At 46.7% G+C, this 142,900-nt stretch overlaps 3 protein-coding genes across 7 annotated transcripts; 2 read left to right on the forward strand and 1 right to left on the reverse strand.

The window, feature by feature from the left end:
* The first annotated feature begins 714 nt into the window (after nt 1–714).
* GDI2 (GDP dissociation inhibitor 2) lies at nt 715–31,967 on the forward strand. The gene is made up of 11 exons (XM_082239218.1): nt 715–862; nt 12,494–12,601; nt 15,979–16,078; nt 18,486–18,620; nt 22,322–22,520; nt 23,996–24,127; nt 25,469–25,568; nt 27,394–27,565; nt 29,772–29,916; nt 30,667–30,721; nt 30,818–31,967. The coding sequence occupies exons 1-11, from the start codon at nt 818–820 to the stop codon at nt 30,971–30,973; spliced, it is 1,347 nt and encodes a 448-aa protein (XP_082095344.1). The 5' UTR covers nt 715–817; the 3' UTR covers nt 30,974–31,967.
* Nucleotides 31,968–34,000: 2,033 nt separating this feature from the next.
* Nucleotides 34,001–96,328, reverse strand: TASOR2 (transcription activation suppressor family member 2). Of its 5 annotated transcripts, none has more exons than XM_082238682.1 (20): nt 95,887–96,328; nt 74,543–74,632; nt 66,963–67,088; nt 66,834–66,853; nt 66,618–66,717; nt 62,883–62,983; nt 61,075–61,178; nt 58,759–58,831; nt 58,568–58,642; nt 56,742–57,539; nt 54,421–54,597; nt 51,363–52,221; nt 48,736–49,177; nt 44,410–48,150; nt 42,540–42,665; nt 41,486–41,639; nt 39,387–39,495; nt 38,095–38,276; nt 36,815–36,929; nt 34,001–34,910 (listed from the first exon to the last, which is right to left on the reverse strand). In XM_082238682.1, exons 3-20 carry the CDS (start codon nt 66,986–66,988, stop codon nt 34,907–34,909), a joined length of 7,206 nt encoding a protein of 2,401 aa, XP_082094808.1. In that variant the 5' UTR covers nt 66,989–67,088; nt 74,543–74,632; nt 95,887–96,328; the 3' UTR covers nt 34,001–34,906. The 5 variants fall into 5 exon arrangements, with proteins under 5 accessions (XP_082094808.1, XP_082094809.1, XP_082094811.1 ...); XM_082238683.1 differs by lacking the exon at nt 95,887–96,328 and adding an exon at nt 81,595–81,612; XM_082238685.1 differs by lacking the exon at nt 74,543–74,632.
* Nucleotides 96,329–101,959: 5,631 nt separating this feature from the next.
* Nucleotides 101,960–128,547, forward strand: ASB13 (ankyrin repeat and SOCS box containing 13). Its single transcript, XM_082239269.1, has 6 exons — nt 101,960–102,136; nt 118,452–118,639; nt 119,909–120,059; nt 122,738–122,872; nt 125,264–125,455; nt 126,565–128,547. Exons 1-6 carry the CDS (start codon nt 102,094–102,096, stop codon nt 126,690–126,692), a joined length of 837 nt encoding a protein of 278 aa, XP_082095395.1. The 5' UTR covers nt 101,960–102,093; the 3' UTR covers nt 126,693–128,547.
* Nucleotides 128,548–142,900: the final 14,353 nt, after the last annotated feature.

Here is a 142,900-nt window from a genome sequence, read left to right on the forward strand (position 1 = left end):
AATAATGTTTTAATAATAAAATAATAACAATAAATAATAATAATAAATAATAACAACAATGTAATAATAAAAAATAAAATAAAATAATAATAATAATAACAACAACCACCACAACCTTCCTTCACCCAAGGATCACAACAACAGTGATAATAATAATACTGCAAAACAAAAAAAACCCGCCACGCTTTTCTGCTGCGGAAGCCCGGCGAAGGGCAAGCGGCCTCTCCCGCGGCTCTGCGCCTGCGCGACCACCACCGATTCCCCCGGCAGGGGGCGCACCCTTCCCCCCCCCGACAGCGAATGAGGACGCTCGAGGGGCGGGCCTATCCGGATGACTGAGGCCTCCCTCGCGTCGGCGGACCAATCCGAGCTTCCTCTCCGGCCAGCGGCCCCCCTCCCCTCCCTTCCCGCCCTCGCCTCTCCGATGGAGGAGATTGGGGCTCCGGGGGGCTCCTCCTCCTCGGGCGGCCGCGGAGGCCCCGCCCCGGCCCCGCCCTCCCCTCGGCGCCGCCGCCAACCCGGCTCGCGCCACGACGCAGGCCCCGCCCCTCTGGCGCGCTCTCTTCCCGGCGGCGGCGGCGGCGGCGCCTCCATTTTCTGCTCCTCCTCCTCCTGGACGTCCGCAAAGTGCTGCCGCCCTCAGGCCCCTCAGCAGCCGCCGCCGCCGCCGCCGCCGCTCCTGCTGCAGCAGCGCCGCCTCCGCGGGGAGAGAGGAGCCGAGGCCGCCTCGCCAGACGCCTCCGCGGGCGGGACGACGACGCCCTCCTTCTGCCTCAGCAGCTCCAGCCGCAGCCGCCTCCTCCTCTTCGCCGCAGCCATGAACGAGGAGTACGACGTGATCGTGCTGGGCACCGGCCTGACGGTGAGCGGGGCCGGGGAGAGGCCTCCTCGACAGGCCGCCCTCCTCGCCGCCTTCTTCCGCCCTTCCCTCGCCCCTCGCGGCCTCCCCGCCTCCCTCCTCACGACTCACCTCAGGTTTTTGGTCGGGTTTCTCCCTCATTTATTTTATATATTCCTCACACAGACGGCCTATGACGTGTCTCCTTCTCTCCCCCCCCCCAGCAGGAAAAAACAAAATAATAATAATAAATAATAATAATAACAACGACAATAGGAGACTAGGACCAGCCGCCTGAGAAACAGTTTCTATCCAAATGCGATTTTTCGTTTTAAACGCAGTGTAAGGTCTTTATGGGAGTATATTGTATTTAATTATGGGACAATGACAATAAAGATTGTCGTAATAATTTTTATTATTTCTATCCGCCTGGCTGGCTTCCTCCAGCCGCTCTGGGTGGCTTACAGCACATAAAAAACACACTAAAATGTAATAGTAATTAATAATATAATGGTTTTACATAGGAAATACTCTTGAGGGTTCTTGTTTTTATTTTTTGGTACTGCCCGCCAAATGTCACTGGATCCAAAGGTGTCCCCCCCCCACCGCCACCCTCAATTTCCTTCCACGCCTTTTAACTTCTTTCTCCTCGCGATACTTTTATTATTTCTACCCCGCCCATCCGACTGCGTTGCCCCAGTCACTGTGGACGGCTTACAGCACGTATAAAAAAACCCCAGAATAAAACGTTACACTTAAAAAAGCTTCCCTGCTCAGGGCTGTCTTCTCTGGGGTGTTTGGCATTTGCATTTTTGGGTCGGTGGGGGGAGAACGAGCCGCTTGTCCATCTTTGGGAGAGCTTTATTTTTGGGGGTGGGGGTCGCCTCCAGCAGTTGCCCTGTCTCAGTCCATTTCCCTCCATTACAGTTTTTGCTCCTTATTTATCTTTTTTTAAAAAAGAAAACCCAAGCCTTAATTTGCTCCTCTCGCTGAATCTGTGCCATCTTTGTTCAGAGCTTCAATCTCCCCACTTCTCCCCCCCCCCATGTTTCTCCTTAGGGGTCGCTGCTGCCTTTGCCTTAACCTAATGCGTTTTTTCCTCTCCTGACGATTCCACGCTGGCCTCCTTTTCTCTGCGTGTATTGATTTTTTTTGTCCTATCATAACTCAGCTCACACGTCTCAGTGCTGCTTCCATCCTCCCATTGCCCATTTTGCATGCATGTCCCTCTTCTCCCCTTCTGGGGGCACTTACCTTTGCTCCTGCCCCCCCCCCAGGGCTGCCCAATAGCACAAATGGGACGCTGCCTGCCCCACAGACCTCATTCTGCCCGCAGCCAGCCCCTTCCTGCTCGTAGTCTTACTGGCATCCAGCCCACTCACTGACTTTAGCTTCCTCCTCCTTAGTCTGTGTTGCCTTTGTAGAATTCAACAGGGACCAAACCAGAATCACTAGGCTCCGCCTCTTCATTATCTCTGGCTCCACCTACTGCTGGCGTCCCTCCCTTCCACTCTGCCACTCCCTCATGGGCACCAGGCACCCTTGGTTTTTGGTGCTGTGGGTCAAACCACAGAGCCTAGGACTTGCCGATCAGAAGGTCGGCGGTTCGAATCCCCACGACGGGGTGAGCTCCCGTTGCTCAGTCCCTGCTCCTGCCAACCTAGCAGTTTGAAAGCACGTCAAAGTGCAAGTAGATAAATAGGTACCGCTCTGGCGGGAAGGTAAACGGTGTTTCCATGCTCTGCTCTGGTTCGCCAGAAGCGGCTTAGTCATGCTGGCCACATGACCCGGAAGCTGTACACCGGCTCCCTCGGCCAATAAAGCGAGATGAGCGCCACAACCCCAGAGTCGTCAGCAACTGGACCTAATGGTCAGGGGTCCCTTTGCCCTTGGCTGTAGCCACCCATGAAGAATTGCCCAGCATCCTGTTTCTCACTGTAGCCAACCAGATGCATCTTGGGAAGCCTGCAAGCAGGATCCGAGTGCAATAATCCTTTCCTGGTGTTTCTTTCAGCAGAAACCTACTGCCTCTGAGCATGGAAGCTCCACATTGTCTTCCTGATCTGTAGCTGTTGATAGGCCTTCATGTCTAATACTGTTTAAGCTGATGACAATTACTACATTTTGTGGCAGTGAGTTCCATAAGCTAACTAGGTGCTATGTGAGTACACCTGCCGTGCATCTTTATTCAGCAAAGAGCACCTAGCCATTTTACCTCTTAACCTTTCTACCTGGCATTCTTCCTCTACCAGTCTTAGTAGTAGTGACATCCCCTTTATTTGTCAGCAGTGCCATGTTCTGCAAGTGTCACTCCACTGCCCCTCTGATTCGCCACCCCATATTGCTCTTGCCAGTTCTGTCTCCATCCCTTTTCCCAGGCATCTTTGGTAACAGTGCTTCCCTGAAATGAAATCTCTCAATTCAGCCCCATCACCTCCCACTTACCTTGTACATGTGTCTCTTCAAACTCACCTGTCCCATGACCCTTTCTTCAGGGCACTGATTACCGTATTTTTCGCTCCATAAGACGCACCAGACCACAAGATGCACCTAGTTTTTGGAGGAGGAAAACAAGAAAAAAAATATTCTGGGCCTATGGCCGCAATAAAATTTCTCTCTCTAAAAAATTTCTCTCTCTAAAAATATTCTGAATCTCAGAAGCCAGAACAGCAAGAGGGATCGCTGCACAGTGAAAGCAGCAATTCCTCTTGCTGTTCTGGCTTCTGGGATAGCTGTGCAGCCTGCATTCGCTCCATAAGACGCACACACATTCCCCCTTACTTTTTAGGAGGGAAAAAGTGTGTCTTATAGAGCAAAAAATACGGTATATTTTGTCACATTCTTACTTGGTGCCCTTTTGCCCTCCAAGTGGCATTTTTAATTTCTTGCCCTTGTCTCTTCCCTTATGTCCTGTCCTTTCCTTTGTTTCATCCCCCCACCATTTTCTTTTAGCCTCTGGGCTTCGTTTTATTATTATTATTGACTGCACTTAGTCATGTTAATTATTTCCCCCATATTTCCCTTTATTACACATGCTTTTCTTTCTTACCCCTGTCTTACTGCTTAATTCTCCCAGTCATGGCACAGCTATTCTCTTTTCATCCTCCTTTTTACTCCTTCTCTCTCATGACCCCCCTCTTTGCCTCTGTTCTCATCCTCTGTTCTCTTCATACCAAATCCTCTTTGTTACAGCTCCAGAAAGATCAAGGTCATCCCCTCGGATACCACTGTTTTAATTCCATACTTGACGCACATCTCTGTGGTTTCACAGTGCTCACCATGTCTTCTAACCATTTAATTTGTCCTTTTCTTTTAACATTTCTTTACATCTCTGTTCCATTTTCATAACAGGCATCTGCTTTTCCTTCAGGGCAGCATACATGACCTTAAACTAGGCTTCCTCAACCTCAGCCCTCCAGATGTTTTGAGACTACAATTCCCATCATCCCTGACCACTGGTCCTGCTAGCTAGGGATCATGGGAGTTGTAGGCCAAAACATCTGGAGGGCCGAGGTTAAGGGCCACCCTGAGAGGAACTGATAGGCCACTTTGTGCTACTTATGTAGGATAAAAGTGTGTTGCAGATTTTTTTGAATGACCCAAGACTTCTTGGTTTGATTCAAGACTATGTAGAGATTTGAACGTGTATTTCAAACCCTGATCTCACATGTCCAAGAATTTAGCCATTGGCTCTTGCTTTACAGCCCTACCTTCCTGCCTGAGTCACATGACATCTCCTCTAGTCCTTGCTTGACTCTTTCCTTTAGGCCTGGCTCTGTTATGTTTTCCCCAGGCCTAGCCTTTTCTTGCATGCCTTGACTCCTTTTCCCATTCAGAATGTTTGTAGCTTCTCTCTTCTTCCCAGATCACTTCTGTCTCCTGACCCTTACCTGATTGTTAGCTCCTTCATCCTCTTACTTCTCTGGTTTGCTTTTATGGTGCTTTCCTCTTTGCCCTGTCAGGTCCATCTAGCATAATATTGTCAGTGGCTCTCCAGGGTTTGAGGCATCGGGGGATACCTGGGATTGAATCTGGGACCTTCTTCATGCTAAGCAGAGGCTCTGTCATTGAGCTATGGCCCTGTCCTCCTTTCCTACTGTCTAGTATCCCCTTGAAACTTCACTTTCAGTGGTGTCCTTGATCTCCCCTGCCCAGCCCAGCACCTTGGCTTTACTCTTTCCTGTGGCTATTCTCTTTGAAAGAAGGGTCTTCCTTCCAAATAGCCAGGTAACATCTTAATCCTTGTTCACTTGGCGCTTGTCATAAACTGAGCTCTTGCTGCAAACTGAACTATTTACATCAGCTAATATGACAAGAGGAGGAGCTTGTTTAAATTTGAGGGAGGAATAAATAGTGCTTCTCAAATATTGATTCTTGCCTTGCCGATTACTGCTACCCTTTTAAATTGTCGTTGCCTTTGGGGATTACAATCTCAAATTGACACCATCTTCTCGCTTGGACACCCTTTCTGTGAAAGGGAATTGATGGTCAGCACCTCCCCAAAAAAGCATGTTTGCCTTAATTTGGCAATAATGCTGTTTTCCATGTTTGAGGTGGCTTGATGCAGGAGTATGAATTTGACGCGGTATAGGAGGCCTTAGCCTCTATTGTTTCGTAGCAAACCAATTTTCTAGTTGTCACTGGTGGGTTAACATGGGTTCTGGGAAGCTGAATTTTAGCTGGCATTTAAAACAACCCTGCTACTGTTCACCATAATTTGCAGATGTTTTGAGAAGATGACTTTTTGTAGCCTTTTATGATCTGAAAAGGGGAGCTGCCTGCGAGGAGAGCTGCCTGAAAGTTGCTGTTATAGGGCATCGTATCTAAATGGTGGCAGCCTCGTATCTAAATGGTGGCAGTCACAGTGTAGACCAGTCACCTGATCTTTCAACAACCCTGTGTGTGTTCTTCTAATAAAATGGCTTTTCTCCCCGTCTTCCACTGATGGCTTACCAATTTCAGTTCTTGTAGTAGATATCAGTTCTGAACAAATGATGGATGGCAAGGCATAAGATGAGAGAAGGCATTGTTCTGTTGAGGGGAGAAATAAATATGGCTCTGAATGAACGCGTGCTTCCTGTGATTGTTGAAGCCAGCTTTTTCCTGCTTTTGTTTTCCAAAGCTTTGCTCGTTTGGAGGGATAGAACAAGAGATTTTTGCGTTTTGGCTGTGAAACATGCTTTGCATTCCTCTCTGACTTTGAAGGCCCCTGGGTGTAATTCTGCTAAGAGCTGTGTGTGTTTCCAGTGTTTTAGTGCTTCTGTGGTTACCAGCTGTGTGTCATGATTGCAGACTGCCGAAAGAAGGGCGTGGGTAATAAATGGAGTCTGCTTGGGCTCAGGTTAGTTACCCAGTGGCATTCGTTTTGCCATGTGCATTAGTACAGGCCTGCCGTCCAGAAACAAGTGAACAACACATGGAGAAAGCTCAGAGGCTGCTGCTCAAGCTGCACGATGAGCTTCTGTCTCTGTATGTGGCAGGAAAGCCCTTTCTCATGCTTGGGTGCATGTTGGACTGAATTTTGACCTCTTGGGACATAGCTTGCTTGTGGTTTCCTCTGTTTCCTAAGGAAATGCTGAATGAGACAAACGAAAATGTTTCAGCATAATTCTAGCAGGTAGAACCCTTGCATTCACTTATCTGCTTACAAGATTTAATTGCTGTAACCTCATTGTCCCTTGTCTAGCAGAGCTTGACTTTGAAAGACTTAAGGGTTTTGTTGGGTATGAACACTTTAGGCAAAACGGCTTTCCTTGACCAAAAATTGCAGCTAAGTAAAGTATCTGACACTTTACTTCATTTATTATAAATAAAAAGGCCTTGTGTTTAAACAGGATATATACACTTAAAATAATTAGTTCTGCATAATGAAGCTTGCATTTCTGAAATCTGGCCTGTCAGTCAACTCTGAAACTCCTTATCGTGGAACAGAAAACAGGTACACATTGGAGCTTTCAGCCAACACTCTTCAGGCTTTGAAATACCCTATTTCGTTGGCTTTGTCAGTAAACTGGGCATCTTTATAAAGAACTGAACCAGTCAATCTTAACTAAGAAGTTTTTGCATTAGCAAAGTTTAGTTCTACTACAGCATACAGTATTTCAAATGGGCCAAGGAATCAGATTGTGCAGTAACATAACCCTATTCCTTGCACTTCATTTAAAACCTTTTATGAAAGTGCAAAAAGCTCTTAAATCTTTCTTGCCCCCGAGCCTGTTCTTTATTGCGTTTAAAACATTTATATATGACTTTTAGTTCTTAAGAGTGGTTGAACAGGATGGGGAGGGAGGGGGTAGATAATTTGCCAGGCCTACCCAGTTAGTTCCTTGCAGATCTGAAACTTGACTCTAGATTAAAGTCCAGCAGCAGTCAAATTTCAGATATCTGAAGTAGGAAATCTTTCAAAGGGGTGAAACTGTCACCACAATTGGGAGCAAGCCTGAACTCTGCGCAGCTTCCTTAAGAGGAAATGGGGGGTGTAACTGGGCTGTAAGCATCAACTGCAAACCTTGGGAATGGTGCAATACTGTTCTGCAATCTGTGCATAGTTCCTCCTTGGCAATTTGACCTTCATTTGCTCACCAGTTCTGTATTTGATTTGAGCCTCAAACTTTTGATGTGTCTTCATGTTCTTGCTACACCCCAGGAGCAGTGCTGCTGCTTAGGGTGACGATTACCAGTTTTAAAAACTGCACGTCTCTATGTAGTGTTACTTGTTCACAGTGCTGCTCAGAGTTCTCACTAGTTTTTATAGAGGCTTACCTTGAAAACAACTGAAGAAAATAAGAGTGGGATTTCAGCCACACTGGCAAGAGAGGCCATCACGAGTATTCAAAACTCCCTAAGGCAACTCTTGACAAAGGTTCCTTAAGGGCTACATCTCTAGGCATCATGCTTTGTTGTGGTCTTCAGGACTGAAAACATGATGGTTGATCATGGGCTGCAGATCTAGGCTGGAATGCTTGTTGTGCCTCAGGAAGCTTATTGCCACTTCCGTAGCAAGAATCTGACCACTGTGTCCTTCAAACAACACTTGCTACATTTGGTGGGTAGAGAGAGAGACTTCAGCAGTAGCATTCTTGCATAAAAGATACGCAGTAGTACAGATTACTGACTTGCAGGTTCATTGGTTTGGTGGCATTACTTGGAAGTGGAGGACGTCACTGCAGCTAGACCAGCAGCCCAGTGAAACATAAGAAACTTTATAAACACATTGTTGGTCAGGGAATGAGTTTTGTAGCCAACACATCTGTCTCCAACAGGAAGAAGAGAGCCAGCTTACATAAACAGTTGTGTGTGAAGTACAGAGATCCACACGATTTGGGCTTGCCAGGTTCCTGTCTCTTTGCCGCTGGCATGGGCCACTGTGTAGCCTAAGGAGGCAGAACATTCAAGCCTTGACCATGTGTGCCTCCCTTTCTACTCACTGTTCCTGGTGAGGTTGCCGTTTTGGCCCTGCATGACTGGGCTACTCCAGGTCCACAACAGTCAAACAGGCCCCCAGCCGCCTTCTCAACTTTGGAGATCTCAGCATTGTCACACACATTCTGGTGATCAAAAAGCTGAAGAGTGATTTATAAGTTTGCATCAGGGACTTTTAGTCAAAAGTCCCTGATGCAAACATATAAATCACTCTACAAAATACAGGTACAGAGCTACAACAAATAGCTACAGTGCTGATCTTGATTATGGACAAAATGTTTATATAGCCACATGTCTGCCTTTCAAGCTCCCATTCTGGCTGGTCTGTGAGGGAACCCTGTGCACACCTACCCAAAGTTGTACGTGCACATGTTTCATTCAACAGATTTCAAAATGCATTCTGAGTATTTGGATCCAACTCAGCAGTAGACCAAATAGAACCCTTCTGAGTTGTAGAGAGGGGCCTCCTAGTAAAAACTGCAACTGCTGCTGCAACAGTTTTGCACCAAAAGCGGTCATTATTTCACCTGGCAGTATAGTGCCATGTGACCATGTCATGCAGATGGTCTTGGAGTTTTTGTTGGATGCCAGCAGCTCCATGATGGCTGGTATTGTGGTGCCCACATTTCCACTAAAGTCCTACCTGTGACGTTGGCATATGTCAAAGATTGCACAGTGTACAGTGGTACCTCTGGTTGCGAACGGGATCCATTCTGGAGCCCTGCTCACAACATGAGCAGAATGCAACCCACGCATGCGCAGGTCACAATTCACTGCTTCTGTGCGTGCGTGTGACATCATTTTGAGCGTCTGCGCATGCATGAGTGGCGAAACCTGGAAGTAACAGTAACCTGGAAGACGCAACCTGAAAAGATTTAACCTGAAGCAAACGTAACAAGAGGTATGACTAATTGTAGCTACAACATGATGCAACCGTGTTTGTAGTATTCACTGGACTATCTATATGTTTCCCCCTTCCCAACTATGTTGTGTTTCTCCTTTATGGGGAACTTGTGGCATTTGGAGTATTTGCTAAAGATCTGAGAACCTCATATAACGCCCTGTCAGCTACAAAGGAAGAAATCCGGTCGGAACTTAAACTGTGATGTGGGCTTGCAGATAATTTTTAAATGGGATTAGCAGTGTGCGTGCTGTTGATCCCACAGCTTGTCAGATGCAAGATGTGTTCAAAATATAAATGTTAGTAGTTTACATTTTGCTCCGCCTCTGCATTTGGGTGTATAGTAGGTTGTTGGAAGTGATTTCCTATTTTGCTAGTACTTATAGATAAGTCAATAGAAGCATATGGCAGGATCCTGTCCTGACTGTTGCTCCTTAGCTGAATTAGCAGAAAACCAACTACTTTTCCTTGTTTGTGAGAAGGGATCCCAATGCAACTGTGTATAATGGGGGGGAGGGGCTAACTTCTATCAGCATGGCTGATGGGAGTTGTAGTTCAACAATACCTGGAGGCCCACAGGTTAGCTAATAATCTACAGCCGTGGATCCCAAGTAGCTAAGTACTGTGAACCCCCTCCTTTTCAAAAGCCAAGCCATGGACCCCCTCCTTTTGAAAATGGTGATACCTCTTGTGTAGTTTCTGTTATGTGAATGGTGCCACAGACCCCCTGAGGGGGGTCCGTGGACCACCAGTTGGGAGTCAACTGATCTATAGTGCAATCCTAACAACGTCTAGTGGGAGGCAAGTGTTGTTGAACTCAGTGGGGCTTACATCTAGGGAAATAGGATTAGGATTGCAGCCTTAATCCCTCTCACAGTAGTAACATTAATCCAGTGCTGTGGCTTTGGGTTGAGGAATGTACCAGTCCCATTGTTTCTTCCGCGGACCTTTGTCATACAAGCAGCCCATCTGCCTGGAAACTTCCTGCTTGTGCGGCTAACCTCAATAACCGTTTTATCTCATGCCCTTGGTGTAAAGGAAGCTCTATCTAAAACTGGTATATCCATCCATCTTAACCTGTAAAACCCACTAGCCACGATGCTGTTGGCAAACAAATAGAACAGGAACTCTGACTTCTTTCGCAAGAGAGGCCGGGAGAATTTCTATATGCTGCCTGAGAGCTGCTATCATGCCTTGCTCAGTGATTTTTTTTGTTTGTTGAATTTTCCTCCAGCAGCTTCTTCCAGTGAATTTTGTTGCTCTCCTAATATTGCTCTGTTCTTAGGACCAAGCTCTGTGTTTGCTTGTAATTGTGGAAGGCATTGGATGAATATAAGCAAGCATTAAAATATCTAACCTGTAGCATGTGCTGTAAAGTTAGAATGTAGACTGCCCTAGGATCAGTCCTAATTCCAAGCCTAGCTCCACTTTTTAACTGAAAACATTTTAGCCTGTTTGCAAGTTGCTTTTGGCTCAGCAAATCTACTTCAAAGTACTTAGTCTAGCTAGTAACGGAGCTGTTGAAGCCATTTTGCTTCCTGGCATCCTCTTAGCACAGGCACCCCCAACCTTCGGCCCTCCAGATGTTTTGGACTACAGTTCCCATCAACCCTGACCACTGGTCCTGGGAAGTTGTAGGCCAAAACATCTGGAGGGGCTGCAGGTTGGGGATGCCTTTCTTAGTACCACCAGGAATAGTATCTCTACGTATTATAGCTGCCCTGAACCAAGTAGGAGAAATGGACTCTTGTGGGAAAAGAGGCACTACAATAGGTTAAACTGCAGCAGTTAAGTTTGGGGCATCTTATCCTGGAGTAAATCTAGATTTTCAAGTTTGAGACCGGGCACTGAACCAACCAAGAACGTGTAGGCAGGATCTTGCTTGCCTAATGCTAACTAACAGCACTGACTGACTCTGCCATGTTTAACTCTTGCTGTGCTCTCTAGAAAATCAGTTGGTGGTGAAGTGGGGATAATGGATCCAAATTTCTCAAAGGCTTTAAATTCTTTGGTTGGCAATAAAAGTAGTAGCTTCAGGGCAAGACTCTGTGCAAAGGCTTAGAATTAATTGAGATGACCTGTCCTACTCCTGTTGCAGACACTTTAAAACAAACTAGAAGACACTGGGCTTCAGGTACACAGCTTTTCAATCAAGTTGGCTCCCAAAGCAGCTTACATTGAACACCCAGAACATACACTATAATTAAGTGTGTAAATTCAGAGGGGGGGGGGCTGTCCCTTCTCCAGAGAAAGGGAAGAGTGGTTCAAGGCAGACTTGGCTGGCAATAGAGACATATAGCCCTCCCCATTTCTCTGCATTCTCTTTTGGCTCCTGACAGCACCAGCACCGTCTTACTCATTATCTGGGTGCTGTTGGAGTATTCTAAGGCAGAGAAGTCATGTGGGGACTGCCTTGCAGCAGCACATGCAAATCTGGCTTTGCGCTTTCTCTGCTTTTCTCCCCAAGCATGACCACCAGGCTTCCTGCTTTAGGTTCCATGTGGAGGCAAAAGCCCGAGCTAAACTTGAAGATGTCGGTTGCTAAAGGAAGTGGAAGTGACTGGGCATGTGGCCGATTTCTCCTTGCCTGCCCACAGAGCCACGCCTCTGGAATCCTCCATTGCTTTGGGCTGGGTAGCTGTGCAGCGTTGGCAGGCTGATGTGTCAAGCTATTGGAATATGTTTTGGAATATTTGAGCAGGTCTGGCTTGGCTGTCCTTTCCTGGTGGAAATGTTCGTCCAAAACAGTGCAGTCTACCACTCAGTGTCGATTGTAAAGCAAAAGCTGTTCTCCCAGCTTAGCAGACGGATGGTATAGTTGTCACGCCTTAACCGGTTGGCAGTAGCTTTCACTTGCAGCACGGAAGTCAGCTCTGAAAAGGACCTGCCCAAGTAAACATATTCTGCACTCTTCTGCAAATTTCCCCAGCATTGTGGCTTTAATGCACCGGTCGGTTTTTTGTTTGCCTATCCGGGAGTGCAGAGCTTTCAGGCTTTCAGATTGCTTTGTGTGCCAGTTTATAGAGGAGTACCTGCTGACAGGATACCACCTTGATACAGGTTTGCTGCAAGACATTAGTTAATAAATAACAGCTGGCAATTTTCCCCAGTTGCTTCCAGTGCTAGTCTTCTGTTCCTACGTCTGCATTTTCTGTTGCAGTAATTGGACAAGTTGCCTCTCCAACGGCCACCTTCTTAGTTTCACTTAGCACAGGGTAGCGGTTCTCCCATCACCACCACCTCCATTGGAAGCTCTGGTAGATCGTGAATGAAAGAGCAAAACCCGAGGGCTCCCTTGGTTTAATGTTGCCGCTTGTTTCTCTCTTACACAGGAATGCATTCTGTCTGGCATCATGTCGGTGAATGGGAAGAAGGTTCTTCACATGGATCGCAATGCTTACTATGGAGGTGAAAGTGCATCTATTACACCCCTGGAAGATGTGAGTATCTCCAGGCAGCTTTATGTTGTGAATACAGTGGTGCCCCGCAAGACGAATGCCTCGCAAGACGGAAAACTCGCTAGACGAAAGAGTTTTCCGTTTTGGAGGTGCTTCGCAAAACGAATCTCCTATGGGCTTGCTTTGCAAGACGAAAATGTCTTGCGAGTTCCTGCGGGGTTTTTCCCCTCCCCCCCTTTTTCTAAGCCGCTTATCAGCTGATCCGATAAGCCGCTAAAAGCTGCTAATAGCGCTAATCCGCTAATCCGTCAATGGGCTTGCTTCGCAAGACGGAAAAACCGCTAGACGAAGAGACTCGCAGAACAGATTCTCTTCGTCTTGCGAGGCACCACTGTACTCGGATTCTGCTGAATTTCTCTGCCGAAATTAGAGAAAACTAAAGCAGCATTCATGTGCATGGTGCTGCTTTCCTCTGTCCCTGCCCCACCAAGCTTACCAGTTAAAACGGGTAGGGGGTCTGGGTTCCTCCAGGCATTGTTGGGACTACAGTTCTTCATCCCAGACCCTGCTAGCTGAGGCAAGTGGGAGTCGGGGGAAACACAGGCTATTCACCCCTGATTTAAAACACAGGATGCAACTGAGGCCTAGCTAGGGAGTCGGGGGATTCATATAAATTTGGTCCACTTGCAGACCTATTTGCCTGGAGCTTCATCCTTGAGAGAGAGAGAGAGCATCCTTCACAAGTAATAGACCTCCATCATTGTGCAGGGCTCTGCAGAGTTTAAGAGGACCTAGGGGGCTTGCAGCCTATAAATCAGTGCAGGAGACAACAGGAAGTTGTGGGGGAGAGATGGCGTAAATTAGGAAAGCATGTGTTATTTCAGCTTCATGTATCGAACCTTGTCATGCTTGAGCATGAAGCCTAGGGGGTGGTTCCAGAGGCTTCATGGAAGAAGGTAGGTTTTTGAGGAGGGAATTGAAAGGGGGTGGGTGGCTGTTTGGAATGTGTCCTAGAACAGGGCAGTTCTGCAGCCTGCAGAACTAATTGGGCCCACCAGAACTTACACACTTCCCCTGTGAGGCTGTTCTGGCCAGGCCACGCCCACCTGCTCTACATCTGATGACATCAGGGGCAGGGCAGGTAACAGTACAGCTGGGCCAATGAGAGTTTGCAGGCCCCACTGATCAGTTGATTGGCAGCACCTGTAAAGCCCTAGACTCACAGTGCTTTAGAAGCAGAAACAATCAACTAATTGGTGTTCTGTGCATGGCACTTAGCAAGCCCTGATCCGCTCACTCAGTAGCAGTCTGGTTTTTGCATCTAGCACTCTGGGGCAGGATTTGAGTAGGTGTTGCGGAACCGCAAAGTAGTAGGTAGCTTGATTACTTAGTTAGCTTACACACAGGATTTTTGTAGCCCTCTTGGAACGTCGGGCCCCTTATATTTGCAGCTGATGCTAGATTCTCAAGTTGCTACAATGGATTTATTCTCAATCTGTAATCCTGCAACAAGGCTGCTGAAAATGTTTGTTTTTGCCTTCAGTTTCCTAAATAGGCAGATATTCCTCTGAGCAAATCTGGCTTAATTGGCATAAAATGGCTTCTGGTTGCATTAGTCTGCAGATCATCTGATAGGCTTTTCTCTAATGTGAAAGGCTCAGGGGTGGGGTGGACAAAGCTTCTAAACCGGAGGGCTATCATACCAGCCGTTCCTGGATTGGTACTGCCAAGCACTGCACTCCCGTATAGGCAGAGCAGCAAGGAGCCTGTCAAATCCAAATTCTGGTACTAACTTGCATAAATATGAAACTTGCATAGGTTTCTTATCTTGTCTTTGCAGCAGCTTTCGTTTGCAGAATATTGAAGGGCTCTAAGGCTAAGCCATGTCCTTCCCTAGATTTATTTGTGACAATAAACCACCCCACTCATATAAAATGCCAAGCCATACAACAGAATATGGAATGTCATAGAAACAACAAAGAATAATCACAAAAACATCTGACGCATCCAAGGATATTTCAATAACTGAATTGGCCCGTTAGCATGAAAAGGTGTTCAGGCAGTGAGGACATCTGTTGAAGCTCTGCTGAAAGGGACTCCCACAGCTTGGGATGGGTAGCACTAAATACCTGACTTCTAGGTGAATAATAATAATAATTAATAATAATTTATTTATACCCCACCCATCTGGCAGGGTTTCCCCAGCTTCCAACAGAATATTAAAATACAATAGTCTATTAAACATTAAAAGCTTCCCTAAACAAGGCTGCCTTTAGTGGTCTTCTAAAACTTTGGTGGTTGTTTTCCTCTTTGACATCTGGTGGGAGGCGTTCCACAGGGAAGGCGCCACTACCGAGAAGGCCCTCTGCCTGGTTCCCTGTAACTTGGCTTCTCGCAGCGAGGGAACCGCCAGAAGGCCCTCGGAGCTGGACCTCAGTGTCCGGGCAGAACGATGGGGGTGGAGACGCTCCTTCAGGTATACTTGACCAAGGTCGTTTAGGGCTTTAAAGGTCAGCACCGACACTTTGAATTGTGCTCGGAAATGTACTGGGAGCCAGTCTGAAGCCTGTTGTGCTTCTGAAACACCGGGGATGACTTCCCAGTGGTCCTCTGGGTGGTCTTGGTGATGGAGCAATCCTTAAGGTGTCCTGACCTAGGCCGTTCAGGGCTTTGTACAGTGGTGCCTCGTAAGACGAAATTAATCCGTTCCGCGAGTCTCTTCGTCTTGCGAAGCGCGGCTTAGCGGCTATTAACGGCTTAGCGGCTTTAAGAAAAAGGAAACAAACTCGCAAGAACTCGCAAGACGTTTCGTCTTGCGAAGCAAGCCCATAGGGAAATTCGTCTTGCGGAACGACTCAAAAAACGGAAAACTCTTTCGTCTTGCGCATTTTTTGTCTTGCGAGGCATTCGTCTTGCGAGGTACCACTGTATATTAATACAAGAACCTCGAAGCTAGCCTGGGTAGCCAGTGCAGATTTTCGCAGAGGTGCCCCATCCTGCCAGCTGCTTACCCCATCAGCGGCCAAGCTGATGCATTCTGCACCAGCTGGAACTTCTGGACCAAAGCTATGTAGGGACCACTCACATAGAGCACAGTCTTGATGTTACCTATGCAGGGGCCAAGTGGTCCCGATCCAATTGTAGCTGGTGTGCAGTATGAAGCTGGTAAAAGGTACGTAATCCTACAGCAGCAATGCATCCAGAAGTGCCCCGAAAATTCCCAGGATGGCATCTGGGACTAGGGATGGAGAGCTGATATGTAGAACAATTGGGTGGACTCTGCTGAGCTAGAAGTCTTTGCCTGGGGACCCTCTGCATGTGCTTAAGCACTCAGTTTGAACAGCCCTGACTTTCTCAGTTGACAGACCTTCCTGCAGGCATAACCACAGTCCTAACTGCACAACCTCTTGTCTTCAAAGCTGTACAAAAGGTTTAGCCTGCCGGGAACTCCACCGGAGTCCATGGGCCGAGGAAGAGACTGGAATGTGGACCTGATCCCCAAGTTCCTTATGGCAAATGGTGAGTGGCTGGCAAATTCCTTGGTGGCCTTCTCTAAAACGTCAGGTTTCTTCTCTGTATTTTAATGCCACAAATACCTGAGTAGGTTGATCTCCTCTGCATGCCAGTCTTCCAGCCCCACTCCCCAGAATTAGATATTAGTGCCTCCCTTTAGGTTTATCCCTTTTCAAACAGTACTGGGACCCAGTTAACTTATAGGCACTACTTCCAAGTAGGGCTGGGTGATATATCAGTATATTTTCCCAAACCAGTTTGAAGTCCATATCGTGATATTGGTTTCATGAATTTTGACTTGGCAATATATCACAAATCAGTGTGCATGTGTGTGTGCTTTACAAAAATCACAAAGTGGGAAAAACCATGAAGCCAGCCAATGCTTCTCTTGATTTCTGCAGCCCCTGTTAACTCAGCCAGCTCAGCTCTCCCCTCCCCGGCAGCGAACCACAAAAGCGCAGGCACCAGCAAAAATGACACAGGAAAGACTGTGAAGCCAACCAGTGCGTCTACATAGCTCCATCCTTATTTCAGACATTGTGATATATTTATACATTGCAATGTTTAGCTGGTGATATAACATGATGTTGACAACCGTATATTGCTCAGCATTACTGTTCATCTGTACATAGTTCCACCCTTATTTCAGACATTGTGATATATCAATATATCACAATGTTTAGCTGGCCATATATTGTGATATTGAAGACCAGCTATTGCCCATACTTCCAGGTTGGCTGTCCTAGGGATCCACTGCCGTAGCTTGCATGTTTGCATAGCGTCTGTGTTAGAATGGGCAGTATATACCCTCATATAAGCAGAGCTGCCGCCTTATGGCCTTTTCCAAAGGGGTACAGAGTTGCTTATTTGTGTGGGCTGCTGCAGGTAGAGTGCCTTGCTGTGTCATCCACCCTCAGAGAAGTTTGGTCCTGGCTGAAAGCACAGATAGCCTTCCCCTGCAGTAATAAGCCTAAGGGCTTAAACAATAAGGGTCAGACTGAGTCCAAACCAAAGGCCAGGCGGAACAGCTCTGTCTTGCAGGCCCTGCGGAAAGATGTCAAGTCCCACAGGGCCCTAGTGTCTTGTGACAGAGTGTTCCACCAAGTCAGGGCCAGTGCTGAAAAGGCCCTGGCCCTAGTTGAGACCAATCTAACCTCCTAGAGGCTCCAAAATGTTGTCATTTGTGGACCTTAAGGTCCTACGGGGCATACCAGGAGAGGCGGTCCTGTAGGTACTTGGGTCCTTGGCCACATAGGGCTTTAAATTTTTCTAGCTGTCTGTGACTGTTCATTTAAAGCAGGAGCAGGAAACAGCTGTGGCTCTCCAGCTGTGTTTGGACTCCACAATTCCCATCAGACTGAGCTAGGAAGCTAAACGTCAGGAATGATGATTTGGGGGGCTACTGGTCCCCCATATCTGAATTAAGCCAAGTTCAGGGCTAAATCACTTAATCTGCAGCACTGGGTTTTGTTTTTACAAAAAAAGAGCATGCCGAGACCTTCGGTTCTCTTAGTCCTATAACTGTCAAGTGTACTGTAGCTGAAGTTCCAGAATCCTGTGCAACTCTTAGCACATGCAGTTTTGTAAGCAGTGCCAACAACCATATACCATATTTTTCGCTCCATAAGACGCACCTAGTTTTTAGAGGAGGAGAACAAGAAAAAAAATATTCTGAATCAAATGAGGTGACGCAGGAACCGGAGCAAGAAGAGGAGGAGGAGACGCAGGGACAGGAGCCGTGTAAGCGGCTCTTGCTCTGCTTGCTTTACAGTCATGGCTCCCGTCCGTACCTCCTTGCTCCTCCTGCCTCGCTGTAAAGCAAGCAAAGCGAGAGCTGCGCAGAGCGTGTCAGAGGCTCTCCCCTTTTCTTGTTTTAGCGAGCCAGGAGGAGGGGTGGCTCCCGTCCGTCCCTCCTCCCGGCTTCCTGTATAAAGGTAAAGGTACCCCTGCCCGTACGGGCCAGTCGTGTCCGACTCTAGGGTTGTGCGCCCATCTCACTTAAGAGGCCGGGGGCCAGTGCTGTCCGGAGACACTTCTGGGTCACGTGGCCAGCGTGACATCGCTGCTCTGGCGAGCCAGAGCCGCACACGGAAACGCCGTTTACCTTCCCGCTATAAAGCAGTACCTATTTATCTACTTGCACTTAGGGGTGCTTTCAAACTGCTAGGTGGGCAGGAGCTGGGACCGAACGACGGGAGCGCACCCCGCCGCGGGGATTCGAACCGCCGACCATGCGATCAGCAAGTCCTAGGCACTGTGGTTTTACCCACAGCGCCGCCCGCGTCCCCCTCGGCTTCCTGTATACATGGTTTGAATACATGGTTTGACTGGTCATCCAGGGTCTTTCAACGTATCTTCTTCACCTGTGTCGCCTCCAGCTGACTCGTATTCATTAAACTTGCTTTGGTTTCAGGCCAGCTGGTCAAGATGTTGCTGTACACAGAAGTCACTCGTTACCTGGACTTCAAAGTGATTGAAGGAAGCTTCGTCTACAAGGGAGGAAAGATTTACAAAGTCCCTTCGACTGAGGCTGAAGCCCTGGCATCCAGTAAGGAGATGGAGCTTTCACAGCACTCTTCCGGCTTTCCCTACCAGAGTTCTAAGATACGGAGTCCAAAATTATTGCGCTCAAACTTCTTGTGCTCTTCAGAAATGTTTGAGGGATATGCACCGGAGCTTTGTTCAAAAGTGTAGAACAAATTAGTACAAAAGACCAAATCTGGTTTTAACTTATAAGCACTAAACTGACTTTGCAGTGTTTGAATTCACTGGTACAGCTTCACCATAAATGGATGGATCTGTGTGGCAGATTCTTATTTATTTATAAAAAATATTTATATGCTTCTGTACCATAAGAATATACCAACTGAATACAGTGGTGCCCCGCAAGACGAATGCCTCGCAAGACGAAAAACTCGCTAGATGAAAGGGTTTTTCAGTTTTGCGTTGCTTCGCTAGACGAATTTCCCTATGGCCTTGCTTCGCAAGACGAAAACGTTTTGCGCTTTTTTCTTAAAGCCGCTTGAAGAGGCGCAGTTGCGACGGACCGTGCTTCGCAAGACGAAAAACATCGCAAGACGAAAAGACTCGCGGAACGAATTATTTTCGTCTTGCGAGGCACCACTGTATATGAGAACTTTATGTCTATGCAGGCTAGCTGAAGTATTCCTAGCGTGCCATGTTTAAGAATAATGTTTTTCACTTCTTACAACATAGAAAATAGGGATGAGTTCAAAGGTCTGGTGCTCATTCACTTTCCCAGCAATTATTAGTCAGAGGGCCCAATCTGCACTCCTTAATGCCATTCATAAACTTGGCTTATAGTGAGGTTTGTAATGAGATATCTATGCTAGAACAATCACTATCTTGCATAGTAATGGTTCCATAATAAATTTCAAAAAGCTTTTTGCAGTCTAATAGCACTTGTCTCAGTACCGTGACCATGGATCGCTCCTATTACATGCCTGTTCACACCTTCAAATAATTCTGAGGTTTGGGACCTAAGATTTGGTGGTAAATCACTTGCTTCTGTTTGCCTAAGGCCCCAGGTCCAGTCCCTGGCAATTAGTAACTTGAAGGCTCTCTAGTAGCAGAGCTAGGAAGGAGTTGTGCTTTTCCTCATTGGTATTAACTAGGAAAGCTAATGTTCTCACTTGGTTTATGGCCACATGCTCAGATTTGTGAGGTGAATCAGCCCGCCTTCAAACGAGGTTTATTTTTGCCCTGGTAGAAGGAATCGCTGCTTCTGGAGCTTGCCAATAGTAGAGCAATGCTCCTGGTCTGAAACACACTGACTTACATTCCCAGATCAGGCCTGGCAGTTTTTGTGAGAACAGATTGTAATGGCCAAAAAAAGGGCGCAGATACAGTATCTTTGCAGATAGCTGCTCTTAGGTTTCTGCATGTTTGCTGGTGGGCAAGGGAGAAAACAATGTGCCAAACTCAGCTGGGTGTCTTCTGAGGAGAGAGGTGGTTGGGGAAACCAAACTGGAGAAGGCCCCAGTTCCCAGCCTTGTTCCATTTTTTCTCTTCACTGGAAGAGCTTGCAATAAACTTTGTACTTGCTGGAATTTGGTGAGTAGTCCTTGCAGGAGTTAGTACATAGGAGAATTAAAATCTATTTTGGCTTGTTTTCTTAATGATAATAATAATTTATACCCCGCCCTCCATGGCCAGAGCCGGGCTCAGGGCAGCTAACACCAATAAAATTTCAGTAAAAGCATTATATATATATATATATATATATATATATATATATATATATATATATATATGCTTTCGTAGATTTTCACGGGTACAGGAATGCAGGTTTTGGTGTCTTCGGGTGTCTTCCCGTGTAAGAGTCGGGGTGTCTGGGCGACGTTTCGACGAGGTCTCACTCGTCATCTTCAGGCTGGTGCTTTCGGCTTCTTGTTACTGGAACAGAGCAGAATCTGGTGTTTGAGTTCCTATAATAAATACTGTTGAGGGGTGTGGTGTATAGCCTCCAACGTTCTGGGCAGAGAGGAAGTTCCTAGATTAGTGTGCCTTTTCTTCTTTTGTTCCTTAATTACTTGAGGGATATCTTGAGTGATTTCATGAGTGATATTCTGAATACCACTGGGTGGGTCATTAAGTGTAGATTAGTTGCTAAAGCTTTCGTGTCTTGACCTCTTGAGCTTGTGAAGAGTTTTTCTGAGAAGATGGCTGTGCTGCATTTAGTTGTGCTCTGGCTTGGCTTCGTGTATAGGGGCGAGCTGTAATTTTGTGCCTTGTGCCAGCCAGATCTGTGTAGGGATTGCAGGGGGGTGCAGCATCCGGAGGTGCCACTATAGTTTGGCTACTGGATGGAGTCTGTAATATGTCTGTGGAGAGGGTCTGGGTTTGGGTCTGGTGTGGTTGATTGGTGACGGCGTTCTGTGTGCCTCTGGTTCTGGTGTCGGTTTTTGTGGGGAGGGCTAATTTCCAGATGTCAGGCAGGCGGGACGTGTCGTCACGCTTGTTCATGTTGTGAGGGTGTTTCTCTATCTCGATGGCTTCCATGATTATTCTCTTGTGGTGATGTTCCATGTTAAAGAGCAATTTGGAATCTGCAAAATTAATTTCGTGTCCTGTTTCTTTCATGTGTTGGAAAAGAGAGGAAGTTTTTTCTTCTTTTTTGACGGCATTCTTGTGTTCTGCGATACGTGCATTTATTCGTCTGTTTGTTTGTCCAATGTAATGAAATACCCTGCAAAGTCTACCCAGCCACGTACAATTAGCCCTCCCCACAAAAACCGACACCAGAACCAGAGGCACACAGAACGCCGTCACCAATCAACCACACCAGACCCAAACCCAGACCCTCTCCACAGACATATTACAGATTCCATCCAGTAGCCAAACTATAGTGGCACCTCCGGATGCTGCACCCCCCTGCAATCCCTACACAGATCTGGCTGGCACAAGGCACAAAATTACAGCTCGCCCCTATACACGAAGCCAAGCCAGAGCACAACTAAATGCAGCACAGCCATCTTCTCAGAAAAACTCTTCACAAGCTCAAGAGGTCAAGACACGAAAGCTTTAGCAACTAATCTACACTTAATGACCCACCCAGTGGTATTCAGAATATCACTCATGAAATCACTCAAGATATCCCTCAAGTAATTAAGGAACAAAAGAAGAAAAGGCACACTAATCTAGGAACTTCCTCTCTGCCCAGAACGTTGGAGGCTATACACCACACCCCTCAACAGTATTTATTATAGGAACTCAAACACCAGATTCTGCTCTGTTCCAGTAACAAGAAGCCGAAAGCACCAGCCTGAAGATGACGAGTGAGACCTCGTCGAAACGTCGCACAGACACCCCGACTCTTACACGGGAAGACACCCGAAGACACCAAAACCTGCATATATATATATATATATATAAATTTAAAATACAGGTTAAAATTCAATTTAAAATGCAGCCTCATTTTAAAAGTCAAAACCATAAGGGGAGGGAAACATTAATGGCTGGCTGACTTGTCCCAAGCAGCCATTGTCGGACCTTCAGCTTTTCGTGACTACAGCAGGGGGAAAAAAGCCTTACCTTTTTTTGAGTACGGCCTGACAGTGCCTCAGTTTCGATGCTTACCTAAACTGGAGCAGCGTTGTTGCTGAAATGCAAGTCCAGTAACTTATCCCAGGTTGGTTCTGAAACCCCCCTCTTGTGGATCCAGAAGAAAGTTGTCAGCCTAACTTTCGGACCAGGGTCTGTTCTCTGACCTGTCTCCTTGTTTTGTAGGTCTGATGGGCTTGTTTGAAAAAAGGCGCTTCCGGAAATTCTTGGTGTACGTTGCCAACTTTGATGAGAACGATGCCCGCACTTTCGAAGGTGTTGATCCCAAGAAGAACACGATGCGGGATGTCTACAAGAAGTTTGACCTGGGCCAGGATGTCATAGATTTCACAGGCCACGCCCTTGCACTGTACAGAACTGATGAGTAAGTGGCAGAGAGAGAGAGAGATGCCTGTTCTGGGTGGGGTTTCACTCTTCCTGAAGAGACAGGTGCGCAGTAGTGCGAGGCTGCTTCTTGTTCCATGGCTTACGGCTCAAGTGGCTTCCAGGTCTGGAAGCCCCTTTTGCCAGCTTTGGCCGGTTCAGCAGCTGTGAGCTACAGGATTGAGACAGCTCAGCCACAATGGCCCAACTGGACTGTTGCAATGTGCTTTATGTGGGTCTCCCCCTAAGGCTCATCCAGAGGCTGCGGCTGGTGTAAGATATTGCCGCCTGGCTGTTGATAGGAGCTGGTTGTTGACAACATGGGATATTACTGCTGAAGAATCTGCCCTGCCTGTCTGTACGCTACTAGACCAAATTGTTTTTTCAAATATATCTTTATTAATTTAAAATAAACACATTTATGAAAAACAGACATACATACAAGTATACAAACATACAATCAAACAAATTACAGAAAAATCAAACAAACCACCACACTATAAGATATAAGAATATAATCATCATCGTATATACTCCTGGTATTGAAAACTATTATAAAATTTATAGAAAAGAGATTTAAAACTGACTTCCAATTAATCTCACTGTACTTTGCTACTGGACCAAATTTAAGGTCTTGCTTCAGGCCTTTGGCTGGTTAACATTCTACGGTCTTTTAAATATGTTTTGGGGGCACGCGGTCATTGGTTTATTTTTGCTTTATTACGTATTATGTTGTGAACCGCCCTGCAATCTTCTAATGAAGAACAATATACAAATTTAATTAGTAGCAGTAGTAATGTAAAGTCAAAAAACCTACCTGAAGGACTGTCTTTCTCCATACATTCCTGCCTGTTTTTGAAATCTGGGGAAGCACAACAGCTGTTTGGTCACAAGAAAGGGACCATTTAGCATGGTAGGGCTTATATTGTGGAATTAACGAGGCAGGTTTCTTATCTGTGTTTGGGTGCCAGCTTCAAACATTTTTATTTACACCAGCTCGCACTGTCACGTGACCCCCATTCTCTATTCTTTTGATCTGCACTTTACAAAGTTTCATCCCCCTCAATCTAGTGGTATAGAAATGTGTAATTTTTAAAAAGTGCTCATGAGAAACATCTTGTGTGCTAAGATTTAAGAGAGGCTTTTGTGTTCTAGTGCGTAACTGAAGTTTGAGTTGGTGGAGAAACATCTAAAGGAATGGTGGAACCGATTCATTCATTTTATTTCACAAAATTTATAAAATTTGACTGTAAAAATCCTCAAGCAGTTTACAGAAAACCATAAACCAAAGTGGTTATTAAGAAAACTTAATAATAAGACTTTTGAAAAGTTAAAATAACGGTAGACCAAAACCAGTAAGACTCACCCCTAAACCTCTTTAGATGTTTAGACATAGAAGTGCAGAGAAATGCACAAAGGCAGCGATGAAGCCTGAAAAGCTGATCCTCATTATATAAACTCTCCTCTTCCTCTCAGCTACCTAGACCAACCCTGCCAAGAAACAATCAACAGGATTAAGCTGTACAGCGAGTCTCTGGCTAGATATGGCAAAAGCCCTTACCTGTATCCCCTTTATGGCCTGGGAGAGCTGCCCCAAGGATTTGCAAGGTGAGCGAACCTTTCTTTCCTTTTCCCTTTTCGGCAAGTGGTTCCACTGAATTGCCTACCCATTCTCTGCACTCGCAGGCTTTGGGGCTCCCTTCCTTTCTGCTTCCAGGCCCCTCTTAATTTTTCTATGGAATCGACATGCAGCTGGCAGAGGAATTGTCTGCCACTGGGAGGATTTTCCCTTGGGAAATCAATGGGCAGCTGCTGCCTTGACCATGGGCCTCCTCAGCGAGAGGCTGGGCTGCGTGGGACCCATCAGCAAAGCCAGTTGCCGGACCCATAAGAGGCTTGGGGGTGGAGGGCAGCCTTCTCAATGAGTCGTGTGGCTGGAGCACACAGCCACCTGCGTGGTGAAAATGAAGAGAAAGGGAATGATTTGCCTCTAGTCCTCAGGACAGCCACTTTGTGCAACCCAAGCCCTTTTTTCTAAAGACCAAGGCATGGTATAATACCCTCCCAGCAGAGTTGCCTGCAAGCAGGGGCGTAGGAGGGGGAAGGTGTCATCCTTGGCACACCGCGGGGGTCGGCACTTAGTGCAGGGACTGACCCTGCAGCACGCCCGGAAATGGCAGCGTGGGGCTTGCCAGGCAGACTCCGTGGGCAACTCGGTGCGCCACTCCTGTGCGCCAATCACCGTAGCGCCCCCGTGTAGCGCCCCCCTGCACTGCTCGCACGGCCCCGCCGCTCTGGGTGCTGGAGCAGCTAGCTACGCCCCTGCCTGTGAGTAAAGGCATTCTTGCCCTTGTCTGGCTCAAATTCCTTTTCCTGGCAAACACGGGGCTTCTTCCAAACTTATCGCAGAGTCAAAGCCTTCCAGTTCCAATGGAGCAATCTAGGAAAGAGCTTCTCCATTGCCTTTTGTGTACCATTTTCCATACTTTGGATACACTGCCCGTGCTTTAATGTGGGCTGTGGGACCTTGTGTCGGGGGGGGGGCTGCATGCTCCTTCCATAGCCAGCCAGCCCCCCCCCCCAGCTGTTGGCAGAACTGTGGGTTTCAGCTGCCTGAACTTGTGATCAGCTCACTTGACCAGCAGGGCATAGAATCCTAGAATTGCAGGCTTGGAAGGGACCCTGAGGATCATCTAACCCAGTGGTTCTCAACCTGTGGGTCCCCAGATGTTGTTGGACTACAACTCCCATCACCCCTGAGCTATGCCCTTGCTACCTAGGGGTGATGGGAGTTGTAGTTCAACAACATCTGGGGACCCACAGGTTGAGAAAGGCTGAATTCTAATCCAAACCCCTGCAGTGCAGAAATAGCAGCTGTCCCATACGGGGATCGAACCCGCAACTCTGGCATTGTCGGCACCACGTTGAGCTATGTTACTTTATTGACAGGTTAAGTGCTATCTATGGAGGCACCTACATGCTGAACAAACCGATTGAAGAGATCGTCATAGAAAACGGCAAAGTGGTTGGAGTGAAATCGGAAGGGGAGGTACGGTAATGCGGCTTTGTTTTTCTCTTTTGCTCAAAACCTCTTTGCCATTCGCTGGCTCCTCTGCTGGGATGTGAAAACAGGGCTGAAAAGCTCCAAGGTGATAGATCTGCAGGTCCCAGTTTGTGCTTGAATGCAGTTATCACCCCTGGCCAAACTGGTGGCAGAATTAACACAAATGGAGTCATTCAGGTCTCACTTCTCTCGATGCCCCTGCCTCCCCCTTCTTTATAGCAGCTTTGACAAGTGAGCTCTGCCCCACAGAAACGTATGCCATGGGAATTCAAGCTTCCACAGGGTTCTTTGTTCTGCAGAAGGATACCCTGGGCTCCCTGTGCAACAGATTAACATGGCTGCTTCCCTGAAACTTCATCTGTGAACTTCACGAAGCATAACTGATTGAAGTTTGGGGTCATCCTTTGTGTTCCTCTTCTCCTTTCTCCCTACACCCAAGTTGGGGAAGGTGCTTGTTGGCATCTATAGATGCTGGTGTTGATGTATTGCCCTGCTAGTGCTTCCCTCTGAGTAATCTTGTTGCAGCATTCCCAGCTGAGTCTCTGGGTCAGCCTTCCTTGACCTTGGGTCCCTAGATGTGGTTGGACTCCAACTTCCATTGTTTCTTAGCCAGCAGGGCCTGTGGTCAGGGATGACTGGAATTGTAGTTCAAGAACACCCAGGGACCCAAAGCTGAGAAGAAGGCTGCTCTGGGTTGAAACTGCTGAGGGCATAACTATTGATGGAAAGCACAAGCATGCATGTGCGCACACACACACACACACACACACACACACACACACAGCATTGAAAAGGCCCTAGGACATGTTCAGTTGGGTGGTGAGGGAGGGTTGACTACGGGATGTCAGTGCCTATCAACTGCTGTGGCAGGTGGATGTTGCAGGGGTCAGCAACCTTTCTCAGCAAGGGGCCAGTCCACCATCCCTCAGACCTTGTGGGGGGCCGGACTATATTTTGAAGGGAAAAAAACCAAATTCCTATGCCCCACAAATAACCCAGAGATGCATTTTAAGTAAAAACACACATTCTACTCATGTAAAAACACCAGGCAGATCCCACAAATAACCCAGAGCTGCATTTTAAATAAAAGGACACAGTCTACTCATGTAAAAACACGCTGATTCCCGGACTGTCCGTGGGCCAGATTGAGAAGGCGATTGGGCCGCATCTGGCCCACAGTTCTTAGGTTGCCTACCCCTGGTTAGAGTCTCAGTGTGGGCAAAGGATGGGGAGAAATACTATCCAAGACACTCCTTGTCCTTGCCAAAGCATTTCTTCATTCTTTCCTACTCTGCTTACTAGAAAGTAGCGTTCCTGCGCGCAGATTTAGAAGCAGCAGGGCCCAGGAGGAGGCTGGTTGTGTTGCTGACCCTTCACTGCCCTTCCCAGCAGAGCAGAATTGGAGCAAACTTTGACCCCTTCAGGGGAGTGGAAGATGACTAATAATAATAATAATAATATCATTTATATCCCGCCCATCTGTCTGGGTTTCCCCAGCCACTCTGGGCGGCTCCCAGCAGAGGCCTAAAAACAGAGTAAAAATTCAAACATTAAAAGCTTCCCTAAACAGGGTTGCCTTCAGATGTCTTCTAAAAGTCAGATAGTTGTTTGTTTCCTTGAGATCTGATGGGAGGGTGTTCCACAGGGCGGGTACCACTACCAAGAAGGCCCTCTGCCTGGTTCAAATGGGGTGTGGCAGCTGTAACGGACAGGCGCTGGTTGGGCCACTCTTGCAGTATTCTTGTTGATGAACCTTGACATCCCTTTTGAAAACAAAAGGGCCCCTAAACCTGTGCCGCCTCCCCTGCAGATTGCCCGCTGCAAGCAGCTCATCTGCGACCCCAGCTATGTCCCGGAGAGAGTGAAAAAGGCCGGCAAAGTCATCCGGGTCATCTGTATCTTGAGCCACCCAATCAAGAACACCAACGATGCCAACTCGTGCCAGATAATCATTCCCCAGAACCAGGTTAACAGGAAATCGGGTAAGCTTGGAAGATGAGGTTGGTTCGCTTGAGGCATACGGCTCCTGCAGCCTCTCTTGTTGATGTGTCGTGTCATGAACGAGTGACCCAAGACACACCACCAGTGGGAACTGCTAAAAAATGAGTAGTGTGTTGATGGTTCTCTTCTTATTTAGTAGACTACTACTAAGTCAGGTGAGATTGACAGGGGGCATAAACCAGCAGATTCCTTCTGGGATTAGACATTTCCTGGAAGACCGCAGCCATTTTCATTGACCAAGGTAGCCCAGACATACCTACCGTATTTTCCGTTCTATAAGATGCACTTTTCCCCTCCTAAAAAGTAAGGGGAAATGTGTGTGTGTCTTATGGAGCGAATGCAGGCTGCGCAGCGATCCCTCTTGCTGTTCTAGCTTCAGGCTTAGCCCCTCAGTCCCTTCCCCCACCTCCCGGAAAAGCCCCCAAGAGCCGCACTCCCTTTCACGAGCCGCGTGGAGCGTGTGTGTGGTCTTGGGGGCTTCTCCCTCCTGGGGAAAAGCCTGCAAGCGCTGCACACACACTCCATGCGGCTTGTCAAAGGGAGCACTGAGCAGAGCCTGGGATGCATACAGACTGCTCAGCGCTCCCTTTAAAGAATATTCTTTTTCTTGCATTCCCCCCTCTAAAAACTAGGTGCGTCTTACGGTCAGGTGCATCTCATGGAGCGAAAAATACGGTAATTTTGTAGAGGAGCAAAGCTTTGTATCGTTATCCTTTTGAAGCTGTTTTTGGGATAATTGGATTTTGTAGAAAATGCTGGAGTAGGAGCAGTGGTTCGGTTTCTTGTTAACAGATTTCTCAGGCTTCTGCCTCTGCACTGCGCAGCCTCTTTTTCCAAGTTCTTTTCTCCTTACTGTATTGTTTCAGAGAATGCTCATGTTATCTATATTTTGTGTTGACGTGAAGCATTTTTGACACACCCTTCGGTTGAAAAAAGGCTTCCAGGGCTGCTTGCAGATGTCAGCAATAAGACAGTGTAGACTTCCTGTTTGTGACCAAAAAAAGAGAGAGATTTGGAGGGAGAAGCAAACTCTGGCACTGTTTCTTAGTAAGGGAATTCTTGTAATGACCAGCGGGAATGGAAGAGTTTTAATAGATCTCTTGGTGCTACTGAATGAGACTGACTTATAACTGGATAAAATCCCTAATACTTAACACCTCGGTCTAGATTTGAGGGTCCAAGTGGAGCTCTTTACATGCTTGAGTCTAGATCCTTCCCGCTTCATCAGTGCTCTTGCTACCTTATAGAGCTCTCCTAACAAAGGCCTTCTGGGAAATGATTTATAATGAGTTAAAAAAGGTATTTAAATATACCTTTACCAAGAAGCCGGAGGCCTTCCTCTTGGGCATTGTCAGCCAGAGAGTGTTAAAGAAGGATAGAACCTTCTTCATGTATGCGACCACAGCAGCAAGAATACTCATCGCAAAATATTGAAAAACACAAGATCTGCCCACACTGGAAGAATGGCAGACGCAATTGATGGACTATATGGAACTGGCTGAAATGACCGGCAGAATCCGAGATATGGGAGAAGAAACAGTGGAAGAGGACTGGAAAAAAATTTAAGGACTATTTACAAAAACAATATAAGTTATATGAATGTTAAAATTTTCACGATTCGGAAACTATAGCTTCAGCTACTAAAGTTGTGAATTAGGAAATTGTAATTTAAGTATGAAAAGGTTAAATTCTAAGGTAATACTATGTTTAATTTAGGAGATAAGTAATTGATGGAAAGTATGAAAAAATTGAGATAGTATTTGAAAAGTACAAAATAAGCTACGAAACAAGGTAATAATTTGCTGAAAACATTATTGTTGAGAATGCAGGGTAGGGGAGATGTCAGGAAGTCCAGTTAGTTATTTGAAAAATGTATTGAACGGTTGGTTTTTCTTTTTTCTTTTTCTTTCTTCTTTCTCTTGTTCTTTCAGGTTATGTTTATAATCTTTGTATCTGAAAATTGAATAAAATATTTTTTTAAAAAAAAACATAGAGCTCTCCTAACAGATACTCCTGGGCTGACTTCCTGTTCTGGTGGGCTGGGCACACTCTACAGTGCCTGGGCTGCAGCATCCTGCTGTGTCTCTGCTGCAAGTCTTAATTCAGCCGCGTGTTGTGACGGGGATGGCGAAGCAGCTCAAGCTGGAAACGGGGTCCCCTGACTGCTGCCCCTTTTGTCTCTCTTAGACATCTATGTCTGCATGATCTCGTCCGCGCACAACGTGGCAGCGCAAGGGAAGTACATCGCGATTGTGAGCACTACCGTGGAGACGAATGACCCAGAGAAGGAGATCAAGCCTGCCTTGGAGCTCCTTGAGCCTATTGAGCAGAAGTAAGGTTCCCCTGCTCCAAACTCGCCATCTTCGCTTGGAGGCACAGGGCCTGTTGAGCTCCGGAAGAGGGGTCCCTTGGCAGAGGATAGCCACCCCCACACCTGCCGTGCATTATGGGTTATTTGAGAATACGTATTCTAGGAACTGTGGGACGCAGGTGGCGCTGTGGGTTAAACCACAGAGCCTAGGGCTTGCCGATCAGAAGGTCGGCGGTTCGAATCCCCGCAATGGGGTGAGCTCCCATTGCACGGTCCCTGCTCCTGCCAGCCTAGCAGTTTGAAAGCACGTCAAAGTGCAAGTAGATAAATAGGTACCACTCCAGCGGGAAGGTAAAGGGCATTTCCATGCGCTGCTCTGTTTCGCCAGAAGCGGCTTAGTCCTGCTGGCCACATGACCCGGAAGCTGTACGCCGGCTCCCTCGGCCAATAAAGCGAGATGAGCGCCGCAACCCCAGAGTCGGTCACGACTGGGCCTAATGGTCAGGGGTCCTTTTACCTTTTATTCTAGGAACTGCCTGTGGAGGAGTTCTGTATGTGTGAGGGAGTCCATTTCACTGTCGAACAGCTCTTTCTGGTCTTTACTTAGAATCTCCTTTTTGTAACTTGGAGCCATTGGTTCAGGTCCTAGCTTCCAGAGAAGGAGAAATTAAGTTTTCTCCAACCTCCCTGGGACAGCCCTTTCGAAACATCCTTAAAAGTTTTTTTCAGAATCGCCATTAAAAGTGATTTTTCTTTTCTCATCTCCCTTAGGTTTGTTAGTGTCTGTGACCTGTTTGCACCAACTGACCTGGGCAGAGAGAGCCAGGTGTGTATGAATTGGGAAGCAAAAGACCACACGCCCTGGTGGGTGGGATTGGAAGGGGGAAGCTTTGGCAGTAAACCCCCCTCTTGCTTCTTCTAGATCTTTATTTCTCGCACCTATGATGCAACCACCCACTTTGAGACGACGTGTGATGACATCAAAGACATTTACAAGAGGATGATGGGATCAGAGTTCGACTTCGAAGAGATGAAGCGGAAGAAGAACGATATCTACGGAGAGGAGGACCAGCAGTAACGGTGCTTTTTTAAGTCTTAACTTAGAGATCTAAATTGGCTGGTGTTGGGGGTGTGTGTTATGTATACACAGAGGGACTTAAGCGAGCACCGTACGAAGTTCAATATTGTAAAAGCCTGCTTTTTGTAATCATATCTCCTGAGATTGAAAAGAAAAAAAAAAGAGTCCTGCACTGGTGAAAACGCTCCTCCCCTCTTTGGATATAATCATGTGTTAATTATTCTTTAAACGAGGTTGCTGTGTCAAAATTGGCAGATACTGACGCCCTTGACTTTTTAACTGTTGCTAACTTGACTAAAGGATGAGCAGATGCTAAAAGTTCCCTTGCTGACCTAGATTGTGGGGTGCACAAGCCCAAACCCCTAACACCCGCCTCTCTTTCTCCTCACCCCTTTGTAGTCCTCTCCCACCCTGCCTTCTCCACCCCCCACCCATTCCTTTTTGATCTGTGCTCCAGTGAAAGCAAAAGGTGCCCTGCTGACCATTTCCTCGTCTTTCTGCCATGCTCCCTCTGCCCAGGAGACTCATCCCATCCAGTCTTAAACTTCATCGCAAAGCTGCATTATGGCCAAAGCCCACAGCAACTGCAGCCACGTGGCAGGATTTTCACCCGGTGTCCTCCTCCTCTTCCTCCCCTCCAGCCCCCCTCTTCCCACCTCCGCCCCTCTCCTTAAAAGCTTCTCAAAACGTTTACATCTGTCGGGACACAACTGTGCCGCAAGGCTTTTTGTGTTTTCAAGGCGAAAAAACTAATAAAAACAAAACTTGGTGCAAGAATGAAACTCCAAAGCAGGCAAGGTTGTGTCTGTGTTTGTGCAAGTATTTTTCTTCCCCCCTCTCCCTCTCCTCTTCTGTACCACGTCTGGCTTCTCAAGTGGACCAAACTGCGCTGCAGTATTGATTTGATGGAGCCTGTGGGGTGGCTGCTTCTGTCTGGTGGGGAAGGCTCTAGATGACTTCTGTACTGCCAAGTAAAGCCAACTTCTGGAAACGAGTTCCGTGCTGTGGTCTGATTTCACCTCTCAGTCGCCCTACCCCTTTGCCCCACGGGGTTCTGTAGATGGCATGCACATGCCCCTGGTAACGACTTGAGGGCAAGGCTCCTAGTTCGCTCTCAAATGGGTTGGGGGGAGTGGTCTAGGGTGGAGGCAGGAAGGGGGCTTTGAGCTCTCCCAAAGGGGAGGGTGTGTCCTGCTGCCTCTTGGCCCTTAGCAGATCATTTCCAGATAGTCTCAGAATAGGCAAACCTGTTAAGAACCACCTCCTAGGTGCATCACCTTTGTTCTTGGTGTCTGGATGAAGCACTGAAAAACAAAATGGTCTACTAGGCATATACACAGTTGGGAGCTCAGCTGTGGATCCTGCAAACTGTTGGGATACTGCTGGGGAGACAGCATTTTATTCAACAGCAGGAACAAAGGAAAAAACATGTCTGCTTCCCTTCGAAGTGTGGTGCAGTGGTTAAGAGCGGTAGACTCGTAATCTGGTGAACCGGGTTCGCTTCCCCGCACCTCCACCTGCAGCTGCTGGGTGACCTTGGGCCAGTCACACTTCTCTGAAGTCTCTCAGCCCCACTCACCTCACAGAGTGTTTGTTGTGGGGGAGGAAGGGAAAGGAGATTGTTAGTCGCTTTGAGACTCCTTAAAGGGAGTGAAAGGCGGGATATCAAATCCAAACTCCTCTTCTTCTTCGTCTCCAGTAAAACAGCTAAAAGCAAAAGCAATATACAAACGGAACTTCCCAGCAAGCGCTGGAAGTAAACAGATATGTGACACACAACAGTCATGCCTGTACCCTTTTATGGTGGAACGGAACTATATCCTAACACAAACTTCCTAGTTCTTAAGACTGCCAGGGAGATACTCTGCACCGAGAGCTGGCAGCATTCTTTCTGATGTTTGGGGGGCTTCTGTCGGCTTTACTTTCTGCTTGAACGTTTTGCAAGGTCCATCTTGCTCTCGCAAACACTAGCGTAAGGTCGGAGCTTAGTTTTCATTGTTTGGATTTCTCCCTTTCCACCAAATGGTGCTCAATGCAGTTGAGAATTTTGAAGAACATTCATGCTCTCCTCGCCGTCTGCCAAGAAGCAGTAACCACCAAACCAGTTTGCGGTGGCATATACGTCACCCAGTGCTTCAGAAATTTTAGCTAGTCCCTCTTGTAATTTGGAGAAGACTCTGTGGATGCAATGATGCTTGCAGACGTTTTGCCTAGTATGCAGACACCGGGGTGTGGGTGTGTCCTGGTGGGAGGGTGAATGGGGGAGATCCTGGTAAGTCTAGGTCATAGGCTTATGAACATTCCCCAGTGCCCATCAATATTACTGTTTCAAAGTCTAAGGATTTGCCCTAGGTAGACAAAACACAACACTGATAAATTCTGACAGGACTATTACAGCAGAGATGTCGCTAGACTACAGCACCCATCGTCCTTGACCACCGGCTCTGCTGCCTGGGGCTGATGGGAACTGGAGTCCCAATGTGAGTGAGACTGGTTTCCCCATCCCTGTTCTGCAGAAAGCTTACAGTGGTGAATCTGGGGGAATGATTAGCACTTGAGGCCAGCTGACGATCAATCTTCTGGAAGAACCGGGTCTTAAGGATGGATTTGAAGTGAGAATTTCAGCCTTGCTGCAATGCAATGCTCAAACCAAACAGAATGCCCCTGTGAAGCTGGTCGATGTTGATAGCAGAAAAGACCGCCCATGCCATTATCACATTTTATGGTAGTCAAATATAAATTCCAACCGTAGCTGCCCCAGAGGACATTGTGACTCCAGCATTTTTTATCCCTTGGGACTCGCCTTTTTCACAGCTGCCATATACTGGCTTGACCCCTTCATTCATCAACCACCTCTGGCTCAAAATTGCTGTCTACCTGCTGCCAACCACACTCTGCTTTGGCAAGTTTGCAGCTCTTTGCCCCAGTGCAAAAACCACTTTACACTTTAACAATGAACCGCACTTTTGGAGTCTGCGGCGGTTGTCACCCTCCCAGCCATTTGACGTTGCATTGAGTCAGGCCAACAACTTTTTATCCAGCTTTATTTATAAATGTTAGTTACAAAAAAAAATCTGCAAAGAGATACAACATTTCTGCCTCTCGTCGGTGCTGTAATCCGGTGAGGCCCTTTATTGCAACACCATAAATAGTTCAGAGAGGAAAGGAGGTTTTTAATTCAAGAATTCAAACTCTGCTATCTACAAGGGGGTGGGGGGGTGGAGTTCTGCTTGTTACTGGTTAATACCCATCAGCAAAAGATGAATAAAAAAACCCTTGAAAGGTAACGTTCATTGCACAGTAACTTGTTTTAGTGTGATTTTTAAAAAGGGGAAACCAGACCCCAAGTTGCTTGTGATTTAAGTACACCAATCACGATCCACCTGCGACTCAATTCCGCTTTGCCATTGCACTGCTTAAATTAATCTGAGCCAGTGTCCAAAAGCCTAGCAGTGAAGCTCCAGGTGGATGGAGCCTGTTAGGTACCGTATGTCTGGAAAAAACTGTCTCCAACAGACTGATTCCTAAACCTTCAAGTAACACAGGTAACCCTCCCCTGCCCCACCCCACAATGATAATTGTAATTAGCTGCACAACCCAGTCATTATAACGCTTCTTCCTATGCAAGACAATTCCTATCAATAATAACACAAATAATTTTCTTACAAGGTTTTCCCACATTGTGGTTAAATAAAAACGACTTTTCTCTACAACCCTTAAGTAAAACAGCAGCCCTTAAATAAAACAGCTACCGTTCTATTCAAGGATGGAGTGGGGAAGAACAAGGAAAGAAAACATCCTATGCATGAGGCACAATTTTTATTGTGCAAGTCAGGAAGCAGAAAAAAATAATAATTTCTCTCCTGGGACTGAACAGGTTTGTTCAGCGTTCTGCGCCAGGACTGTGGAGGGTCAGGAAGGCATCTGTCTCGGTTACCTAAAATAAAGGGACACACATCACAGTAAGGACCACTCTTGATGCTGCTGTGTATTTCAAAATGGCAAACTGATACGGAGCAGGGAGGAGATGTTATTACACAAAAGGCACTGTCTGCCATAATTCAACATCCTCTTGAATTAGGGGGAGAATAATACGGTACACTTTTGGTCTGAGTTCAAACAGTATTTTTGTTTCCAGCAGCATCTCAGTGGTCAAAGTCTTGCTTGCTGGTATCCTTGAGGTGTCTCCTGTTGCACAGACATTTCCCCTTTCAACTCAACATCTCCACCAGGGATGGGGAAACTGGCCCTCTAGACGAAAGTTTCCATCACAACCAGCCCACTGCCTTATTTTAAATCAGGGTTTCCCAAACTTGTGTTTCCAGCTGTTTTTGGACTACAGTTCCCAACATCCCTAACTAGCAGGACCTGCGGGTCAGGGATGAAGGGAACTGTAGTCCAAAAACAGCTGGAAACTCAAGTTTGGGAAACCTTGGTTGAAACCTAATTCATATGCATATACTGCAGGTGTTCTTGTCATCAAAACCTCCACAAGTTGATGAAGTGGATGTCAGGTCCAGGTTCAAATATCCGTTAATTCAGGAGATCACTGGCTGACATTCGGCCAGCCTCCTCCTCTCCCATAGCTGCTGGAAGAATAAAACAGCAGGGACTACTCATGTATGCCGCACTGAGCTCTTTAGAGGAGGCCCCACAGAACGGAAAAAGTAATGAAGATGGACCTGGGCTGGAGACAGAACAGAGGCAGAAGAAAACATCTGTGGGTGCAGATCTTTCACAGACCACCAGGTGGAGCCCTTCAACCGTTCTGTTCGCAGTGCGGCATCAGAAACAAGGACGATATTTTTAGTATTTTTATGGTGCTTTAGTGCTCAAAGCATTTCACATGCATGCACTTTTCTGAGGTGGGGTGAGCAACCAGACGCTGAGATTCCAGTTCCCAGAGCCAGTGTGGTGAAGTGGTTAAGAGCGGTGGACTCGTAATCTGGGGAACCGGGTTCGCGTCTCCGCTCCTCCACATGCAGCTGCTGGGTGACCTTGGGCCAGTCACACTTCTCTGAAGTCTCTTAGCCCCACTCACCTCACAGAGTGTTTGTTGTAGGGGAGGAAGGGAAAGGAGAATGTTAGCCGCTTTGAGACTCCTTAGGGTAGTGATAAAGTGGGATATCAAATCCAAACTCTTCTTCTTCTTCATGTTCAATAAGGACGCTGTTAGCGCAACGGTATCTGCTGACTCATAAGGTTGCCCCCTTCCCAATAATCCTTCCAATGCAAGGGAACTCAGTATTTTATCAGCCTCAAATTGCAACTATGGGGAGGAGGGTGCTTTCAGACCCTCCTCTGGAGTTCAAGGCAGAGGTGGGGTTCGAACCAGGGCCTTCCTGATTCATCTCTCTGGGACATTGTACCAACTCATGTAAGCAATATTGCTCTAAAAAACCCTGTGCTCAGACCCAGGGGTCAAATGCGGCCCCTTCAAACTTCTTCATCTGGCCCTCAGAACTCCTTCCAGCTCTGTGATCCTATGACACATCCCCAGTACAGGCTTTTTATCCCCAGGCCAAACTGCTCACATCCCAAAGCATTTTGATCTGGCTGCAAAGTGTCCTTAAAGTGATCATCCCTCTTGCTCCTCCCACTTTTGCATTTGGCCCTGCCCACCCCTGTTCTGTGGCTAGAAGGGACTGTGGACCTTTGGTTGAAAGCAGTTCCAACCCCCTGGTCTTAAAAAAAAGCAGGGAGAGGGGCAGAATAGGGAGCGCTCACAACGCCTGCCACTCATGAAATCTGCCCTCCAAGGCTGGTGCTAGCAAGCCTTCCAGTTTTCTCCATTTGCGCTGTTCCCCGTACAAAAAACGACCCCCGTGGCTTCCCGCTTACCAACAGCCACTTCTAAACGGTGCCGCCAAACTTTCAGCCGTCGCAACGAAAGTATTTACATCCAGCACCAGGATCCCCTTATTCTCCATGGCCTCTCGGCTGGCGCTGGGTTTCCCTACAAGAAGCGAATGAAAAAAGGAGATGTTACTGTTGCTACCTCTGCAAAATATACAGTGCCCTGAGATGGCTTCCCAACAAGCTAAATTCCAAGCAGCTGGGTCAACTCTGGGTATGTGGGGATGGAGTTGGTTGGGGGAAATGCTTGAGCTTCCAAGATCAGTTTTGGCCTTGTGAAACTCCTCTTAAAGCACTTTCTCTGGTCGATCGGCAGTAACAGAGAAGGGGTGCGTCAGAGCTGGGAAGCAGGAACCCAAAATGCCCATGTGTGCCTTTGCTCTTAAGACCAGATCTGTATCAGGAAAGCAAACATAGTGCTCTCCAGCAGTTTTTGGACTACAACTCCCATCAGCCAATGGTCGGAGGTGATGGGAGTTTTAGTGTACAACACCTGGAGAACACACACGAAGGTAAGCAGAGCCTGCCCGTTGCTTCAGGACAAAGTCCCATCTAACCCAACATCATGTTCTCACAGGGGACAATGGCATGCCTCTGGGAGAGCCTGCAAGGAGGACCTGAGTGCAAGAGCACTCCCCTTGGGAATACTCACAACTGGAATTCAGAACCACACTGCATCTGACAGCGGGTAAAATATACCCCTCATCGCTAGCAGCCAACAACTCCACGAATTTGTCTAATCCTCTTTTAAAGTTCGCTACATCTGCATTTTTCCCTTAAAAAAGACAAGAAAAATTCCCAAATGTTTAGTTTGCTCTCATTTTTTCTAAACTAAAAAGCTCCCAGCGTGGCTCCAAACCATTTTGACTGCCGTTTTCTGAACCTTTTCCAGCTCTACAATATCCTTTTGTAGGTATGGTAAGCAGAACCGAAAACGGCATCCCATGTGTGGTAGCGCCATAGATTTGCACAATCCCATTATGATATCGGCACTTTTGTTTTCAACCCCTTTCCTAACGATACCATTATGGTCTCATTGGCTGCTCTGCCATTCAGGAATACTCTAAACCTCTGGAAATTCTGGAAAAGCTCAAGGCAGTGGAAAGCTCCTCTCAGCAGGGCCAGGACCCACAAAGGCTGCTTGTCTCCACATCCTTTTTCACACTGCCCTGAAAATGTGGGGGTTTTTTGCGGGGTGAGGGGAGAGGAGAAGCTATCCATATGAGAAGTGCCCCCACAGCCAGGATATGGCAAGATCTCCCTACCTGTGAGGAACACGGCAAATCTCCTGCTGATGTGCTGAACCTGCAAGTTCAGCAAGCAATTCAGATGCTCGGATCTCGGGGAAGACTTGGAATCGCACTGATGGTAGTGGAGAACTTCGGTGATGTTGGAACCCTGGCAGGATTTCAGGAGCATCTCCTTGGTGTGAGCTGCAGGGTCCTTCCTGCAGGAGAACAAAACGTCAAGAGAGTTTGGTCCCGAACAGCTTTGAGTTTGGGACTGTGCCCCCAAAACACACCTCTTATTCACGGAATAAGAATCGGAGAATTGTAGAATGGGAATGGACACCAAGGGTCATCCAGTCCAAGCCCCTGCAATGCAGGATGCTGCCCAGGGAGTTGCTTCTTGAGCTAATGACATTATATAAATGAATAAGAATGCAGGCATATCCTATGGGAGTTCCATGTGCTGAAATTCAGAGGAACCGAATACTTTTCATTTAGCCAGCAAGCAACAGGGCGAAGCAGGGCACGTGCAAGGGAGTGTTACACTGCAGAGAGAGTTGGGCTTGCAGGCTTTTGGGACCCAGTGGATCTCTTTCTCAGGCCTAGAAGCCCACTGCAGGCATGTGACTGGAAGCAGCGTTCAGGGGAAACGTGGTTAGGTAATGTCCTCAAACCAGAGACCAGTTCTGTCCAGGTTCAGACCTCCTCCTAAGGAGCAACAAAAGAAAGCAGGTTCCTTCAGTGGATCTCCAGTGCCGCAGAGCCAGACACCCCTGACCCCAGACTAGAGGCCACCATGGCCACTGCCTGGGTTCCTGGCTGGACCTCAGATGTACGGAGCCACAGCAGCAGAGGAGACAGAGAGCCAGGCAGGAACGTCAAGGCAGCTGCTGAACTGTCCACAGAAGCTACTCGGGAGGAGGGGAGGCACATGGAAGCACCGGCTCGGATCAGGGCCTGGCTGTGTGCATAGGGGAAGAAGGATATCCCCAGTGTCTGCATCCGATGCCTCAATCAATTTATTTGATCATTTCAGTAAACTGAGGTTTTAAACTGTCTTTGTTGTTACCTGAGAGCTTGAAACTGGGCAGTCTGTAAATATAGGGAGTAAGGAAAGAAATACATGCTTGCATGGAGAAGCGGGATCCAGCAAAGGCATCCCGGCAGGCTGCGCTTGTGGGATGGGGTTTCCAGGGCAGCAGGAGGAATTTTGTGGCCCTCAATGATGGAAGACCGGGGGGGGGGCAAGTATGCAAAGCAGGGGGATGACGACTCTGCAGGGATTTAGCAGGGAGAAGGGATTTAGTCAGCGCCAGAGTCGTCCTCACCTGGCGTCCTCTCGGAGTCTCTTGGTCTCTTTGTAGTGAAGGAGCCAGATCCATCTCCCGTGGCTGCAGTTGAGCTTCTCCAAGGTTTTGACAGCGTCCTTCAGCTCCCCTGCAGGAAGAGCATCAGCACAACAGAACAGTGAAAACTACGAAGTTTGGCTGCCTAGAGTTCAGTCTCCACTGCCACATGGTAACAGCTGGGTAGCCCCCGTTATTGAGGCTGCCGGTCCTTAGCCATCAATATTGCCACTGTCGCCATTCACTGAATCATCCTCTGTATTATTGATTGGATTTTTACCCCACCCTTCCTCTCAAAGGAGCCCACAAAACAGCAAAGCCATCCCATCCCTTAAAAAAAAAAGACCCTGAAGAAATTAATAAATGGGGGGGGGGATGTCACGTATCCTCAAAGGTTAGTAATTTCTAAGGTGCCAAGGAACAGTATTTCAGCCATTAAATGTCTGGATGAACATTTTAAAGTTCCTCCAAAATGTTAATAATGAGCGAGACACCTCCCCAGGGAGGATGTTCCACAAGCAGGGAACTACCACTGAGAAGGCCCTGTTGTGGGTCAACCATGACAGGGCAATGCCCAGCAGCTCTTTCAGGTATTTGGGTACCAAACTGTTTTAGGACTTCATTTGTAGCACTGCAGAACACCATACTAATGGGAGGTGCACCAGGCCACATCTAAGGGAGATCTGAGAGAGCAGGGCTCCCCTCTGTGGACCCAGCTGGGACCAGTAGTCATTTGGCTCCTCTCCTTCCCAAACTGCCTCCTTCAGCAGCCGTCCAGCTGGTTGCATCAGAGGGGGAGGCGAGAAAGCAAGGCCTCTCCATCAGCTAGACTGCAACCATTTGCCTGCTTTCCTGCCAGGCCATTCCGTCCTATCCATATGCAAAAGAACAGAAAATCTGTACCTGGATTGGCTGGCTTTCCTATCCCTTTCCATTCTTCTTGTATATTGGATGTGCTCACATGTAGTACTAAACCATGGCTCGTTTACCAAACTAGAATGTTAGAAGCCAGGATTCCTGGTTTGCAAAGTGGCTCGTAAGCCCAAGTTTTGTTGGAAGTGAAGCGAATCTCCACGAGAGGAGAGGGAGTGTGCAAGCCTGACACGGCTTGGGCTCTGTGGTGGTAGGCCATGGTTTAGTGCCACATGCAAATATAGACGATGTCTCTTACGTCATTGGTTGCTGCTTTGAACCATAAACGGAGAGCACAGGCAGGTCTATCAAATGCAGTGATTAAAAAAATGCTCAAAGCATTTCATATATACCCTATTGTATTTACAGCCACTCTTGTTAATTATGGCAGAATTATTACCCACATATATTTCTAACTGGGAGTGTTTGCATCTGATGCTGGGAGTTTGCAGCAGGGATAAGGATCTGGTGTTCTCGGATCACAACTCCCCAGGCATCACGGGCAGGTATGATGATAACTGGAAGTCCAACAAGCCAGAGGTCCCAACCACCACCTCTGGAATACAGCTTGTCTAAGGTCACCCAGTGACTTGAAAGCTGGACTTGAGTTCCTGGCTCACAGCTTGCACCATTAACAACCACAGGCTCCCTCCTCTATGCTACCTACATTAACCTAAATGGGGCTATTAAAAACACTATTAAGTCCAAGGGATTCAATTTTTAAATGAGGATGCTTATAGGTCATATCAGGCTCTGTACGAAAATGAGTGATCTGAAGATGTACATCCTTTTGTTCAACAGAAGGATGAAAGGTAAGGGATGCACTGGGTGAGGCTTCCAGCGGAAGACAAATATTTAACACGTGGAGACATATTCTCCCTGACATGCTCGTTTTCTACTTGCAGGGAGGTTTGCTTCTATTTATACTGTCACAACATTCAGTCACGGGAAATAATCTAAGGTTATCAGATTTTTTTCAATGAACCTGGGGACACTTTTCAACTTCAATTGATTTTGTATGGGGAGTGATTTGTAAATCCGGGGACTGTCCCCGGGAAACGGGGACGCCTGGTAACCTTAAAATAATCCCTGTGCACCATTTCCAAAGACACATCACCTCCAGAAAGCTGTGCTTTTCCGGAACTGGCACACTGGGCGCAACATCTCACCTACTGTCATCGCCTCGAGCACTTTGTCGTCAGACACCACGAAGCCCCCGCTGTGGAACAGCTCCTGATACGTGTGGTCAAAGATGTCCTCAGGGCTGTCCACTCCCACAAAGGTCACGCTGGGAAAGCGCTTTAGCCTCAGCAAGGACGGGATCTGCCCAGGAGACAAATGTTTTTTCAGGTTCAGCACTGGTCCATCGGTTACGTTTCCCTCGGGTGGGCAGAGGGTGGCACCGGGTGCACAAGCAGGAGATCTGACCACTGGCAGAGGACGAGGGGTGCGGGGGGAGCACACCGCCCCTGGCAGCGCGATCCCAGTGGGTGCCATCACGGCTGCCCCCCACCCCCACAGGCGGCACGCCACACCACACCCCCAGGACGTGCACCAGCCACGCCCCCGCCTGCTCTCCGCCACTGGATCTGACCCTTCTCAGACTTTGGGAGGAAGGCACACACAGAAACAGGAACTCCTACCCACAACATATAGCAATCAGGCCTGTGTATTCCCTGCTAAAACTTGTTTAGCCTTCCAAATTTAGGGTGACGCAGAGGGGAATCCTGCCACCTGTATGATTGAGCAAAGTTGCAGAATGCTTACTGCATTGTAAGCAAGCTTCTCTTTCACAACCTCACAGGGACTGGAAACTTGCCTCAGTGAAGGCTGCGGTTCAAGATTAGCAGGAAGCCAAATGCTATGCCCAGTGCTGGCAACGGCTGGGAACCGGTATCGTGAACCGAACGTCATACTGGTGGCGGAGAGTCTGCTGTGCATGCAGAACTGAACCCAGGTCCAATTCCTGGCCTCTCCAGACACAGCCCAGAGGGTCCTCTGTGCAAAACCCTGGAAAGGTGCTGCCAGTCAGTGTAGACAAACTGTGCTTGATGAACCGAAAGTCTGCCTATACAAAGGCAGCTTCCCATGTTTTGTAAAGCACTGAAGCACCAGGGAGGGGGAACGTTAGAAACATTTGGCAGTGGGAGGGAAGAGAACCAGGTTTTAATATCCGGAAGCTGTTTTTCCTGTGCCACACAGGAAAGGCACTTTTGAACCTACTTTATATATGTGTGGGTATATGTCCTCGTTCCTAATGATGACCACCAGTCTGTCTCCCTCGGGGTGGCTCGTCTTACAAAAATGCAGAGGCTTCATTTCCACATGACTCCCTTTCTTCAGCAAGTTCTGAAACATAACGTTTAAAAAAACCCCATCACCAAAACCAGAATTGCTGCTTTCACAGTTAAAAGCAAAAATGAAAACAAAACCAGAGTTTTTCTGCGTCTTCAAGCAGCAACAGAAATTCAGGATAATTCTGCAGGTAAGGGACAGAGACGAGTCCTCTAATCCAGGACAAACAAAATCCATCGTGTTCATTGCTATTTGTTTGTTCCATTTATATGTCAGCTTTTCCTCCAAGAAGCTCAAGGTGGTCTGCATGGTTTTCTCTCCCCTCCCCCATTTATTCTCCCAACAGCCCTGTGAGGTAAGATAGGCTAAGAGACAGGGAGCAGCTCAAGGTGACCCAGCGAGCTTCATGGCTGAAGTGGGGATTTGAATCCTCGTCTCCCAGGTCAGAGTCCAACACTATTCTGCTAATATCACACTTCTGTTGTCCTGTTCTCCTCTCTTGAAATGGGAGATTCGCCCCAAGGCTGTTAACTGCAGCAGAATCCCACCCAAAGGCACTTTCCATACAATCAAGTCCTGCACATTAAATATGATGTTCCTTTTTTAAACGAAAGCAAAGAGAGGAGGGGGACATGAACAGCTGAGAGTAGGTTTGGGTTGTTGTTTTTTTAATGCTAGAGCCCCAGAATGGCTGAACGCCCAGAGAATCAGAGCCAGAAGGGACCTCAAAAGCCCCCTAGCCCAAACCTCCATCAGCAAAGAGGAGATGCACCATGAAGCAGAGCAGCCTTTGTCAACGTGGTGCCCTTTGGAGGCTGGTCCTAAGTAGGGGATACCGGGGCACCCTCGCTGGTGCTGCCATTTTCAACATTAAACTCCAGTGCTGGCACCCTGGACATTGTGGTGTGGAAACCTGCGCCTGCCTCTGGAAACTGTGATCCTCCCTCTTTCCCTCCTGCCACACACACACACACACACACACACACACAGCCTGCCACCCAGTGTAATCATGTATTACTGTTCAGCATGCGCAAACACTAACCAAGGTTCCCCTCCTGAGCAGGGATGGAAGCTGGTTTGCATACCCCGGTTCAGAGGGGAACCCCGGTTAGAATCATTCCACACCAACAACGCTGGAAAGGCCAGGGTCAGGGTATTTGATTTACATGAGGAAGCCCCCGGGTTTCAGAACCCCTGAAAAGCCACTGCAAGTCAACAACAGTGGGCCAAATGAACCAACCATCTGACTCAGTGCAAGGGAGCTCCCGATGTTAAGGGGAGGGAGCTGGAAACCCAGGCTGAGAGAAGGGATGTGCAAGACAGGCGCCCGGTTCCCGATTTGCAAACTACAGTGTAGCCGAGAGCAAGCGTTCCATCCACACTGGGCAGTCGTCGCCCGTTGCCGATCTCTCCAGCGCCTAAAACCTGGCGCAATATTTAAAATGTGAAACATCTTTGTTAAGTTAAATTGACTGGAAAAGCTTGCAAATACCAGACAGGCTTAGGATTTTAATATGTAATGTGATAAATTAATATGTTGAAATTTAGATCAGGAAAGTAAGAAAGATGTTAAGTGATTAAGTTAACTTTAGGAGAATATAGGTTTTAGAAAACCTTTACAATGATATACACCGAAATTCAACCAAGGGGACACGAGGAAGTCGCTTAACAATGTTAATTAGATTAGTCTTAATAAGGTTAGGATTTTTGTTTGTTTGTTTGTTTGTTGGTGTGTTTACAAATTTGTGGAAAACCAATAATTAAAATAAAAATAAAAATAAAATGTGAAACATCTTACCTTTAGTCTCCCAAAGAAAGGACTGTCGCCCGTTTCCACCAGGTAGAATGCGTAAGGCTTTTTGCAAGCTTCCTGGGCAACCGTTTTCAGCTTGAAATGTAGTGTGCTGCACAGTTCGGTGAAGAGGTGCTCGTAGGATGTCGTCCTCTGAGGCAAGGAGGGACCCCTTTTCTCCAGAGCATCTTCTGAGGTAGGATTTGGCTCTCTGGCCGCGCAACTCGCCTGCCTGTCACCCTGCGTCATCAACCTGCTCAATTCGGCAAACTCGTCCATGATGACCGATATGTCTCCACGGGAATCCTTTAGCTTATTATTGTACGTTAACTTATTGAGGTGGAAAGGAGCGGCCGGCCCTTGTCCTTGACCTTTCGTTCTAGCAGCATTGCTCACTGATTCCTGGGCAGAAGCAAACGGGGGAGGAGGTTCAAAAGGGTCGCTGTGTCTGCTCCTGGGGGTGCTGTGTGGGGCACCGTGCCTCGGGCCCCGATTCAAAATAGTTATCAGAAGCGGGCTTCGGCTCCTGGGTGGCACACTGAGCTCAGGAGCTTCAGGGACCTTTCTCGATGGCAACGTCTCTGCCGTTACCTGAAGCAAGCGCTCCGGAGTACCTTCGCCAGAGGTAGGAGGTTGTGGTTTCTTTAGGGTATGTTTTAGCTTATCGTGGAAACGCAAACACTCCATATCTAAAGTGCTCTGAATGGGGTCGTTCAGAACCCTCCAAGCCCTATCGGAGAAGTTTTTCCATTCCTGCTCTCCGAAAAAAGGGCTACGCCTCTTGGAAGACTGAAAGCTTCTGTTTTTTTCTTGGTGCTTCTTGGTTATAGTAAAGTTTAAATAGTCCCTTAGAGGTCCCGACTCTTCAGGAGAAGGCAGCACGGGCCTATCGCCTTCCCTGAATGAGGACGGCCAGTCATACTGGATAGTCTCAGCCTCAACATCAGGCACCGTCACCTTGTTTTCCAGATACATCCAGCCTTCACCCTTGTGAAGCTCATTCTCACAGCTCAAATCACTGGCGCAACTCATTTCCATGGCATCTGGCGAGGCAGCAGATCTTGTAGACGGTATCTCAGGCTGACCTCTGTGATGGACATCTCCGCAAGGTTCTGGGACACCGTCCGCAGAAACACATTTATTTTCCCAATTTATATTCACGCCTGTAGCTCCAACAAATGGCACGGGTCTTTCACCGGCCGGAGCATCTTCAGGGTCCTCCAGATTCTCCACCGGGTTTTCATACAGATCATGTGTGTCTTTCTGTGCAGATGACCCAGATTCTTCGGATAAACATTCCGTAGGACGCACTGACGGCACAAAGGGCAGCGTTTCTCTGCCTGCCTTCCTGAGCTGGTCGTCAAACATGGATGCTTCCGAACTAACTTGTCCTGGGTCAACCCCACACAACGCAGCTGCTTGGATCAAGGGGAACTGGCGTTCTGGACTTCTTGTGCCCGTGTCTTCCCACTCTGGACAGCAAGAACTTTCAAGGGTGTCCGTAGCAGCTCCTGTCTCTTGATGAGATTTCCTTTCAGCCACATCCACCTGACCGGAACTTATGCTTCCCTGCAGTGCTGAATGATACCACCCGTATCTTTGTACAGCCACGTGAGAGTCTCTCTTGTTACTAGGCTGCGCTAAAGAGTCACCTGTCACCGCCCATTTGGGGTCATAATGGGCAAGCTTGTCAGTGGCATAACTCTCTTCATCACTCTCAGGAGGGGTCACACACTCAAGGGTGACGGAACTAATCCAGTTTAAGGCTGGATTCTCTTTCGCAAAGGCGGTTTCTTTGCTCACGGCCATCATGCCACTCACAGTGTCTATCAACTCATAGAGAAAGGACCTGATGTCTTCAGGCACAGTAACTACAGCTTGGCTTAGCTTATCATCATCAGATGCCGATTCTCGGGGCACAGGAGAGACTTCAATGTCCTCACTGTTAATGCCACACTTTTGATTGTCAGTACTGGTGTCCAATTCTTTATTATCCAAATGCCAGCTCTGGCCCTGAGAATTGCCAAGTTGTTCTGTTGTCTGCCTGGCCTTCCGTTCCTCTTGAGTTCCTATGTTGCACCGCAGTTCATTCACTTGCAATGGAGCCACACCTACCAGGTGGCGGGCTTTCTTTTCCTCAGGGATGCAGGAATCCTCAGCTGAACACGTTTGCTTTGTGAGTGTGCTATTTTCAGCTGAGTGCTCTTGGTTCCCCGGCAAGTCTTCCTCTTCATCAGATATTACTTGATAGACAGGACTAACCTGTAACTTAACCACATCAGCCATGTGGATTCCATCCTCTTCCGGCGAAACACGGGAACCCGCGACCAAGTCTGTTTCTTTTTCAGGTGCAAGATTTGGAGCTGATAAAGCAGAATTTTCTTGTTTCCCTGTGGATTCCCCTTGAACTGATGGGCTGCTATGCACTTGGCACGGTCCACAAGTTTGCAGCGGACTTGGGTCAGTCAGGTTACCCTCTTCCTGGGAAATGTCTTTAATCAAATCCATTTGATTTAGGGATATGTGATGTTTGGTTGATTCCGCAGAGTCTTCCTGGGTAGTTGGCAATTCCATTACATCACCAGGACTTGCTTGATGGATAGGAATCGCCTCCGGTGAAACTGAATCAGCCAGATTCATTCCTTTCTCTTCCATGGAACCAAAGGAAGTATCGTCCGAACCGACTGGGTTTTGAAATTTGGGGCTGTTTGCCAGTACAATAGAATCTCGACTCTCTACAGATTCTCCTCGAGTTGCCATATCCTTTAATCCAGCAGCTTGCGCAGAAGCTGAATCTTCTAGGTTGGTTTTGTTATCTTCCTGGGACCTACAGGTGCTTTCAGCCACATCCATTTGGTTTGGAGTCATGGGATGTTTGGCTAAATCAACGGCGTCTTCTGTCTCTGGAGACTGGGCTACTTCCTCATGGGTTATTTGATTTACAGGGCTAGTCCGTAATGGAAGGGAATCAAACAGATTGTCCTCTCTATCTTTCTCTGAAAGGCAGAAACCCTTAACCGCATCTGTTGGGCCTAGAGATGCAGAATTAGGGATTGATAGTACAAAGTCTTCTTGGGTACCAGGTGATTCTGCCTGATGCTTGGAAACTGTGGCTGGTGATAGGGGAAAAGTGACTGGGGATGTAGAGGCCCTGGCAGCTTCTCTGTCTTCTATTGCACAGCCTTCCTCTTCTTTGTTCTCTTGGTCCAAGTCCATATCTCGGGGCTCTGAGTCAGTATCGTTGCTGTCCGAAAGAGCAAGTTCAATGGATTCCCATCCTGTGCTCTCTCCTTCTATATCTTCCTCATCTACAGGGAGATCCTGTGACCCCCTCCCCTCTCTACACAGTTTGTTGACTTCCCCACAATCACTGTCTGCTTCTAACCAGCCTATTTCAGCAGGACGTAGCAACACGGCGCCCCCGCTCTGTGGGCTGTCCTCCTCCTCCTCTGCAGAAGGAGAGGAAGCCTTTAATTCAGAAATCTTCTCTGCAGAAACGCCACCGGCCATCGTGTTTGCACTAGGCTGTTTGCTGGCTGAATTCTCCAGGACTTCCGCACCTTTGGAAGCAACATCGCTTTGGGAAACCTCAGCTAAGTCGACACTCGCAGTCGCCTCCGCATCAGTTCCACGCTCCTGAGGCCTCGAACGCCCTTCGGTATGCTCATCTGTCAAGTTTCTGCTCTGGCTCTCTGCGGAGAGGGCAGGATCTGGTGGGAGTTCTTCATCAGCTTTCTCCACAGCCACCTGAAATAAAAATTCCAAGTTTCAAAAATTCAGAGAGACAGAAAGGCAAAAAGTAAAAAATAAATCTCCATAGCTTTCTAAATCTGCAAACTATCCTAGAGCAGTAAAAAACAAAATCACAGCATGGTGCAAACGTTTACCAACACACGCTGCCTGGAGTTGAGAGAGCCTCGGCCCTCCTACCTTTCGAGCTCCTTCAAGGTTTACCCCACTGTGCTGCTTCAAGAATAAGCTGCCACAACTTGTCACAAATCAAAGCACAGTCTCTGCTAGCCATGCCTCGTGGCCTAGCCATCAATCTTCCCTTGTTTTCACCATTCAATCTGGTTAGCACAAAGGGCAGAGTTCGAATCACTGTGTTTGTCGAGGGTTATGGCAGCCAGCTCTATAATGCTGTCCAACAGCTAAACAGGGACCCGAAAAGTGAGGTTATAGTTTTATAGATGCAGCTATGCCCAGCTGTAGCTCTGAGCCCCTCCCTGCTAAATGGTGCCAAGTGTACCAGCCAGGCTCCTGGCACTCAGCATCTGCCTCCTGCCCAACACTGACATCTGGCCTGAGCCGATCTACCGAAGTCTTTCTTACTTTGTCAGAAGGATTAACCTTCTCTTTAGGCTTGCTGGCAGCAACATGGGACTCTTCCTCCTCCAAAGGCAGATCACTGGGGTCATCAGGGATAACGATGGGAGCCTCATCGATGCAATTCGTAGAGGACAGTTCATTACAGGAGAGGGGCTTCTCCGAGGAAGAAACCGCCCTCTCGTCTGCTTCTCTGGGCGTCCGGTTATCATCGGATAGAGAGTCCGCGGGGCATTTCTCCAAACTGTACGACCCCTCGCAATCGTCGTCGATGACTTCAAAGGCATCCACGATGCTTCTCAGCGAGACGAATTTGGGAGGGTTGCGGTGTTCGACCACGTTCCTTATTGTAGGGGATCTGAACGGCTTGTTATAAAACAGCGCCACCCACATATGCAGGATGCGCATCATTTCATCCGAATCATCCAACAAGCGAGTGTCCCAGGGCCTACAGAAAAAGGAAATGCAGACTTATTCTTGAGAACTTTTATTTTAAGGCTCTCTTCCTGACTGGGTGAAATCACATCATTTTTGTCTTTACACGGCTTGGGTCCTGCATATCCTCCATAAACAATTGAAGAAGGATGTTGACAGGCTGCAATGTGTGCAGAGGAGGGCAACAAAGATGATCGAGGGCCTGGAAGCCAAGCCTTATGAGGAATGGTTGAAGGAGCTGGGTATGCTTAGCCTGGAAAAGAGAGCCTGAGAGGAGACACGAGAGCCATCTTCAAATATCTAAAGGGCTATTTGTAAAATTTGTACTGTTAAAACGGAAAGGGGTCAAACCATCGCAAGAGGTGCTGAAATTCTGGGAGGTTGGATAGTTACAATGGAATGGTCTCGGTGGTGGGGTGCACATTTTAATTCTTATTTATTTATGGTTATTACTTTGTCCAAAAAAAAATGATCAAACTACTGGACACTTTTCACCTGGGGATGCATAAAGCTACTGTAGGATGCTACAGAAATGTTAATTTATTATTATTATGATACTATAGGGCAGTAAAAGCTGTTTGACTGTGGATCAGACAACCTCAGGAGGTGGTAGACTCTCCTTCCTTGGAGGTTTTTAAGCAAAGGTCAGATGGTCATCTGTCATGGATGCTTTAGTTGAGTTTCCCTATGTGGCAGGGGGTTGGACTAGATGACCCTTGGGATCCCACTCCACAGTTCTATGATTCTATGATCCCAGAGACTGTCATCTTCTCCTACTGGAGAGGCTGCCTGGAGCAAGGTGTTCTCTGGGGCAATGTCTCCTGACAGGCACTCTCCATCTATTCCTGTTGCTCTCAATGTCCTGCTAGGGAAGATCCTGAAAGCAGCCCATGAGCTTGGCTGGGACGCACAGACCCTATCGTTGCAGTGTACGGGTGGCAACCCATTTTGGCTCCACAGGTCAGCTCCTTATCAGGATCAAGCTTGTAGGCAAAATTTGACAGGTGGGCAAGGCTATCCTCCCATCAACCACCTGACTTCGGGAGCAAGGTGCTTTTAAGTCCCTATGTGGGGAGACTTCAAATCACCTTGCAAGGCACTGCCTTGGGCCACTTTGCCAGGGCTTTTGACCCAAATCCCTTCCTGAATCAGAACAGGACCCCCTGCTTATCAGCTGATTAGCTGGGGTTATATCCTGTGTTGGCTGTTCGTGTCTGTTCCAAGCAGGGAACGGGTACACAGCCAAACTGAGGATTTAACCCCAACTTCCTGCCCATCAGATGATGTTGCAAGTGTACCCCTGGTGTACTGTGGACTGTGCCCTTCTCAACTCAGCAGAGAGGCTACCAAATGACCAGATTCCTGTCCATTTAAGGCTCTGCGCTTCTCAAGAAGAGGTTGTACACACACAGATGTAACTCACAACTTATGCTCATTTAACCTGTGCACATTCAGCTTTACATACTTGGCAAATATATATTTGTTTTGACTATATGTGATTTTGGCCTTACACACTATCCCTGGACCACATGAGTGGAGAGTTGCCTATATAGCTATATAATGGCTCATTGGCCCCAAGAACCTGCCAGAAGGCCCCTACGATCTGCCCAAAGCATTGAAAGACCAGCCTCCAAATGCCCTTGTTCTCTGGGCCACGGTTCATGATCCTGGAGAGATCACCCAGCTCCTATCTGCATTCTCACCACTATTGCCAGGCTTTTAATTCTACCTAGTTATAAAGGGACACGGGTGGCGCTGTGGTCTAAACCACTGAGCCTCTTGGGCTTGCCGATCAGAAGGTCGGCAGTTCGAATCCCCACGATGGGGTGAGCTCCCGTTGCTTGGTCCCAGCTCCTGCCAACCTAGCAGTTTGAAAGCATGCCCCCCCAAAAAAAAGTGCAAGTAGATAAATAGGTACCACTCCAGCGGGAAGGTAAATAGCGTTTCCGTGTGCTGCTCTGGTTGCACCAGAAGCGGCTTAGTCATGTTGGCCACGTGACCAGGAAAAACTGTCTGCAGACAAACGCCGGCTCTCTCGGCCTGAAAAGCGAGATGAGCACCGCAACCCCACAGTCATCTGTGACTGGACTTTACTGTCATGGGTCCTTTACCTTTTTAGTTATGATTTTATTTATCTTACTTGTGGCTTGAATGCATTTCATACAATGAGTATCTTTCCAAAGCTGGGAATTACTTACCCGTGTACAGCTCGAACTACTGTTCTCTCTAAGATATTATTAGTGTATTTGCTATCTAAGTTGGGCGGGTAGTCTGCCTCCCACTGGAAAGTCACTTTGACAGTTTTGTCGCAAAAGGTCACTTTATGGGACTTGGAGAAGTCTTCCTTCAACCTCGCGGCCATGACGGCAGAGCGCGTGAATGGGATGTAGCCCCTCAACTGCTTGTGAGAGTGGCAGATCCTCTGCTGGTGCCGGAAAGGCATGACTTTCCCAACTAAAGGCCCCAGCCTGGCATTCTTCACACCGTTCTTGGTGCCCGGGGCCCCCTTCTTGCAAGATTCAGACACCGGGGAGGCGTACGAGTGCTCAGAAGAAATCAAGGAGTGAATGCTCGAATCCGAAAGATAACCCGTCTCCCTTGGAGGTGTCGCCAAACTGGGTTTCGCAGCCCGCCTTTTGCTGGAACCCGCGGAGTTGTTTTCATGAGAGCTGGAAGGAGACTCTCTGCCCTCCCCACTTTGCTCAGGAGACAAATCAGACTCTGGGCCCGTCTGGCCAGAGAAGGAAGCTGTTTTCAGTTTCTTCGTCACTCTGTGATATTCGTGATCCGAAGACTTGTCCGAATGTTTCCCTTTGTGCAAGCGGCGGCGCTCCCGGGAGGGGCTGGGGGGCAAGGAGGTGCCACTGCTGTTGCTGAGCAGCGGGGAGTTGGAGCTCAGCGCCAGGTCGGCCAACAGGTTCAAGGCGTGGGAGTCGCAGTTGAGCACTTTGGGAGATGGGCAAGCATCCTGGGCCGGGCTTCTCTCGCTCGAAGGATCGTTCTCATCGCTAGCCGGAGGGATTTCGTCCTCCCGCTGATGGGAACTTTTCCTCTTCACTGCGTAAGAAAAGAAGTAAGCTTCAGAGCGGGCTGCTAAGACAGTTCCACCCTTACAAAAAAGCACCATTAAAGGCTAGTGGTTTTCTGAGAGCCAATATGGTGCAGCACTTGTGGTTTCGTGCTAACATTCCCAGTCCCTGTTCAGTCATGAAGGTTGCCAAGTGACCACTTTGAGACAGCCGCTATGTCTCAACCTAACCTTCCTCGCAGGGTCGTTGTAAGGACAAAGTGGCCAGGGAGGGAGAAGAGAGCCTTGTATGCTGCTCTTAGGAGGAAAGGTAGGATTTTAAAAGGCTCTCTCTAGCTGTTTTTATAGTTAGTTACAGATAAATTCAATTAGTTACAGATAAAGCTATACAGTTATGGGAAAAAGAAAGTATACCCTCAAGTTCTGTGGTCTTACCTATGAGGACATCATAACAATGATCTGTTTCTTAGCACGTCTTTAAATCAGGTAAATATAACCTCAGAACTCCTAAGAAACAGATTATTGTTGTTATGCCATATGTAAAACCACAGAAATCAAAGAGGATGTACTTTCTTTTCCCTATGACTGTAGCTACCATATTGGCTGGAATATACCGTATTTTTCGCTCAATAGGACGCACTTTTTCCCCTTCAAAAATGAAGGGGAAATGTGTGTGCGTCCTATGGAGCGAAGACGCCATAGCCCCGCAACCCTCTCCCGGCTGGAGAGGTGACGCGCGGCTATGGCAGGAGCCTCTCCGCTGCGCCTTTCCGCTGCTCCCTGACCTGCTCTTTGGGGCTGGTGGTGGGCTTCCCCCCGCCAGCCCCAAAGAGCAGGTCGAAAGGAACCTGAAGCCTGGAGAGCGAGAGGGGTCAGTGCACACCGACCCCTCTCGCTCTCCAGGCTTACAAGGTAGCCGCCTGAACGCACCTTAAACGGCACCTTGTTTTAGAGTGGGAAAACAAGAGGGGGAAAGTTCTCCCCCTCTCTGTGCAGCGCCTCCTGCCGCTTCACTGAAGGGGCGCTGGGCAGAGAGGGGGAGATTTTTTTTTTCTTGTTCTCCCCCCTCTAAAACAAAGTGCGTCCTATTGTCCGGTGCGTCCTATGGTGCGAAAAATACGGTAAGCCACACCCAAATATAAGCTGCACCTTTAAAATTGGAGGGGGGGGGAAGAAAAAGGAAAAGGAAAAAATACCTTAATAGAAGCCGCTCCCTTCCTCACTGCTCCTCGCTGCATACTTGGGGGGGGGCTGCGTTACTGGCAGCCTTTCCCCTTCCTCGCTCTCCCTCCCTTCCCAGCCTTGGTGGGAGAGGACGGGGCAGTATGCACAGGGTGGACGCCGCTTCGCCGCACTCCTAGCTTAAGATCGTAAATATAAGCCACACCTTAACTTTTCATGGTTGAAATTTGGGGGGAAAGTGCAGCTTATATTCAGGCCAGTATGGTAATTATAGAGAAATCCCATCAAACTCAGGTAGCCATAGTTTCCTGAGCACCTTCACTTTCCTGCTGATAAACCCGCAGGAAGCACTATGAACCACGTGCTTCAAGAAATCCACCGCCCTTTCTAGGAACTAAAGTCTTTAAAGGGCCAACTGTTGGTACGGTGGGAGGCACTCAGTTCCACAGGTTCAGAGAGAGGCACCTATGGGGGTCCTGTCTCTATGGGACCTGGCACTCTGGGATGTGGTCCACGGGACTCGTGCCCACCAGCTTGGGGTTTAGTGGCCCTGCGGTGACTAGTATCAGGCTCAGAGTCATCAGCCCTGTGTGGCTCCCTAGCCACTGACTTTACAACATCTGACTCAGTGTCTTGGTCGCTGCCTGACCCAGGTCCCTTTGTTCACTGTTTTGAAGTAGGGTCCACAACTGTCAACCCAGGAAGGACTAAAAGCGTCAGTCATCTTGGGCTACACTCAACTAAAAGGCAAAGGCCCTTCAGCTTCATCTTTCACCTGTGTGGCAGGACCGTTCCTGTGCCTCGGTCCACGCAAGCGCAGGAGCATAAGATGCCACCAGGATGGGGGGGGGGGCGCTTTGGAAAGCAAAGGCATTAGAAAGCCCTTTGCCCGTGCCATGGGGAGGGTGACGCAAAGGGAAAGAAACGTCCTTGGGACGGGAGGGAAAACGCCACCCTCCAGCTGCTCATCCTTTCAAGGGGAAGCCAAGACAAAGCACCATCTTAATCCTAATTCCGATTTTGCGTTTCAAGCACTGTCCTCTTACTTTGGTTCCTCGTGCTCATCTTCTCACTCGAAACGTTTTCTGCGGTGGAGTCTTTTTTTTGTTTCGAGACCCGGGACTTCTTCTCTTCCACTCCAAGGCTCTCAGAAGAGGGGGCGGCCTTCACAGCAGACTCGCACGGCGTTTGCTGAACAAATTCCGCAGACAAAACCTCAGCGCCTATGAGAAAAGAAAGGTCTCTGGCGTCAAGAAGGAATAAGGCGTAAGGAAGCGATAAAACCCTTGCAGAGAGCCCTTATGATCCACACGAATGCTGGCCCAATTCAAACATTGCTTGCTCCATGCTCAGATCGATGAAGAGCCCTAACTGCTTTGCATGTGGGCGATGCCCAGTTCAGACCCCAACATGCCCAGGAAGGTGCCAGGCAGATCTGCCATGGGAGGGATGTGCATCAGTGAGGCTCAGCCACTCATCTAACCTCCAGTGTCAGGGGCACCCCTAGAAGGGCCTCCCAGGCCCCATGTGGCTCGGACACATAGCTTGCACCCACCAGGAGCTGGAGTGGGGGGGTTAAACATCACTGGCTTTATCCTATGGAAGTCCCTCCCAGCTGAGAGCAGAAAGGCCCCCTCCCTCTTGAAATTCCAGCACCTACTGAAGACATTTTTAAATACAGTGGTATCTCGGGATGTGAACAGGATTCGTTCCGGAGCCCCAAACGCAACCCGCATCCGCGTGTCACCACTTCTGTGCATGCCCGTGACATCATCTTGACTGTCTGCGCATGCGCGCGCAGCGGAACCCGGAAGTAACCCGCTCCGTTACTTCCGGGTCACCGTGGAGCGCAACCCGAAAATACTTAACTTGAAGCACGTTTATCCCAAGGTATGAATGTACTCCAGCAGGCATTTTAAGTATGTTTTCTGATTTATTTATTTTTTTTGGGGGGGTAGGGGATTAATTTTAACTGATTTACCTTTGCTTTATCTTTTGACCATTACTGTACACCAGTTAAGAGACTATCGTGTTAAGTGTTACATAAATCCTTGAAATAAATGCATGCATGCATTCATGATGCAAACGGAGGATCTCAGTTGCTGAGCAGCTTCATGGAAAAAATGGGCCATCCTTCCAGTGCCCTGGGTCTCAACAGTGTTTAGAGCAGTGGCAGTGCACCCCTAGCCTGGAGGCCTGAAAGAGCCCTCCAAGCAATTCTTTCTGCACCCCGGCAAAAAACAACAACACCCAACTAATTGTTGCAGCAGCGGGAAACAATAAATACATAAACAGGACTCAGCGCTGATCTGCACTAGTAAGCTGAATGGGGAGGAGGGAACCGTGTGCCTGTGTATATCAAGGGGTGTGTGTGTGTGTGGAGTGGCCACACCCACTGCTGCTATGCAACCTCTGGAGAGTTGCCCAAGAGCTGATGCAACCCACGGCACAAGGCTCTCCAAACTTCTGATTTCCAGCAACTGGTATTTGCTGTATTATACAGTTATTGGCTCACATTTGTGTGCATGAAAGGGTTAACCTGAGCCCCGAGCTCAAGCCTAAGCTCAGCAGGCTCCCACCCAGTGATGAAGCTTCATGCTCTGGAACGGGGGGGGGGGCAGAGAGCAGGCGGGGTGCAGTTGGCGCGTGTCCGTAGGGGGTGTGGAGCGCGTCTTCGGGGCATGGTGTGCTGCCCGAAGGGGCGTGGCACACAGCGCAGGTCGGGGGGCAGCCGCGATGGCACCACGCCGGGATCGCGCAGCCGGGGGTGGTGCGCTCCCCCCGCACGCCTCTTCCTCCGCCAGTGCTCCCACCAGCCTTTGCTTCTCCCTCAACCCCCCCCTCTCTCCCCCTCTTTGGAAGAAGCTAGCCGCCACATGGTAAAACAGATTTTTACAGCCTGCAGGTAATGGAAAGACTGCATACGAAATAAATAAATAATAAAAAGGTAAAAATTCATACAACTGCTTATCTTAGATTTCCAATTTGAAAAGACAAGAGTCTGGGATTTATTCTAGCCTCGGCATTTTGTTTAAAGGTGGACGAGAGCAAATCTAACCGAGTTTGATGTGCTTAATTGAGGCGATCAACCACTGCAATAACTCTGCTATGGGAGGGTAAGAATCTCTTTCAAACCTCTCTCTCCAAAAGTATTCGGAGCCATGTGGAGACAGAACATTCCAGGAATAGAGGCAGCATGTTTTTGCAGCACGGATAACGTGACTCCTGGTGCTGAATGGCTCTAGCAGAGTAGCTCTGTGGGCAGGCACATTGCTTTGACGTGCTCTGCCACTCCAAGCACTGTACTGGCATTTAAAAGTGCTCACCTGCAAGAAAATCTGTATTAGGGTTAAGACAGTGCACTCACCTCTCTTCCTTCTTAGCGGGTTCTGAAGAATTTTTAATTTAAGGGTGGGTTCGTTAGAGCCGCCAGGCGATTCTGAATTTTTGGAAGCTGGTAAGGAGAGATTCGAATTTTCCTTTCTGGCTTTTTTCTGCTTTCCTTTGTCGTCCTTGCTGGAAACCTCCTTCGGAGGAGACAATTTCTTTCTTGCATTTGCCACAAGGAGCCTACTGGATTTCCTCTTGTGCTGCTCCAAAGTCCGCTCTCCCATCTCACTGGGTTCCACATCAGCCTCTTTGCTATGTGGGGTCGGCTGCCCCGCACGCTGAGTCCTGGCTGCTTCAACCGTGCCAATGGGCTTGTCGCATGCCAAAGAGTCCAAATTCAAACCTGAAGAAGTGTCGGCCTCCTGCAAGTTGCTGCTGCCGCTGCTGCCTCTGGAAGACCGAGTTCTGCCATGTAGGAAAGCGGTAACCGTTGACATTTCCAGCGCATAGTTTTGGGGATGAGACAGGTAAAACTGCAGGCGGAAGAGAGAGCTTTGGGGACACTTTTCGGAAAGTGATTCAGGCTCAGGCTTCTTCGAGAACACATCGAAAGAGGAGAGGGGCGGGCTATCGAGGCTGCTGGTGGACGGCTGCAAATTCTTCTTATCAAGCTTTGCAAACTCCTGGAGGTGCAGCTTCACCAAAGTGCTGAGAGGGTCTCCGCTGTCAACAGGATGCTTGGCCGCTTCCAACAATGCATGGCGGAGCCCTGGCAGAACCAGAGTGACTTGTGAATATCTCTTGTTTGCCCCGTGTTCGCATTTCAAATCTTTTGCTGCCAAGAAGAAACACACTATTAATGCAACATGCACCCATCACAAGAAAAACAAGCATGCGCGTGACCTTTGCAACCTTCTGAGAGCCACATGCCTGGGGGGCAGGGACAGAAGCAATGAGAATAAATGTGAATTTTATCTTTGTATTCCCCCCCCACAGACACTTGCGCACACCCCTCTCTAGCCTAGGCAAGCAAGAAGCATTATATCAGAGTTCAGGGCGGCATTCCAGCCATGCCAATACTTAGAAAATGTGCAGAGCAGGCCTGCTGTATGATGTCTCTCAAGAGGGTGTACGGCTAGGAACGAAAGACTCATGAGGGCCAATCAAAGAGGTATGGAGGGCCACATTTGGCCTCCAGGTCTGGGGTTCCCTATCCCTGGCCACATGGCCAAGCAGACATCCAATGGCTTTGCAGTTATAGTGCAACTGAAAACATCGCAAAGGCGGAGAAAGAAGATTCTACCGCCCAATTCGGATGGTCCTCCAAACCATGGTTTGGGAGACAAGCTGTGGGCTGCCACTTCCCATCCCACCCATGGTTTCCTTCTGCCTCCTATTAGGCGCTAACCATGGTTTGCTAGGGCCTCCAAACTGGCAAATTACGGCTTGCATTCCCTTCCTCCCTAGGCCAGAATCAGAAACCCGTTCCAAACTCTCTTTTTTTCAATTCTGGCTTGGAAGGAAGCGGCAATCAGAGTTTGCCTCTTTGGACGTCCCTGGAGATACAAGGCTGTGTGTGACATGGGGCGGAGTCTATCAAATACAGTGGAACCTTGGTTGTTGAATGCTTTGGAAGTAACCCAAACGCCGACAACCCGGAAGTGAATGCTTCCGTTTTCAAACGCACCTCAGAAGTTGAACGGCTTCCGAGGCACTTTTCTGCATTTTTAAAATGCCAACCGGCATTTGCACCTCGGTTGTCGAACGTTTCGGAAATCAAACGGGAACGGATTACGTTCGACAACCGAGGTTCCATTGTGCTGCCTGAATGCAGCCTGTCGAGGCCAAGCAAAGGGATATTACCTGTTAAACACTTAGGCCTCGGGGAAGAGATTAAAAACAAGGCCTGAAGACACGTAGATTCGCCCGAGCCAGAATCTGCAGAGAGGAGAGAGAGGGAGACTGGTAAGAGCTTCAAATCTGACTCTTCCATTAAGATCACATGTGGATATATTTTTTAAAACCACAGCAAACTTCAGATCTTTTATTCTTACCTTTTTCCTTTACCAAGGCAGATGAGGAAAGCAGGATGAGAATCGCCCGGTCATTTAAATATTTGACAAGTGCCTACAAAGCATAGGAAAAAGGTCACCATAGGAACACAGGAAGCCACCCTTTACGGAGTCAAGCCCTTTGGTACATCTAATTCAGTAATGTCTACACCAACTGGCAGCACCTGTCCAAGGTTTCAGACTGCAAACAGTCACAGCTCTACCCAAGGATTGAACCTGACCCTGTCTGCATGCAAAACATGTGCTCAGCAACTGAACCAAGATCCTTCCCCTTCTCAAGCTATGATCAGTTTAACACCCCTTTTTAGGTAAAAACAGAATATTGGATTGCATGAGCCTTGGTTTGATCCATCAAAGCAATATACATGCTCTCAATTGTTTTAAATGTCCATAATGTACATTGCACACAGTTCAAATTTGTGCATTTTGTTATCTCCAAAGGGTTGTTTGTTGGTTGGTTTTTAATTCCTGCAACAGCTGGTTAAAGTATGGTGTGTGGCTGGTGAAGAGCAGCAGAGAACAGTGAGTTTAACAGCAAAGTGGGAATTCCAAGCTGGTTGGCCGGTGCAGAAAACCAGATGTTGGACTGGATGGGATCTTCAGTCAGATCCCGCAGAGCTCTTTTACATTCAAACCAAGGTCTCCCTGAGCCAACACTGTTCCACAACAGCACTTTTTCTTAATGCTGGTGGGTGTGCTCTTATTCTGTTAGAAATGTTGGGTTACAACAATTTCAAAATCAACGTTAAAAACAGTCTAAAGCAAATTACAATCACAAAAGTAGGATGGAACACAGTAAAAGCAACAGCAGCCCAAGACTACTTGTTCTTATTAATCTAGCATCCTTAAAATGCTGCTCAGTGTTCCAAAAACTTAACACACATTGATGGCAGGGGCTGGACAAGACGAGCCTTGGAGTCCCTGCCAATTCTAGGAACGTCTTGTAATTGCCACAACAGCCCGGCTGTCCTGAGCTTGTGTGGGAGCTGACATTTCCACCGGGGCCTGGCTAGCTCAAGGTCTTCAGCTCCACAAGACCAGCTGTGTTGCAAGGGCAGCTGGGCCCTGAATAGAGGCACACCTACAACCAGATCTTCGTACGACTGCTGCTCTTGTTTTGTAACTATTTTAAAAGGAGGTAGAAACCTCGAACTCTCCTGGTGCAGCCTTGTTTCACTTTCAGTACTGACAGCTGCGCTTTGACAGCAGACCTTTACTTTCATTTTACTTTCACTTTGAGCTGTGCTCCGGTGAAAAGAGAGTCGTCCTGAGGCAGAAAGATACACAAACGCACGTCGCTTTTTTCAGGCGATCTGGGCAAAAGTCCGATCTGGGAGAATTAATCTGAGCCTTAAACAGCCCAGAGCTGAAAGAGGAAGTGGGAAAGAGCACTACGCATTCAACTTCCTCCCTAGAGAGAAAGATTTCTACCCTTGCCATCTCGTGCCCAGGGGGGCACCGTGTATAGGTGTGTGTGTGTGTGTGTGTGTGTGTGTGTGTGTGTGTGTTGTGGTGCTGGGGAACTCAGAGGCTTTGTGGGGGCCCAGGAAAGACCTCAAGGGCCCACTGCATCCATGTTTGACATGCTGGGAACTCCTGCCCTAAACCATAGTTTAGCATGACCTGCAGGAGCTGGAAGGATCTTTGGGGTTCACATGCTCTCCCCTCCTCCCATTGGCTGCACATGGCTGGAAGAAGGACTCTAGCAGTGTGCAGTTTCACTTCCACTGACCCATAGCCTGTTGTGTCATCCAGACCAGGGAGAGTGGCTTAGAACAAAATGTTTAACAAGCCAGCTTCAGAAACTACAGTTTGAAAATGGCTTGGGAGCTCAGTCCAGGAAGAAGGCAGATAAGGGAAAATGAAACCTGAAGATGCTAACTGGGGGTGGCAAAGTGGGGTGGGGGGGGTCTGAGGCAGAGAATAGAGGAGACACCATGCAAGTTTTCGAGGAACAGAAAATGATCTGGCAGTACAAAAATACTTTTACAAATAGATAAATCAGCAAATTCCTAGAGTCCTGCTGCAACAGAATATTGGAAACTGCCCTTTTTCTATTTATAGATCCCCAGTTTTCTGATTTGTTAACCCCTTCTCCGCGGTGCTCCCTACGCAAACTGTCTCTGCTGTTACATCAGAATATTAAGGGGCTCTGTGAAGTCCTAGGCCACAAAGGTTGTCAAAATGAAGGGATGCAAATTCTTACTTTGCTAGGAATGATCAGTAGGTAAGGACTGGCAGACATCACTCCACAAAAGTCAGGACAGAAAACTGGTCTCCAAAGCATGATGTACTTACCAGATCTTTCTCCTTCAAGCCCTGTGTTAACTGATTCACTTTTTGTTCATTTTGATTTAACATTTCCACTTCGTATAATCGGAACAAAATGCCTTGATGGCAGACTGCAGAGAAAACAAGCACATTTTTATTTCAGTATTTTTGCAAAAACTCTTGATTGTTTTAAAAATTATTCAGTACCTAACTTCTGAATGCAGTAACTGTCCCAGAATTTATGTATTCATTTATTTGAACTTATTGCTAACCCTTTGCCTGAGAATCCCAGGGTGGGTTCTACAAATGTCACAATTAAAATAAAGCCACAACAATGACAAAATAAAAAAACCAAATGAACAGTAATGCAGAAGGGGGAGAAGACTGGGTCACTCAGCCAAAACCCTGGGAAACCCTGATAATTCACACTGAGCATCTCTTTAAAATATGTTAACCCTATATGCATATCCTAACTTTTAAATTTGTTCTAAAACATTACAAAGGGAGAAACTTAAAATGTGGTAGAGGAATGCAAGACTTCTAACAAAAGAGAAAGCAAAACCGAACCACCACCACCCAAAGTAAGTAAATATCCTAGGTGAAATACTGGACTCATGGTAAATAATGGACATGTGTCCTTCTTTACAGCGGACAGTCCTCTACTCCCCCATTTGTCTAATGTTTTTGCCAGGGAAATCTGCTTGGCCTCATCACTGTCAGCTTTCAGCTGCCAAGATAAGACATTCCTGATTACCAAAGCTTTTTGGTTGCTAACTCTGTTCATACTGTAGCTATGACCCACGGCCTGTTTATGGCATTCACCTTTTAGCTGGGTGGGGAAGGATCTGCCCTTTTCATAAAATTTTACTCGATGAGCACTTTTTAGATTTAAAAAATTGTTTTTTGATTTTTTTTATTTCCTGCTGCATTGTTTTCAAATGTTGGGCAAGCTATGTGCATTTTAGGGCATTTTTAAGTGGCTCAGACTTTTTGGGGCATGGAAAGTAACATGAACAAACATCCATTTCAAGAGCTGTCCAGTCCAAGATAATGAGAAGCGGTCTCTCTTTTTTGGCAACACTAATGAAGCCTGATAGCCTAATGCAAAAGTAACTAACAAATAAGAAATCAATGCTGCATGTTTGCACAACGGAGTGCTAACTCTGGTGTTAAGATAAAGCCAACTTGGAGCAGAATTAACCCCCTACAGTAAAATGTACTCCTTCAGTTCAACAGATTGCCCCTTGCAGTACTGTGTATGGACTTGCCTTTCTGTAAACACAGGAATGTGTTTGGGGGTGGGGTAGGCAGCCAGGAACAAAAATCTGTGTCAATACTCTTCTTCCAAGTAGTATAACCGTAACAAAATGCAATCTGATTCTGGCAAAATTCTAAGTTACTTTCACAACCATATTTTGAGAGGTTGCTCAAAATACGGTTGCTAGATTAGCTGTTTGGTAGTTTCGCTTCCCCTTTCGTTTCTATAGAGAGAAAGCTGGACTCACGATAGCTTAACTTAAAACTTATTTTTAAAAACTGAAAAATCCCAATCCAATTTCGCCGTCACAGATCATTTTAAAAACAGTTCAAGATCCTTATTACCCCAAGTAAGCGTTCCTTGGCTATAAAAATCATGCCTCCAATTTTAATTCTAAAAATGAGCGATTGTGGGGGGGATCAGGTATGGAAAAATTAGGAAAGTGCCAGAAGAAGTTTGAAAGCAATAAGCATCTCACACAGACAGCAAACATGACCCCTGAAAGGAAACTAATAACCACTTTTAATAAAGAAATGAAATAATTCTTTGCACAGCTTACATAATTTTAAAACGGTACCTTCATGATTTGTGTAATTGTTTTCCCCAAATACAGCTTCGGGCAACTTTTTTCTCAGCTCAGATATGCCCACAACATACCTGATCTCTAGTCTGGCTGGCCTAGCAAAAGAAAAAGGGGGTTATAGATTCAAGGAATGCCCGGAAACTTTCCTGTCGGGTGACAATCCTAAAACATTGCAACACAGATGAAGCCCTCTGTTACTCAGACCCCTGCGTAGTAAGAGAAGAATTACCGCATTTATTCGAATATAATGTGGCCAGATAACGTCGCAAAAATTAGGGGACCAATTAGATTCAGCGGTGCATTAGGTTTGCGTAAATATAGTACTTGGCTTAACAGAAAACATAACTGAAGACAGGTCAACAACCTGTCAGTCTCTTTTTAAAAAATGTTTCTTTAGAACTAAAAGGAGGTGGACTACAATTAAGGATTTATTATGTTTTCAGAATGTATTAGAAAAATTATATAGAAAGGTTTATTGTTTTGTGTACATTCAAATGTAAGATAAAACATATGCAAAGGGACTTGACAGGAAGTCAAAGTTGAAGAAAAGATTTTGGAAGATAAAAGGGGGGGAAATATTTACTTTCATTATTATCATATTCTGGGCTGTATTGTTTTTTGTAATATAAAACGATTCAATAAAAATTATTTTAAAAAATATAAATAAATAAAAAATTGTTTCTTTAGTTTTCAAAAGTCTACATACTTTACTATCAACAATATGTTTGATTTATCCACTGTCTTCCCATCCCCCCTCCACGATGTTCTGTGTTTACCCTTTAATACAGAATATTTTAACTTTTAACATTCCATATGTACATCCTAAATTATTATACCATAATATACACCCAAAATTATTAGCTTTAATGTCTTTCTACTCTTGCTCATATTTCAAATCCTGCTTGTGTTTCCATGCAATTATAATAGTTCTTCAGATATTCTACAAAAGGTTTCCGATCCCTAAAGAATGTTTCGTCATTTTGAACTCTAATTTTTGCTGTTAACTTTGCCAGCTCCTTATATTCTGTCATTTTAAGAAGCCATTCTTTCTTTGCGACTGAGAAATACTGCCTATTTCTGGGACTAAACCTGGGACTGAAAGTGAGAGCTAGAATTAGCACCGCAAGTGTCAGGGCTGCCATAATCCAATAATAATCCAATCCTGAACTAGTTCAATATCATCTACTACATTGATTGGCATCAGCTGTCCAGGATTTCAGCCAGGGATCTCTCCCTGCCCTGCCTTGGAGACAACTGCCAGAAATTGAACGCTGGACCTGCAGTATGCAAGCAGATGCCCTACCACTAAACTAAGGTCCTTCCTACCAGATCGTGTCCACTAGCAGTAGGCTGGTGCTCGGCACTCATTTCTGATAAATTATTTCTGAGTTACCATGGGAGTTTGTATCAAACTGAATTAAGTGTTTGTGAAACTGGGCTTTATGGCACGCTACTGTGCTGCTTCACGGTTCCTTTTATTTTACTGAAGTAGCCAGAAAAATCAAACAACATAAACGGTTACTTGGAAAATGTTCTCCAAGCCTGACCTTTCTGCAATTTGCATTCTAGAAATCGATAATTCAAGCCCATCTCTCTACAAACCTATCGTTCTGAAGGTTTCCATTTCTCCCCCAAACTAAATAATTAAATCTGTCAGTTTCTGCTGTCTCTAGACATGCCAGGAACCACTCCCTCGTGGATTTTTCCATTTATGCCTCCATACTATTGTTGCTGCTGTTAAATGCGATTACTAGTACGGATTTCAAGTTGCTGAGAATGTCCTGTTTTCCCAACTCCTGCTTTACTTCCTTACAATCTATGGGCGCATTTCTACCGTTCCATCCTAACCAGGTGTTTTGGAGTTGCCCATGTTTTGGAGAGCCATCGAGCAAAAACCCAAAATGCGCGGTGGCCCAGCTGCCTGGGCTACATAAATGCGGAGGGTGGAAGATTGCAAACCAGGTAGAGCTAGAGGGCAGCAGTTTGGGATGACTGCTGCATTGCAGAAGTTTGGAGATGATCTCTTACAACTCTACAGTTCTATGATTCTATGAAGATTGATCAAATTAAAAGAGGTGTGGGAAGGAAAAGAAGACAACAGGTCAGATAGATAGTCAAAGCTGGAGGAAAATATTGGAGAATCGTACGCTGAAAATGTTGTCTATAAGAATAAAATAAAATTATTATGAATTAGTTTGGAGATGGTATTTAACACTAGTCAGATTAAATCAAATAAACAAGGAATATCCGGCGTTATGTTGGAGGGGATGCCAGGAAATGGAATTATGTTCACATGTGGTGGGGGTGTAAATATGTACAATTTTGGGGCACAAGGGATAGAAATCACTGGGTTGTAGCTGACCAAAAGTCCAGAGGTAGCATTATTATCAATTTACGAGGGGGTGGAAGGTTCACAGGCTATGAAGGGCTTGCTTACAAATTTACTGACAGCTGCACAAATAAAATGGAAGAATGGTATAAAGAGGTGTGGGATATAGCTATCAATGATAAACTAACATGTGCCATTAAGGTAAGACGGGGAATATGCAGGAGGAATGATGCTGAGGAGATACAGAGGGTGTTTGTAGAATTTGTACTGTTAAAATGGAAAGCATCGCAAGAGGTGCTGAGATACAGTGGTGCCCCGCAAGACGAATGCCTCGCAAGACAGAAAACTCGCTAGACGAAAGGGTTTTCCATTTTGGAGGTGCTTCGCAAAACAAATCTCCTATGGGCTTGCTTCGCAAGACGAAAATGTCTTGCGAGTTCCTGCGTTTTTTCCCTCCCCCCCCTTTTTCTAAGCCGCTAAGCCGCTTATCAGCTGATCCAATAAGCTAAAAGCCGCTAATAGCGCTAATCCGCTAATCCGTCAATGGGCTTGCTTCGCAAGACGAAAAAACCGCTAGACGAAGAGAATCACAGAACGGATTCTTTTCGTCTTGCGAGGCACCACTGTATTGGGAGGTTGGATAGTTACAATGGAACAGTCTCGGTGGTGGGGTGCATGATTTTAATTCTTAATTATTTATGATCAAACTACTGGACACTTTCCACCTGGGGAAACAGAAAGCTACTGTACGATGGTACATAAATGTTAATAATAATAATAATAATAATAATAATAATAATAATACTATAGGACAGTAAAAGCTGTTTGACTGTGGATCAGATGACCTCAGGAGGTGGTGGACTCTCCTTCCTTGGAGGTTTCTAAGCAGAGGTTGGATGACCATCTGTCAGGGATGCTCTAGCTGGGATCCCTGCATTTCAGGGGGTTGGACTAGATGACCCATGGGGTCCCTTCCAACTCTACTATTTTGTGATTCTGTGAATCACATTAGACAACAAAAGCCATTGAAAAAGCCTCAGGGTGCAACCTACCGCTTCCTTTAGAGTATGATCTGCTTCCAAAAATCAGAAGCCTTCCGACTGTCTCACGCACACAAAAGAGAGAAGTTAGAACACCCACCATGTAAAAAAGTATATTTGAGTCATTTTTATCGAGCACAGATGCTACTATGTTTTGGTTTTGAAACTGGAAAAGCCATCCAGTGTTGTTGGTTTTTTAAAAAATACACTCTGTAATTGTTATAAACTGCTTTCTACTCAACTTTACAGCCAGGGAAGTGGTATATAAATATTGCATCTTTTTTTTAAAGAATGCACCTGCTTTTCCCTGCTATTCCTCTACAGACATCAGAGCAAAGAGAAATGAATCATTGCACTTACAACTCTGCTGGGATGGAGCCACTAAATGGTGAACGAAGAACAATGTCACACAGTCGCTGTTGCTGAATGAAGAGCTGACCTTTCCAGGAACAATACAGTGCTAAAAGTTTCCAAAACCAAGTTGGGGGGGGGGGGAGATATTAAAATTGCAATACGAAAAGAGAAAAATCCATCAAAAATGAATATGTTTACCAAACCGACACGAAGTGCTCTTACCTTTTGTCTTACGTTCAGCTCTGCAGACAGGAAAAAGGGAAAGAATGGAAAGTAAAAGCTGTTTTAGAACCACTGGGGGAATTAAAGAACAAATGACTTGTTTTCGTATATTTATTTAAAGGTGCTTACGAGCTCTTGTGGTTTGATGGCGACATTCTCTGCAGTTCACAGTGCTGAGGATTTAACAGTTACATAGGGGCAGGTCTGCCAAGGGTCTTCAGCAGCTTCACAACCAGAAAATTCATACGAGTAATGCTGGGAAAAATAAGATAAAGTAAATCATATAGGATGGCGGCCTTTCCTTGTGTCCAATATGTGTTATAGGCATTTATCTCAGTAACCTGAACAGCATCACAGCCAGGTAGGCCGGAGTTATGATCCTGGCCTTGCATTTGGGAAGATACAAGGACTTGCTTATGGTCTCCCCACAAGTCCAAGGTACCGTATTTTTTGCTCCATAAGACTCACTTTTTCCCTCCTAAAAAGTAAGGGGAAATGTGCGTGCGTCTTATGGCGCGAATGCCGGCTGCGCAGCTATCCCAGAAGCCGGAACAGCAAGAGGGATAGCTGCTTTCACTGCGCAGCGATCCCTCTTGCTATTCTGGCTTCTGAGATTCAGAATATTTTTTCCCTTGTTTTCCTCCTCCAAAAACTAGGTGCGTCTTGTGGTCTGGTGCGTCTTATAGAGCGAAAAATACGGTATTTTTTGATATTTTGTTGGAAGCCTCCCAGAGTGACTGGGGAAACCAGATGGGTGGGGCTAATAATAATAATAATAATAATGGCAATTTTCAAATTGGAGACTTCCCAGCTCACAATACATTAGACCTCACCAAAATCCACCCCCAAATTCTGGCAGGATCCTCTAAGGTGCGTGTGTCCCACGTACCGCAAAACAATTTCATATGTGAAAGTAAGTCTTTCCCCACCTGCAATGGATAAATAAATAAATAAAGTATAAATTTGTAAATTTACGAAATTAAGAACAAACAATGTAGCTATAAAATAACTTCCCCAAAATTGCTCCCTTTGCATTTCTTCCAGATTTTACTTTCTCTCATTCCCATCAGGAATAGAGAGGCTGAACTTTTCAATCCAAGTTTTACTGTGTTTGTAAGGTTAGCCATTTGTACAATGCCTCTGATTTCATTGAACCAGTCCTCTATTTTTGGTGTTTCCGGCTTTTTTCCAGGCCTGTGCCAGAGTCATTTGCCACCTCCTGCCGAGGGGAATAATTTACCTCCTTACTTTTGTTTATCTCTTCTAGTACACCTTAATTTTAAAACACATCCAAAAACACAACAGCTTAGCCTCATTTTACATATTTATAAACCACATTTCTGTAAAAAAAAAAACCATAGTGGGAGTGGTGTACGCAACATAAATTGTAAGAAGTCCAATAAATGGTGGTTGGCAAGGAGAAAACCGCATTGCAAAGGCCTGCCTGAAAATGTCTAAAAGGAGGCAGTGATGATTCCTGCCGAACTTCTAGTGGCAGGGAGTTCCACAGGGCAGAGCCTCCCACCCGAAATGGCTTGGCTCCTAGTCAGGGTAGATTTGATTTAAATCAAATCGATTTAAATCACTAATCAGTAAGACTTGATTTAAATCACTAGTCAGTAAGAGTTGATTTAAATCATTTTTTTACAGAAAGACTCATTCTTGCTGGTATAATCTTAATATAGACAACCAGAGGAAGGTTTCATTTTTGGAATAATAAATTTTCAGAGTAGTTTTGACAGTTATATCAAAAATTACTGATTTGGTTATACTATTAGGAATACATAGACAGATAATTATGAAATTATTGCGAGGTTCAATAAGTTAAATGTTTATAGTTGGACAGCTTTTCTGCTGTACTTGATTGGAAGGAGAAAAACAATCATTTCCTCCAAAAACAAAAACTCCTAACAACTTAGACTGAGTTTCAGCACACATGAAAAACTTAAAACAAATCCTTATTTCCTGATGGATAGCCTTTGGACTACAGTGTAACTTAAACAGAAAAGTATCTTTAGAAAGGTTTTTCCTCTGAAAGCGTTTTATTTTAAAAACCTGATTTAAATTTTTAAAAATCCAATTATTATTTTTTAAATTAAATCATTGATTTTTTTTATCCACCCTGCTCCTAGTAAAGGCTGAATGAACCTCAAAGAACGTGAGAAAGGAGAGTAGCCTTTGGACTAATAATAATAATAATTTTTATTTATACCCCGCCCTCCCCAGCCAAGGCCGGGTTCAGGGCGGCTAACAAGCAATAATAAAAACAAGTTGAATGAATACAACTTAAAAACAAGATTAAAATACAACATTAAAATATTGAAACATTAAAATATTAAAATGCAGCCTCATCACAGGAGAAAGGAAAAAGAAAGAGGGGAGGGAATCAAATTGTAACTTAAATAAAAAAGTATAAAGAAAAAAGCATCTTTAGAAAGATTTTTCCTCCGAAAGCGTTTCATTTTAAAAATCTGATTTAAATTTTTAAAAAATCCAATTATTATTTTTTAAATTAAATCATTGATTTCTTTTTATCCACCCTGCTCCTAGTAAAGGCCGAATGGACCTCAAAGGACGTGGGGAAGGAGAGTTGCGGAGACCATTTAGGCCGCGGCGAAGCTTTTACTTCGCCTTTCCGGCGTCAGGCGGCGGCGGAAACCGCGCATTTCCGGCGCCGCCTGGCCGCTTCCCCCCGAAATTCAGCGAAACGGGCGGCAGAGGCCCGGAAAAGCCGGACGCCATGATGCCCAACGCATCTTCCTGGCCCTGAGGGGGGAGGCCAAGATGGTTGCCGCCCATCCCTGGGCAAGAGAACCTTCTAGAATGGAAAAAGTGACAAGATACCAGCTAACGAAGAATGGAAAGAAAACTAATGGATTGTGCTGAAATGGCAAGACTAACTGAAAGATTAAGAGACTAAGACAATAGAGACTTCAAAAAAGATTGGGAACCATTTATGTTGTATCTACATTCTGGGAAATGATATATGATGAGATGAAAAAGATGTCGAAATATACATTTTTTTAAAAACCAGAAACATTTTTACTTGGTATTATAGGTCAGGACATGAATAGGCAAGATGTTAAATTGTTCTTATATGCAACAACTGCGGCAAGAGTATTATTAGCCCAGAAATGGAAACAAGAAGAAATTCCGACGAAAGAAGAAAGGCGGACGAAATTAACGGACTATGCAGAATTGGACAAAATGGCAGGAAGGATTCGAAACCTGCAGGACCAGAGATTTGCAGAAGATTGGAAGAAGTCTATGAATTATTTGAAGAGCAACTGTCATCAAATTACGCTAGTAGGACTACAAGGAGAAATATACGAAGTGTTACAAAGTAGAAAAAGATAGAGATATTGGTTATGACTTTGAAATGTAATAGGGAAGATAAGAAATGTATACTGAGAGATTAGACTGGAAAAATTTTCAGACAGGATGGATGGAAATCAGATATTTGAATAAGATGTCAAAGTAGGTTTAATTACTGTTGGAAATGGTATGTTAAAAAATAAAAATAAAAAATATATTAAAAAAAAGAAGAATGGCAGACGAAATTAATGGACTATGCAGAATTGGACAAAATGACAGGAAGGATTCGAAACCTGCAGGACCAGAGATTTGCAGAAGATTGGAAGAAGTCTATGAATTATTTGAAGAGCAACTGTAATCAGCAAATTACGCTAGAAGTTTTGTAAGGAGAAATATACGACATGCTACAAAGTAGGAAAAGATAGAGATATTGGTTATGAGTTTGAAATGTAATAGGGAAGATAAGAAATGCATACTGAGAGATTAGACTGGAAAATTTTCAGACAGGATGGATGGAAGTCAAAAATTTGAATAAGATGTCAAAGTAGGTTTAATTCCTGATGAAAATGGTATGTTAAAAAAACTAATAAAAAAAATATTATAAAAAAAAGAATATTCTTGTCGGTTGGGCGTGTTGGAAATGATATGTTAAAAAAAAACTAATAAAAAATATTATAAAAAAAGAATATTCTTGTCGGTTGGGCGTGTTGGAAATGATATGTTAAAAAAAACCTAATAAAAATATTATAAAAAAAAGAATATTCTTGTCGGTTGGGCGTGTTGGAAATGATATGTTAAAAAAGCCTAATTAAAAAATATTATAAAAAGAATATTCTTGTCGGTTGGGCGTGTTGGAAATGATATGTTAAAAAAAACTAATAAAAAATATTATAAAAAAAGAATATTCTTGTCGGTTGGGGCCCACCTGCAAGAACCTTCAGCCCCTCAGATCTATGGGGCGGCAATTCCTCTCCCCTCTTCGCAACCCCAATGGGGGAGACTTGCTCACGAGTAGCCCTGCCCGTAATGGCAGGCTGAGGGCGAGGAGGGCCTGCAAAGAGACTTGGAGCCTCCTCTGGGCCGGCTTGGCCGTGAGGCGTTTTGCGTCGCCTCAGGCGGCAGAAAGCAACCCACAGGTCTGATTGACTGACAGGCTGATTGATCCGCGAATAAGCCAGTCAGCCGCAGCGGCGTGTCCTGGGAAGGAGGAGCCTAAAGGCAGCCCGGCTCCTCCCCTCTTCAGGAAAGAAATAATATCATTATTATGATTAAAGGCCTCATTTTTTTATTTTTATTTTTTGGTATAAAAATGTGTCAAGTAATTGTCGGAGATGCGGAGATAACTCAGGAACTTTCTACCATATGTGGTGGATATGTAGGAAAATACAGCTATTCTGGGAGAGTATCCATGCAGAACTGCAAAAAAATGCTAAATCCATGCAGAACTGCAAAGAAATGCAGATCTCTTTCTTTCTCTTTCATTTGGTATTTGTGTGGGTTTTTTTCCTTGCTGTATCAATAAAAAAGATACAGCAAGAAAAAAAAAACCCACACAAATACCAAATTACACACAGGAATAACCACAGACACATAATTTTCTTAACAAACAATAGAACATATATTGGTCTTAACACTAAAGACCCAACCTCCCGTCTATTCCATATTTTGATTTCATATTACTTATTGTCAATACACATTTTTATCATAATTAATTTTTTTCTTAATATATCTAATTTCTTATATCTACCTTGCAACTATTACTGAAGTTCCTCAAATGCTGCGACAGAATTTAAACTACTGTATTTATTTTTCAAATATTCTTTGAAAACCTCCCATTTTGAAACAAATTCCTGTTTTGATTTATTCTGACCAGATCTGGTTTTTTATTGAAAGAGATCTCTTTCAATAAAAAACCAGAGGCCTACCTCCTGGGAATAACAGATTTGGATATTCCGCAAAAGAGGAAGGGTATCTTTTTATACGCGATGGCAACAGCAAGAGTTCTGATCGCGGCAAAGTGGAAGAGTAACAAAATCCCCTCTATACAAGATTGCATCCAAAAGCTGACAGAATATGCAGAATTAGACAGTCTATCAGAAAAAAATAAAGAATAAATCAAAACAGGAATTCTGTTGCAGCATTTTTCTCTTTTGTTCCTTTTTTCATGTATATGTGTTTATTTGAAGTGTATATGTGTGTATGTATTTGTAGTGTTTTGCTTATATTTTGTAACAATTATGTTATATTTTTTTAAAAAATAAAAAGCAACAAAAAAGAATCCCTAATAGGAATACTTCTGGGTTTTTATTAAATGTAAACTTTGATATTTTTTTCATCTCCTCGTAGACCATGTCCCAGAATTCAAGGGGTCCTCAAGCTTTTGCCTCTGGGCCACACTTTCAGAATAGTCATACCTCGGGTTACAGACGCTTCAGGTTGCGTTTTTTCCGGAACGGGTTACTTCCGGGTTTCGGCAGCCGTGCATGTGCAGAAGCGCTAAATTGCGCTTTGCACATGTGCAGAAGCTACGAATTGCAACCTGCACATGCACAGATGCTCCGCTGCGGGTTGCAAACGTGATCCGTGTGGGATCACGCCCAGTGTAAACATTTGCTCATGCTGCACCAGATTTTTTTGAGAAAGTGTGGGGGGGTGAGTGTTCGGACCCCTGGGCCCTCACTTGTGGGGTTCTGTCCTCTCCCTCATGCTTTTCAACATCTACATGCAGCCGCTGGGAGAGATCATCAGGGGATTTGGGCTGGGTGTCCATCAATATGCAGATGATACCCAGCTCTACCTCTCTTTCAAATCAGAACCAATGAAGGCGGTGAAGGTCCTGCGTGAGTGTCTGGAGGCGGTTGGAGGATGGATGGCGGCTAACAGATTGAGGTTGAATCCTGACAAGACAGAAGTAATGTTTTGGGGGGACAGGAGGCGGGCAGGTGTGGAGGACTCCCTGGTCCTGAATGGGGTAAGTGTGCCCCTGAAGGACCAGGTGCGAAGCCTGGGATTCATTTTGGACTCACAGCTGTCCATGGAGGCACAGGTCAATTCTGTGTCCAGGGCAGCTGTCTACCAGCTCCATGTGGTGCACACGATGAGACCCTCCCTGCCCACAGACTGTCTCGCCAGAGTGGTGCATGCTCTAGTTATCTCCTGCTTGGACAACTGCAATGCGCTCTACGTGGGGCTACCTTTGAAGGTGACCCGGAAACTACAACTAATCCAGAATGCGGCAGCTAGACTGGTGACTGGGAGCGGCCGCCGAGACCATATAACACCGGTCCTGAAAGACCCACATTGGCTCCCAGTACGTTTCTGAGCACAATTCAAAGTGTTGGTGCTGACCTCTGTCACTGTTTTTTGTGTTGAATATGCTATATGGTGGGACGCGGGTGGCGCTGTGGGTTAAACCACAGAGCCTAGGACTTGCCAATCAGAAGGTTGGCGGTTCGAATCCCTGCAGTGGGGTGAGCTCCTGTTGCTCGGTCCCTGCTCCTGCCAACCTAGCAGTTTGAAAGCACAGCAAAGTGCAAATAGATAAATAGGTACCGCTCCAGTGGGAAGGTAAACGGTGTTTCCATGTGCTGCTCTGGTTCGCCAGAAGCGGCTTAGTCATGCTGGCCACATGACCCGGAAGCTGTACGTCAGCTCCCTCGGCCAGTAAAGCGAGATGAGCGTCGCAACCCCAGAGTCGGCCACATGTGGACCTAATGGTCAGGGGTCCCTTTACCTTTTATGCTATATGGTAATTTATGGACCTAATAGGTATCTAAAGCCATTTGCACATAACAAAATATGTACCGTATTTTTCGCTCCATAAGACGCACCAGACCACAAGACGCACCTAGTTTTTGGAGGAGGAAAATAAGAAAAAAAATATTCTGAATCTCAGAAGCCAGAACAGCAAGAGGGATCATTGTGCAGTGAAAGCAGCAATCCCTCTTGCTGTTCTGGCTCCTGGGATAGCTGCGCAGCCTGCATTCGCTCCGTAACACACACACACACACACACATTTCTCCTTACTTTTTAGGAGGGAAAAAGTGAGTCCTATAGAGCAAAAAATACAGTATTTTATCAAAGTAATTGTTGAACTGAAATACAATTAAGAGGTCGTATATTAACAGTGAAATTGGGGGTGGGGTCCCACTCTGGGCCCTAAGCTATAGCTTGTTTAGCTTATACATAAATCCGGCACTGCTGGAGAGCTAAGCAAAGGGCTGTTCTCAATCCGGATGAATCCTCCCTTCTGCGCTGCGGCAACGATCAAAGTCCCAGCACCAAACGCAAACTGAAACTAAAAGGGCGACGTCTGTCGAAAGGCTTCCTCTAGAGAGGAGCCACGTGGAATGGGGAAAGAGATTGTTGGGAGTTCAGCAAACGTTCAGTTTTACCTCTGTTTCGGATCAGAGCAGGAGTAAAACGCAGGCCTCCTCAAGTTCTCCCTTGGCAAAGCGGCTCTCTTGTTTGGAGAAAAGTTCGCCCTGCATTAAGACAGAGCGTAATGAATCAGATCCACCCGGTTTTTTCGCCCATGCGGTGACAGATCTTAAGACCGGCCGCGTGTACGCAGAGCTTTGAAAAGAGGAAGCAAGCTTCTCAACTAGGCATTACCAGGAAATTCTACAGCCTGCATAAACACTGCAAACTGAGCATGTGTGCATGATTTCCTCCCCTTGCACGCCCAGTAATTTAGTCTGCCATTTTGCACAACTGATTCTGGTTTGGCAACACACAAGGAAAGAAAAAGAGAAGTGCAGATCACTAGCGGGCTCCTTATTTAGCCCTTCTTTGACTTCTGCGATTGCTACAGACACAGCCTATGCATTTTGAAGCCTAATTTTCACCAGCGTTGAGGACTACAAACTTCAGATTCTCAGAGGACTGTGTGCCTAATAGCGCAGTCTGTGATCCTACAGAATCGCAGGATCCTTTTAGATCTAAAAATATATTCCATCGAAGAATTTAACGTTGCCTTGAGTCAGGAATTGGGGGGGGGGGCAGGAATCCTAGATCCAGCCAATCAGCTGGATCCTGAACTCCCCGCCTAGGCCATTTAGACACAGGCCACCACGAGGCTTTCAAAATAGCACTGTGCAGTTTTTACTATCTATATCTTCACAGAGGGTATCACAGAGCTGGAAGGGACCACAGGGGTCATCTAGTCCAACCCCCTGCAATGCCGGAATATTTCGCCCAACATGGGGTTCGAACACACAGCCCTGAGATCACAAGCCTCAAGCTTTACCAACTGAGCTATTCGGCAATCCTAATGGATTTGATTTCCCATGGCTTTAATTCTATTACAGCTTTATTGCTTTTTAACTGTTACATGTTGCATGTTTTTAGCCTTCTATATTTTGTCTGCAGGTGGCGCTGCAGTGTAAACCACTGAGCCTAGGGCTTGCCGATCAGAAGGTCAGCGGTTCGAATCCCTGCGACGGAGTGAGCGCCTGTTGCTCGGTCCCTGCTCCTGCCAACCTAGCAGTTCGAAAGCACACCAGTGCAAGTAGATAAATAGGTACCATTGTGGTGGGAAGGTAAACGACGTTTCCATGCGCTGCTCTGGTTCGCCAGAAGTGGCTTAGTCATGCTGGCCACATGACCCGGACAAATGCCTGCTCCCTTGGCCTATAGAATGAGATGAGCATGCAACCCCAGAGTTGTCCGCGACTGGACCTAACAGTCAGGGGTACCTTTAATAATATAATATAATAATAATAAATTTTATTTATACCCTGCCCTCCCTGGCCAGAGCCCGGCTCAGGGCGGCTAACAACAGTAAAAATTACAGTTAAAACATAATGGGGGGGGGGGCCAATTTAAAATACGGGTTAAAATGAAATTTAAAATGCAGCCTCATTTTAAAAGTAGCCCATAGATCAAAACCATAAGGGGAGGGAAACATAAGGGTCAGACTGAGTCCAAACCAAAGGCCAGGCGGAACAGCTCTGTCTTGCAGGCCCTGCGGAAAGATGTCAAGTCCCACAGGGCCCTAGTCTCTTGGGACAGAGCGTTCCACCAAGTCGGGGCCACTACTGAAAAGGCCCTGGCCCTAGTTTAGACCAATCTAACCACCTTGTGACCTCGAAAATGTTGTCATTTGTGGACCTTAAGGTCCTCCGCGTGGCATACCAGGAGAGGCGGTCCCGGAAGTATGTGGGTCCTAGGCTGCATAGGGCTTTAACGGTCAAAACCAGCACCCTAAACCTGACCCTGTACTCCACTGGGAGCCAGTGCAGCTGGTAAAGCACCGGATGAATGTGATCCCGTGCAAAGAGCCCTTAAGGAGCCTCGCCGTGGCATTCTTCACCCGCTGCACCTTTTACCTTTACTTTGTGTGCAATGTTTTTTTTGCAAAAGCCGGCTTGAGTCCCGGAGTCCCGGTCTAGTGAAAAGGCGGGATGAAAAGAATTATGGTAATAAATATAATAATGGCTCTCCCTGGCAATTTTAAGACCGCGAAAAGACCAGGGCCCTTTGGCAATTAAGAGTCTGGGGAAGAAACCTAAGGAAAATGGGGTTAGATTATTATTTTTTTAAATCCCAGGGTTGAGTTGCTGAGCTGCTACAGTACGACACTATCGTACTATTTGTGCAACAAACCCCCCCTCCTAACAGCTTTGTGGGGGTGGAGGTCTTGTGGTGGGGAGTTCCTCTGCCCAGCCAGAAGCCCTTGTGCTAGTAGCAGCACTTGGTCGAATCCTGCCCAACAGACTTAAGGTAGCCGTAGTGAGGCGATGCCAGCACAATAAAACTGGGGGAGATGGGGCTGCCATTGGGGGCTGTGAGCATCTTGAGGGTCAAAGTGTGGGGTTGCTAAAGGACCAGAGAGCCCCACGGCCTGAGGTGCGGCCACTGGTAGGAGCGCACCCTGGCTCTTAAAAGCATTATTAACAAAGCAACGCACAGGAAGAACCCTATAAAAAAGTTGTGAGTCACAGGGAGAGGCAATGCCAAGGACCATGGCTGCTGGTGGCTATGACGAACGAGGGAGTAATTTCACGAGAAAGCCTGTTCTTCCCCCTTGGAAGAACAGCTGCATGTTCAGGAAAATGACACAATACAGTCCTTTCCGGATAGGGTTGTGCAATATCTGGCTTGCAACATCACAATATATCACCAGCTAGATCTCTCGATATATCACAATATCTGTCTGCGTGGCGGAGGGCCTTGCCAGGCTTCCGGGCGGTGGCAGAAGTGGTAGATTTAGTAAAATTAAATAAGCTTCCATACAGTATACTATTTAATACACTTTCAACTAATTTATGAGAAGTTTAAGTGATTTACTAGCCAAGTTGCCTCTGCACGCATAAGCCCCACTGAGTTCAACTAAACTTCTACTCGCCCCTATAATTCTAACTTTTACCCAGTTTATTTTACTATTACCCAAAAACTCAAGTTAAATCAAATTCTGAAGTCATTATTTTTTGAGTAATCATTGTAGTATGTATTTCATGATTTGTACTTCTTGGCCATAATTTATCTCAACTTCATATTATATAGGAATGTTTCCCTGTCAAGATATCTGAATGTATTTTGCATCCATTTACATAATTGCACAAATTAACTTGTATGGTATCTCAAGGGTTGAGGAGATAAGACTGTACGGTTAGAAACTAAATTCCTAATATTGTCAAGTGTGAGTATTATCTCATTTATCAAAAGGGCCTGAAGGACAGCCAGAATGTACGACTCAGATGTAAGTTCTTATTTTCCACCCTAAAAGGTTAAACTTGTTTGGGACCACATGGAGACAGAAATGTATAGGAGAATGTGTGTTTATTCTCTCAGATACTCGCACACATAGCAATAAAGAGTTGAATTGTCCATTGTTCAAAAAACAAAAACTTATACTATCCTAAGAGTAAGCCCTGTTGAATTCAGTAAGGTCTGCTTGTGAGTAGACACGCATTTGCTTGCACTGTTTTACAGAAAAAACGCCCTTCCCATCATTCGCACACAGTACCCAACCTCCCATTTCAGCGTAAGGCAGCCAGCTAAATCTTCTCCCCTCCATCGCCCACCCCAACATAAGGAGGGTCCCCAAATGCCCTCATCCCACCAATCTCTGGGTGGGAGGGAGAGCAAGGAAGCAAAAAGATTGTCTTCCTTAAATTAAAAATGCACTCTTCCTTTTTAATACGGAGGAAAGGTATTTAGGGGGAACCAACCACATAAACAGGGACGCAGGTGGTGCTGTGGGTTAAACCACAGAGCCTAGGCGGTTCAAATCCCCACGACGGGGTGAGCTCCCGTTGCTCGGTCCCTGGTCCTGCCAACCTGGCAGTTTGAAAGCACGCCAGTGCAAGTAGATAAATAGGTACCGCTCCGGCAGGAAGGTAAATGGCGTTTCCGTGCGTTGCTCTGGTTCACCAGAAGCGGCTTGGTCATGCTGGCCACACGACCCAGAAGCTGTACGCCGGCTCCCTCGGCCAGTAAAGCGAGATGAGCACCGCAACCCCGGAGTCGGCCACGACTGGACCTAATGGTCAGGGGTCCCTTTACCTTTAACCACATAAACGCCACCAGGAATAAAAACAAAAACTCTTCCCCCTCTTTTTTCCCCCCACTGGTGGGGGAAGAAAGAAGAGCTTTCCAGTTCTTCGTTTACCTTGCCTCTTTGATTATCTAGCCGTGGGAGGTTCCTCCTGGGTCGTTAGCAGGCTCTGCATAATTAGCTGAGCTCTAAGTGGGAGGGTACCGGTGAATCCGAAATAGCTCGCGTTTGTGGGAGGGTTTATCATCATTTATTTCTTATCGGGAGAGCACAAAGTTGGAAACACGTGCCTGCAAATTATCTGCAAAGTATGTTCAGCTGAGCTACCCCCCTGGGACGCTGTTAAGTCTCCACCTTTGATATTAATTTATCGCACAGCCCTGCTTCCGGGGCGTTATAAATTTAGACTTCAGTTTGGGAAAAACAGAAAGTCATTGTTTGCAGAGGATCTGCACACTGGGAGTTATTATCTTCACAGACCCAGTTCTCCGATATACTAATTTTCTGCAAGCAGGAAGTGAGGAAGCATTTCAGAAAAAGAAAAGTTCAAGTCAAAGGCGCTATTGTCCAGGAAGTACTCTACCGCAGGATTTCTCGGGAGAGCAAAAGAGTAACAAAAAGCAGGAAGTGAAAGCGCCACACAATGTCTGTTCCACACTTGCAAGGAATCGCTCCTTCAGTGTGGTAGTGCTTGACCTTTGGAACTCCTTGCCACTTGATATTAAGGGTATGCAACTTCACTATACTGCTTTTGGCATGTTTTACGCTCAGGCAAGCCTGCCCAGACATCTAAATCTGATGTGCTTTTCAGTAATATGTAATTTTACTTTGCAATACATGTTTTGTAAACTGCTGAATTTACAAATATATACGTTTTGAAGGTGTGGCGAATTAGGTCAACTTGCTTTTGACATCGGATTTTTTTGGCCATTTTAATGCATATAGGACAATCCTTCCTGAATCTGCGCAATCCTTAAACAAACCTTTAGTATGTTCCACATGAAAAGTACAGAAATTGATTTATTCATTCATTCAGTGTTTTTCTATCCCACTTTTCTCCCAAAGTTGGGATTCAAGGCGGCTGGCAGTATTTTATAAACATCATTTTAAAATACCAACACATTAGTTAAAAGCAATAGTTTAAAAACACAATAACACACATTTAGAGCTAGCATTAAAATACTGAGTGCCCTGATAGCAGGCCAGTTGCCAACATTGTCTGCACACATTATTAATTTTGTGTTTATATTTTAGTATCATCAGCATACTTAGCAACCTTCCTCCTCGCCCCCGACTCTTTAAAAACCACAAGTGCATTATCAAGGAGGCAAAAAACTTGAGCTAAAAGTGACTCCATGTTAAATTAATTTTAATTCCAAAATGACGATCAGTTTATATGCTTTGGGATTATCAATTTATCAATCTGCCCTTTGCAGATTTGAAAGGAAGGGGAGAAAAACCAGTGTTAAATGCCATGACATAGCTGTTCTTTCTCTTTTTTAAAGGGAAATTCCCTTAGGATTTCTCGCAAGAAAAGGGAAAAGTTGACAGCTATGTGCCACGAGCGTTGTCAGAGGGCTGGATTGAAAGCGGCACACTGTATTCAGGTTTTACACAAAAGAAAACCACAACCAAATAAACATTCAGTGTTAACAAATGGGAGGGAAATGTGTTCGGTGCTTCTATACAGCAGCCGTTGATTTTAGTGAAAAGCGAAACTGATTTAAACAGAAATAAAAGTGAAACTATTCTGTTCCAGCAGCCACGCAAGCTCCGTACCAGAGACAGAAGCATATTAATTGTAGGCAGCACAACGTGCTTTTTAAAGCAATCATCTCAGGATTTTAAACCTTAAATTCAAAGTTTACTAGTAGCTCCCTACTTTGCATATATATATATATATATATATATATCCATTTCCCAACTCCTGTACGCTGCAAATGTCTGGCGTAATGGGGACCTGCCTAAGCTAGATGCCTTTCAGGCAAAATTTCTACGATCTCTGCTGCAGGTACCAACTGTGTCCCCAACTCCATACTTCTGTTACAAGCTGGTGAATGCGCAATTTCAACTAAAGCATAGTGTTCTGCCCTAAAACATTGGCTCAGGATTTCAGTGTTTGATCTTGGGAAGGGTTTGTACCAACACCTGACCAATGAGGAGTTTGTCAGCAAATGGCAGAAAACCATGGCTAGAAAAGCCACCTCTATTGGTCTGTCACCCCCCCCCAAAAAAAAAACCACACACTTTATTACCTGGGTTAGGAAGGTGCCCTAAAGACGTTAAAGCAAAGATTATGGGATAATGCACACAGTGACTTGCGATCTCAATCACACGCAGTTTGTAGTCCGCTGGCAGTAGGAGTACAATATGGGCATGTCTTTAAGTTAACACCTTACATTAAAAACCTGGCGGTACCAAATTATCGAACGTTATTCACCAAAGCCAGACTAAACGTCTTTCCTTCTGCAGTGTCGGATGGCAGGTTGAGAGGAGTTCCTTGCCAGGACAGACTTTGCTCGTGTGCTCAAGACATCGATTCTATAAAAGATATTTTGCTGCACTGTGCAAAATATGAGCAAGCCATGGCTGAACTGATATTACCCTTGCTGGTACCTTTCCCGGGAAAATCAGAGGCTCACTATGTCAGGTTCCTATTGGAAGACTGGACAAACGCTAGAACATTAGCAGTGGCAAAGTTTTTATCAGTGGTTGCAAGAACCAATGATCCCTGTCTTTAAGTATGAACAAAATACCCCAGTAATGAGATCATTAAGTTTGCAGATGATACAACGGTGGTTGGTTTAATCACGGCTGGAGAGGGGGAGGCGGTCTATAGGAAGGAAGTTGAGCAGTTGGTGCAGCAAAAACAACTTACTCCTTAACTTAAAGAAAAAGAAGAGATTACTGTGGACTTTAGGAAATGTAAATTGAATATTCACCCACTTATTATTGAGTGGAAGTGCATGGAACAGGTCTTGGTGTTTCGATTTCTGGGAATGGAGTTAACCAAACTGGGGAGAAAACAGCAAATGACATTTTGGCTCCCAAACGATGCAAACCTGGAAGTAATTGTTCCGGTTTGCAAACATGCTTTTGGAAGCTGAACGTCCGACGGGCTTCCGCAGCTTCTGATTGGCTGGAGTAGCTTCCTACAGCCAATCAGAAGCCGCGATTTGGTTTCCGAACATTTTGGAAGTCAAACAGTCTTCCAGAATGGATTCCGTTCGACTTCCAAGGTACAACTGTAACAGCAATAATATAGTAGATTAGCATCCGCTGGTATCTCTTGATATTATCCGACGGCTTCAGATAACAAGGAACTTCGGTTAGGGAGTTTTTGCCACAGAGTTATCTGATTTCGCAGAAAATCAGTTTCAAGAAACCTTCCTAGCAGCAGTTAAGTAGACGACACACCACAGTAAGGAACTGGCAAGGTCTTTTGCTGCTGCGGGGAAAAACACAAAGTGCCTCGTGCCAGAACCTGTTTCAGACAATGTCAGAGAAACAGGGTCCATCAATCAATATTGTCTACGTCACGCATCCCCAACCTTTGGCCCTCCAGATGTTTTGGACTACAATTCCCTTCATCCCTGACCACTGGTCCTGCTAGCTAGGGATCATGGGAGTTGTAGGCCAATACATCTAGAGGGCCGCAGGTTGGGGGTGCCTGGTCTACATTAACTGATAAGATTGTGTCTACCTTGCAGAAGGTTCCCAGCTTCAATTGCTGACATCTCCCAGTAGGTGGAAGGAAGACTTCTGCTGGAAACTCTCAAGAGCCACCAGCAGTCAGGGCAGACCACGTTAGGATTCTTGCTCCGTGTTTGCAGTCATGGGATTGTCGTCTATCACATGACGGTGTATGTTTTCATTCCACAGTGTGGGAAGTGACGGAGACAGGATGTTTGTGTTACTGTGTTCTAGAATGTAGGACCATTGTCCTTTGTTGGATGAGAAAGAGGAAAGAGCTAAGTCAGAATGCTCCGAGTGTATTATATGTAAATGAAGTTGTTGTTGTTGTTTAGTCGTGTCCGACTCTTCGTGACCCCCTGGACCAGAGCACGCCAGGCACTCCTGTCTTCCACTGCCTCCCGCAGTTTGGTCAAACTCATGCTGGTAGCTTTGAGAACACTGTCCCACCATCTCGTCCTCTGTCGTCCCCTTCTCCTTGTGCCCTCCATCTTTCCCAACTTCAGGGTCTTTTCCAGGGAGTCTTCTCTTCTCATGAGGTGGCCAAAGTCTTTGGAATTGGCAGAAATGACTGGCAGAATCCGAGACCAGGGAGAAGAGTCGGTAGAAGAAGATTGGAGGAAATTTAAAGACTATTTACAGAAATATTGCAAAATTAAGGAATGTTAGAATGATGTTGGATTGAAGTTAAGTGGTTTCTAGCTGTAATGGTTTAAAAGAATATGGAAAAATTGGATTTTTAATAGGTAAAAATTTAATGTTATAATATATTAAGATTAAAGATAATAAGGATAATAAGGAGGGAAAGGAATTGCTGAACTTATAAATTGAACTGGAATACAAAAAAGGGAGGTATGAGGAGGTCCGGGAAACAAGTAAATGAAAGATAAGTGATGTAAAGATGGAATTATTTTTAACTGTTTTTTATTTCCTATTTTTTTCTTTTTTCTTTTTCACTATGTAATATTGTGAAAACTTTAATAAATATTTATTAAAAAAAACAAAAACAAAGTCTTGGAGCCTCAGCTTCAGGATCTGTCCTTCCAGTGAGCACTCAGGGCTGATTTCCTGAAGAATGGAGAGGTTGGATCTTCTTGCAGTCCATGGGACTCTCAAGAGTCTCCTCCAGCGCCATAAGGTGAAATATAACTGGTAAAACTCTACAGGATGCGTTGCTAGTATGTGAAAACAGGCATGCCCAAAAGATGCTCCAGCCAGAATTTATTGATACGTATAGACTGATTTCACAAAGTTAAGCTAAGCTAAGCAGATATATAAGATTGAATGTTTAATTATTAAGATACAAAATTACAATCTCAATAATAAAGTTACGAAATAATAACAAGGAAGTCACACACAGGTGGAGGGAAGACACAGGGCAAGGAATAAGAAATGGATAAATGTTGGTACGTAATGAAACGTGAAAGTGTGAATTTACAAATATAATGTATATGTATCAATATGTAAAGAGTTCATATATGTATTGCAACATTAATAATAAATAAAGTGCAAAAAATAAAAATAAATAAAAAAAGAATGAAGGGGCAGGGGATTATGGGATGTGTCATGTTGGAGACTCGCATTGTGCCAATGTCTTCAAAGTCTTAGCTGGAGCACAGTAGATATTGTGGACTTCGGGTTTCAACAACAGCAACTTAAGCCAGAGGTCCTTAAGGCAGGGAGCTAGTTGCAGTCCACACATTTCAGTGGAATTTAAAATCAGGATGTAAAAGATGTAACCAAGAAAGCCTTGGTGATGTCTCAATGTAAAAAAACCAACCAACCAAAAACCCAAGGGGCACCTCCACTCCGTTTTACATCTCTCAGGACCACAACTTCACAAGCTATGTTATTACACCCACAAACACACTGTGCTTATAATGAATCCACAAATTAATTTCCATCGCCGGATGCCAATTAGTACTGTTGCTTACAGGCCGCGCTCCGCCCATTAGGAAGGAAACAACAAACAGAAGGACTTTGATCGATGCCCTGTTTCCATCCTCTGCAGGGCACCTGAAACCAAATGGGGCCACAAAGTCTTAATTAACCAAGAATGCGGCAGCTAGACTGGTGACTGGGAGCGGATGCCGAGACCACATAACACCAGTCCTGAAAGACCTACATTGGCTCCCAGTACGTTTCCGAGCACAATTCAAATTGTTGGTGCTGACCTTGAAAACCCTAAATGGCCTCGGCCCAGTAGACCTGAAGGAGCGTCTCCACCCCCATCGTTCTGCCCAGACACTGAGGTCCAGCGCCAAGGGCCTTCTGGCAGTTCCCTCCCTGCGAAAAGCGAAGTTACAGGGAACCAGGCAGAGGGCCTTCTTGGTGGTGGCGCCCGCCCTGTGGAACGCCCTCCCATCAGATGTCAAAGAGAAAAATAGGGTAACTACCAAACTTTTAGAAGACATCTGAAGGCAGCCCTCTTTAGGGAAGCTTTTAATGTTTGATGCATTACAGTGGTACCTTGGGTTACATACTCTTCAGGTTACATACGCTTCAGGTTACAGACTCCGCTAACCCAGAAATAGCGCTTCAGGTTAAGAACTTTGCTTCAGGATGAGAACAGAAATCGTGCAGCAGCGGCGCAGCGGCAGGCCCCATTAGCTAAAGTGGTGCTTCAGGTTAAGAACAGTTTCAGGTTAAGAACAGACCTCCAGAACCAATTAAGTTCTTAACCTGAGGTACCACTGTACCGTATTTTAATATTTGGTTGGAAGCCGCCCAGAGTGGCTGGGGAAGCCCAGCCAGATGGGTGGGGTATAAATAAATTATTATTATAATATTATTATTATTAAGAAAGCAGATTTACACTGACAGTGTTTGAAATGTGGAAGAGATGGGTGACAGTACTCATGCCGGCATATTCCCATGGGAGCTCCACGATTCGCCGCTCCTCTTTTTTATAATCAAGACCGACCAATTAGTATCAGTGATGGGGAAGTGAAAAAATTGCAGAGAATGTGTGGTGATGATAATGAATATTCCATTGATCAAACCAGACCATGGTGATTCTGGAATCAAAATTCATCATTCCTCAGAACACAAAAGGATCCTCTGGATCAGGTCAATGGCCAATCTAGTCCATCATCATGTTCTCACAGTGGCCAGGATTCAAGCATAAGGGACCTCTCCTGTGTTTTCAGCAACGGGTCACTATGAAATTTGCAGTGCCCACTCCATTCAGATGCATTGATAATGAAAAAATCACCAAGACTTCCTCTGTCCTGGAGTGTCAACACAAGGGGGCTTGTGAAGAAGGCGCAGCAGAGACTGTACTTTTTGAGAATACTAAGGAAAAACCATCTTCCGCAGAAACTGCTGCTTGCCTTCTATCACTGTGCCATTGAGAGCGTGCTCACTTATGGCTTATGTGTGTGGTACGGAAGCTGTACTACCCAGGACAGGTTGGGGTTGTGCAGAGTTGTTAAGGCAGCAGAGAGCATTGTTGGCTGCCCACTCTCCACCTTAGAGCAGATTTATGCCACAAGGTGCCATAGGAAGGCACTGGACATAGTAAAGGATCCATCGCATCCTGGTCACTGTCTCTTCGAGCTCCTGCCGTCGGGACGGAGATACAGGACGATGAAGACAAGAACGAGTTGTCTTAAGAACAGCTTCTTCTCCAGAGCGATCTCGGCCCTGAATGGGAAGCCTGGACTTTGAAAGTCATCTAATCTTCCTTGCTGTATTATACTGTATTGTTTTAATTAGTGCTTTTATAGTTGTTTTGATTTTGTGTGGAGTGGATGGAGCAGCCAAGTAATTTCGTTGTTCCCGAGAGGGGGCAATGACAATAAAGTTGTTGTTGTTGTTGTTGTTGTTGTTGTTGTTGTTGTTGTTGTTGTTGTTATTATTATTTAGAAGTAACTTTGAATAAACTGATCGGATCTTTGTTAAACGTCTCCTTCCGAGAATAACTTTTGTAGAATTAGTTATATTTTTGATATGATTTTCAATATACAGTGGTACCTGGGTTCCCGAATGGCTTACAGTGGTCCCTCAGGTTAAGTACTTAATTCGTTCTGGAGGTCCGTCCTTAACCTGAAACTGTTCTTAACTTGAAGCACCACTTCAGCTAATGGGGCCTCCTGCTGCCGCTGCGCCGCTGGAGCACGATTTCTGTTCTCATCCTGAAGCAAAGTTCTTAACCTGAGGTAATATTTATGGGTTAGCGGAGTCTGTAACCTGAAGCGTATGTAACCTGAAGTGTATGTAACCCGAGGTACCACCGTAGTTGTCAAACAAATCGGCTCACGATCATCGCAAACCCGGAAGTAAGTGTTCCGGTTTGTGAACGTTTTTCGGAAGCTGAACGTCCGGCGCAACTTCCGCTTGAGTGCAGGAAGATCCTGCAGCCAATTGGAAGCGGCGCCTTGGTTTTCGAACGCTTTCGGGCATCAATTGGATTAAGTTTGAGAACCAAGGTACCACTGTACAGTCAAACCTCGGTTGTCGGACGTAATCCGTTCCGGAATACCCCTCGAGTTACGAAATGTTCGACAACTGAGGATTGCAAAGTCAATGAAGGAAAAAGAAAAAAACTCCCTGGAAGGTGTTTGGCTTCCGAAAATCGTTCAAAAACCGGAGCAGTTACTTCCCAGTTTTTGGTGTCCGGAAGCCGAAACGTTCCAAAATGGAGGCGTCGGGGAGCCAAATTTTGACTGTACCTTTTTGATATATTCCTTCGTCTCACCTGTTTCTGCACTCACCTCTTCTGTTCCCCAGTAAAATTTCCTCTTGCTATTTTTTATCAATGCAACTAGACAGAAAATGATTTTCAGGTGCACTTTGAGACCGGAGTGCCATTAGTTACTGTATTTTTCGCTCCAGAGGGCACACCTGACCATAGGGCGCACCTAGTTTTCAGAGGGGGAAATCAAGGGGAAAAATATGATTCTCCCCCCCCCCCCAGCTCTGGGAGCAGACCTTCTCCCTGCTTTTGTGGGAGGTGGGGGAATTCGCGGCCAGTCAGTCCCTTCTCCCTTCTGGGGATTCAGATTCAGATTTGATTTATTACGGCCATAGGCCCATATCTAAAACAATACATCAAGATTTCCATAAACAAACAATTTAAGACAATTCCAAGTTAAAACACCCATATAAAACCAATTTTACTTCAATTAAGTAAACACTATATACAATAAGCTCCCTCTGTGTCAACCGTAATTCAAATCCCTCGGGGATATGCATCTTAGTTCTGGCACTTATTGATGGTTCTTAAGTTTGGCTAAGCTGTGATCCATTTCTCCTCTTATGAAATAAGACATTAATCAGGTATCTAGCGACTGCAAGGGATCTACTTGAGTCTTCGTCGTTTAATAAGTATATTATTTGGGCTTCCTGAGGACTGTCAGCAATTCTCGATAAATATGGGGCCAGAAACTTGGACCGTGGAGCCGAATGTAATGGACAACAGAAGATTATATGGTATAACGATTCTATAGATCCACTTTTACAGTCACAGAGGAGTGAGATCTGTCCGTTGGAGAGTCTGTTACCCAACACATTTGATGGGAAAACATTGAATCTAGCCTTTATAAAGGCATACCTGTGCATCACCACAGATAAGGTAGTTAAATAAGCTGGGAGTTTCGTTGGTGGTGTTAAGCCAAGGTTTATCGGCGAACAGGTGCCACCACCTGTCGCAATATTAAATTGTAAATCGATCTCCTCTAATCTGTGAGTTATAATTCTCTTGGCAGAAATTAAATCTAATTTTAATAGTTCAGATGGAGATAGTCCTAAGGACACAAGTTTCCCATGTATTATTTTTGCCCAAGGGCTAGGGAAGTCATCTCTCCAGAGACACTGTATCAAGTGGAGATATGGGAGTTTATGCCATAATGCCAACCAGTAACAGAGGATGCATTTCCATAGTGTAGTTTCTAGGGATGTCACATTTAGTTCGAGTCGTATAGCTGTATTGCCTACACACCTGGGTAGTTTTAGCAACCTTCTTAGCAGTTGGTTTTGGATTACCTCCAACTGGGTTAGATTAACAAAGGACCCCCATATTGGGATTGCATATGCTATTGTTGCAATCACCTTTGCCTTGAAAACTTTTAACACTGATGGAATATGGAAAGCCCCATCTGAAAAGAAAAAACGCAGTAGCGCAAAGGAAAGGGCTTTAGCTCTATTTAATACATATGCAAGATGGACCTTCCAGCCCATGTTGTGTTGGAGGAGGACACCCAAGTATTGAAATTTAAAAACTTGGTCTATGGCTTTCCCGTCTATTCTCCAATTATAGGTTTTTCGACTCTTGGTGAAAATTAGGACTTTGGACTTTGCGTGATTAATTGTAAGAAAATTTGATTTGCAGTAAGCATCAACAATTTTTAAGGCCCTCCTAAGGGGAGGAAAAGCCCGCAAGAGCCACATGGATCTTGGGGGCTTTCCCCGCCTGCCTCCCCACTGCATTCGCTCCATAGGGCGCACACAGGTTTTCCCTTGCTTTTTAGGAGGGAAAAAGGTGCGTCCTATAGAGCGAAAAATACGGTAGCTGCAGTTAAATACAGTGGTACCCCGCAAGACGAACGCCTCGCAAGACGGAAAACCCGCTAGACGAAAGGGTTTTCCGTTTTGGAGGCGCTTCGCAAAACGAATTTCCCTATGGGCTTGCTTCGCAAGACGAAAGCCCATAGGGAAATCTCCGGGACAGCGGGGAAGCGCAGCGCGTCTTCCCCACTGTCCTCGGACCTCCTCCCGCGCGGCATCGGGACGAGGCTCCGATGCCGGGCGGCGGAGGGGGAACGTCTCCTCCCGCCGCGCGGCATCAGGACGAAGCTCCGATGCCGGGCGGCGGAGGGGGAACGTCTCCTCCCGCCGCGCGGCATCGGGACGAGGCTCCGATGCCGGGCGGCGGAGGGGGAAAGCCTCCTCCCGCCGCGCGGCATCGGGACGAGGCTCCGATGCCGGGCGGCGGAGGGGGAAAGCCTCCTCCCGCCGCGCGGCATCGGGACGAGGCTCCGATGCCGGGCGGCGGAGGGGGAACGTCTCCTCCCGCCGCGCGGCATCGGGACGAGGCTCCGATGCCGGGCGGCGGAGGGGGAACGTCTCCTCCCGCCGCGCGGCATCGGGACGAGGCTCCGATGCCGGGCGGCGGAGGGGGAAAGCCTCCTCCCGCCGCGCGGCATCGGGACGAGGCTCCGATGCCGGGCGGCGGAGGGGGAAAGCCTCCTCCCGCCGCGCGGCATCGGGACGAGGCTCCGATGCCGGGCGGCGGAGGGGGAACGTCTCCTCCCGCCGCGCGGCATCGGGACGAGGCTCCGATGCCGGGCGGCGGAGGGGGAACGTCTCCTCCCGCCGCGCGGCATCGGGACGAGGCTCCGATGCCGGGCGGCGGAGGGGGAAAGCCTCCTCCCGCCGCGCGGCATCGGGACGAGGCTCCGATGCCGGGCGGCGGAGGGGGAAAGCCTCCTCCCGCCGCGCGGCATCGGGACGAGGCTCCGATGCCGGGCGGCGGAGGGGGAAAGCCTCCTCCCGCCGCGCGGCATCGGGACGAGGCTCCGATGCCGGGCGGCGGAGGGGGAAAGCCTCCTCCCGCCGCGCGGCATCGGATGGCTTTCCTGAAGACTTGGGGTGGGAGGAGGGTTTTCCTTCCCACCGCCAACATTCAGAATGCTGTTCTGAATGTTGGCGGTGGGGAGGAAAAACCCTCCTCCCACGCAAGCCCCGGGAACAGAGGGAAAGCGCTGCGCCCCTTCCCCTCTGTGCCCGTACCTGTCCTGAAGGCTTGCGGTGCGGAGAAAAGCCCTTCTCCGCACCGCCAGCCTGGCAAGCGGTTTCCCTAGGAACGCATTAATTGATTTTCAATGCATTCCTATGGGAAACCGTGCTTCGCAAGACGAAAAACCCGCAAGAAGAAAAAACTTGCGGAACGAATTAATTTCGTCTTGCGAGGCACCACTGTAATGTGCTGTTTTAATGGGCTGTTTTCTAAAAGAATTAAACGGGATGGGAGGGAAGAGGAAAAGAATGCAGGAGGGGTGGACGTCGTTTTCCCAAGATCAGACGCTACCCTGTTAAACTGGCAGGTCAAGTTTTTGTGCTGGGCTAAGCATCACACGGGGCATGGCTCAAGGACCTCACACTTGGATGCTGCAAATACCAGGAAGGTTGCCCTGTGCAGACTCAAGGTTGCAGCAAACTTGTTCTGCGATCTTCCTAAGTTAAGTTGTATTCATTCAACTTGTTTTTATTATTGCTTGTTAGCCGCCCTGAGCCCAGCCTTGGCTGGGGAGGGCGGGGTATACATTATTATTATTATTATTATTATTATTATTATTATTATTATTATTAAATGCTGCTGCACAGAAAGGGGAGAAAGCAAGCATTCCTGGAACTTTTCAGCAGCCTGATACTGAAATCTAACAGCTGGTAGTTTTTCCAGACATGGAGATAAATGAGGCCGGCTTGGAAACCTTTTTCAAATTATTTTTCTGTGCAAAACAAATCAAAAATCATAGCTAAGACTAAGCAGATGTAACGCTAAACCGTGGCTAACAGGAATCGGAAGTGAAAGCTTCCAATCTCCTCCTGAGCGTGCCAGAGGAGGAAAGAGAATATAAGTTCTGGAGGAGGCGAGGATCATTATTGTCACAATAAACCATGGTTTTGCACGACGTCCAAAGGACTCCAAACTGCTCGCGGTTGACACAAAAATCAGCACAGTTGAGTACGTATCATCTCGAATGTTCTGGGAGGTTTTGGAAACTTCCTTGCAACTTCTTTGTAGCACTTTTCCTGTCTCTAACACACCTACCTGAGGAAACTGGATCAACCATTTTCTATTGTATTTTAGTAAATTGACCTTCTCCCCCCTCCCACAATTTTTCTGTGCAAGTACAGTGGTACCTCGCAAGACGAATGCCTCGCAAGACGAAAAACGCACAAGACGAAAGAGTTTTCCGTTTTTTGAGTCGTTCCGCAAGACGAATTTCCCTATGGGCTTGCTTCGCAAGACGAAACGTCTTGCAAGTTCGTTTCCTTTTTCTTAAAGCCGCTAAGCCGTTAATAGCCGCTAATAGCCGCTAATAGCCGTGCTTCGCAAGACGAAAAATCCGCAAGACAAAGAGACTCGCAGAACGGATTAATTTCGTCTTGCGAGGCACCACTGTAATACTTTGAAGCTATGTAAAAGAACATTTGAGTTTTCCTTTGCACGGAATTCAATTACTGTTGCACACACCACCTGAATGTAACAAAGTATACAATTTACAGTGGTACCTCAGGTTAAGTACTTTATTCGTTCCGGAGGTCCGTACTTAACCTGAAACTGTTCTTAACCTGAAGCACCACTTTAGCTAATGGGGCCTTCTGCTGCTGCCGCGCCGCCGGAGCACGATTTCTGTTCTCATCCTGAAGCAAAGTTCTTAACCTGAAGCACTATTTCTGGGTTAGCAGTCTTTAACCTGAAGCGTATGTAACCTGAAGCGTATGTAACCTGAGGTCCCACTGTATTTGCAACATTGCTAATAACGCAAAGAGCCTTTTAATGGGCTTGAAACACACACCCCATTTTGAATTTCTAACGACTCAGCACAAATAATCAGCTCGGTTATCGGTTAAAAGAGAAAAATAAGGCTAACAAGTTTTGAGGTTTGTTCATTTCTTTTTTCCCCTCCTAAAATGTTTTGAGCCGGAATTCCAACCCCATGCAAAATGCCCAGAGCAATGTATATGGTAACAAAAATGTAAAAATGGAATGTAATCTCTAAAACAGCTATAAAACACTAAAATAGACCAGGGTGGGGGGAGAGAGAGAAAATAAACAACAGAGAGAGCCCTGCTGATTCCACAGCCAGAGGTTTAGCAGTCACCAGCAGAGACTCAGAAGGCTGTGATCCCATGCATTGGAGTAAACCCAATGCTTACCTAGGAGTAAGCGCCATTGGAATTAAGATTGCCGGAAGAAATATCAACAACCTCAGATATGCAGATGACACAACATTGATGTTAGAAAGTGAGGAGGAATTAAAGAACCTTTTAATGAGGGTGAAAGAGGAGAGCGCAAAATATGGTCTGAAACTCAACATCAAAAAAACAAAGATCAGGGCCACTGGTCCCATCACCTCCTGGCAAATAGAAGGGGAAGAAATGGAGGCAGTGAGAGATTTTCCTTTCTTGGGCTCCATGATCACTGCAGATGGTGACAGCAGCCACAAAATTAAAAGACGCCTGCTTCTTGGGAGAAAGGCGATGGCAAACCTAGACAGCATCTTAAAAAGCAGAGACATCATTTCAAGCTATGGTTTTCCCAGTAGTGATGTATGGAAGTGAGAGCTGGACCATAAAGAAGGCTGATCACCGAAGAATGGGTGCTTTTGAATTCTGGTGCTGGAGGAGACTCTTGAGAGTCCCATGGACTGCAAGAAGATCCAACGTATCCATTCTGAAGGAAATCAGCCCTGAGTGCTCACTGGAAGGACAGATCCTGAAGCTGAGGCTCCAAGACTTTGGCCACCTCATGAGAAGAGAAGACTCCCTGGAAAAGACCCTGATGCTGGGAAAGATGGAGGGCACAAGGAGAAGGGGACGACAGAGGACGAGATGGTGGGACAGTGTTCTCAAAGCTACCAGCATGAGTTTGACCAAACTGCGGGAGGCAGTGGAAGACAGGAGTGCCTGGCGTGCTCTGGTCCAGGGGGTCACAAAGAGCCGGACACGACTAAATGACTAAACAACAACAAGCCCCATTGAACTCAACAGGACTTACTTGCTAGTAGACAACATGCATTCTTCCACTGTAAGAATGTCTTTTCTGAGTTTTATTGTATTTCTCAAGCACAGAAACAATGTACAGTGGTACCATGGTTCTCAAACTTAATCCATTCCGGAAATCCATTCCAAAACCAAAGCGTTCCAAAACCAAGGCACGCTTTCCCATAGAAAGTCATGCCAAACGGATTACTCCGTTCCAGACTTTTCAAAACAACCCCTAAAACAGCAATGTAACATGAATTTTACTATCTAACGAGATAGTAAAAAACTATCTTGGTTCAAAACCAAGGCGTAGCTTCTGATTCTTTAAAATATAAAGAAATGAAGTGAAATAAATTAACAGTAATAAAAATAGCAAGCTCAATTTTTTCAAAAAATAGCACCTAGACCAGGGGTCAGCAAACTTTTTCAGCAGGGTGCTGGTCGACTGTCCCTCAAACCTTGTGGGGGGCCAGACTATATTTTTTGGGGGGAAATGAACGAATTCCTATGCCCCACAAATAACCAAGAGATGCATTTTAAATAAAAGGACACATTCTACTCATGTAAAAACAAGCTGATTCTCGGACCGTCCACGGGCTGGATTGAGAAGGCGATTGGGCCGGATCCAGCCCCCGGGGCTTAGTTTGCCTACCCATGGCCTAGACATTTGGCTTTGGCGACCGTAGGCTAGGTTTAAAATGCCATTTAGCTTCAATATCCGAGTTTCTAATACTGGGCTACTAAAACACAATACTGAAAGTGAAAACACAATATTAAAAGTAGTTTGAAACTAGAAGTGAGCCTTCAGCGCTTGCAGAAAGCTGGCTGGTGAAGGTGCCAAGCAGACCTCTGCTGGAAAGGAATTCCACAACTCAGAAGCTACCACAGAGAAGACACTGTCTTGTTCCACCGTCCGATCCCAAGCTTCTGAGTTCGGTGGAAGAAGCAAGAGTTCCTCCCGCTGCCAGTCTTAGCACCCGAAAATGTCTGTTTAATCATCACTGCAGCAAACACCGATTTACAAAGTTACAGTTCAGATCGCCCTTGATTTTTACTAGATTTTTGTCCTGAAATTAAACACTTTTCACAAAGGCCATTGGTATTTCCGTTTCTTCTTTCCTTAAGAAAACAAATTAAAAGCTGTCGTTTTGCAGCCTGCAAAGAACAGCTTGTTCTCTTACAGATAAGTTTTCTTTAAAAGTGGAGGACACCGAAAAACTCACTAGCTCATGCATCTAAAAAACAAGCAAAGAACTTCACATAAAGCTTTCTAATGGCAATTTTTGCTCTTTAAGTAGCCATCTGCCATAGATGCTTTGGCTGAGATTTCTGCATTGCAGAGGGTTGAATTTGATGAGCCTCGTGGTCCCTGCGAATACCAGCGGAACTCCCTTCCGCAGTCCAAATGCACTGGATCACTTTGAACGGCCCTCCCAACGCGCGCAGGATCGTAACCCCAAGGATTAGGACCCCGATCCTGCACACACAGCCCTGGGAGTAAACACTTAATTTCCAAGCACACCCTCCCAAGGTCAACTTCAGATTTAAAAATTCACGGACGCTCAAAGTCCTATCTCCTGCTGAGCCAGCACAGCAGAACGCCTGGAGTGTCAGAATAGAACCCGAGAGACCTGGGTTCGAATCCCCACTCGCCGGGCAACTTTGGCCCAGCCACTGCCCCTCAGCCTACTTCGCAGAGCTGTTGTGGGATTAAAGGGGGAGGGGGAGAAATTGCGCCGTTTTGGGCTCCTGGGAGAAAAAGGTGAGATATAAATGCAATACGTGAATTGATAAAATATAGGTGTGATGAGGAAGCGAGTCCTTGCACTGGGTTTACTCGTATGTAAAGACCCAAAGCAATGCAACCCAGGGGTGAGACTGGAATGGCTTGTTCTGTAACAAGAAGCATGCACACTCAGGGGACAATATCAGTCACTGCAGTCCTAAGCACACTTCCTAGGTAAGAAGGCCCATTGGATAGAGTGAGGGTCTTACGTCAGAGTAAATATTCACGGGATCGCGGTTTGAGCGGGTAGGGGCATTTGGAGAAAAATCTCAGATTTTGCAAAACTGCCCTAAGGCAACCGCCGCCCCTCTCTCTTCCAGGCTTTACCTGGGAGTAAAGCACATGGCTCGGTAGGGCTTACTTCACAAGGAGGAAATCAGGTTGTTGAAAGCTTCCTGCCGGTCAACAAAAACGTGTGGCGCAACCAGGGAAATCCGGATTCAGTGATCCGGATCCTTTAGAAGGCCCCACGTTGCCAGCTCCGGACTTTTTTGTCTAAACGGCGCTTGCAAGGAATGGAAACGATAAAAACCCCACCGCGATCGCACGCTGGAAGATCCCCACAAGAGCTCCTGCGCAGCTCCCATCCACTCCAACGCCGGATATTGCGCCGGAGCGCTTTCCACGCCGGCATGTGAGCCTGGCTTTTCGCTTTCACTCCGCGGCGGCCGCGCTCTTGCGCCGATCGCGGGGGGCTTTTTGCCATTTCTGCGCGCAGGAGCTCTTCCCCAATCCTGGGTTCCGATCCTGCCTTCCTATCCACGCTTCCCTTCCACCTCCCACCACGGGAGGGGGGGGGAAAGAGGCTTGCGCAAGAGCGCTTCCCCCGGCTGGCTCATCTTTCATTTTTGCGCCTTTTAAAAGGGTTCCCGCAACCCACGCGAAGGCGCATTGCTGGAGGTAGGATCGCGTGCCAGCACAGGATCGCGCGCAACTGACTCGCGAGGGAACCGTGAAGCGGGATTGTTTCGGAGCAAACCACAAAGAGAGAGGTAAAGACATCCCTGCATCGCCCGACACGCGTCGTCCCGCTTGCGCATCCTCACCCGCAACAGGTGTCAAAATCCTTTGGCTGTTGCTCCGAGGATCTCCCATGGTCAACGAGCGAGCAGGATCCGGCCCCTCTCCTTCCTTTCCCCCCTTTTCGGATTCTTGCTCCTTTACACCTCCGCGACCACTTTCACCCTTCTTTCCTTTCCGCTAAAGCGCCGGGCCTTCCGTGCATTCCTTCACGTGAGAACGGAGCAAACCCGCGTCAACGACCCCCTTTCCCCTTGCGGGCGTCGCTTTACATCATCATCATCTTATTATTTAAAAGGGAGGTAGACGGGGGTGTCCTCCAGCGCGATCTGCTTTCCGAAAAAGGATCCCGGACGATTTATTCGGGATGCGAAAATTGCAAGACGGGAGATGCAAGTCTCGATCCCCAACCGCAGGCCGCGCACTTTGCAGGGGGGAAAATGACAGCGAGAAAGTAACTTGCAAAATAATAATAATAATAATAATAATAATAATAATAATAATAATAATAATAATAATAATAATAATAATAATAATAATATATGGAATAGCAGCTGCGCTCTTTTCCGTCCGGGCGATTGGAGAGGCCAGTTGCAAAAGCGCACGATCGCGCGTAAAGATGGCCTCGCCGCCGCCTCCTCCTATTGTCTTAAGACGAGCGGGGGGCGCCCGATCTGCAAAGCCCCCCTTGGAAAAAGGAGGGGAAAGCGCTTTCGTGGAAGAAAAAGAGAAACATGTCCGACTCCAGGCTCCTTCGGAGGAGGTGGGAGGCTGGAGCAGCTCATCCGCCGACCCCAGGAAGTGAAAAAAAATTCCCCGTTTTGCAAGCGAGGGAAGGGAGGGGAGGGAAGGAAGGTGGCGAGGGAGGGCGACAGAAAGAAAGTGAAAACTGACCCGGAAAGAGTCGGATGCCTCCAGCAGGCTTTGAACTTCCTGCTTGCTTTGCACATCCTCCCCGCGCCACGCCACACGCCCGTCAAATCTTTGCAACAGATAAGAATAAAAAATGCAAGGAAAGGAATGCAAGCAAGCGCCGCTCGGGAAAAGTGGGGACTAGCGCCTTGCAGAGCCCCGATTGCAAGGAGAAATGAAAAAGAAAAGTGCAAGCAAGCAAAGCAAGCACTGCTCGGGAAAACTGGGGACTAGCTTTGCTTTTCGTCCCCACGCGCGTCAAATCTTTGCTAAAAATAAAAAATGCAGGGAAAGCAATGCAAGCAAGCGCCGCTCGGGAAAAGTGGGGACTAGCGCCTTGCAGAGCTCCGATTACAAGGAGAAATGAAAAAGAAAAGTGCAAGCAAACAAGCACTGCTCGGGAAAACTGGGGACTAGCTTTGCTTTTCGTCCCCGCGCCACCCCACACTCGTCAAATCTTTGCAAAAAATAAAAAATGCAGGAAAAGCAAGGCAAGCAAGCGCCGCTCGGGAAAAGTGGGGACTAGCGCCTTGCAGAGCCCCGATTGCAAGGAGAAATGAAAAAGAAAAGTGCAAGGAAAGCAAGCACTACTCGGGAAAACTGGGGATTAGCTTTGCTTTTCGTCCCCGCGCCACCCCACACTCGTCAAATCTTTGCAAAAAATAAAAAATGCAAGGAAAGCAATGCAAGCAAGCACCGCTCGGGAAAACTGGGGACTAGCGCCTTGCACAGTCCCGATTGCAAGGAGAAAGGTCGCTTTGCAACCGGGGTTGCCGGTGGCGGCTGGCTTTTAAGCGCACGCCAGAATATTGGAAGAAATTTCAGGATTACTTGAATAAATATTCTGATATAAATAATTAGAAATCACCTGAAAGTACCAAGTAGGCCTAGGAATAAATTAGGATTTGATTGTAAGTAAATTAGCTTGAGAATAGTAAGAAATGAGAATCAGATAGTTAATTGCTGGAATCAACTAAGAATGTTTTTGGAGAGCTGTTACATGCAGATAGAATGAATTGCAGAAGGGAGGGATCTGAGGAAGTCAATTAACAATGTAAAAGAAATTGGGTTTTTAAGGTTACATCTTGTTTTTGTTTTTCTTGTTCAATACTGTATTGTGTTTTCTTTTGTGTGTTTTTCATTTTCTTTATGTTTGTTATAATTGTGGAGAACTTAATAAAAAATTGGGGGGGGGGGAATAAGCGCACGCCAGAATAATAAAAATCGAGAGAAACTGGGAGACTTGAAAAGAAACCCAGTGTCCTCAGGCTTTGCCAAACCTGGTGCCCTCCATCAAATGATGATTTGATGGGAGTTGCAGGGCGAAACATCTGGTGGGCACCAGGTTGGCAAAGAATGCTGGGTTGCAAGGACCAGACCCGGCGACGCAGATCTGCCTCTTGTTCATGTTTTTAGCCTTTTCCCTGGAGCGATGCTGAAAGAGTCCTACGGTGGTCAAGGTGTATGTAAGCAAGCAGCTGAAACTATAATAAAATCTTTGGAATATATAAATGGCAGTTATATACACAGACGCACATATAAATGGAATGCTACATATCATAGAATCATAGAGTTGGAAGAGACCCCAAGGGCCATCAAGTCCAACCCCCTGCCAAGCAGGAAACACCATCAGAGCACTCCTGACATATGGTTGTCAAGCCTCTGCTTAAAGACCTCCAAAGTAGGAGACTCCACCACACTCCTTGGCAGCAAATTCCACTGTCAAACAGCTCTTACTGTCAGGAAGTTCTTCCTAATGTTTAGGTGGAATCTTCTTTCTTGTAGTTTGGATCCATTGCTCCGTGTCCGCTTCTCTGGAGCAGCAGAAAACAACCTTTCTCCCTCCTCTATGTGACATCCTTTTATATATTTGAACATGGCTATCATATCACCCCTTAACCTCCTCTTCTCCAGGCTAAACATGCCCAGCTCCCTTAGCCGTTCCTCATAAGGCATCGTTTCCAGGCCTTTGGCCATTTTGGTTGCCCTCCTCTGGACACGTTCCAGTTTGTCAGTGTCCTTCTTGAATTGTGGTGCCCAGACATATAGCATGTCATTCATATATTTCAAAAAATAATCTCCCAAGTAGTTCGCAGCATCCTAAAAAGTCACAAATGCGCAATAAGAACCCAACATTTTAGAGGAGCATAGGAAAATTAGGTAAGGTGTCCTCTTAAAGCAACAGTGGAAAGTTTAAACAGAGGGGTCAGCAAACTATTTCAGCAGGGGGCCGGTCCACTGTCCCTCAGACCTTGTGGGGGGCCGGGCTATATTTTTTTTTGGGGGGGGGAATGAACGAATTTCTATGCTCCACAAATAACCCAGAGACGCATTTGAAATAAAAGCACATATTCTACTCATGTACAAACACCAGGCAGGCCCCACAAATAATCCAGAGATGCATTTGAAATAAAAGCACACATCCTACTCATGTAAAAACACGCTGATTCACGGACCATCCGGGGGCCGGATTTAGAAGGTGATTGGGCCGGATTCAGCCCCCGGGCCTTAGCTTGCCTGCTCATGAGCAAGGTTAACAACAACCGGCCAATCCAAAAAACGCAGCAGAGAAGACACGCAGCCTTGCCTCCCGAATTTGCAATCGTGTATTTCTTTGAATAATTATAATTATAAGAATAATTATACTGGCCCACTGTACAGGGTTGTTGTAATCCACACCGACCCCAAAATCAGCAAAAGGGGATTGTTAAAACTGAATCACATTGACGGGGTGCGAAAGCCCCAGTCCTCAAGCTACTCTTGCTACCACTATCCATCCCTGCCCCATGTGCTAGAGGGATAATAACTCTAGATTGAATACTTACAGGCTTGTCATAATAAACTGCACTCTTGACATGCTCTCCCCACATACCCACCTTGGAACTGGAACCAAAGGCTGGAGGGCATTGCAGGGTTAGAGTCAATTTCCCTTGGGTCTCCAAGTGATGCTAAGGAATTTTTTTTTAATTTTTTTTTACAGACCTCGTTAGCACTTCCTTAATGGCATTTAGGGTCTGCACCTGGTTTGGTTAACTGGCTCACATGGAGCCTGAAAGAACTGAACCAATAAACAGCAGCCTGTGTGGAAATAGGTGGTTTATTTGCAACAGGTGTCTTTATAATAGCAGCCTCACACACACACACAAATGTCTACATTTGAACATTATTCGGCTACTAATCCACTTTCCTTATGCAGTGGTACCATGGTTCTCAAATTCCTTAGTTCCCAAACGCCGGAAATAAGCGTTCCGGAAGCCGAACGTCCGATGCGGCTGTCGGCTATTGTTTCTGGGGCGCCTGCACCAATCAGAAGCTCTGGTTTTCGAACATTTCAGAAGTCAAACGGACTTTCGGAACAGATTAAGTTTGGCGCTTTTGTTTTTGCTAGTTATTTTGCGTTTCTGTTTTTGAGGCTTTTTCGGTTCGTTTGTTTTTGTGACCGTGTGGAACCCAGTTCAACTGCTGATTGATTGATTGTGTGACTGTGGAAATACTAGAATCATAGAATTAAGAGAGTTAGAAGGGGCCATAAGAGCAATGAAGGAATCTTTCACCCAACATGGGGCTCAAACTCACCACTCTGGGATTCACTCATGCTCTACACACACACACACTCCTTAATTCTTTTTTGCGTTTAACAATGCAAATGTTTGAAAGATAGAGAAACGAACAACAGCTTGCCTGCTGGATCTAATTAATCACAGCATTGCATTTACTGTATTTGCATTTATTGTATTTACTGTATTGCTCTTCCTTTTTTAATTATTATTAGAAATTCAATGATTGTATAATAGTGCAAATTCTTTTTTTGTACGTTTTTTCTTTTTTTATCTTAATGTATGTCTATATATATATTTGTATTTTAATTCAATAAAGATGATGATGATGATTGATTAAAATTTGTATGCCGCCCTTCATCGGAAGATCCCAGTTCAGAGCATAGCTGTCCACTTTTCCCTTTTCTTGCGAGGAATCCTATTTGGAATAAGGGAATTTCCCTTTAAAAAAAGGGAAACGTTGACAGTTATGGTTCAGAGAAGAATCTTCCTTCTTCAGTTGTGGACCCTAGGATGTCAACAGCCAAAGAGAGATCACAATATTCTGAATTCATTGCACCGAGCATTATTATCGGGATATATCGTTCCCGCAGAAAGTGAGGAGGAATTAAAGAAGCCTTTAATGAGGTTGAAAGAGGAGAGCGCAAAATATGGTCTGAAGCTCAACATGAAAGAAACGAAGATCATGGCCACTGGTCCCATCACCTCCTGGCAAATAGAAGGGGAAGAAATGGAGGCAGGGAGAGATTTTACTTTCTTGGGCTCCATGATTACTGCAGCCACGAAATTAAAAGATGCCTGCTCCTTGGGAGAAAAGCAATGACAAACCTAGACAGCATCTTAAAAAGCAGAGACATCACCTTGCCAACAAAGGTCCGTATAGTTCAAGCTCTGGTTTTCCCAGTAGTGATGTATGGAAGTGAGAGCTGGACCATAAAGAAGGCTGATCTCTGAAGAATTGATGCTTTTAAATTCCGGTGCTGGAGGAGACTCTTGAGAGTCCCATGGACTGCAAGAAGATCAAACCTCTCCATTCTGAAGGAAACCAGCCCTGAGTACTCACTGGAAGGACAGGTCCTGAAGCTGAGGCTCCAAGACTTTGGCCACCTCATGAGAAGAGAGGACTCCCTGGAAAAGACCCTGATGTTGGGAAAGATGGAGGGCACAAGGAGAAGGGGACGACAGAGGACGAGGTGGTGGGACAGTGTTCTGGAAGCTACCAGCATGAGTTTGACCAAACTGCGGGAGTCAGTGGAAGACAGGAGTGCTTGGCGTGCTCTGGTCCAGGGGGTCACGAAGAGTTGGACAATACTAAATGACTCAACAACAACATCGTTCCTGCCATGTATCCATGCAGCAAAACCTGCACGTTGGAAGGCAGAGCAACGCATTTGGGGAAGAAATAAAAAAAATGCGTATAAGAAACAAACAAAAAAAAGGGGGAAATCGGATTATTCGACAGAGGCAGCCACAGCCTGCACAGAGCCGCGGGCGCGCGCTTGCAAAATCCCATTCCCCCCCCCCCCCTGCAGTATTACATAAGGACCGGCGTCCCGGGAGCTGCGCGCGGAACTACAACTCCCAGCATCCTTTGCGACAGCTCTCCCGGCTGACGTTAGGTCCCCTCCCCCATGTCGCTGGAGCACCATCATAAACAACAGAAAAGAGGGACCCAGGAGTGCCGGGGAGCTCCTCCTCCTCCCGCCTCCCTCCTCCTCCTCCTTTCTGGGTGCTGCTGGGAGTTGTAGTTTGGGCTCAGCAACTATGGAGAGGACTATGGTTAGCAGCTCCGTGCTGGGCGAAATTGGTGAGTGGGAGTTGGGGAGGGGGGTGGGGGCTGAAGGAGGAAGGGGTGGGGGGGCTGGAAATGTTGGGAGGGAGGGGGCATGTTTTTGGGGAGCCTGGATGGGGAGGGGGGAAGCTGGTGCCCCCCCATCCCCTCTCCATCAGAAACAGCTGGGTACCACTGGGACTTCGCCTTCTCATGTTGCTGGTCCTTTGCGAGGTGGCTGTCAACTTACAGATTTAAAAATAAGGGAATAGCAGCCTTGAAAATAAGGGACCAGCAGCCTTGAAAATAAGGGATTTTAGTCAACCAGTTAAAAGGGACCAGATAATTTGGGAGAGCAGCGCCGGATTTTAGCCCTTCGTTTCCAGAGGTTGCTGCTCAAGACACCAGCCGACGAAACCCTGCAATTAAATAACTACAAGCAGCCACCACTTTTCGCGCAAAACGAAGTCCACGCTACGAAGATGCTGCTGCAGTTCTGTATCTTTTCTCTCGTGCTCCATCTGCAGCTCTCAGTTCCATCAGGCGGGGCGGGAGGAATGGGGGGGGAGAAATAGCGCCCGAAGTAAACCCGCAGATCAGACCATCTATGCTAGTCTACCACTCCAAATCTATGGGAGAAGCGCTGGCGGTCCATCCCTTGTAGCCCTTGGAACACCTGCCCACACCTCCTCCTCCTCCTCCTCCTCTTCCTCCTCTCTCTGAACTGCTTTCTCCATGGTTGCCCTCGCTCTCCTCTCAAGGCTGCTCATCAATTCACAGGGCGTGCCAGGCTGCCCATCTCATCCGGGTCCTTCGGCGGCACAGCCGCAGTACGGCCTAGCGGGAACGGCGGTGACAGGCAGAGGGGAGGCCCCAGGCAGAGATGCTCAGTTCGGCGGCCGCGAGGAGGATGGTGGCGGAAGGGCCCGAGGCTCCCACCAGTCCCGGCGGGGAGGGGCTCCCGGGGGCCGAGGCTGGTGAGAGGAGGCCGGAGGGGGGCGGACCGGGCAGCCAAGCAAGCCCGTTGGAGCCTTCCTCCTCCCTGGCTGGCAGGGAGAGGAGCTGCTTCCTTTGAAACCCGGGAAATTTAAGGGACATCCATCAATAAGGGACACGGCGCTGGGATAAGGGAGTTTCCCGCCAAATAAGGGACGCTTGACAGCTATGGCTGGGCAGCCGCACCAAGCCTGAAATGTTGGGTGATTTGATCGACGGCTTGAGTTTACTCAAATCATCTGCCTCTTTCCCACAGGGGGCTGCGCCCAACACGGCTTAACAGCAAACATCTCAATTCAGAGCCTTAGAAAGACATAATATGTGAAATAAGGTAAAGGTCAAGGGACCCCTGACCATTAGGTCCAGTCGTGGCCGATGAATTTAAAATTCACCTCTGCGTTATTTGTGGGGCATAGGAGTTCATTCTTTCCCAAAAAAAATATAGTCCACCCCCCCACAAGGTCTGAGGGACAGTGCACCGGCCCCTGCTGAAAAAAGTTTGCTGACCCCTGGTCTAGGTGCTATTTTTTTAAAAAATTGAGCTTGCTACTTTTATTACTATTAATTCATTTCATTTCTTTATATTTGAAGTGGGGGGGGGGATCTGAGAGCAGTTTGCAACACGGCAAATCATCAAATAAAACAATCCGGAATAAAACAAGCTTTGAGCGGAATATTTCAGATCCTTCTCTAAGTGACTTTTTGCTTCCCCATATTTTTGGCCTACTTAATTTATAAAGCTGCCCCATAGCAGAAGTTACTCTAGGAAGTCAAGGTGGTGTCGTGGTTCGAGTGTTGGGCTAGGTTCCTGAAATTCATTCGGACTGTGCAGGTAAAATGTAACGGATAGAATTCGACAGGATGTGTTGCTAGTTTGTGAAAACAGGCAAGGTCCACAGAGCCCCAGGCGTTGCACATCTAGATAGTGGAGAATTCAGGCACCATCCTGGCCCCTGGGCGTCTTCACTTGGTCACAAGTGGCCGATAAAAAGGTCAAGGGACCCCTGATCATTAGGTCCAGTTGCGGCCGACTCTGGGGTTGCAGCGCTCTTCTCGCTTTACTGGCCGAGGGAGCCGGTATACAGCTTCCGGGTCATGTGGCCAGCATGACAAAGCCGCTTCTGGCTTAGAAGCTTAGAAGCACACGGAAACGCCGTTTACCTTCCCACCGGAGTGGTACCTATTTATCTACTTGCACTTTGACGTGCTTTCAAACTGCTAGGTTGGCAGGAGCAGGGACCGAGCAACGGGAGCTCACCCCATCGCGGGGATTCAAACCGCCAACCTTCTGATTAGCAAGCCCTAGGCTCTGTGGTTTAACCCACAGCGCCACCTGCGTCCAATATGTGAAATAATAATAATAATAATAAATAATTTTATTTATACCCCAGAGTCAGGCTCAGGGCGGCTAACACCAGTAAAATTACAGTAAAAAACATAATGGGGGGGGGGGACCAATTTAAAATGCAGCCTCATTTTAAAAGTAGCCCATAGATCAAGATCATAAGGGGAGGGCAACATAAGGGTCAGTCTGAGTCCAAACCAAAGGTCAGGCAGAACAGCTCTGTCTTGCAGGCCCTGCGGAAAGATGTCAAGTCCCGCAGGGCCCTAGTCTCTTGTGACAGAGCGTTCCACCAAGTCGGGGCCACTACTGAAAAGGCCCTGGCCCTAGTTGAGACCAATCTAACCACCTTGAGGCTCGGGACCTCCAAAGTGCTGTCATTTGTGGCCCTTAAGGTCCTCCGCGGGGCATACCAGAAATTTGGAACACGCCAGTAAATTTAAAAGATGGCAAAAAGCAACGATTCGGGAAACGCAGAAGAAATTCAGTATCTCTCACACACAAAATCCAGGCTTAAGTCCACAAATGCAAAGCAATACAAGAGCTAACCATCAGTCAAATTTCTGTGACTGGTTTTGCTGCACTCTGAGGAGCCCGGCTTAAAGACATCTCCGAAGGGAGGCGTATGTTTGCAGCCCAGTTGTCAATGAACCGGTGAATTAGCTGAGATTTCAGTTCTCACCAGCTTAGATCATCTAATGAGTTAAATATTTTCCCAGCTGACCATTGAAACAAGCTTATGAGACGTTAGGTGTCCCACAAGCAGAGAAATCTATGCCCAACAACTGTTGTTAAGTTCCGGACTCAGGTTCTGAGAAGCTACAATGCAAAGTCTTAGTTGCTTAAAGTAACGTTACACAAGCGTAGGTCTAGGTGTAGGGTATTCGAGAAAGCAAACAGGCCTCGATTTTTAAGCTCCGGAAACCAGTGATGGGGGACAGGAAGGAATAGAAATATGTCTCTCTCTGTGTGTACATATATTTGTATATATATTTTTGTGTGTGTGCAATTTATTTTCCTATTTAATAGACATATGCTGTCCTTTGGTCAATACTGTCAGCTCTTGTTGGGAAGAGCTGTCCAGCTCTGCAGAAATCGTTGGGGCTTCTAATTATTCGTTTCCTTCCTGTATTTATATTTTCAAGGAAAACCGTCAAAGTGGTTCGCCTCGCACGAAAACTAAAATAAGTAAAACGACCCAGAATAAAACATTGCAGTAGAAAGTCAGATATAAAGTCTGCCTTCAAAACAACGTAATTGACAGGGGAGTCACAGGTTAAAAATTTCAAAACGTTTTTCAAAGGGAGTCAGGCTGCAGAAGGGGCATTTAACGCAGCAATGTCCCCCCCCCCCGAAAACTGCCTTGAAAGAAAACGTTACTAAAGGAAGCTAGATATAAAATGCACGAGAGAATAAAATAGTATCATAAGCACTTGAGTGAATTAAGCCTATTGAACACAGCAGAGCTTAATGAAGAAGAAAGAGAAAGGGGTGCTGCATGACTCGTCCTTTCGTTACCTGGACAGGTGAGGTCATGCCCACCTTTCGTCACATGCAAAAGGAAGGATGCTCCAGCCAGGAGGAACAGGAAGTTTCGACTGGCTAGACCAAGCATCCCCTTGCATGTCCACTCTAGGAAAACAAGGAATGTTGTACTTGACTGCCTCTCATGGATCACACACCACAAGTTGAACTCTGCCCAAGCTGTTGTTGGCTTACGATACGATCATCTTTATTGTCATTGTCCCATACAGAACAACGAAATTGACAAAATCTACATCAGACTTTCAAAAACCAACAAGCCTGCTATCCCAGCTATCCCAGTCTGGTTAGCCCTTAAAAACTCTGATACCCCATAATTAAATACAATATACTCCCACAGAGACTACCTTAAAGGTAAAGGGACCCCTGACCATTAGGTCCAGTCGTGGCCAACTCTGGGGTTGAGACGCTCATCTCGCTTTACTGGCCGAGGGAGCCGGCGTACAGCTTCCGGGTCATGTGGCCAGCATGACTAAGCCGCTTCTGGCGAACCAGAGCAGCGCACGGAAACGCTGTTTACCTTCCCGCCAGAGCGGTACCTACTTATCTACTTGCACTGGTGTGCTTTCAAACTGCTAGGTTGGCAGGAGCAGGGACCAAGCAACGGGAGCTCACCCCGTCACGGGAATTCAAACCGCCTACCTTCTGATCAGCAAGCCCTAGGCTCTGTGGTTTAACCCACAGCACCATCCGCGTCCTTACTTCTGAGTAAACGTGCATAGGTCAGGTTGCTCAAGTGCTTAACTTGGGTGGGATCGAGGGCTGGGTTTCTCCCATGCCAGATAGGCGACCAAAGCTGGGAAACATTGAATTTCCCTGGCTAACTTTCTTATACCCTTTGCCCTTCCTGGAGTTAAGGACCACAAGAATCCTCATGGGATGAGTCCAATGGGTGCTGTTAGGGCCAAAGTTTCGTATGTTGCATCCCTAAATCACACTTCACTTCTAGGCAAAATCTAGAGGAATCCATTGTTAATCATTTACTGATTTTTTGCTTTTTTGCGTGTTAAACATTAGTTTTGCAATAGCTATTGGGTGAGTTATATATAACGTGCTATTGCAAAACTAATGTAAATCTCACAGAGTTGCCCCAGTCACTCTGTGCGACGTCCAACATATATATTTTTTAAATGTGCAAGGGAAGGGATGATGTACAATACCTTCAACAGATAAATGGAAGGGAAGAAAACTGTAGCTGTAAACTACAGAGAAAAAGGCAGAATATAATAATGATGGTGGAAACTGAGAATTATCAGGAACCCAGCAGAGAGTAAATCCTAGTAAACTCAGTGGGACATAATTCTGAGTAAGAAAGCTTCCTTTTGCAGTGTAAGGCTGTCCAGCCTTTACCCAGATCCCTGGGAGTAAGCTCCATTGAATACTGTGGGGATTACTTCTGAGTAGACAGCGTAAGGCTCCGTTTACAATAAAGGAATAAACATTCCCTGTGTTTCCTAAGAAATGGCTGGCTGCGGAAGCATTGCAATTCGTTTTTTTTAGGTGGATTGGTGACATTTTCCTTCAAAATTACAGGAAGGCCTTCTTAGTCTGTCAGTTTTGCCATTTCTTAAATTAGGAGCAGGGATTTTATTTTCAGCAGAAACAGGACTCAGTTTTTGCACCCAAAACTCCACTATTAGTTGTTCTCCAAGAGGTGGAGGGGAGGAAAAAAGGAAAGGGAGGAGATTGCGGGATCAAAACAGAAACTGGGATGGCTCCTGTCATTCTGGGACCGTCCCTGGAAAACCGGGACGTTTGCAAGGTATGGACTGCCGGATGATGCCTTGAATGTGACCCTCTCGTGATTTCAAGGGACCAAAATAGTTTTCCAAGAATCCGTGCAGCCTTGAGCTTCTGCCTTTTCTTGCAACACTCCCTGCTCCCTCGCTGTTTCAACACCCTGTTCCCAGGAAATAATAATAATAATATAATAATAATAATTTATTATTTATACCCCACCCATCTGCCTGGGTTTACCCAGCCACTCTGGGCAGCTTCCAATCGAATATTAAAAACAATACAGCGTCATACATTAAAAACTTCCCTAAACAGGGCTGCCTTCAGTTGCCATTTAAAAGGTTGTTTATTGCCTTGACATCTGCTGGGAGGGCGTTCCACAGGGCAGGCGCCACCACCGAGAAGGCCCTCTGCCTGGTTCCCTGTAACCTCACTTCTAGCAGGGAGGGAACCGCCAGAAAGCCCTCGGAGCTGGACCTCAGTGTCTGGGCTGAATGATGGAGGTGGAGACGCTCCTTCAGGTATACTGGACCGAGGCCGTTTAGGGCTTTCAAGGTCAGCACCAACACTTTGAATTGTGCTCGGAAATGTACTGGGAGCCAATGCAGATCTCTCAGCACCGGTGTTATGTGGTCTCGGCGGCCGCTTCCAGTTCCCAGTCTAGCTGCCACATTCTGGATTAGTTGTAGTTTCCGGGTCACCTTCAAAGGTAGCCCCACGTAGAGCGCATTGCAGTAGTCCAAGCAGGAGATAACCAGAGCATTCACCACTCTGGCGAGGCAGTCTGCAGGCAGGTAGGGTCTCATCCTGCGTACCAGATGGAGCTGACAGATAGCTGCCGCGGACACAGAATTGACCTGCGCCTCCATGGACAGCTGTGAGTTCAAAATGACTCCCAGGCTGCGCACCTGGTCCTTCAGGGGCACAGTTACCCCATAGCAGAAGTTACTCTAGGAAGTCAAGGTGGTGTCGTGGTTCGAGTGTTGGGCTAGGTTCCTGAAATTCATTCGGACTGTGCAGGTAAAATGTAACGGATAGAATTCGACAGGATGTGTTGCTAGTTTGTGAAAACAGGCAAGGTCCACAGAGCCCCAGGCGTTGCACATCTAGATAGTGGAGAATTCAGGCACCATCCTGGCCCCTGGGCGTCTTCACTTGGTCACAAGTGGCCGATAAAAAGGTCAAGGGACCCCTGATCATTAGGTCCAGTTGCGGCCGACTCTGGGGTTGCAGCGCTCTTCTCGCTTTACTGGCCGAGGGAGCCGGTATACAGCTTCCGGGTCATGTGGCCAGCATGACAAAGCCGCTTCTGGCTTAGAAGCTTAGAAGCACACGGAAACGCCGTTTACCTTCCCACCGGAGTGGTACCTATTTATCTACTTGCACTTTGACGTGCTTTCAAACTGCTAGGTTGGCAGGAGCAGGGACCGAGCAACGGGAGCTCACCCCATCGCGGGGATTCAAACCGCCGACCTTCTGATTAGCAAGCCCTAGGCTCTGTGGTTTAACCCACAGCGCCACCTGCGTCCAATATGTGAAATAATAATAATAATAATAAATAATTTTATTTATACCCCAGAGTCAGGCTCAGGGCGGCTAACACCAGTAAAATTACAGTAAAAAACATAATGGGGGGGACCAATTTAAAATGCAGCCTCATTTTAAAAGTAGCCCATAGATCAAGATCATAAGGGGAGGGCAACATAAGGGTCAGTCTGAGTCCAAACCAAAGGCCAGGCAGAACAGCTCTGTCTTGCAGGCCCTGCGGAAAGATGTCAAGTCCCGCAGGGCCCTAGTCTCTTGTGACAGAGCGTTCCACCAAGTCGGGGCCACTACTGAAAAGGCCCTGGCCCTAGTTGAGACCAATCTAACCACCTTGAGGCTCGGGACCTCCAAAGTGCTGTCATTTGTGGCCCTTAAGGTCCTCCGCGGGGCATACCAGAAATTTGGAACACGCCAGTAAATTTAAAAGATGGCAAAAAGCAACGATTCGGGAAACGCAGAAGAAATTCAGTATCTCTCACACACAAAATCCAGGCTTAAGTCCACAAATGCAAAGCAATACAAGAGCTAACCATCAGTCAAATTTCTGTGACTGGTTTTGCTGCACTCTGAGGAGCCCGGCTTAAAGACATCTCCGAAGGGAGGCGTATGTTTGCAGCCCAGTTGTCAATGAACCGGTGAATTAGCTGAGATTTCAGTTCTCACCAGCTTAGATCATCTAATGAGTTAAATATTTTCCCAGCTGACCATTGAAACAAGCTTATGAGACGTTAGGTGTCCCACAAGCAGAGAAATCTATGCCCAACAACTGTTGTTAAGTTCCGGACTCAGGTTCTGAGAAGCTACAATGCAAAGTCTTAGTTGCTTAAAGTAACGTTACACAAGCGTAGGTCTAGGTGTAGGGTATTCGAGAAAGCAAACAGGCCTCGATTTTTAAGCTCCGGAAACCAGTGATGGGGGACAGGAAGGAATAGAAATATGTCTCTCTCTGTGTGTACATATATTTGTATATATATTTTTGTGTGTGTGCAATTTATTTTCCTATTTAATAGACATATGCTGTCCTTTGGTCAATACTGTCAGCTCTTGTTGGGAAGAGCTGTCCAGCTCTGCAGAAATCGTTGGGGCTTCTAATTATTCGTTTCCTTCCTGTATTTATATTTTCAAGGAAAACCGTCAAAGTGGTTCGCCTCGCACGAAAACTAAAATAAGTAAAACGACCCAGAATAAAACATTGCAGTAGAAAGTCAGATATAAAGTCTGCCTTCAAAACAACGTAATTGACAGGGGAGTCACAGGTTAAAAATTTCAAAACGTTTTTCAAAGGGAGTCAGGCTGCAGAAGGGGCATTTAACACAGCAATGTCCCCCCCCCCCGAAAACTGCCTTGAAAGAAAACATTACTAAAGGAAGCTAGATATAAAATGCACGAGAGAATAAAATAGTATCATAAGCACTTGAGTGAATTAAGCCTATTGAACACAGCAGAGCTTAATGAAGAAGAAAGAGAAAGGGGTGCTGCGTGACTCGTCCTTTTGTTACCTGGACAGGTGAGGTCACACCCACCTTTAGTCACATGCAAAAGGAAGGATGCTCCAGCCAGGAGGTACAGGAAGTTTCGACTGGCTAGACCAAGCATCCCCTTGCATGTCCACTCTAGGAAAACAAGGAATGTTGTACTTGACTGCCTCTCATGGATCACACACCACAAGTTGAACTCTGCCCAAGCTGTTGTTGGCTTACGATACGATCATCTTTATTGTCATTGTCCCATACAGAACAACGAAATTGACAAAATCTACATCAGACTTTCAAAAACCAACAAGCCTGCTATCCCAGTCTGGTTAGCCCTTAAAAACTCTGATACCCCATAATTAAATACAATATACTCCCACAGAGACTGCCTTAAAGGTAAAGGGACCCCTGACCGTTAGGTCCAGTCGTGGCCAACTCTGGGGTTGAGACGCTCATCTCGCTTTACTGGCCGAGGGAGCCGGCGTACAGCTTCCGGGTCATGTGGCCAGCATGACTAAGCCGCTTCTGGCGAACCAGAGCAGCACACGGAAACACCGTTTACCTTCCCGCCAGAGCGGTACCTACTTATCTACTTGCACTGGTGTGCTTTCAAACTGCTAGGTTGGCAGGAGCAGGGACCAAGCAACGGGAGCTCACCCCGTCACGGGAATTCAAACCTTCTGATCAGCAAGCCCTAGGCTCTGTGGTTTAACCCACAGCACCATTCGCGTCCTTACTTCTGAGTAAACGTGCATAGGTCAGGTTGCTCAAGTGCTTAACTTGGGTGGGATCGAGGGCTGGGTTTCTCCCATGCCAGATAGGCGACCAAAGCTGGGAAACATTGAATTTCCCTGGCTAACTTTCTTATACCCTTTGCCCTTCCTGGAGTTAAGGACCACAAGAATCCTCATGGGATGAGTCCAATGGGTGCTGTTAGGGCCAAAGTTTCGTATGTTGCATCCCTAAATCACACTTCACTTCTAGGCAAAATCTAGAGGAATCCATTGTTAATCATTTACTGATTTTTTGCTTTTTTGCGTGTTAAACATTAGTTTTGCAATAGCTATTGGGTGAGTTATATATAACGTGCTATTGCAAAACTAATGTAAATCTCACAGAGTTGCCCCAGTCACTCTGTGCGACGTCCAACATATATATTTTTTAAATGTGCAAGGGAAGGGATGATGTACAATACCTTCAACAGATAAATGGAAGGGAAGAAAACTGTAGCTGTAAACTACAGAGAAAAAGGCAGAATATAATAATGATGGTGGAAACTGAGAATTATCAGGAACCCAGCAGAGAGTAAATCCTAGTAAACTCAGTGGGACATAATTCTGAGTAAGAAAGCTTCCTTTTGCAGTGTAAGGCTGTCCAGCCTTTACCCAGATCCCTGGGAGTAAGCTCCATTGAATACTGTGGGGATTACTTCTGAGTAGACAGCGTAAGGCTCCGTTTACAATAAAGGAATAAACATTCCCTGTGTTTCCTAAGAAATGGCTGGCTGCGGAAGCATTGCAATTCGTTTTTTTTAGGTGGATTGGTGACATTTTCCTTCAAAATTACAGGAAGGCCTTCTTAGTCTGTCAGTTTTGCCATTTCTTAAATTAGGAGCAGGGATTTTATTTTCAGCAGAAACAGGACTCAGTTTTTGCACCCAAAACTCCACTATTAGTTGTTCTCCAAGAGGTGGAGGGGAGGAAAAAAGGAAAGGGAGGAGATTGCGGGATCAAAACAGAAACTGGGATGGCTCCTGTCATTCTGGGACCGTCCCTGGAAAACCGGGACGTTTGCAAGGTATGGACTGCCGGATGATGCCTTGAATGTGACCCTCTCGTGATTTCAAGGGACCAAAATAGTTTTCCAAGAATCCGTGCAGCCTTGAGCTTCTGCCTTTTCTTGCAACACTCCCTGCTCCCTCGCTGTTTCAACACCCTGTTCCCAGGAAATAATAATAATAATATAATAATAATAATTTATTATTTATACCCCACCCATCTGCCTGGGTTTACCCAGCCACTCTGGGCAGCTTCCAATCGAATATTAAAAACAATACAGCGTCATACATTAAAAACTTCCCTAAACAGGGCTGCCTTCAGTTGCCATTTAAAAGGTTGTTTATTGCCTTGACATCTGCTGGGAGGGCGTTCCACAGGGCAGGCGCCACCACCGAGAAGGCCCTCTGCCTGGTTCCCTGTAACCTCACTTCTAGCAGGGAGGGAACCGCCAGAAAGCCCTCGGAGCTGGACCTCAGTGTCTGGGCTGAATGATGGAGGTGGAGACGCTCCTTCAGGTATACTGGACCGAGGCCGTTTAGGGCTTTCAAGGTCAGCACCAACACTTTGAATTGTGCTCGGAAATGTACTGGGAGCCAATGCAGATCTCTCAGCACCGGTGTTATGTGGTCTCGGCGGCCGCTTCCAGTTCCCAGTCTAGCTGCCACATTCTGGATTAGTTGTAGTTTCCGGGTCACCTTCAAAGGTAGCCCCACGTAGAGCGCATTGCAGTAGTCCAAGCAGGAGATAACCAGAGCATTCACCACTCTGGCGAGGCAGTCTGCAGGCAGGTAGGGTCTCATCCTGCGTACCAGATGGAGCTGACAGATAGCTGCCGCGGACACAGAATTGACCTGCGCCTCCATGGACAGCTGTGAGTTCAAAATGACTCCCAGGCTGCGCACCTGGTCCTTCAGGGGCACAGTTACCCCATAGCAGAAGTTACTCTAGGAAGTCAAGGTGGTGTCGTGGTTCGAGTGTTGGGCTAGGTTCCTGAAATTCATTCGGACTGTGCAGGTAAAATGTAACGGATAGAATTCGACAGGATGTGTTGCTAGTTTGTGAAAACAGGCAAGGTCCACAGAGCCCCAGGCGTTGCACATCTAGATAGTGGAGAATTCAGGCACCATCCTGGCCCCTGGGCGTCTTCACTTGGTCACAAGTGGCCGATAAAAAGGTCAAGGGACCCCTGATCATTAGGTCCAGTTGCGGCCGACTCTGGGGTTGCAGCGCTCTTCTCGCTTTACTGGCCGAGGGAGCCGGTATACAGCTTCCGGGTCATGTGGCCAGCATGACAAAGCCGCTTCTGGCTTAGAAGCTTAGAAGCACACGGAAACGCCGTTTACCTTCCCACCGGAGTGGTACCTATTTATCTACTTGCACTTTGACGTGCTTTCAAACTGCTAGGTTGGCAGGAGCAGGGACCGAGCAACGGGAGCTCACCCCATCGCGGGGATTCAAACCGCCGACCTTCTGATTAGCAAGCCCTAGGCTCTGTGGTTTAACCCACAGCGCCACCTGCGTCCAATATGTGAAATAATAATAATAATAATAAATAATTTTATTTATACCCCAGAGTCAGGCTCAGGGCGGCTAACACCAGTAAAATTACAGTAAAAAACATAATGGGGGGGACCAATTTAAAATGCAGCCTCATTTTAAAAGTAGCCCATAGATCAAGATCATAAGGGGAGGGCAACATAAGGGTCAGTCTGAGTCCAAACCAAAGGCCAGGCAGAACAGCTCTGTCTTGCAGGCCCTGCGGAAAGATGTCAAGTCCCGCAGGGCCCTAGTCTCTTGTGACAGAGCGTTCCACCAAGTCGGGGCCACTACTGAAAAGGCCCTGGCCCTAGTTGAGACCAATCTAACCACCTTGAGGCTCGGGACCTCCAAAGTGCTGTCATTTGTGGCCCTTAAGGTCCTCCGCGGGGCATACCAGAAATTTGGAACACGCCAGTAAATTTAAAAGATGGCAAAAAGCAACGATTCGGGAAACGCAGAAGAAATTCAGTATCTCTCACACACAAAATCCAGGCTTAAGTCCACAAATGCAAAGCAATACAAGAGCTAACCATCAGTCAAATTTCTGTGACTGGTTTTGCTGCACTCTGAGGAGCCCGGCTTAAAGACATCTCCGAAGGGAGGCGTATGTTTGCAGCCCAGTTGTCAATGAACCGGTGAATTAGCTGAGATTTCAGTTCTCACCAGCTTAGATCATCTAATGAGTTAAATATTTTCCCAGCTGACCATTGAAACAAGCTTATGAGACGTTAGGTGTCCCACAAGCAGAGAAATCTATGCCCAACAACTGTTGTTAAGTTCCGGACTCAGGTTCTGAGAAGCTACAATGCAAAGTCTTAGTTGCTTAAAGTAACGTTACACAAGCGTAGGTCTAGGTGTAGGGTATTCGAGAAAGCAAACAGGCCTCGATTTTTAAGCTCCGGAAACCAGTGATGGGGGACAGGAAGGAATAGAAATATGTCTCTCTCTGTGTGTACATATATTTGTATATATATTTTTGTGTGTGTGCAATTTATTTTCCTATTTAATAGACATATGCTGTCCTTTGGTCAATACTGTCAGCTCTTGTTGGGAAGAGCTGTCCAGCTCTGCAGAAATCGTTGGGGCTTCTAATTATTCGTTTCCTTCCTGTATTTATATTTTCAAGGAAAACCGTCAAAGTGGTTCGCCTCGCACGAAAACTAAAATAAGTAAAACGACCCAGAATAAAACATTGCAGTAGAAAGTCAGATATAAAGTCTGCCTTCAAAACAACGTAATTGACAGGGGAGTCACAGGTTAAAAATTTCAAAACGTTTTTCAAAGGGAGTCAGGCTGCAGAAGGGGCATTTAACACAGCAATGTCCCCCCCCCCCCGAAAACTGCCTTGAAAGAAAACATTACTAAAGGAAGCTAGATATAAAATGCACGAGAGAATAAAATAGTATCATAAGCACTTGAGTGAATTAAGCCTATTGAACACAGCAGAGCTTAATGAAGAAGAAAGAGAAAGGGGTGCTGCGTGACTCGTCCTTTTGTTACCTGGACAGGTGAGGTCACACCCACCTTTAGTCACATGCAAAAGGAAGGATGCTCCAGCCAGGAGGTACAGGAAGTTTCGACTGGCTAGACCAAGCATCCCCTTGCATGTCCACTCTAGGAAAACAAGGAATGTTGTACTTGACTGCCTCTCATGGATCACACACCACAAGTTGAACTCTGCCCAAGCTGTTGTTGGCTTACGATACGATCATCTTTATTGTCATTGTCCCATACAGAACAACGAAATTGACAAAATCTACATCAGACTTTCAAAAACCAACAAGCCTGCTATCCCAGTCTGGTTAGCCCTTAAAAACTCTGATACCCCATAATTAAATACAATATACTCCCACAGAGACTGCCTTAAAGGTAAAGGGACCCCTGACCGTTAGGTCCAGTCGTGGCCAACTCTGGGGTTGAGACGCTCATCTCGCTTTACTGGCCGAGGGAGCCGGCGTACAGCTTCCGGGTCATGTGGCCAGCATGACTAAGCCGCTTCTGGCGAACCAGAGCAGCACACGGAAACACCGTTTACCTTCCCGCCAGAGCGGTACCTACTTATCTACTTGCACTGGTGTGCTTTCAAACTGCTAGGTTGGCAGGAGCAGGGACCAAGCAACGGGAGCTCACCCCGTCACGGGAATTCAAACCTTCTGATCAGCAAGCCCTAGGCTCTGTGGTTTAACCCACAGCACCATTCGCGTCCTTACTTCTGAGTAAACGTGCATAGGTCAGGTTGCTCAAGTGCTTAACTTGGGTGGGATCGAGGGCTGGGTTTCTCCCATGCCAGATAGGCGACCAAAGCTGGGAAACATTGAATTTCCCTGGCTAACTTTCTTATACCCTTTGCCCTTCCTGGAGTTAAGGACCACAAGAATCCTCATGGGATGAGTCCAATGGGTGCTGTTAGGGCCAAAGTTTCGTATGTTGCATCCCTAAATCACACTTCACTTCTAGGCAAAATCTAGAGGAATCCATTGTTAATCATTTACTGATTTTTTGCTTTTTTGCGTGTTAAACATTAGTTTTGCAATAGCTATTGGGTGAGTTATATATAACGTGCTATTGCAAAACTAATGTAAATCTCACAGAGTTGCCCCAGTCACTCTGTGCGACGTCCAACATATATATTTTTTAAATGTGCAAGGGAAGGGATGATGTACAATACCTTCAACAGATAAATGGAAGGGAAGAAAACTGTAGCTGTAAACTACAGAGAAAAAGGCAGAATATAATAATGATGGTGGAAACTGAGAATTATCAGGAACCCAGCAGAGAGTAAATCCTAGTAAACTCAGTGGGACATAATTCTGAGTAAGAAAGCTTCCTTTTGCAGTGTAAGGCTGTCCAGCCTTTACCCAGATCCCTGGGAGTAAGCTCCATTGAATACTGTGGGGATTACTTCTGAGTAGACAGCGTAAGGCTCCGTTTACAATAAAGGAATAAACATTCCCTGTGTTTCCTAAGAAATGGCTGGCTGCGGAAGCATTGCAATTCGTTTTTTTTAGGTGGATTGGTGACATTTTCCTTCAAAATTACAGGAAGGCCTTCTTAGTCTGTCAGTTTTGCCATTTCTTAAATTAGGAGCAGGGATTTTATTTTCAGCAGAAACAGGACTCAGTTTTTGCACCCAAAACTCCACTATTAGTTGTTCTCCAAGAGGTGGAGGGGAGGAAAAAAGGAAAGGGAGGAGATTGCGGGATCAAAACAGAAACTGGGATGGCTCCTGTCATTCTGGGACCGTCCCTGGAAAACCGGGACGTTTGCAAGGTATGGACTGCCGGATGATGCCTTGAATGTGACCCTCTCGTGATTTCAAGGGACCAAAATAGTTTTCCAAGAATCCGTGCAGCCTTGAGCTTCTGCCTTTTCTTGCAACACTCCCTGCTCCCTCGCTGTTTCAACACCCTGTTCCCAGGAAATAATAATAATAATATAATAATAATAATTTATTATTTATACCCCACCCATCTGCCTGGGTTTACCCAGCCACTCTGGGCAGCTTCCAATCGAATATTAAAAACAATACAGCGTCATACATTAAAAACTTCCCTAAACAGGGCTGCCTTCAGTTGCCATTTAAAAGGTTGTTTATTGCCTTGACATCTGCTGGGAGGGCGTTCCACAGGGCAGGCGCCACCACCGAGAAGGCCCTCTGCCTGGTTCCCTGTAACCTCACTTCTAGCAGGGAGGGAACCGCCAGAAAGCCCTCGGAGCTGGACCTCAGTGTCTGGGCTGAATGATGGAGGTGGAGACGCTCCTTCAGGTATACTGGACCGAGGCCGTTTAGGGCTTTCAAGGTCAGCACCAACACTTTGAATTGTGCTCGGAAATGTACTGGGAGCCAATGCAGATCTCTCAGCACCGGTGTTATGTGGTCTCGGCGGCCGCTTCCAGTTCCCAGTCTAGCTGCCACATTCTGGATTAGTTGTAGTTTCCGGGTCACCTTCAAAGGTAGCCCCATGTAGAGCGCATTGCAGTAGTCCAAGCAGGAGATAACCAGAGCATTCACCACTCTGGCGAGGCAGTCTGCAGGCAGGTAGGGTCTCATCCTGCGTACCAGATGGAGCTGACAGATAGCTGCCGCGGACACAGAATTGACCTGCGCCTCCATGGACAGCTGTGAGTTCAAAATGACTCCCAGGCTGCGCACCTGGTCCTTCAGGGGCACAGTTACCCCATTCAGGACCAGGGAGTCCTCCACACCCACCCGCCTCCTGTCTTGTCAGGATTCAACCTCAATCTGTTAGCCGCCATCCATGCTCCAACAGCTCCAGACACTCACACAGGACCTTCACTGCCTGTAATATGCCATCTGTGCATCATTTTCGTCATATTCTCTTTCAAAGCATTACAGGCTGTAAATTCCATTCTTTCTTTCCACAACCTTGCCTTTGCAGGGTTTTGGGTGGACAGGACGCCGGTCCACGAGGCAGCCAGGAGAGGGGAGATCCTCCAGCTGCAGGAGCTCATTGCCAACGGCGCCTGCGTCAACCTGGTCACGTACGATTCCATCACGCCGTTGCACGAAGCCAGCTTGCGCGGACAGACGCAGTGCGTGCAAATGCTCCTAGCTGCGGGAGCCCAGGTTTGTAGCTCAGGGAACCCCACTTTGTGCAGTGGGTGCCTTCATTATCCAGTGGTCCCTTGGTTCTCAAACTTAATCCGTTCCGGGAGTCTGTTCCAAAACCAAAGCATTCCAAAACCAAGGCGCGCTTTCCCATAGAAAGTCATGCAAAGCATATTAATCCATTCCAGACTTTTAAAAAACAACTCCTAAAGCAGCAATTTAACATAAAAATTTTACTATCTAATGAGGCCACTGGTCCATAAAATGGAAGCAATAATCAGTGTGCTGTACAGTAGTACCTCGGGTTAAGAACTTAATTCGTTCTGGAGGTCCATTCTTAACCTGAAACTGTTCTTAACCTGAAGCACCACTTTAGCTAATGGGGACTCCCGCTGCTGCCACGCAATTTCTGTTCTCATTCTGAAGCAAAGTTCTTAACCTGAGGTACTATTTCTGAGTTAGCGGAGTCTGTAACCTGAAGCGTCTGTAACCTGAGGTACCACTGTACTAAAATAAAGAAGACAGTACTGTAGATGATAAAAAATAACATTTTTTTTCCTTACCTACACTGATGATAGCCATTGTTTGGATGGGGGGGCCTTTATCCATTTCTGCAGTCACATGATCAATCAATCAATCAGTAGCTGGACTGGGTTCCACACAGTCACAAAAACAAATTCACCGAAAAAGCCTCAAAAACAACGCAAAATAAATAGCAAAAACAAAGGCACCAAATTTACTCCATTCCGGAGGTCCGTTTGACTTCTGAAATGTTCGAAAACCAAGGCGCAGCTTCTGACTGGTGCAGGCGTCCAGGAAACAATAGTCGACAGCCGTATCAGATGTTTGGCTTCTGAAAAACGTTCACAAACCGGAACACTTACTTCCAGGTTTTCGCCGTTTGAGAAGCAAGGTGTTTGACAACCAAGGTACCACTGCACACCTTTGGGCATCAGGCAAAAATGTGGGATTATGCGGTCATATTTGTTCTTACTTTTATTATTAGCTTTTCATATTGTAATTTTATGTTGTGACCCACCCTGGGATCTACGGATGTAGGGCAATATCAATTTTTAAAATGGTAATAATAATAATAATAATAATAATAATAATAATACTGTATCGGCCTGAATATCCGATTTAAAAAAAACACCCATTGATTTTTATCCACCCTGGTTGTGGGTTCGAGCCTCACGCTGGGCCAAAAAGATTCCTGCGTCGCAGGGGGTTAGGCTAGATGACCGCTGGGGTTCCCCTTCCAAATCAACCATTCTGTGGTTTTTGCAGGTGGACGCCCGGAACATAGACGGCAGCACCCCTCTGTGCGATGCCTGCGCCTCTGGGAGCATCGACTGCGTGAAAGTCTTGCTCTCGCACGGGGCCAAAGTCAACCCTCCGCTCTACACGGCCTCCCCGCTCCACGAGGCCTGCATGAATGGTAAGCAGGCCTGGACGGAGTGTATTAACTTATGGTCTGTGTGTGTGGTTTGGGAGCTGCACGGTCAGGGGAAAAACAATGCTGTCCAGGGTTGTAAAGACTGCGGAGAAAATAATTGGGTGCCCTCTTCCCACCTTGGATCAAATCTACGCTTCCAGGTGCCATAAGAAAGCTGCAGAGATAGCGCAGGATAGTGCGCACCCCGGAAATGATCTCTTTCAGCTTCTGCCTTCTGGAAGAAGGTACAGGGTTATAAAAACTAGGAATAGCTGCCTAAGAAACAGCTTTTATCCAAATGCGATTTTGGTTTTAAACGCTGTGTAAGGACGTGGGTGGCGCTGTGGGTTAAACCACAGAGCCCAGGGCTTGCTGATCGGAAGGTCAGTGGTTCGAATCCCCACGACGGGGTGAGCTCCCGTTGCTCGGTCCCTGCTCCTGCCAACCTAGCAGTTCGAAAGCATACCAGCGCAAGTAGATGAGTAGGTACCGCTCAGGCGGGAAGGTAAATGGCATTTCTGTGCGCTGCTCTGGTTCACCAGAAGCGGCTTAGTCATGCTGGCCACATGACCCAGAAGCTGTACGCCGGCTCCCTCGGCCAATAAAGCGAGATGAGCGCTGCAACCCCAGAGTCGGCCACAACTGGACCTAATGATCAGGGGTCCCTTTACCTTTAAGGCAGTCTCTGTGGGAGTATATTGTATTTAATGATGGGGTGTCAGAGTTTTTAGGGGCTAACCAGGCTGGGATAGATGGCTTGTTGGTTTTTGAATGTCTGATGTAGATTTTGTCAATTTTGATGTTCTGTATGGGACAATGACAATAAAGATGATCGTATCGTATCGTAAGCCAACAACAGCTTGGGCAGAGTTCAACTTGTGGGGTGTGATCCATGAGAGGCAGTCAAGTACAACATTCCTTGTTTTCCTAGAGTGGACATGCAAGGGGATGCTTGGTCTAGCCAGTCGAAATTTCCTGTTCCTCCTGGCTGGAGCACCCTTCCTTTTGCATGTGACTAAAGGTGGGTGTGACCTCACCTGTCCAGGTAACAAAAGGACGAGTCACACAGCACCCCTTTCTTTTTCTTCTTCATTTGACCAGCTTTTAGCTAGGACTGCTCTGCTAGCTCTCAGCTGGCAGAAGCACTGGGATTATTTCCCCATATGGGATAGATCCACATGTACATATTTGTAACTACGTCTGCCTTCAGGGATCCAACTGTGAACTGATGTAAGTAAACTTCTTTTATTGACTTTGAATAAGATTGTGGTGTCTTCATCCTTTTAAGAGGAATTAAAGGGAACTGACCAGGAACGTACAATTCAATTTGAGACAGACTGAATTGTGTCATAGTGAGAGGCTCACACGAGCCTGCAACCAGCTCTCTGCTGTGCATGTAAAAAGGGGAATGTAAACTCTGCTAATGAATAAGACTGTGGTGTCTTTATTCTTTTAAGAGGGATTCGAAGGAACTTGCCAGGAACGTACAATTCAATCTGAGACAGACTGAATTGTATAATAGTGAGAGGCTCACACGAGCCTGCAACCAGCTCTCTACTGTGCGTGTAAAAGGGGAATGTAAACTCTGCTAAATAAAGAAACTTGTGAGTACAAGTTAGGAAGGATATGAATAAACCATATTTCCTCTCCTGCCACCCTGAACATTCCCACACAACTGCCTGAGCGGGTCTGCAATTGCTCTGAGGGTTACTTTGAACACGGTTGCTACACGGCCTATTTCAACGGGTTTTGCCTGGATTCTAGCCACGCCAATATTGGCCAGCCCAGATTCCCAGCTTTGATTTTGTTTTTAAAAAAGCAAGTTTCTAGTCCCTGTTGAGCCCCACATTCTCTTTTGTGAACCACTTTGAAGTTTTCTGCAATCAAGCAGTCTATGGGAGAAAAGGCGGTACAGTGGTACCTCGGGTTACAGACGCTTCAGGTTACAGACGCTTCAGGTTACAGACTCCGCTAACCCAGAAATAGTGCTTCAGGTTAAGCACTTTGCTTCAGGATGAGAACAGAAATCGTGCTCTGGCAGCACGGTAGCAGCAGGAGGCCCCATTAGCTAAAGTGGTGCTTCAGGTTAAGAACAGTTGCAGTTTCAGGTTAAGTACAGACCTCCGGAACGAATTAAGTACTTAACCCGAGGTACCACTGTAACTAACATGCGGGATGAGGTGAGAGAAGACGGTTATTGGTTTGGTTTGTTCTTGTTTTTATTATGTATTTTGAGTTGGGTTTTTTTTTTTATCTTGGTGTTTATTCCATGTTGTGAAGCACCCGGAGGCCTACGACTTAAGGACAGTATACAAAATGAATGAACGAATGATCGATAACAGAAGCAAACAAATAAAATAAGGCAAAACATGCCAGCACTGTCCTGGCCAATCGTTTTGCGAAATAGTAGCCTGCTCCCCGCCCCCCTTCGGTGTTCTTAGCCAATGAGTGAAGTTACAGCTGTGACTGGCATTTAAGGAAACAAGAGATCGCTCAGTCCGTGGGGCTGTCCCTTACCCTTATTCTTAGGGCTGTGGGTTCGAGTCTCACCCTGGGCATAAAGATTCTTGCATTGCAGGGGTGTGTGGTCTAGACGTCGATGATTCTATAATTCCCCACCTTGTTCCTGACAACCTAGAAGTTCTCCATTGAGTTGCCCTCTGTCTGTTCTTTCTTTAAAGGCAGCGCTGAGTGCGTGCGTCTCCTTATTGATGTCGGTGCCAACCTGGAAGCTCACGATTGTCACTTTGGGACGCCTTTGCACGTGGCGTGTGCTAGAGAGCACCTGGACTGCGTGAAGATACTGCTCAACGCAGGTGGGGGGGGCAGACGTGGGGGGGGCAGACGTGTCTGTTTTTTAAAAAAATCATTTTTATTAATTTTCCAATAAGAACATGCAATTAATCTATCCAATCATAATAATCCAATTAAAATAAAAAAACTAAAATTAAAAAAGACCAAATTATAATCCAAATTATAATTATTAATTTTTCGGAGCTCTCCACAGTCGAGACCTCTGAAGCATATCTCCACATCTCAGTCCTAACTCTTCTCGTTGTTTCCATATTTTCCACATCTTGATTTTAACGCTTTCACTTCGCCATTTTTTTAAAAAAAAAATTGTTGGTTTTATAATATTTTTATTACCATTGTTAAATGACTTCCTCGAATCACTCCAGCTGTGTTTCCATATAAGTCATTGTAGCAGTTTTCCAATATGAATTTCCAATCAATTTAACATCTTTCTTTCTTACCCTATTCACTCGTATCCATGGTATTATTAAATTCAAAACATTTAAAAGCAAGATTTAAGAAATAATAATAAACATTAGGAAGAACTTCCTGACAGTAAGAGCTGTTCGACAGTGGAATTTGCTGCCAAGGAGTGTGGTGGAGTCTCCTTCTTTGGAGGTCTTTAAGCAGAGGCTTGACAAGCATATGTCAGGAGTGCTCTGACAGGGGGTTGGACTCGATGGCCCTTGGGGTCTCTTCCAACTCTATGATTCTATGATTCTATGATTTAACTCCTAAGCCAATATGGTACTTGCAAATGACTCTACTTATGTTATCCTAGAATATTTTGCTAAATAGTCCTTAAATTTCTTCCATTCTTCTTGGTAGTCCTCCTCCTGTTCGCGGATTCTACCGGTTAGGCCGGCCAGCTCCAGAAAATCCATCATCTTCATTTGCCATTCCTCCACTGGTGGTATTTCTTGCAATTCACTTTGCCATTCTTTTTTGGCCTGTTTTACAATCCAAAACCTGCGCCCCTTTTTGCGCTGTAGACCAGAGTTTCCCAAACTTGGGTCTCCAGCTGTTTTTGGACCACAACTCCCATCATCCCTGACCACTGGCCCTACTAGCTTAGGGATGATGGGAGTTGTAGTCCCAAAACAGCTGGAGAAACAAGTTTGGGAAACCCTGGTGTAGACGATTATTTGCTTCGGGGTGCTGTTGGGGGTCAGCTGAGGTCAGTGATGGTGGGAGTTCCCCACCCTAGACCAACCCCCCCCCATTTCTGTGCACCCCCCTGTATCACCACATTTCTGTCGTCAAATTGGAGAGCTGCGATATTGCTGCTGCTTGAACTGCCGCCATCAGTTCCTCAGCGAATAGTCTTGATTTTGTCACTGACCGGAGTGATCTCCTTGTCTGTTTCAAGCCACACGTCTCCTGTTTCTGACGAGAATCAGGCTGCCGTATTTTTCACTCCATAAGATGCACCTGACCATAAGACGCACCTAGTTTTTAGAGGAGGAAAACAAGAAAAAAAATATTCTGACTATATGGAATTGGCAGAAATGACTGGCAGAATCCGGGACCAGGAAGAAGAGTCGGTGGAAGAAGATTGGAAGAAATTTAAAGATTACCTACAGAAATATTGTAAAATTAATGAATGTTAGAATGATGTTGGATAGAAATTAAGTGGTTTCTAGCTGTAATGCTTTAAGAGAATATGAAACAAAGGTCTATAAATGGGTAAAAGCTTAATGGTAAGGATTTGCTGAACTAATAAATTTAATTGGAATACAAAAAAGGGAGGTATGAGGAGGTCCGGGGAAATAAGCTTAAGGAAAATAAGAAACGGAAAATTAATGTGTTTTTAACTGTTTTTATTTTGCATTTTTCTTTTTCTTTTTCCATTTTTATTGTAATGTGTGAAAAAATCTTTATAAATATCTTATAAAAAAAAACAAGAAAAAAATATTCTGAACAAAACAGTGGATGTATGATTTTTGTGGTTCATGCTGTGGCCACAGGCATGCCCCACAAATAACCCAGAGATGCATTTTAAACAAAAGCACACATTCTACTTGTGTAAAAACACCGGGCAGGCCCCATAAATAACCCAGAGGTGCATTTTAAATAAAAGGACACATTCTACTCTTGTAAAAAGATGCTGGTTCCTGGACCATCTGCGGGCCGGATTGAGAAGGTGATTGGGCCGGATCCGGCCCCCGGGGCTTAGTTTGCCTACCCATGCTTTAGGCCAGCGGTTCTCAACCCGTGGGTCCCTGGATGTTGCTGGACTACAACTCCCATCACCCCTGGCTAGCAAGGCCAGAGCTCAGGGATGATGGGAGCTGTAGTCCAACAACATCTGGGGACCCGCAGGTTGAGAACTGCTGCTTTAGGCAAAGGTTCGAGTTCTGCGCCAGAGGCCGCAAGCAACTCTTCCTCCAACCTGACCGCTTTGTCGTCACCAGGGGCCAACGTCAACGCGGCCAAGCTGCACGAGACGGCCCTCCACCACGCCGCCAAGGTGAAGAACGCCGATCTGGTGGAGATGCTGGTGGAGTTCGGGGGGAACGTTTACGCCAGGGACAACCGGGGGAAGAAGCCTTCCGACTACGCCTGGAGGAGCAGCCCGGCTGCCAAGTGCTTTGAGCATTTCGAAAGTGAGTGGGGTCTTGTCGCTGCCCCCTGTTGATGGGTTGCGGCACCTTTGTCATCTTGCATTGACGATGCCTTCCTAGGTTGTGTGCCCCATGCGGCTGTTTATTGAAGACGCACTGCTAATACAGTCATAGGGGATGTGGGTGGAGCTGTGGGTTAAACCACAGAGCCTAGGACTTGCTGATCAGAAGGTCAGCAGTTCGAATCCCCACAACGGGGTGAGCTCCCGTTGCTCGGTCCCTGCTCCTGCCAACCTAGCAGTTCGAAAGCACGTAAAGTGCAAGTAGATAAATAGGTACCACTCCAGCGGGAAGGTAAACGGTGTTTCCGTGCTCTGCTCTGGTTCGCCAGAAGCGGCTTCGTCATACTGGCCACATGACCTGGAAGCTGTACACCGGCTCCCTCGGCCAATAAAGCGAGATGAGCGCCGCAACCCCAGAGTAAGCCAGAACTGGACCTAACAGTCAGGGATCCTTTAATATAGTCATACCTCAGGTTACAGCCGCTTCAGGTTGCATTTTTTCAGGTTACCCGGAAGTACCAGAAGGGGTTACTTCTGGTTTTTGGTGGTTGCGCATGCGCAGAAGCGCTAAATCGCTCTTTGCGCATGTGCAGAAGCGCCGAATCACAACCTGCACGTGCGCAGACGCGCCTCTGTGGGTTGCGGACACTGCGGGTTGCGAACATGCCTCCCGCACGGATCACGTTCGCAACCCGATGCGTCCACTGTATATCTGAATTTTGTCTTACAGTTCTCCAGCCAAACAACTTTTTCAAAATATACCTGCGTTCGTTCGGGGGGGGGGGAGTGCATAAAAAGTACAAAAAAGGAGGAATTGCTTGCAGGAATCTATGCATTAGTCAAAGCTGCAGTCGAAAATGAGTTTCTTGCGAGAGATTCGCACTAAAATGCGGAATTTCCGTCAGGTTTATTTCTGCTTTAAAAAAAGCGCAAATTGCTGCAGAAATATGGAGAATGGAATTTAAGAGTGGAAGAACTAGAAGGGAAGAGAAATCAGAATTGACCGATCTTTTCCGTCCTTATTCGTTCCAATGGGTTTGTAGAGCTCTGAAGTGACAATTGCGATTTCTTCCTTCCTTCCCACTCCAGAAACGCCTCTGAGTTTGTCCCAGCTCTGCCGACTCAGCCTGAGACGTGCCGTCGGTCAGCCAGCCTTGGAGAAGATCGCCCAGCTCCACATCCCCGCCCGATTAATCAGATTCCTCTCCTACCAGTGATGAACAGGACAGAGGAGCCGCTGGAGGACAGCGCTGAGTGAATCTCGCACTAGGAAGCTCTGGCGGCCCTGCTAATCTCAGACAAAAAACCGAAAGAAAGCGGCTTTAACGGGTGTAAATACTATTTATGAGACTTCCGTAGTTTAAAATCTGACGCGTTGTCCGGCTGTTCCCCTAACAATGGTTTGTGTTGAGTTGCTTTTTTTTTTTCTGAGCACGCAAGATATTTTGCACAACCGCCAGTCATCCCTGCAGCAAATTTGCCCGGTGTTGTTATCACAAGGCTCCAATTGCGGGTGCGAGCGGACAGGCTGTCGTCTTTGCTTCACGATGGGTGCAAACTTTGAAGCAGAGTTCATTTTCGTGGGTCAGAAAGGCGGATCGTTGGGACCCTTGAGACACTGGTGGACTCTCAAATCCCAGCATCAAGGATGTTGCGGAGGGAAGGCTGTCCTGGCACCATCATTTATAATAATAATAATAATAATAATAATAATAATAATAATAATAATAATAATAATTTATTTGTACCCTGCCCATCTGGCTGGGTTTCCCCAGCCACTCTGGGCGGCTTCCAACAAAGATTAAAAATACATTAAAATGCCACACATTAAAAACTTCCCTGAACAGGGCTGCCTTCAGATGTCTTCTAAATGTCAGGTAGTTGTTTATTTCCTTGACATCTGATGGTAGGGCGTTCCACAGGGCAGGTGCCACTACCGAGAAGGCCCTCTGCCTGGTTCCCTGTAACCTCACTTCTCACAGTGAGGGAACTGCCAGAAGGCCCTTGGCACTGGACCTCAGTGTCCGGGCAGAACGATGGGGGTGGAGACGCTCCTTCAGGTATACTGGACCGAGGCCATTTAGGGCTTGAAAGGTCAACACCAACACTTTGAATTGTGCTCGGAAACGTACTGGGAGCCAATGTAGGTCTTTCAAGAACGGTGTTATATGGTCTCGGCGGCCGCTCCCAGTCACCAGTCTAGCTGCTGCATTCTGGATTAGTTGTAGTTTCCGGGTCACCTTCAAAGGTAGCCCCACATAGAGCGCATGCAGTAGTAACATCCCTTCTGATATCTGAAGATGGTCATCGTATCTCTTCCCAGTTTCCTCTTTTCCAGGCAACTCCCTCGACAATTCCTCATCAGGCTCAGTTTCCAGACCCTTGATCATCTTGGTCACGTTCGCCTGTGCTCACCTTCCAGCTTGTCAATATCCTTCTTAAACTAAGGTGCCCAGAACTGGACACAGTATTCCAGGTAGAGTTTGATCAAGGCAGATTTATTTGGTACTCTGATTTCCCTTGATCTGGGCACTAACGTTTGTTTTCTTTCATTCTGGCTTTAATGTATGCATTCGTGTGTTTACCTATTGCGAGTTGCTTTGAGTTACCTTGGGGAGGGGGGGAAAGCGGCCGATAAATTTAATAAATAATAGTTTGCAAAAATGACAAAACATTAGAACCAAGTAGAACAACCAGGTAAAAACCTGGAAACACAACTGTGCAGATAAAGTATAGATCTGACACGGCCTGCACCGCCACAAATACTTGAAACTTTTCCAGTTCGGGCCCAAAAGCCCAGGTTTAAAAAGGAGATTTGTAATGATGGAGCCAGGCGAGACCTCCCTGGGGAGAGCATTTCACAAACGGGGAGCCACCACAGAAAAGGCCCTGTATTGTTGTGTGATGACTGCTGGTCTCAGACTTGTCCCCTGAAGATGGGCATTCTTCAGAGACAACCCAGTCGTAGGAGACAAGGAGTCTATCCTTTGGTGACTACCTCTTCAATGGATTCTGTGGAATGGCCTCCGTCTTAACGAGGCACAAATAAACCTCAGTTCTTCTAATAATGCAGTCGGCGTCTCGGGTTTATGTTGGCTCTGCTCAATGTCTCTCCTCGTGTGCACGTTTTCTTTGGTCTGAGCTGAATCTATACATTGAGCCAAGAGTGGGGAACCGTCACTCAGCCTGAGGTCCGCGTTCATTGCTGGGCCATCTTCTGAGGGCCACACGCCCATCGCAGGCAGGTGGGGCTTGAGGTAAAAGTGGGTGGGGCAATGGATATACCGTATTTTCCCATGTATAAGACTAGGTTTTCCCTGCTTAAAAATAATGTCCAAAATTTGGGGGCGTCTTATACACGGATACATCTGCCTCCATTTTCTTAAATCTGAGTCCCCCAAAATAGGGGGCACCTTATACATGGGGGAGGGTGCGTCTTATAGACGGAAAAAATACAGTATATTTTGCCTTTGGAACAATAGCTTAGTATCTACACACACCCTTCGGGAGGTGCTGGGATTATCTGTCCCTTCCCAATTCTTGTGATCGGGAGCATAGCTGCCAACTTTTTCCTTTTCTTGCGAGGAATCCTATTGGGAATAAGGAAATTTCCCTTTAAAAAAGGGAAACGTTGACAGCTATGATCGGGAGAGATGCCTTGGACTCCGGGGCTGCTCTGCTATGTGGGGAACAACACTTCTTGGAATGACCATGCTGTAAGATCTGAGCTCCCTCCATGTAGACTGAAGGAGAATAAATCATTTCTTAAAGCTACCACAGTCTCTGCTCCGTCTTCAGTTCTCCCAAAGGAGCACAAAACCTAGAACCCCCCTGGAATCTTGCAACCGCTCGGCAGAGAGCAGGGATGGTACCCGAGTTATGCAACATTGGTGTCAGAAGTGGGATTTGCCTTTCCTGGAGAGAAGGCCTAGGAGCAATGTGCGCCTGAAGCCAAAATTGGATGGAGGAGGACCAAGAACCATAGCTGTCAACGTTTTCCATTTTTTAAAGGGAAGTTCCCTTATTCCGAATAGGATTCCTCGCAAGAAAAGGGAAAAGTTGACAGCTATGCCGAGAACCCTTGAGCTGGAGAGAAGATTATTGTAACTCACTCTACGTGGGGCTGCCCTTGAGACTGACTTAGAAACTCCAGCGGGTGCAGAATGCCGCGGCGAGGCTCCTTACGGGATCCTCACCGCGAGGCACCTTACGGGATCCTCATCACATTCACCCGGTGCTATACCAGCTACTGGCTCCTGGTGCAGTACAGGATCAGGTTTAAGGTGCTGGTTTTAACCTTTAAAGCCCTATACGGCCTAGGACCCTCGTACCTACGGGACCGCCTCTCCTGGTATATCCCACGGGGGACCTTACGGTCTTCAAACAAAAACATCTTGGAGGTCCCAGGCTACAGGGAGGTTAGGCTGGCCTCAACCAGAGCCAGGGCTTTTTTGGCCATGGCCCCGATCTGGTGGAACGCTCTGTCACCAGAGACTAGGGCCCTGCGGGACTTGACATCTTTCTGCAGGGCCTGCAAGACAGAGCTGTTCCACCAGGCCTTTGGCCAAGGCACAGTCTGACTCCCTCCTTCGGTAATCCTCATAGCACTCTAGCCCCATGGTTGCCATTAATTTGATTCTGAATTGATTTTAGAATGAATTGATTTTAGAATGTATTTCAATTACCGTATTTTTTGCACCATAACACTCACTTTTTTCCTCCTAGAAAGTAAGGGGAAATGTCTGTGCGTGTTATGGAGGGAATGCCTGTGGGTGGTGGAGGGGATCTGCTGCAGTCGTGAGCAGAGGATCCTTGGTTCCCCTTCCTTCCCTCCTCCGTGTCTCACTTTGGGAGAAGAGCCGCTGAGTGGGGAGGAGAGAGGGACAGAAAGCCTGCTTGCATTAAAGGAGCAAAGCGGGAGAGGAGAGGAGCCTTCTCCCCTTATACCCCTTTTCTGCATTATTAGCAGCATCCTTCTCCACCCACCCCATGCGTGCTTCTTCTCCCCTTAAACCCCTCTTCTGCATTATTAGCAGCATCCTTCTCCACACACCCCTCTCGTGCTCCTTGTCCCTTGAGTGCTTTTCCTTCCCTCCCCACTTAAAACGTGGTTACAAAGCACAGGTCCACATGGATCCTAAGGATTTTTGCACTGGGTCACCCCAAATTCACCATCAGATCACATAGCATGTCCATGGCTACAGTTTGCACCAAAAAAATCACGCACCCACTGTTGCCTGGGGCTCCAGTGGTGCAAAAACATGGTTACAAAGCATGGATCCACATGGATCCTCAGGATTTTTGCATTGGGCTACTCCAAACTCACTGTCAGATCACATGTCTGTGGCCACAGCATGAACCACAAAAATCATACATCCACTGTTTCGTTTAGAATATTTTTTTTCTTGTTTTCCTCCTCTAAAAACTATATGCGTGTTATGGTCACGTGCGTGTTATAGAGCGAAAAATACGGGTAATTGATTGTAATTTTATGTAAACAGTGTTATTTTTACTGTTGTTAGCCGCTCTGAGCCCAGCTTCGGCTGGGGAGGGTGGGATATATATATATAAAATTATTATTATTATTATTAAGGAAAGAAAAAGGCAAGAGCACCTCACGGCATAATCATGGAGGTAGAAAAAACCACAAGGGTCATTTAGTCTGTTGTTGTTTAATCGTTTAGTCGTGTCCGACTCTTCGTAACCCCATGGACCAGAGCACGCCAGGCACTCCTGTTTTCCACTGCCTCCCGCAGTTTGGTCAAACTCATGCTGGTAGCTTCGAGAACACTGTCCCACCATCTCGTCCTCTGTCGTCCCCTTCTCCTTGTGTCCTCCATCTTTCCCAACATCAGGGTCTTTTCCAGGGAGTCTTCTCTTCTCATGAGGTGGCCAAAGTCTTGGAGCCTTAGCTTCAGGATCTGTCCTTCCAGTGAGCACTCAGGGCTGATTTCCTTCAGAATGGAGAGGTTTGATCTTCTTGCAGTCCATGGGACTCTCAAAAGTCTCCTCCAGCACCAGAATTCAAAAGCATTCTTCGGCGATCAGCCTTCTTTATGGTCCAGCTTTCACTTCCATACATCACTACTGGGAAAACCATAGTTTAACCCCCGGCAATGCAGGAATCTTTTGCCCAACATGGGGCTCAAACCCCCAACCCTGAGAGTACGAGTCTTGTGCTCTACCAGCTGAGCTATCTCAGTTGACTCAAGACTTCTGCAATCCAGACATCACCAGATGCAGCTTTGGGGCTGACCCTTCTCTCCTTACAGACCCTACAGCACTAACAATTCCTCCTGATTCTGCATTTTGCCGGTTCCTGCCTGAACAATTTGTTGACTTTGGCCCGCAAGGAGGAAGGGAAACTGGATCACAGTTTGCGGCTTCATTCCAAAGTCGCCACCGTGGTCCAAAGACAACACGGTGGCCCGGTGTTGTGCGCCTCAGCGGAAATCTCCAAAAAACGGAGAGGGGCGAAGCGTTTGGTTCCGCAGCTCACATTTAATGGGGAAGGGCAAGAGAGGTGTTTTTGCTCCTGTGTTATCTGCAGTCCAGATGTGTAGGCCAGGCTGATCTCCCCCAGTCCACGTACCCAGGCATCCTGCAAAGAGGGAGACAGGGAAGCAGTCCTTCTCCAAAAACAAAAAAATTAACCAGAGGGGAAGGGTCAAGCAGCAAAATGCCATACAGATATGGATTTATTTCTTTTTTAAAAATATTTTTTTTATTCAGTTTTACACTACACATTTAAATTCAAACATTAGACATAATCATCAACACCTAAATGTTCCCTGAATCCTTAGACTTCCACCCTTCCATGGTTTCCATTTTCAGTCTTTTTCAACTGCATCATATATTTTCTCCATTTTTCTTAAAATACAGTCAGACCTCGGGTTACAGACGCTTCAGGTTGCGTTTTTTGGGGTTGCGGACCGCCAAAACCCGGAAGTACTGGAACGGGTTACTTCTGGGTTTCGGCGGTCGCGCATGCGCAGAAGCACTAAATCACGCTTTGCGCATGCGCAAAAGCGCTGAATTGCAACCCGAGCATCCACTGTAATCCATTTTTACCTTATAGTACATTACAAGCCTTACTCAAATCCTGCCAGAGCTTCTAGTTGTTTACAGTGTTCTCTTAGATAATTTGTAAATTTCTCCCATCCCTTATGAAAGTTTCTCTCTAGCCTGGTTTCTGATTTTCCCAGTCATTTTCCCCATTTTGGCGTAGTCCATCATCTTCATCAGCCATTCCTCTCTTGTCGGAACTTTATCTTCTTTCCATCTCTGGTCCAGTAGTCTCCGCGCTGTTGTCGTCATGTACATACATAGTTGTTTCTGTTAAGTTGTGGGTGAACATATCAGACAACACAGCGATTCTTCAAACAGCTCTTGTTTATTCACAGGCCAGAACAGAACTGAACTGAAGGGTTCAGCCAGCCTGCTTATATAGAGCTCCACTACAATGCAACTGTAACAACTTTCTGTAACTATCCAATCACTGAACGTCACTTTCAATCCCTTATTTGCATATGTGGACCTGAGTGAAAACTATCTACAGTATCCCCCTGCTGGCCCAGGGTGAGAACTTCAGTACATAACAGTTTCTGCTCCTTTGGTATCTCTGCACCGAAAATCCCTAGTAAAAAAGCTTCTGGTTTTTCCACAAACGTTATTTTAAACATTTTTTTCAACTCGTTATAAATCATTTCCCATAATGCTTTTTTTGTTTCGCACCTCCACCACATGTGGTAGAAAGTGCCTTCCTTTTCCTTACACTTCCAAAATACATTCAAAGCAGGATTTATGATTGGTGGCAGAACATCTATCTTGCATGAAGAAAGTCTTGGGTTCAAATCACGGCATCTCACTGGCTACCGCCAGTGGCGAGCAGTGCATTATTTTTTGTAGGGGAACAGTTAGGGCCAGAGGCACCAGCCTGCCAGGGCGATATGGGGCTGGGGTGGCATTGCCACACGCGCAGGAGCATTGCCCCTCCCTCCCTAAGCCAGGCAGAAGCTTCTCAGGCTTTGGGGTCTCTGACAAGATGTTGGACCCCTGCTGCCGCCTCCCCAAAGCTGGGTGGACTTTGGGCAGGTGGCGGGAGGGCCCTTGGACCCTGTCAGAACATTGTGCCTCCCATAATAATAATAATAATAATAATAAAATAATAATAAAATGTTATTTATATTCTGCCCTCCCCAGCCGAAGCCAGGCTCAGAGCAGCTAACAACAATAAAAGTAACACAGCATTCTAAAATCGATTCATTCTAAAATCAATTCAGAATCAAATTAATGGCAACCATTGGGCCAGAGTTCTGTGAGGATTACCAAAGGAGGGAGTCAGGCTGTGCCTTGGCCAAAGGCCTGGTGGAACGGCTCTGTCTTGCAGGCCGTGTGGAAAGATGTCAAGTTCCGCAAGGCCCTAGTCTCTTGTGACAGAGCGTTCCACCAGATCGGGGCCAGTACTGAAAAGGCCCTGGCTCTGGTTGAGGCCAGCCTAACCTCCCTGTGGCCTGGGACCTCCAAGATGTTTTCATTTGTAGTCTGTAAGGTCCTCCGTGGGACATACCAGGAGAGGCGGTCCCGTAGGTACGAGGGTCCTGGGCCGTATAGCCGGACAGAAGCTTCCTGGGCTTTGGGGAAGGAACTGCCAGGCCCCTAGTCCATGGACTTGATGCCACTGGCTGCTGCCAGCCTGTGTTGACAGTACTAAGCTCGTTGGACCCAGAGGTCTGGCTCAGTTCAAGGCAGCCCCCTGTGTGCTCATTGCTCGTCAAAGTTGGGGTGTCGAAGATACGCTGCAGTGAATGAACGTTGCAGTTTGACGATGATAAGAAGAAGAAGAAGAAGAAGAAGGAGTTGTTGTTGTTCACAAAGCTGGGCAAAGAAGAAGGAAGTTGATGCTCAGAGACAGACTGCTCAATTGGGCATCACTCTTGTGGAGCAATGCAAAAAAAATTTGCTCGTGGTAACATGAAATCACAGTGAAAGCTGAGCTGAAACAGCTGCAGGGATTTTCCAGACAGGAAGTTGCCACACACACACACACACACACACAGGGTGGGGGTGGGGGAGAGAGACTTTTTAGCAATGTTTAGAGGAGGGGCAAGCTGAGCCTTAATGGCCTGTTGGTCTGGGGGATTTGGTTTTCTCATTAATGTTCTGCACTACCTCTGGATTTCAGGAACTCGAGAGAGGAAGGCACACTCGCGCACACAGGTTCGCAGCCTGCCCTTTATTTATTGCTTTAGTAATTTAGAAAACGTGGACTCCACCCTCCCAGCACCGCTGGGCGGCTTAGATTGTTTAAAACCAGTATATCACAAAAGCATACGGAACAAATAGTCAGCTGCGGTAACTTAAAAACCAGGTAAAATATCGGAACCAGCTGTTTAAAAAACAACAACACCCTAAAACGGCAAATTAAAAGCTTGTCTGGATTTTAAGTTGTGTAAATAGTTCCCAAGTTACGAATAATTGTTCCATTTTATTCACGGCTGAGACCTGGAACAATTCTGTACTTTGGATTTAAAGCACTGTTAAGACCAGTAGGGATGCGGGTGGCGCTGTGGGTTAAACCACAGAGCCTAGGACTAGCCGATCAGAAGGTCGGTGGTTCGAATGCCCGCGATGGGGTGAGCTCCCGTTGCTCGGTCCCTGCTCCTGCCAACCTAGCAGTTTGAAAGCATGTCAAAGTGCAAGTAGATAAATAGGTACCACTCTGGCGGGAAGGTAAACGGCGTTTCCATGCGCTGCTCTGGTTCGCCAGAAGCGGCTTAGTCATGCTGGCCACATGACCCGGAAGCTGTACGCCGGCTCCCTCGGCCAGTAAAGCAAGATGAGCGCCACAACCCCAGAGTCGGCCACAACTGGACCTAATGGTCAGGGGTCCCTTTACCTTTTTAAGTCCAGTTTAATGCTCATGGCTGCCCACCCCCAAGGGATCCTAGGAGCTGTACTTTGTTCAGGGTGCTGAGAGTTATTAGGAGACGTTGATTCCTCATCCAGAGCAGGGCCGGCCCACCCATGAGGCAAGGTGAGGCGACTGCCTCAGGCGGCAAAATCCACGGGGCAGCAGATAATGATGTTGATCATTATTTTCCCCTTGTCTGCGACGTAGGTCTTCCCTCAGCCTTTCTTCCCTGACGGGGAAGGGAGATGCCGTTTTGGGGTCTGCTTCGGGTGGCAAAATGTCGTGGGCTGGCTCTGGCCCGGAGTCACGATTCTCCGGGTGAACAGTCAATCCCTCTTCATAGGGAAGTTGAACAACACTGGCTATCTATGCATAAAAGGTAAAGGGACCCCTGACCATTGGGTCCAGTCGTGACCAACACTGGGGTTGCGGTGCTCATCTTGCTTTACTGGCCAAGAGAGCCGGCGTTTGTCCGCAGACAGCTTCCGGGTCATGTGGCGAACCAGAGCAGCGCATGGAAATGCCATTTACCTTCCCGCCAGAGTGGTACCTATTTATCTACTTGCACTTTGATGTGCTTTCGAACTGCTAGGTTGGCAGGAGCAGGGACCGAGCAACTGGAACTCACCCCGCCGCAGGGATTCGAACCACCGACCTTCTGATTGGCAAACTCTAGGCTCAGTGGTTTAACCCACAGGGCCCCCCATGTCCCTTTCTATCTATGCATGTCCTCCTCTCATATCAGAGTCAGTAGGCATTGCAGTAGTCCAAGCGGGAGATAACTAGAGCATGCACCACTCTGGCAAAATGGTCTGCGGTCAGGTAGGGTCTCATCCTGCGTACCAGATGGAGCTGGTAGACAGCTGCCCTGGACACAGAATTGACCTGCGCCTCCATGGACAGCTGTGAGTCCAGAATGACTCCCAGGCTGCGCACCTGGTCCTTCAGGGGCACAGTTACCCCATTCAGGACCAGGGAATCCTCCACACCTGCCCGCCTCCTGTCCCCCCAAAACAGTACTTCTGTCTTGTCAGGATTCAACCTCAGTGTTAGTCACCATCCATCCTCCAACCGCCTCCAGACACTCACACAGGACCTTCACCGCCTTTACTGGTTCTGATTTGAAAGAGAGGTAGAGCTGGGTATCATCCGCATATTGATGGACACCCAGCCCAAACCCCCTGATGATCTCTCCCAGCGGCTGCATGTAGATGTTGAAAAGCATGGGGGAGAGGACAGAACCCTGAGGCACCCCACAAGTGAGAGCCCAGGGGTCTGAACACTCATCCCCCACCACCACTTTCTGAACACGGCCCAGGAGGAAGGAGCGGAACCACTGTATGACAGTGCCCCCAGCTCCCAGCCCCTCAAGACGGTCCAGAAGGATGCTATGGTCGATGGTATCGAACGCCGCTGAGAGATCCAGCAGAACTAGGAAACAGCTCTCATCTTTGTCCCTAGCCCGCCGGAGATCATCACCCACCGCGACCAAGGCAGTTTCAGTCCCATGATGAGGCCTGAATCCTGACTGGAAGGGATCCAAAATTCAGGGCAGATGGAAGAAAGGAATTCTTTGTGCAGCGCTGTTCATCTATGGAACTGTGTTCTGCAGGAACCTATGATGGCCACCAACTTGGATGAATTTAAAAGAGTTTGACCCTGCGGTCAAAATTTGGAATGCCATTTCATGAGAGCACGCCGGCCGTTTGGGTTTGCCGTGATCTCCGTGATTTCCTTCCTTCCCCCCCCAACGCATTTTCCAGGCGCAGTGCCCCAAACCAAGACCTCTGCCACAGAAGAGCACTTTTCCCGAGGGGAAATAGTGCCGCGAGATGCTGGCAACCAAAATGGCGGCCGTTCTCTTGCGATAAAAAACGGGACGTCCTTTTTTTGGGGGGGCGACACATTTGTGGGGTGCGCTTGCCAGTTTCCCACAGACCTGCCTGTTTCGGGGAACTTGCTTAATTGTTTCCACGTTGTTCACCTTGCCCCATAGATTGGCCTCTTCCTGCAGGCAGGCTGCAAGCCCCCCTCTCCAATTCCCAATTTCCCCTTAACCAGTTTCATCTGTGAACTGAACTCTTTGTTTAGCTTGGACGCTGTCGGGCAAGAGAGCCAAGCCCCAGAGAGGTGCGGCTCAACATTTTCCCCTTGCCGTAACCAAGCCCCTTTGCTAGGCCTTACAGTAAAGGAGCTGTTTGCGTGCCAAACATATATATATATATTATCTTCATGCAGGGGCGGAGAGCTTTTAAGTCTCCTGGATGGGGCCCCACGTCATGTGTTAGCGTTTAAGGAAATTCAGGAGCTATGAACAGGCTGCAGCACTCTCCTCAGCTCTCACCCTCAAACAGCTTGTGTTTAAAGCTTGCTTTTAAAAAATTTTATTGATACAGCAGGAAAAGAAAAAAGAGAAAACACTAATACCAAATTACACACAAGAATAACAATAGATACTGAATTTTCTTAACGAACAATAAGACATAAATTGGTCTTAACACGAAAGACCCAACCTCCCGTCTAGTCCATATTTCGATTTTATATAACTTATTTCCAGGACACACTTTTATCACTATTAAACTTTTTCTTAATATATCTTATATCTGCCTTGCAACTATTACTGAAGTTCCTCGAATGCTGCAACCGAGTTTAAACTACTATATTTATATTTCAAATATTCTTTGAAAACCTCCCATTTTGAAACAAATTCCTGTTTTGATTTATTCTTTATTTTTTTCTGATAGACCATCTAATTCTGCATATTCTGTCAGCTTTTGGATCCAATCTTGTATAGAGGGAATTTCATTACTCTTCCATTTTGCTGTGATAAGAACTCTTGCTGCCGCCGTAGCGTATAAAAGATACCCTTCTTCTTTTGCGGAATATCCAGATCTGTAATTCCTAGGAGGTAGGCCTCTGGTTTTTTATTTAAAAAGATCTTTAACATTTTTTGCAGTTCTGAATGAATATTCTCCCAGAATACCTGTATTTTCTTACTGGCTCGGGTGGAAGCGTAGAAGTGCAAGGTCTAGGGTTCAAAGGAAAGGGACCTTGCGTCGAGAAACACAACTGCGCACACACACAAACACCCACACACCCGGCCACAGGTATATTTTTCTAGATATAATTTTTATTATTAAATTTATTAAATTTTACGTTTTGCAATTTAAAATACTCATTTTAACAAACACCCTTAAAATATCAGTGACTTCCCTTCTTCTCTTTCCACGGTTCATTTTACATATCACATATCCCTGCATATTTTACAAAAACTAAACCATTCAGTACAGTCATACCTCGGGTTACAGCCGCTTCCCACTACTGCTACCCACGCCCTCCCTGCGCAGAAGACTTCCGCGCCGAGGGAGCCGGCGTACAGCTTCCGGGTCATGTGGCCAGCATGACTAAGCCGCTTCTGGCGAACCAGAGCAGCACACGGAAACACCGTTTACCTTCCCGCCGGAGCGGTGCCTATTTATCTACTTGCACTTTGACGTGCTTTCGAATTGCTAGGTGGGCAGGAGCAGGGACCGAGCAACGGGAGCTCACCCCATCGCAGGGATTTGAACCGCCGACTTTCTGATCAGTAAGTCCTAGGCTCTGTGGTTTAACCCACAGCGCCACCTGCGTCCCAATGTCCCCATATCTCCCGGCAATGTCCCCATATCTCCCTGCAAATGAATCAGGACAAAGTTTGAATGACAGGCCACCTGGGAACACCCTGGGTTGCAAAGGATGCTTTTTCCAAAATGGTTTTTGTTTCTTGGGAAGAAGGGGGAAAGGCGTGAGCTTTCAGCACTTAAAACTGAAGACTTTTCCATAGCTTCTTCCTCTAGAATGCAGATGTGCAGCCTCTGCCTTATCTGTCTGCATCAAGCCATAATACAGAAAGTCTCCAGCTGATGGAGCCATCTCAGCAGTTTCCTAGCCTCAGGCTGAACGCTCTCATCAAACAGGTTTCGCCACATGTGTATTTCATGGAGCAGAGAGGCCACAGAGGTTGCGCTGGCAGTCTTGTAAGGAGGCATCTTGTAAGCAGAGACAAGTGAGGTGTGTGTTGTTGTTGTTTTAAAAAAAGAAATCTGAGGAATATGGAGGAAAGTGAGAAACCTCCAGATCATAAGGCCCTGTGGAACTCCCTCCCACCAGATGTCAAGGAAATAAACAATGACAATGGACGCTGCGGGCTGCGAACGTGATCAGTGCGGGAGGCACGTTCGCAACCCGCAGCATTGGCAACCCACAGCGCCGTGTCTGCGCATGTGCAGATTGCGATTCAGTGCTTCTGCGCATGCGCAAAGCATGATTTAGCACTTCTGTGCATGCGCATTCCGGTACTTCTGGGTTTCGGCAGGTCTGTAACAAAAAAAAAAGGCAACCTGAAGTGTCTGTAACCCAAAGTATGACTGTACCTGACTTTTAGAAGACACCTGAAGGCAGCCGTGTTTAGGGAGGTTTTTAATGTTTGATGTTTTATTGCATTTTTAATATTTTGTTGGGAGCCGCCCAGAGTGGCTGGGGAAACCTGGCCAGATGGGCGGGGTATAAGTCACAAATTATTATTATTATTATTATTATTATTATTATTATTATTATACTGTAAGGAAGCCTGTTGTGTACAAATGTAGGCTTGCCGTGGACAAATTTTGCAATATTTGGAAATAATTGTTATAAACACTGCATTAGGTTAAGTTTAGGATACGTACAATACAGTGGTACCTCGGGTTACAGATGCTTCAGGTTACAGAAGCTTCAGGTTACAGACTCCACTAACCCGGAAGTTGTATCTTGGGGATGAGAACAGAAATCGCGCGGGGGCAGCAGGAGGCCCCATTAGCTAAAGTGGTACCTCAGGTTAAGAACAGTTTCAGGTTAAGAACGGATCTCTGGAACGAATTAAGTTCTTAACCTGAGGTACCACTGTAACAACCTTGTCAGTTTATAAGTTTTTCTTTCTGTTGTCCTTTTTTACACAGGTGTATCTTAACTATTAGGGATGTGTGTGGCACTGTGGGTTTAACCACAGAGCCTAGGACTTGCTGATCAGATGGTTGGCGGTTCGAATCCCCGCGAAGGGGTGAGCTCCCGTTGCTTGGCCCCTGCTCCTGCCAACCTAGCAGTCTGAAAGCACGTCAAAGTGCAAGTAGATAAATAGGTACTGCTCCGGCAGGAAGGTAAACGGCGTTTCCGTGCGCTGCTCTGGTTCGCCAGAAGCGGCTTAGTCATGCTGGCCACATGACCCGGAAGCTGTATGCCGGCTCCCTCGGCCAGTAAAGCGAGATGAGTGCCGCAACCCCAGAGTCGTCCGCGACTGGACCTAATGGTCAGGGGTCCCTTTACCTTTTTATCTTAACTATTGTGATCCTTTTCATGTCTTGTTTTACCTTGTGCACTCATAATTTTATACTGGGTATTTATTTATTTACCAATAAAGAATATATATATGTGTGTGTGTCTCTGTGTGTGTGTGTGTCTGTTGGATAAGACCAGTAGCCCTTCTAGACTAGCATCCCCTTCTCACGGTCGCCAAGCAGATGCCTGAGGGAAGCCCACAAACCCCTTTCCGCTCCCTTCCATCGCCGTGGCACTCTGTGGCAAGGAGTTCCACAGGACATTCCCCCGCCCAGCCCTCACCGAATGAAGAATCGTGTGCCTTTCCTGAATCCGTTCGGTAAGGAGAGTTGCTCGCCTTTGTTCCTCGAGTCTGAAACTAGGAGGCAGCTCATATTTCGGCCGCCAGGAGGCAGACAAGTATCGGCTTAGCAAGAGCTGCTCCAGGCTGCTCTCCCACTCAATCCGTCCAAATTCTCATCTCCAGCTGTCACCGAGTTACCCAAACCTCAAACCTGTGTCCCGACTTGTGTCCTCAATTGCTTTTCCTTTTTCCCTGGGGCACAGGTTGCTTCCTCCCAAATCCAGATCAAAGCTGGAGGTGCACACCACACTTCCACTCAGATAAGTAAGTCTATAGGGGGCCGGGGGGGGGCTGTTTCCCACCAGATGTTCGGACTCCAAATCCCTTCAGCCCCTGCTTCGTTGGCCAATGGCCAGGGTTGGTCGGAGGTGTCGTACCGATAGGCAGTGGTGGTGTAGTGGTTAGAGTTCTAGTCAAAGAGCTGGGAGACCTGGGTTTGAATCCTACTCCGTTGTGAAGCTCACTGGGTGACCGGGGTGGGGGCAGTCACTGCCTCTAAGCCTAATAATAAATTAATAATAAATTTTTATTTATACCCTGCCCATCCTGTTTCAAAAACTGGGCTCAGGGCGGCTAACAACAGATTTAAAACACTTAATTATAAAAGCAGCATAAAATACAGTATAAAAACATTAATAACAATAAAAATCAAAAATCAGTTTAGGGGAAATAAGCATTAGATAGTTCCCAGGGCTAGCTGGCTGAATTGGTCCTACTTGGGCCAGTGAGGAGGCCAGGGGAGAATTAGCTGTGGGATCTCAGAGCAGGTGATCTTCATAAAAAGGGAGTAGGGAGGGAAGAGAAGGAAAATAAAAGATCAGGCTGAATTCAAATTAAAGGCCAGGCAGAATAGCTCTGTCTTACAGGCCCGGCAAAAGGAGGTTAAATCCTGCAGGGCCCTGGTCTCATGGGACAGAGCATTCCACCAGGTCGGAGCCATCACTGAGAAGGCCCTGGCCCTGGTGGAGGACAGTCTGACTTCCTTAGGGCCCGGGACCTCTAAACTATGGTTATTCATGGACCTTAAGGTCCTCTGTGGGGCATAAGCCTAGCCTAAATCACAGGGTTGTTGTAAAAACGAAAAGGTGAGTCAACACGAGGCTTTCGGCAACGCATTCACGATCCACTGTGAAAAAGATGAAATATGCAGTTAGATCTGGCACTTGTTTACTCTCAAGCGGAGAAAATAATAGAAGTGTAGAGTTGGAAGGGATTCTAAGGATCATCTACTCCAACCCTCTGCAATGGAGGAATCTGCAGCTGTCCCATATGGGGATCAAGCCTGCAACCTTGGCGTTCTCAGCACCACACTCTAACCAACTGAGCTCGCCATTTCCAAAACATTACACAAACCGGAATCCTTCAAAACACACTTCTCTGAATTTTGCAATGCGTTTCTCCAGCTAAGCAATGTGCCCAAAAAGTCATATACAGTGGTGCCTCGCAAGACGAAAAGAATCCGTTCCGCGAGTCTCTTCGTCTTGCGGTTTTTTCGTCTTGCGAAGCAAGCCCATTAGCGGCTTAGCGGATTAGCACTATTAGCGGCTTAGCGGGCTTAGCAGATCAGCTGTTAAGCGGCTTAGCGGCTTAGCGGATCAGCTGATAAGCGGCTTGGGAAAAGGGGGGGAGGGAAAAAACCCCGCAGGAACTCGCAAGACATTTTCGTCTTGCGAAGCAAGCCCATAGCAAATTCATTTTGCGAAGCACCTCCAAAACGGAAAACCCTTTCGTCTAGCAGGTTTTCCGTCTTGCGAGGCATTCGTCTTGCGGGGCACCACTGTACAGTGGTACCTCAGGTTACAGACACTTCAAGTTAT

This window comes from Podarcis vaucheri (genome assembly GCF_965113315.1).
Source record: "Podarcis vaucheri genome assembly, chromosome: 10".
In the NCBI taxonomy this organism is placed as follows: Eukaryota; Metazoa; Chordata; class Lepidosauria; order Squamata; family Lacertidae; genus Podarcis; species Podarcis vaucheri.

Bases quoted from the DNA above. Each gene is read 5' to 3' on its own strand.
- GDI2 (XM_082239218.1), top strand. From the start codon at position 818: ATGAACGAGGAGTACGACGTGATCGTGCTGGGCACCGGCCTGACG. The intron at 27,566-29,771 runs GTAAGCTTGGAA...TGTCTCTCTTAG, and splicing joins CCAGGTTAACAGGAAATCGG to ACATCTATGTCTGCATGATC. The intron at 30,722-30,817 runs GTGTGTATGAAT...TGCTTCTTCTAG, and splicing joins ACCTGGGCAGAGAGAGCCAG to ATCTTTATTTCTCGCACCTA.
- TASOR2 (XM_082238685.1), bottom strand. From the start codon at position 66,988: ATGTCGCCATCAAACCACAAGAGCTC. The intron at 58,832-61,074 runs GTAAGTACATCA...TATGCTTTGTAG, and splicing joins GCTTGAAGGAGAAAGATCTG to GCACTTGTCAAATATTTAAA. The intron at 41,640-42,539 runs GTAGGTTCAAAA...TCTCCTGGGCAG, and splicing joins TATACCCACACATATATAAA to ATCCCGTCCTTGCTGAGGCT.
- ASB13 (XM_082239269.1), top strand. From the start codon at position 102,094: ATGGAGAGGACTATGGTTAGCAGCTCCGTGCTGGGCGAAATTG. The intron at 118,640-119,908 runs GTTTGTAGCTCA...TGGTTTTTGCAG, and splicing joins TCCTAGCTGCGGGAGCCCAG to GTGGACGCCCGGAACATAGA. The intron at 120,060-122,737 runs GTAAGCAGGCCT...CTTTCTTTAAAG, and splicing joins CCACGAGGCCTGCATGAATG to GCAGCGCTGAGTGCGTGCGT.